Source organism: Molossus molossus, unplaced genomic scaffold, assembly GCF_014108415.1.
Source record: "Molossus molossus isolate mMolMol1 unplaced genomic scaffold, mMolMol1.p scaffold_m16_p_18, whole genome shotgun sequence".
NCBI lineage: Eukaryota > Metazoa > Chordata > Mammalia > Chiroptera > Molossidae > Molossus > Molossus molossus.
The window spans coordinates 235611-379789 of NW_023425353.1; the positions used below are offsets into that span (position 1 = coordinate 235611).

At 39.2% G+C, this 144179-nt stretch overlaps 2 protein-coding genes across 3 annotated transcripts in view; one reads left to right on the plus strand and one right to left on the minus strand.

Annotated features, from left to right (window-relative positions):
• Window positions 1-767, plus strand: part of LOC118633405 (L-lactate dehydrogenase A chain-like) — a 993-nt gene extending 226 nt beyond the window's left edge. The window contains exons 1-2 of the mRNA XM_036267289.1: window positions 1-21; window positions 193-767. The exon at window positions 1-21 is cut by the window's left edge and continues 226 nt beyond it. Coding sequence (XP_036123182.1) covers window positions 1-21; window positions 193-767 — 596 coding nt within the window. The remainder of the gene's footprint in view (window positions 22-192) is intronic.
• A 45635-nt stretch (window positions 768-46402) lies between these two features.
• On the minus strand, window positions 46403-108984 carry PPP4R2 (protein phosphatase 4 regulatory subunit 2). 2 transcript variants are annotated; one of them, XM_036267020.1, is made up of 9 exons: window positions 108888-108984; window positions 106992-107073; window positions 73639-73809; window positions 52476-52569; window positions 51239-51276; window positions 50336-50410; window positions 49973-50116; window positions 48992-49281; window positions 46403-48737 (listed from the first exon to the last, which is right to left on the minus strand). In XM_036267020.1, coding segments are annotated over exons 2-9 (1134 nt in total). In that variant the 5' UTR covers window positions 106994-107073; window positions 108888-108984; the 3' UTR covers window positions 46403-48417. The 2 variants fall into 2 exon arrangements, with proteins under 2 accessions (XP_036122913.1, XP_036122914.1); XM_036267021.1 differs by lacking the exon at window positions 108888-108984 and adding an exon at window positions 107989-108243.
• Window positions 108985-144179: the final 35195 nt, after the last annotated feature.

Below are 144179 nucleotides of genomic sequence, written 5' to 3' on the forward strand. Positions count from 1 at the left end.
AAATTGTCTCTAGCAAAGACTGTAGTGTGACTGCAAACTCCAAACTGGTGATTATCACAACTGGGGCACATCAATAAAAGGGAGAAAGCCGTCTTAATTTGATCCAGCGTAACATGAACATCTTTAAATTCATCATTCCTAATGTTGTCAAATATAGTCCCAACTGCAAATTGTTCATTGTTTCCAATACAGTGGATATCTGGACCTACATGTCTTGGAAGATAAGCGGCTTTCCCAAAAACCGTGTTATTGGAAGTGGTTGCAATCTGGATTTAGCCTGGTTCTGTTACCTAATGGGGGAGAGGCTGGGAGTTCACCCATTAAGCTGTTATGGGTGGGTCCTTGGGGAGCATGGAGACTCTAGTGTGCCTGTATGGAGTGGAGTGAATGTTGCTGGTTTCACCCTAAAGACCCTGCACCGTGAATTAGGCACTGATGCAGATAAGAAACAATGGAAACAAGTTCACAAACAGGTGGTTGACAGTGCTTATGAGGTGATCAAACTGAAAGGCTACACGTCCTGGGTCATTGGACTGTCTGTGGCAGATTTAGCAGAAAGTATGATGAAGAATCTTAGGTGGGTGCATCCAATTTCCACCATGATTAAGGGTCTCTATGGAATAAAAGAAGATGTCTTCTTTAACGTTCCTTGTATCTTGAGGCAGAGTAGAATCTTGGATGTCATGAAAGTGGCTTTGACAGCTGAGGAAGAGGCCTGTTTGAAGAAGAGTGCAGATACACTTTGGGGGATCCAGAAAGAACTGTAATTATAAAGTCTTCTCGTGTCATTCCACCTCACTGTCTAGGCTAGCACAGGATTTTAGTTGGAGATTGTGCATATTGTCCCTTTTATCTGATTTGTGACTAAAAACATCAGTTTCCTAAAGATAGAAATAGTAATGGTTCATAAAACACTGAAGCTATATCCTGATGCTGGATGGTTCTCACCTTGTGCAGTCCTAAACAGGTTAGTATGAAATAGTTCTACCTCCTCAAATGCACCACTGCCAGTGTAGCACACACTACAGTTGCCCTTCAAACTAGATGTGTGTTCACTGTGTTATATAACTTCTGGTTCCTTTATCCAACATGCTTAGTCCAGCTTTTTTTTCTCCAATCAATTTCATCCTGGGATCCAATGTATAAATCCAGTATTGCATGTCTTGTGCATAACTGTTCTAAAGGACTTTATTCTGTGTACTATATGTATCAGATTAGTGTATATTGCCATATACTGTAAAAAGAAAAGTCTACATATAAATAATGTAGCTAACTATCCAAGTGTCATACCAATGGAAATGACAAATAAACCTTGAACAGTGAGAAAGAAAAAAAAAAAAAGAAATGCTCAATATCACTAATCATCAGAGAGATGCAAATTAAAACAACAATGAGGTATCACTTCACACCTGTCAGAATGGCAGCCATCAACAAATCATCAAACAACAAGTGTTGGTGAGGGTGTGGAGAAAAGAGGACTCTAGTACACTGCTGGTGGGAATGCAGACTGGTGCAGCCACTATGGAAAACAATATGGTGTTACCTCAAAAAATTAAAAATTGAACTGCCATTTGACCCAGTGATTTCACTTCTAGGAATATACCTAAGAAGCCTGAAACACCAATCAGAAAGAATATATGTACCCCCATGTTTGTAGCAGCACTATTTACAATAGCTAAGATCTGGAAACAGCCCAAATGTCCATCAGTAGACGAATGAATAAAAAAACTGTGGTGCATATACACAACAAAGTATTATGCAGCTTTAAGAAAGAAAGATCTCTTATCCTTTGAGAGGACATGGAGGGACCTGGAAAGTATTATCCTAAGTGAAACAAGCCAAGCAGAAAAAGACAAATACCACATGATCTCACTTATTTATGGAATATAATGAACATAACAGTCTGAGGAATAGGGTAGACCCAGAAACATGGAAGTAGGGTACAGACTGACAAGCCCCAGAAATGGGGGGTATGGGGGGAGGGAAGAGATAAACCACAGAACTTATATGCATGTATGCATACCCAATGGACATGGTCAACAAAGCTGGTGATGGGGCAGGGGGGATGGGGAGGAGGGTGTCAATGGGGTAAAAAAGGAGAAATATTTGTAACAAAATTAAAATAAAATAAAATGCTTGTAATTTTAACTTCTGAATATTGCTCCTGGTAAGTATATAGTCAGAAAAAGAGTAGCAACAAACCATGTAAGAAAGAAAAGTTTAGGAAAACATTGTCAGAGCTCACTTTCCTCCATTAAGACTGGAGAATTCAAATTGGCGCATTGAATCAATGAATATATTTCATCTTTCCATCAACCATAACTTTTGCTGAATTAACATAAATATTTTCTTCCATCACTGGATCTGTTTTCCCTTTAGTGGATTCTTGATGACATTTGATTTATTGAGGTGTACTTCCAGTTCTTTCCATGACGCAAATATTACGTGTTAATTGGACAACTCTAATTTTGCCTGTGACCTTAGTAGGCCTATCAAAATATGTCAAGGAAAAGGGAGAACAAGCTAAGATTTAAGTACATCTCTATTGCATACAGATGCTTAATGCTAATGTGATGATAGACTATGGGTATTTTTATGTGTTCTTCTTAAAAAGAGAAAATACATAGGTCTTAGACTGTATTGATTCCTTGAGACATAAAAATGAGAATAAAGCATAGGTAGTTAAAATAAAATGATGTTACATTTTTTGAGAAGATTTAAAAGATAATTTTAAAGTATTATGTGATTTATGGTTCAGGAAAAATAAGGTCGCATGACATTCTTTAGCTGAATTTTTGTAGGTTTCAAGAGTTTAAATTCAAGATACAAGTCAGTCCTGGTATAAAAAATAGTAAGAGTTATCAAGTACAGAATATGTATTATGTGCCAGGCACTATGGGCCTCTACATTTACGTTTCATAACAAACTCAAAAGACGGTTTTTAAAAAATATGTTTTATATTTTTATAAAATTTCTTTATTGATTTTAGAGAGAGATACAGATATTAATGAGAGATGTTCATCCATTGGCCACCTCCTGCATGCCCCCCACTGGGGTTAGCCCACAACCTGGGTATGTGCCCTGACTGGTAATCAAATAGGCAACCTCTTGGTGCATAGTCTGATGCTCATCCACTGAGCCACACCTGCTGGACAAAAAATAGTTTTCTTCTGAAAAAAATTTTTTTTTCATTTTTATTTTATACTTTAATTTATTTTTGTTACAGATGTTTCTCCTTTTCCCCCCATTGACACCCTCCTCACAGTTCCCCCACCTGCAACATAGTTGTCTATGTCCATTGGTTACACATACATGCATATAAGTTCTGTGTTGTATCTCTTCCCTCCCCACCTTCTGAGTTTTGTTAGTCTCTACCCCACATTCATGTCTCTGGGTCCATTCTGTTCATCAGTTTGTTTTGTTCATTATATTCCACATGTGATATTTGTCTTCCTCTGATTGGCTTATTTTGCTTAGCATAATACTCTTCAGGTCCATCCATGTAATTAATGGTATTTTATTTTTCATATATTTGATAAAGATAATGTTGTAGTAAATGAATTAATTATAAATAGTATAAATATGGTAGTTGTTATTAGGATATAGATTACAAGATTTAATAATGTTATGGTAGGGTTATAAATGAGAATAGTAGTTATCCATCCTATGTGGGCAATTGATGAATAAGTGATGATTTTACATAACTGAGTTTGTTTGGTTTAATCCTCCTCAGCCTCTGATATTATTAAGAGTAAGTTTAGGGAGACTTCCGGTCAAGATGGCGGCGTAGGGAAACGCAGTATCGCGTTCTCCCACAACCACATCCAAGTTACAACAAAACTACAGAACAACCATCATCCAAAACCGCCTGAAATCAAGCTGAATGGAAGTCCTACAACTACGGAATTAAAAAAAAAAAGCAGCTACATCCAGACCGGTAGGAGGGGCGGCGGCGTGAGGGGTGGCGGCAGCCGCGCGGCGGCGCGACGGGCTGGTCCCACACCCAAGTGTGGCGGATAAAAATCAGGAGGCTCCCGCGGCTGGGAAGGTCCTTCCTGAGGACTGAGGAGTCCCCGTCCCACACCAGGTGCCCCGCTCAGGGTTCCAGTGCCAGGAAGAGAATCCCCATAACTTCTGGCTGGAAAACCAGCAGAAACTGAGGCTCAGGGAAGCTGACCTGGCTGGAGCCCCAGGCAGCTCCTTAAAGGGCCCGCGCACGGACTGGTCAGACTCTCTCCCTCTAAGCTCAGAGGGGAGGCAGCTCGAGGGGCACCAGAGAAATACAGGGAAGAACTGAGCTGTTTGGCACTGGAGCGAGGGCTGGAGAGGGGGCTTTCTCCGGGACAATCGTGCTGTAAGAGGCCTTTGTTCCTTTGGTGAGCCCTTCCCTGGGGCGGCAGACAGTCGCCATATCTGGGACTCCAGCAACCTGGCTCACACTGGTAGCCCCGCCCTACTGACTCCCTGAGGCCCCGCCCCACACAACTTTCAAGCCCACCCAAGCTGTAGCTACTTGCTTAACCATAGGATTGGCCTGTCTTGGATCCTGCTTCAGGTTTTTCCTAAATTCTTTCAAACGAGCAGCATCGGGTCTCAGCGAGCCCCATACCTCTCATTAAGTAATACACAGAAACAAACACAGGGAGGCAGCCAAAATGAGGATACAAAGAAACAGGTCCCAAATGAAAGAACAGAACAAAACCCCAAGAAAAGAACTAAGCGAAATGGAGATAAGCAACCTAACAGATGCTGAGTTCAAAATACTGCTTATAAGGATGCTCAATGAACTCAGTGAGGGCCTCAAGAGCATAAAAAAGTACCAGTCAGAAATGATCGCTGCACAGTTAGAAACGAAGGAGGCTTTAACTGAAATAAAGAATAATTTATATAGCTTCAATAATAGAGTACGTAAATCCAAGGAGCAAACCATTGATTTGGAATATAAGGAAGCAAAAAACGCCCAACCAGAACAGCAAAAAGAAAAAAGAATCCAAAAAAATGAGGATAGTGTAAGGAGCCTCTGGGACAACTTCAAGCGTGCCAACATTCGCATCTTGGGGGTGCCGGAAGGAGAAGAGAGAGAACAAGAAATCGAAAACCTGTTTGAAACAATAATGGCAGAAAACTTTCCTAACTTGGTGAAGGAAACAGACATACAAGTCCAGGAAGCACAGAGAGTCCCAAACAAGATGAACCCCAAGAGGCCCACACCAAGACACATCATCATCAAAATGCAAAAGGTTCAAGACAAAGAGAGAATCCTAAAAGCAGCAAGAGAAAGGCAGCTAGTTACCTACAAGGGAGTTCCCATTAGGCTGTCAGCTGATTTCTCAAAAGAAACTTTGCAGGCCAGAAGGGAGTGGCAAGAAATATTCAGAGTGATGAAAACCAAGAACCTACAACCAAAATTACTCTATCCTGCAAAGCTGTCATTTAGAATCGATGGACATATAAAAACTTTCCCAGACAAGAAAAAGTTAAAGGAGTTCATCACTACCAAACCGTTATTATATGAAATGATGAAGGGTCTTTTTAAAGAAAAAGATAAAATGTATGAACAAACAAAATGGCAATGAGTACATATCTATCAACAATGGAATCTACAAACAAAATGAACAGGAAGAACAGGAACATTCTCATAGATACAGAGAACATTTTGTTGGTTGCCAGTTGGGAAAGGGGTTGGGGGAATGGATGAAAAAGGTGAAGGGATTAAGAAGCACAAATTCATTGCTAGACTGACAAACCTCAAAGGGAAAGGGGTTGGGGGGGTGGGAAGAAATAAACCAAAGAACTTATATGCATAACCAATGGACACGGACAATAGTTTGGGAAAAGGTGGGAGGGGGGCGGGAGGGGGGAAGAGGGGGTCAATGGGGGAAAAATGTGGAACATCTGTAATACATTTTACATCCAACAATAAAGATGTGGAAAAAAAAAAAAAAAAAGAGTAAGTTTAGGTTAATAATAGGTGAGATTGTGTATAGGACTGTTAAGGAGGCTAGTTTCTGTCATGTTAATAGGATTAGGCTGGATGACCATGGGATTTCTTGAGCTACTTCTGGGACTCAGAAGTAGAATGGAGCAAATCCTAATTTTATAGTTAATGCTAATAGATGCTGTTGGGTTAAATAATTTTATGACAGTTTATTGGCCTGAGTATTGTATTAGGAGCATAGAGCATAGCGGCTTGCGTAAAGAAATATTTGGTGGCTGCTTCTGTGGATCGTGGGTTATTCTGCTTTATTAGTTTGGAAATAATGGCTAGTCTGTTTATTTCAAATCCGATTCAGATTATAAATCAGTGTGAGCTTGTTATTAGAGTTCCCAAGATAATGGTGGCTATGATTAGGGGATTTATTAGTATGGGAAGGATATAAACAAACAGGATATAAACCTTCCTGTATTAGTATGGTAAGGATATAATATCATTTTTGAGGTATAGCTTAATTAGCTGACCTTACTAGAATATAGTGTAATGTGGTAGCATAAAGACTTTTGAATTCATTTTTTTATTAATTTATTTTTGTTACAGATGTTTCTACCGCCCACCCCCCCCCCACCCCCCCATTGACAACCTCCTCCCCATCCTCTCACACTCTGTCCCCAGCTTGGCTTGTTTCACTTAGGAGAATACTTTCCAGATTTTTCCATGTCATCTCAAAGGATAAGAGATCTTTTTTTCTGACAGCTGCATAGCACTCCATTGTGTATATGTACCACAGCTTTTTTACCCACTCATCTAACAGCCCAAGATTTTTGAATTCTTTAGATTAGGTTCGAACCCTATAATTCTAGAAATAAGGAGGCTTGAACTCCTATTATTTACTCTATCAAAGTAACTCTTTTGTCAGACATATTTCTTATGTTTGTGGAGGAATGCTAGCTATAATAATAGGTATGGACACGTGTCATATGCATAAGGCTAGTGTTAGTGGTAAAAAGTTTTTTCATAAAAGATGTATTAGTTGATCATAACAAAATTATGATTAAGACACTCGTATTCACAGGAAAGTTGATGTTAGTAGTAATGTTTTGATTACAAAATAAATTGTATAGAGTTCTGGTAATATCAGTTTGTAATAAGCTCCTAACAATAAAGTTGTTGTTAGAATATTTATTATGATGATATTGGCATATTCTGCGAGGAAAAATAATGCGAAAGGGCCTCCTGCATATTCTACATTGAAGCCTGAGACTAATTCTGACTCTCCTTCAGTTAGGTCGAAGGGAGCTCGGTTAGTTTCAGCTAATGTTGAGATAAATCATATTATAGCTAGGGGTCAAGAGGGGAAAATTAGTCAAATATATTCTTGGGTTACGATAAGGGTTGATAATGTAAAAGAGCCGCTTATGAGTAGTACTGATAATAAAATAATAGCTAGTGTTACTTCGTAGGAAATAGTTTGTGCTACTGCCCGTAGAGCTCCGATTAGGGCGTACTTTGAATTTGAGGCTCAGCCTGATCATAGAATGGCATATACAGCAAGGCTTGATATGGCTAATATAAATAGGATACCAAGATTTATATTAATTAGTGGATATGGTATTGGAAGGGGAATTCATATTGTTAGTGCTAGTGTGAGAGCCAAAATTGGTGCTATAATAAATATGGTTGTGGAAGATGTTAAGGGTTGTAGTGGCTCTTTAATAAATAGTTTTACTGCATCAGCAATTGGTTGTAGAAGTCCATGGGGGCCTACAATATTAGGGCCTTTGCGTAATTGTATATAGCCTAAAACTTTCCGTTCAATAAGAGTTAAGAATGCTACGGCTAACAAAATAGGGACGATTATTGCTAGTAAGTTGATTAGAAACATGATGTTAGAGAGAGGACTTGAACCTCTGGGTATAAAGGCTTAAATTTTATGCAATTACCGGTCTCTGCCACTCTAACAAACCCTGTTCTTGGGTTGAGTATATATATAATTATAGATTGAGATTATATCATCTACTATTTATTAAGGCGCTTTTGTAAAGTGGGCCTTATTTCTCTTGTCCTTTCGTACTGGGAGAAATATATAATAGATAGAAACCGACCTGGATTACTCCGGTCTGAACTCAGATCACGTAGGATTTTAATCGTTGAACAAACGAACCATTAATAGCTGCTGCACCATTAGGATATCCTGATCCAACATCGAGGTCGTAAACCCTATTGTCGATAGGGACTCTTAAATAGGATTGCGCTGTTATCCCTAGGGTAACTTGTTCCGTTGATCAAATGGTTTTGGATCAATAAGTGATTATATTGCTTTGACTTGTGAGTCTAGGCTTATATCACTCGGAAGTTGTTCTATATTCCGAGGTCACCCCAACCTAAATTATTAATTTATATAAGAAGTGTGTTGGTCCAATTTTGGTTAATTATTTAGTTTCTTATAAATTAATTAATTAAAGCTCCATAGGGTCTTCTCGTCTTATTTGTTTATTCCCGCCTCTTCACGGGAAGGTCAATTTCATTGATTAAAAGTAAGAGACAGTAAAACCCTCGTGTGGCCATTCATACTAGTCCTTATTTAGAGAACAAGTGATTATGCTACCTTTGCACGGTCAGGATACCGCGGCCGTTAAACTAATGTCACTGGGCAGGCAGTGCCTCTAATACTATAAATGCTAGAGGTGATGTTTTTGGTAAACAGGCGGGGTTTATGTTTGCCGAGTTCCTTTTACTTTTTTTAATCTTTCCCGTAAGGCATTCCTGTGTTGGATTAACAGTTTATTTTATTAATGTTTTATTTGTTGATTATGTAATGGTCTGTTAACTATCAGTGATTTATTCGTTCTGATATACACTTATGCGGGGGAGAATAAAATTCTTATTACTCATATTAACAGTATTTCTTCTATATAGTTATAGAATAATCCAGTACATAATTAGGAGCTATATATTTATTATTGGTATTATGTAATTATAATGTTGTCGAGCTTGAACGCTTTCTTAATTGATGGCTGCTTTTAGGCCAACTATGATATAATTTGATTATTACTCTCTATTTAAGGTTGTATCCTGTGTCTAAAAGGCTGTACCCTTTTAGACTATTCTTTAAATTTACATTAAAATTGTATATTTTTTTGGTAAATTTAATTTAGAACTTAAATTCTTTTTCTGGATAACCAGCTATCACCAGGCTCGGTAGGCTTTTCACCTCTATCCAAAAGTCTTCTCACTATTTTGCCACATAGATGAGTTTGCTCTGTGGGGCTGCTCGTGGATAGCTCGTCTGGTTTCGGGTATATTAATAAATTCTTTTTGCTAATTTAGTCTATTTAAATTATTATGTAAAAGGTAGAAGGGGTAATCTTTATTTGTTTGTACTTTGATTTATTCTATCATGGTTCCCTTATGGTGCTTTCTCTATGGTGCCAAGTTAAATTTGTATTGCCTATACTTTTCTAAAGTATATTAAAATTTTTCTTTTATTAATTTTTGGGTAATTATATTTAGTAATAATTGGACTAATATTAGTTCAAAATGGTCATTTTGATGTGAAATCTTCTAGGTGTAAACTAGATGCTTTAGTTTAAGCTACACTTTGGGTTGTCCAAGCGCACTTTCCAGTACGCTTACCTTGTTACGACTTATCTCCTCTCATAGGCTTAAATTTTGGTTTATAAGTTAATGTTATTATTAGCAATACTTGAGGAGGGTGACGGGCGGTGTGTGCGTGCTTCATGGCCTTATTCAGTTAAGCTCTCTATTCTTAACTTACTGCTAAATCCACCTTCTATCTCTGATTTCAGAGAGATTTTCGTATAATTATCCTGTGGCAGGAAATGTAGCCCATTTCTTTCCAACCCATTAGCTACACCTTGACCTAACGTTTTTATGTTTAATGTTTATGCTTACTATAAATCCTTTTTAGGGTTTGCTGAAGATGGCGGTATATAGGCTGAATTAGCAAGAGTTGGTGAGGTTTATCGGGGTTTATCGATTATAGAACAGGCTCCTCTAGATGGATATAAAGCACCGCCAAGTCCTTTGAGTTTTAAGCTTTTGCTAGTAGTACTCTGGCGAATAATTTTGTTTGTTAAATTTTTTAAGTTTACGGCTAAGCATAGTGGGGTATCTAATCCCAGTTTGGGTCTTAGCTGTCGTGTGTTCAGATTTTCTAAAGACACTTTTATTATTTATTTTATGAGGGCTGAGGCTTTTTACAGCTTACTAGTATTTATCTTTATTTTTGTCTGTTCTCTTAAACATGCTTTATGCTGGGTATCTATTAATTTGGGTTAATCGTATGACCACGGTGGCTGGCACAAAATTTACCAACCCTAATAATTAGTATAACTTAGTCAAACTTTTATTTATGGCTTAGTTTTTATCACTGCTCTTTTCCATGAGGGTGTTATGAACTACTTGGTAGTGTGCTTGATGCTTGCTCCTTTTTATCATGTATAACTTAGAGGGCATTCTCACTGAATCATGGTTGCTTGCATGTGTAAGTTTACTAACAATTAATAGAAAGGCTAGGACCAAACCTATGTGTTTATGGAGTTTATAAAAACTCATCTAGGCATTTTCAGTGCCTTGCTTTGTGGTTAAGCTACATTAACTTTTATAATTTGTTGGAGTAGTGTCACATTGAAAATTACATTGGATCTAGGGGGATAACTTGGTAATTTTCTTCAAAGACTTCACCAGTTTATGGGGAAATTGGTTTAATTATTATTGGAGGAGTAGGTTGTGGAATCATGATAAATTTTGATGGTTCTTTTTTAGGTTTAATGGTATTTTTATTTTATCTTGAAGGGATGCTTGAAAGTAGGCAGGGCATGGGGGACAAGAGACCCTCCATGGCAGAGACAGAACAGGAGACAAAAGATCCTCCATGGAAAAGATGGGGCAGAAAGGGACAGGGGACTCTGATCAGAGAAGATGCAGGTCAGGATGAAGAGGGGACTCTAAGGGGAGAAAAGCAGGGGGACAGGGAACACTCCATGGAGAGGGAAGAATAAAAGCAAACAGCACTCTCCATGGTCTGGTGGGGTGGACAGGGAACCCTGGGTGTAGGTAGGACATGGGGGAGAAGATACCTTAGGTGGCAGGGTCAGGAAAGGCAACAGAATAACCTCCATGGAAGAGGAAGGACAGGAGGGACAGTGAACCCTCCACAGAGGGGACAGGGCAGACACAGGAGACTCCCCACAGACTGGGCAGGGCATGAGGAACAGGGAATCATAAGAGGGGGAAAGCCAGGCAACAAGGAACCCTTTATGAAGGGGAAAGTTCAAATGGGCCCTGAGAGGGGCAGGCAGGAGAAACAGGACACCCTCCTGCGGGGGACAAGTGAGAATGGTTGAGGTACTGGAAGGGGGATTGGGTACACTGAAATGGGGCAGGGCAAGAGTAACATTAAATCCTCCAATGATGTGGGCACAGCAGAAACATAGTGAACCCTCCAAAAGAAAATAAGGGGCAGTTTATTCCTAGGTATCTTAATTTTTTTTGCTGTAATAGTAAATGGGATTGTTTTTTCAGTTTCTCCTTCTGTGAGTTCATCATTGGTGTATAAGAATGCCATCAATTTCTTGACGTTAATATTGTATCCAAATTTGCCAAATTTATTTATTAAGTCTAGTAAATTTTTGATGGAGTCTTTAGGGTTTTCTATGTATAATATCATGTCATCTGCAAATAATGACAGTTTCACTTTTCACTTCCTCCATTACAATTTGGATCCCTTTTATTTTTTCTTTCTGACTGCTGAGGCTAAGACTTCCAGTACTATGTTAAATAAGAGGGGAAAAAGTGAGCATCCCTGTCTTGTTTCTGTTCTTAAGAAAAATGTTTTTAGTTTCTGCCCATTGAGTATGATGTTGGCTGTAGGTCTTTCATATATGGCCTTTATTATGTCGAGATATGATCCCTCTATTCCCACATTGCTGAGTGTTTTTATCAGAAATGGATGCTGGATTTTGTAGAATGCCTTTTCAGCCTCTATTGATATGATCATGTCGTTTTTATTCTTTATTTTATTTATGTGGTATACCACATTTATTGACTGGTGAATATTGTACCAGCCTTGCATCCCTGAGATGAATCCCACTTGGTCATGGTGGATAATTTTTTTGATGCATTGCTGGATCCGATGTGCTAGTATTTTGTTCAGGATTTTGGCATCTATGTTCATCAGGGATACTGGCCTGTAGTTTTCTCTCTTTGTAGTGTTTTTTTTCTGGTTTTGGAATTAGAATTATGCAAGCCTCATAAAACAAGTTGGGAAGTCTTTCTTCTTCTTGAATTTTTTAAAATAGTTTGAGGAGAATGGGTGTTAGTTCTTCTTTAAATGTTTGGTAAAACTCCGCCATGAGGCCATCTGGGCCAGGAGTTTATTTGCTGGGAGAGTCTTGATTACATCTTCAATTTCCTTAGTTGTTATTGGTTTGTTCAAGTTTTCTATCTCTTCCCAGTCCAGTTTGGGAGACTATGTGTTTCTAGAAATTTGTCCATTTTGCTTAGATTGTCAAATTTGTTGCCATGTAATTGTTCATAGTAGTTGTTAATCTTTTGTACTGCTGTGGTGTCAGTTGTTACTTCTCCTCTTTCATTTCTGATTTTGTGTATTTGCGTTCTCTCTCTTTATTTCTTGGTGAGTCTGGATAACAGTCCATCAATCTTGTTTATTTGTTCAAAAAACCAGCTCTTTGTTTCCTTGATCCTTGAATTGTTTTGTTTTGTTTTTTTGGTCTCTATGTCATTTATTTCTGCTCTGATCTTTACTATTTCCTTCCTTCTACTTGATCTGGGGTTTTCTTTTTATTTGTTTTCTAGTTCTTTTGATGTAGACCCATGAGTTCATTTTTTTCTTTGTTTCTGTTGCCTTAGGTAAAGTATCAGTGAAAATTCTGCTGCATATGATGTCTGAAATTTTGTTGCCTGCATTTTCTTCTAGGATTTTTATAGATTCACAAGTCACATTTAAGTCTTTTATCCATTTTGAGTTTATTCTTGTGTATGGTGTAAGTTGATGGTGTAGTTTTATTTATTTATTTATTTATTTTTGCATGTAGCTGTCCAATTTTCCCAACACGATTTATTTAAGAGGCTGTCTTTACTCCACTGTAGGCTCTTGCCACCTTTGTCAAATATTAATTGAGCATAATGTCTTGGGTCCATTTCTAGGTTCTGTATTCTGTTCCACTGGTCTATATGCCTGTTATTATGCCAGTACCAGGCTGTTTTGATTACAGTCACTTTGTAGTATAACCTCATATCTGGTATTGTGACCCCTACCTACTTTGTTCTTCTTTTTCAAGATTGCTGTGGCTTTTGGGGGTTTGTTTGTTTGTTTGTTTGTTTTTTGTTTTCATATAAAATTTTGAAGCATTTGTTCTAGTCTGTGAAGTATGTCATTGGTATTTTGATGGGGATTGCATTGAATCTATAGATTGCTTTGGGTAATATGGACATTTTAATGAGGTTAATTCTTCCATTCCATGAACAAGGTATGTGCTTCCACTTTTTTTAATATCTTCCTCTATTTCCCTTTTTAATGTCCTGTAGTTGTCTGCAAATAGGTTTTTTACTTCGTTGCTTAAGTTTCAAACTAAAAAGCTTCTGCACAGCAAAAGAAACAACCATCAAAATGAAAAGGCAGCCCACTGTATGGGAGAGCATCATTGCCAATTGGAGGTGATAGTACCACCCATCTCAAAGGGTTGTAAGGATTAAGTGAATAAAATCTGCAAAGTTTTTAGCAGTTCTTGCCATGCAGTAAACACTCAGTTATTATTGTTTGCTTTGTTGCCTTCCTTTTTTTATATATATATTTGCATTTTAATTTTTTTAACCCAACTCTCTTTATTTTAATTATTTTATTAATTTGCTTTTGTTATAGGTGTTTCTCCTTTTTTCTCCATTGACACCCACCTCCCCATCCCCAGCTTTATTGTCTATGTCCATTGATTATGCATACATGCATATAACTTCTGTGGTTTATCTCTTCCCCCCCAGTACCCTCTCTTCTGAGGTTTGTCAGTCTATACCCTACCTCTATGTCTCTGGGTCAATTTTGTTAATCAGTTTGTTTAGTTCATTATGTTCCACAAATAAGTGAGATCATGTGATATTTGTCTTTCTCTTCTTGGCTTATTCCACTTAGCATAATACTCTGCAGGTCCCCACATGCCATCTCAAAGGATAAGAGATCTTTCTTTCTTACAGCTGCATAGTATTTCATTGTGTACATGTACCACAGCATTTTTATCCACTCATCTACTGATGGACACTTGGGCTGTTTCCAGAACTTAGCTATTGTAAATAGTGCTGCTATGAACATGGGGGTACATATATTCTTTCTGATTGGTGGTTCAGGCTGGAGGGCAGACTGGGCTGGAACTCTGTGGGGACACTGGGATTTGGAGGGCACTCAGAGTTTTTGCTGAGTTGCAGCCACAAAGGATGGTGACCAATGTGCTCCTTCTCAGAGCTGTGGGGAAAAGCAGCTGAATCTCCCTCAAAGATTCAGCCTTTCCCAGGTGAGGTAAAGAAATGCAAATTGAGGCTCATTAACAACCAGCATCTATCCCACCCTCTGGAAATCCTCTTATGCAGAACAGCAGGGCTACATTCCAAGGCCCTGAGTAACTGAGACTACTAACCACCAGAAAAAAGCTAGAGGATAACTGAACCTTTCCTGGGCTTGCAAATCTACACAGGAAAGTAAGACTTGACCGTGGTGTTTAATGTGGGCCCACCCAGGCCCATCCAAACCCAGTAGAGAGAGCCACAAATAGCAGAACACCAACTCCCACAGGGAAAATTTGGCAGGCTCCAAAACCCACAGAGATAGCCAAAATGGTGAAACAAATCTCAAATGAAAGAACAAGAGAACTCTATTGAAGATGAGATCAATAAAATGCAGCTAAGCAAATGATCATAGGTAGAGTTCAAAGCCATGATCTTGAGGAAGCTCAACAACATGAGTAAGGACATTAGCACCATGAGTAAAGATATAGAAACACTGAAAACCAAGCAAGTGGAAATGAAGAATGACATAGCAGAAATTAAGAACACATTGAAAGGACTAACCAGCAGAGTAGAGGAAGCTGAGGACCAGATCTGTGAATTGGAAGACAGGGTAGAAAAAATCAACAAATCAGAAAACCAAAAGGAAAAAACAATTAAAAAACAGAAAGACAGTAAAGACAGCCTCTTTAATAAATGGTGTTGGGAAAATTGGACAGCTACATGCAAAAAAATGAAACTAAACCATCAATTTATACCTTTCACAAGAATAAACTCAAAAGGATAAAAGACTTAAATGTGACTTGTGAATCCATAAAAATCCTAGAAGAAACTGTAGGGAACAAAATTTCAGACATCATACGCAGCAGAATTTTTACTGACACATCACCTAAGGCAACAGAAACAGGAGAAAATGAACACATGGGACTACATCAAACTCAAAAGCTTCTGCACAGCAAAAGATACAGTCATCAAAATGGAAAGGCAACCCACTGTATGGGAGAACATAATTGCCAATGATATATCAGATAAGGGGTTAATTTCCAATATATATAAAGTGCTCATACAACTCAACAAAAGGAAAACAAAGAACCCAATGTAAAAATGAGCAGAAGAAGTAAATAGACACCTCTCCAAACAGGACATATAAATAGCTAAGTGGCCAAGATACATATGAAGAAATGCTCACCATCACTAATTATCAGAGAGATGCAAATTAAAACAACAAGGTATCATCTCACACCTGTCAGAATGGCCGCCATCAACAAATCATCAAACAACAAGTGTTGGCGAGGGTGTGGAGAAAAGGGGACTCTAGTACACTGCTGGTGGGAATGCAGACTGGTGCAGCCACTATGGAAAACAATATGGTGTTACCTCAAAAAATTAAAAATTGAGCCCTGGCCAGTTTGGTTCAGTGGTTAGAGCGTCGGCCTGCGGTCCTGAGAGACCCGGGTTCGGTTCCCGCTAGGGGCGCGTACCTCGATTGCAGTTTGTCCCCGGCCCTGGTTGGTTGTGTGGGTGGCAGCAACTCGATGTGTTCCTTTCACATCGATGTTTCTCTCTCTCTCTGTTCCTCTCTCTCCCTCCCACTCTACCTGAACAAAAAATGGAAAAATGTCCTCGGGTGAGGATAAAAAAAAAAAAAAATTTAAAAATTGAACTGCCATTTGACCCAGTGATCCCACTTCTAGGAATATACCCTAAGAAGCCTGAAACACCAATCAGAAAGAATATGTGTACCCCCATGTTCATAGCAGCACTATTTATAATAGCTAAGATCTAGAAACAGCCCAAATGTCCATCAGTAGACGAATGGATAAAAAAGCCATGGTACATATACTCAATGGAGTACTATGCAGCTGTAAGAAAGAATGATCTCTTATCCTTTGTGACAACATGGAGGGACCTGGAAAGTATTATCCTAAGCAAAACAAGCCAAACAGAGAAAGACAAGTACCATATGATCTCAGTTATTTGTAGAATATAATGAACATAACAGTCTGAGGAATGGGGTAGTCCCAGAGATGTGGAAGTGGGGTACAGACTGACAGTCCCCAGAAGAGGGAGTGGTGGGGGAGACATAGCCACAGAACTTATATGCATGTATGCATGAACAATGGACATGGATAACAAATCTGGGTACAGGGCAGGGAGGGAGGGGGAATCAGTGGGTGAAAAAGGAGAAACATCTTTAACAAAAATTGATTAATTTTTAAAAAGTGAGGTATGTGTGGATGTGGGACATAGTTTACCCTATCCCTGCCTCCACCACTCAGCTCATGCCCATCCTCCATAGCTAGCACCTGCTCTTCTCTACCCGAGGCTCCACTGCACCACTGGCTCTGTGGCCCACCAGGCAGTCAGCAGCCCAGAGAGGGAGTATTCCTCAGGAGCAGCTCTTCACCCATGCTGGCTGATAAGGACCCAAAATGATCTACAACTGAGTTGTGTGGTCTCCATGGTATCTCAGGGATCCCCAGGATGACAGTAGAGTGAGGCAAAAGAGGTACCTCCTCTAAGGGCCATGCAGATGCTTAAAGCTTAAAAATCACACACCTGCAATTATGTCAGCATTAAACATTTTTAATTTTTTAAATTGTACATATTTGTAACAGTGGCAATTGTATCCCACCCCACCATTCTTTGGACATTGTTTCTGTAAATGCTGACTGACTAACATGTAGCTTGTAGATAAACAGCAGTTTGTATAAGAATCCTAGGAACTAACTTCAGAAGATGCAGATTCTGACCTTCAGTTATCCCAGTTCCAGATTTGCTGACCTTCAGCCTTAGGACCAGTGTGACAAAGACCAGGATGACACTCACCAGACCATCACTTGACCAGTATTGAGGTCCTTATTGGAATGGACTGTGCTGGCCTGCATGTGGAGAATTTTTCAACCCCTTCCCCTTGATTTCTGAGTTCTGCATTCCTCTCCCTTCTTATTATAAAACCTCTGTCTGCACTGAGAGGAGAGAAAGAGTTTGTGACAAGAGTCCTCCATTTTCTCAGGCAACTGGTACTTGAATAAAACCCTTTCCTTTCTCACCATCTGTCTCACGAGTTTGGTTTTGTGGCAGCAGGCAGCCAAAACTGGTTTCTGATTACAGGTTCACAACTAAGTGTTTAAAATTTACCTCATTTATTTATTTATGTATGTATGTTTCAATGGAAATCATACTCTAAGTCTGAGACCCCCACCAAACCTGAGAGAAGACAACCTCATCATATTCCAATTTTGTCCATGATTTCTGGGGGCTTTCTCCAGCTCTTTGGCTTCACAATATAGACATTCAAATGGCTTCTCTGAGGCCCTCTTCTCCCTCCTGTGGACATAAGACACCACAAGGCACCTGCTCAGGCCCTCATCCTAGCTGGCAGGCCCCCTTCTTTCAATCTCCTCTCTTGAAACCCTACCCCCATCCTGTACTCACAGCTTTAGAATTGGGCTCTTTGTCCCTCCTTTTCACGAGGGCCCCAACAAGGGGTGCTTACCTGTAGCAAGTCAGCAGGTGAGCTAGAGGTGGGAAAGTGCCCCAGTAAATCACTCTCTATCCCATTGCTTAGCATCTTCCTTAATTGTCCAGTGGGCACTGCAAACAGTATCTTCAAGATCTAACTCCAGTCTTCTCATCTCAATATATGGCAATTGCTGCAGTCAAAACTCTTGGTGTCACTTTGGCTCATTTTTCTCCCACAATCCATGTCTGATCTGTCAAAAATTTTGTCAGGTCCACCTTCAAAATGTTTTCAGAATGTCACCTTTCTTTCATTGAGAACTCTTCTCTCCCTCTCCCTCATTTCTCTTCATCACTTTCAATTTCTACTTCCTTCTTATCACACTACTTTATTTTCTCCACGGTACTTTTCACTTTGTGAAATCATCTTGTTTATTTGTTTCCCGTGTGTTTTTTTCTGTCTCTTCCCTCTAAGGGTAAGCTCCATGAAAAAGGTGACAGTCTTGTTTGTGTCTGCAGAGATGGGTAAATGAAGGAGCCACAGGACCTGTGTTCTAAAAGAGGATGAGCAGCAAACTCAGCTTCCAACACCAGAAAATTGAAAATCAAAGTTCTGTTCTGCCTTGTCCTTAATGCTCTGCCTCTGCTTCTCCATTGGTTTTCTTTTGGGGTTCCTGTTTTAATTCTCACACACATAAATGTGAATTACCCCACCTCCCTTTCAGATCTCATTGTTTGTCCTTCAAAATGCTTTTGGAACATTTCACTGCAAGGCTTTGTTGACAAGACTCCAAAAATGTGTCTACAAATATTCTGTTGTGGTTACTTGAAGTTTGTTGAATTGTTTTGTTTTGACAGGACTGTCATATCTCAAAATTTGTTGCTGACTAAAAATATGCAGGACTTTTTTTCCCCTTCTCTTTTTGTTTTTATTTTAAAAGAAAAAAATCCTCCACTTGTCTTTACAATGCACCACCAGAGGGCACCATGAGGCTGTGATTCTGCACTGTGTTCAGTTGTTGGAAAACCCAGAAACCTCATAAAGATGATGCAGAATGCTGGGACCCTTATTCTTAATTTCTTTCTTTATTCCAAGATCTGCCTCTCCTGGTGGTAACTTTGGTAGCAGGCTTGGTAAATAAAATACGATACATTAGTAACAATAACAAACTGCAGACCATCTTCTAGTTCATAGGAATTTTACAAAAGTACCATATTAACTCAAATATGCTTCTCAGTTCTTTTATCAGGGTTAAATGATAATCAACAGCAATAGCATAAAGTGAATAAATCTGAAGCCTTCAGAACAATTTTCTCTGTAGTAGAATCTCTGGACAAGGCTGGTAGAGTAGTTGAAAAAGGTAAAGAGGACTTCAGCATAAAGAGAGTCATTCAGGGAGATTGCAAAATGGCAGTGGAGTGAATGAAAGTTGCACAGACCATCTCCCAGGACCAAACTGGAATTACAATGAAAATAAGGACAAATCATAAGGAAAAAGCAACAGAAAAGCAGCTTGTGAAAACCATATAACCAAGGACACTGAATCAATTCTGGTAGGATTGCAGAGGCACGAGAGGGGGGCTGGGAGCCCACCAACAGCAACGGCTTTAGCTGTAAGCAGCGCCCTCAGGTTAAACTCCCAAGCGACTCCACAACACAAAGCGTGGACAGACACTAAAATAGCCACAGCCACTAACCTTGGGCTCCGGCAGAGGGAGGGCAGACTGGACTGAAACTGTGTGGGGACACGGGATTTGGAGGGCACTCAGAGCTTTTGCTGAGTTGCTGCCACAGAAGATGTGACCATATTACTCCTTCCCAGAGCTCTGGGAAGAGGTGGTGGCCCCTCCCTCTGAGATTCAACCCCACCTAGGGGCCATTGAAATGCAAATTGAGGCTCACTAACAACCAGCATCTGTCCCACCCTTGGGAAAATCCCTCACTCCAAACACCTGAGGGAGGTTTTCATTCAACTGCAAAACCAAGGCTCTTCAAGTAACCAAGACTAATAGCTTCCAGGCCAAAAGCTAGAGGATAACTGAACCTTTCCAGGGCTTGCAAATCTACCCAGGAAAGTAAGTCTTGACGGTGTTGTTTAAAGTGGGTCCTCCCTCAATCATCCAAACCCAGTAGAGGGAGCCACAAACAGCAAAACACCAAAACCCACAGGGAAAATTTGGCAGGCTCCAAAACCCACTGTGATAGCCAAAATGGTGATACAAAGAAACAAATCCCTAATGAAAGAATAAGAGACCTCTACAGAAGATGAGATGAATGAAACACAGTTAAGCAAGTAAATAGAGCTAGCATTCAGAGCCATGATATTGAGAAAGCTCAAGAGCATGTTGAAGAACATCAACACCATGAATAAAGATGTAAAAAGATTTATAACCAATTGGAAATTAAAAACCACCAAAAATAAATGAAGAATTACATAGCAGAAATAAAGAACACATTGGAAGGTCTAAACAGCAGAGTAGAGGAAGCAGAGGACCAGATCAAGGAATTAGAAGACAGGGTAAAAAAAAAAAATCAACCAATCAGAAAATAAAAAAAAAAAAAGTTAAAAAAATAGGAAGACAGCTTAAGAGAATTGTGGGACAACTGGAAGCCTAATACTATTTACATCATAGGAGTCCTAGAAGAAGAAGAATATGAGCAAGGGTTAGAAAATATATTTGAAAAAATAGTGACAGAAACTCCCCTAATTTGCTGAAGGAAGAAGGCATTCAAGTTCAAGAAGCACAGAGAGTCCCAAGTAAGAAGAACCCAAACAGGCCCACACCAAGACATGTAGTGATTAAAATGCCAAAAATTAAAGACAAAGAGAGAATCTAAAAAGTAGCAAGAGGTGACCTAAAAAAGAACCCGCATGAGGCTATTAGCTGACTTCTCAACAGAAACACTACAGGCCAGAAGGGAATGGCATGAGGTAATCAAGGTCATGAAAAACAAGAATCCGAATCCAAGACTACTCTATCCAGCAAAGCTATCATTCAAAATAGAAGGACAAATAAAGAGCTTCCCAGACAAAACAAAACAAACAAACAAAACAGCTAAGGGAATACATTAGCACCAAAACAGCACTGCAAGATATGCTAAAAGGACTACTGTATTAGTAGAAGACATAGAAAGAAAAATATAAACACACTAAACAAAAATGGCAATAAATAAATACATATCAATTATCACCTTAAATGTGAATGGTTTGAATGCTCTGATAAAAAGACACAGAATAGCTGATTGGATAAAAAAGCAGAGCCCCAGCTCACAACAGAAGACACATAGGTTGAAAGTGAAGGGATGGAAAAAATTTTTTCAAGCAAACAAAAAGGAAAAAAAAAACTGGGATACCAATATTCATATCTTATAAAGTAGATTTCAAAATGAAGGCCATCACTAGAGACAAAGAAGGCCACTACATAATATGGAAAGGATCTATCCAACCGAAAACTATGACCCTAGTAAACAAATATGCACCCAATAAGAAAACCAACATATACAGTGATACCTCGGTTCTCAAACATAATTCGTTCCAGGAGGACGGTCAAGAACCGAATTGTTCAAGAACCGAAGCAATGAAACCCAATAGGAAAGCGTGACTCCACAAAGCGTGACTCTCTCTCTGCACTCACACTGATGACACAAGCAAGGTGCGCTGGGCCGAATGAACGCCATTCGGCTCAACTCGGCTCATCTCGGAAGTTCGAGTTCCAAATATTTGTTCGGATTCCGAGACAAAAGTTTCTCGAATCTCCATTTGGTCGAAAACCGAGGTGTTCGAGAACCGAGGTATCACTGTATTAAAAATCTTCTGGAGGACTAAAAACATGGAGGCTAAATAGCATGTTATTGAACAATAAATGGGTTACCATCGAGATCAAGGAAGAAATTAAAAACTTCCTGGAAACCAATGAAAATGAACACAAAAAACAGAAAATCTATGAGACGCAGCAAAAGTAGTTCTGAGAAGGAAGTTCATAACACCACAGGCCTACCTCAAGAAGCAAGAAAAATTTCTATTAGACTATCTAACTTTACAACTTAAAGAACTAGAAAACAAACAAAAAGAAACCCCTGAGCAAGAAGAAGGAAGAAAATAGTAGAGATCAGAGCAGAAATAAATAACATGGAGACCAAAAAAACAATTCAAGAGATCAATGAAACAAAGAGTTCGTTCTTTGAAAAGATAAACAAGATTGATGGACCCTTAGCTAGACTCACCAAGAAACAAAGAGAGAGAACCCAAACATAAAATCAGAAATGAAAAAAGATAAGTAATAACTGACACCACAGAAATACAAAGGATCATTAACAACTACTATGAACAATTATATGGGAACAAATTCGACAATCTAAGCAAAATGGACAAATTTCTAGAAACACATAGTCTCCCAAAACTGAACCAATAAATAGAAAACTTGAACAGACTGGTAAAAACAAAACAAATTAAAGATATAACCAAGACTCTTCCAGCAAACAAAAACCCAGGCCCAGACAGCTTCACAGGAGAATTTTACCAGACATTTAAAGAAGAATACCATTCGCCTCAAACTATTTCAAAAAATTCAAGAGAAGGGAAGACTTCCAAACTTGTTTTATTAAGCCAGCATAATTCTAATTCCAAAACCAGAAAAAAACACTACAAAGAAAGAAAACTACAGACCAATACCCCTGATGAACATAAATACCAAAATCCTGAACAAAATACTAGCAAATTGAATCCAGCAATACATCAAAAAAATTATTCACCATGACCAAGTGGAATTCATCCCAGGGAGGCAAGGCTGGTACAATATTTGCAAAGCAATAAATGATACACCACATAAATGAAATGAATAATAAAAACCACATGATTATATTAATAGATGATGAAAAAGCATTTGACAAAATCCAGCATTCATTTCTGATAAAAACGCTCAGCAATCTGGGAATAGAGGGATCATATCTTGACATAATAAAGGCCATATATAAAAGACCTACAGCCAACATCATACTCACTGGGCAAAAACTAAAAGCATTTTCCTTAAGATCAAGAACAAGATAGGGATGTCTACTTTCCCCACTCTTACTCAACATAGCAGTGGAAGTTCTAGCTACAGTGATTAGAAGAGAAAAAGAAATGAAAGGGATCCAAATGGAAAAGGAGGAAGTGAAACTGTCATTATTTGCAGATGACATGATATTATACATAGAAAACCCTACAGACTCCATCAAAAACTTACTAGACTTGCCCTGGCTGGTTTGGCTCAGTGGTTAAAGTGCCCGCCTGTGGTCCAGAGAGACCTGGGTTCGGTTCTCGCTAAGGGCACGTACCTCGGTTGCAGTTTGTCCCTGGCCCTGGTTGATCGTGTGGGTGGCAGCCACTCGATGTGTCCCTTTCACGTCGATGTTTCTCTCTCTCTTCCTTTCTCACCCTCCCATTCTATCTGAACAAAAAAAATGGAAAAGTGAGAATAAAAAAAAAAACTTACTAGACATAATAAATGAATTTGGCAAAGTAGCATGATACAAAATTAACGTCAAGAAATTGATGGCATTCTTATACACCATTTGATACATGCTACAAACATGGGGTACATATATTCTTTCTGATTGGTGTTTCAGGCTTCTTATGTATATTCCTAGAAGTGGGAACACTGGGTCAAATGGAAGTTCAATTTTTAATTTTTTGAGGTAACACCATATTGTTTTCCAGATTGGCAGCACCTGTCTGCATTCCCACCAGCAGTGTACTAGAGTCCCCTTTTCTCCACACCCTCACCAACAATTGTTGTTTGATGATTTGTTGATGGCGGCCATTCTGACAGGTGTGAGGTGATACCTCATTGTTGTTTTAGTTTGTATCTCTCTGATGATTAGTGATGTTCAGCATTTTTTTATATGTCTCTTGGCCATTTGTATGTCCTATTTGGAGAGGTATGTATTTAAGTCCTCTGCCCATTTTTTAATTGGGTACTTTGTCTTTCTTTTGTTGAGTTGTATGAGTACTCTATATATCGTGAAAATTAACCCATCTGAGATATCATTGGCAATGATGCTCTCCCGTACTGTAGGTTTCCTTTCCATTTTGATGGTTGTTTTTTTTTGTTGTGCAGAAGCTTTTGAGTTTGCTGTAGTCCCATCTGTTCATTTTCTCCTTTGTTTCTGTTGCCTTAGGTGATGTATCAGTAAAAATTCTGCTGCATATGATGTCTGAAATTTTGTTATCTACATTTTTTTCTAGGATGTTTATGGATTCATGAGTCACATTTAAGTCTTCTATCCATTTTGAGTTTATTCTTATGTATGGTGTAAGTTGATGGCCTAGTTTTATTTTGTTGCATGTAGCTAATTTTCCAACACCGTTTATTAAAGAGGCTGTCTCCATTGTATACTCTTGCCACCTTTGTCAAATATTAATTGAGTATAATTCCTTGGGGTTCTCTGTTTTGTTCCCTTTTTCTATATGCCTGTTCTTGTGCCAGTACCAGGCTGTTTTGATTACAGTGGCTTTGTAGTATAACCTGATATTCGGTATTGTAAAGTAGGTGGGATTACAATAGGGTTTTCTATGTATAATATCATGTCATCTGTGAATAATGACAATTTCACTTCCTTCTTTCCAATTTGGATCTCTTTTATTTTTTCTTCATGTCTCATTGCTGTGGCTAAAACTTCCAGCACAATATAAATAAGACTGGTGAAAGTAGGCATCTCGAGATATAGAAAATGGCGGCGAAGTGAATGGGCGACACAGACCATTTCCCAAGACCAAACTGGATTTACAACGAAAATAAAGGCAAATCATCAGTAAAGGGCAGCCAAAAGACATCTTGGAGGACCACTTAACCAGAAACACCCACTCAATCCTAGTAGACTTGCGAGGACGTGAGGGGGGCCCGAGAGCCCAGGGTCTGCAGCGGCCTGGGCAGGGGCCAGGGATCTCAGCTGGCAGTTACTGCTACCGCCTCCCTTCCCACCCTGCATGGGCCCTGGGAACTCTGTAGCCTGCTAAACTCTCCGCTGGAGCCGCACAGACTCGCGGAGACCAGGGGACTCGGCGGGACCAGGGAACTAGGCTGGAAATTACTCCTACCATCTCCCTTCCCACCCTGCATGTGCTCTGGGACCTCTGTAGCCTGCTAAGCTCTCGACTGGAGCCGCACAGTCTCCCGAAGACCAGGGGACTCGGTGGGGCCAGGGAACTCGGCGGGAAGTTAATTCTACTGCCTCCCTTGTCACCCTGCATGGGCCTTGGGAACTCTGTAGCCTGCTAAACTCTTGGCTGAGGCCCACAGACTCGCGGGCACCAGGAAACTCGGCGGGACCAGGGAACTCAGCGGGAAATTACTCCTACCGCCTCCCTTGCCACCCTGCATGGGCCCTGGGAATGCTGTAGCCTGCTAAGCTCTTGGCTGGAGCCACACAGACTCCCGGAGAACAGGGGACTTGGCGGGATTCTGCTACCAAGGCTGAGTCCTGCGAACTCTGCGTGCTAAGCCCTCGGCGGGTGCCGCGCACACTCACGTGGACCAGCGGACTGTGCTAGATGCTACTGCCACCTCTGCAGTGTCCCGCTACCGTGGCTCAGTCCTGGGGCTTCTGCTGAGTGCAACCCCCTCAGTTGGTGCCACAGCCGCAGCCGCCTTTGGCGGGAAGCAGCGCCCTTGGGTTAAAAGTCCCAGGTGGCTCCAGGACGCAGAGTCCGGACAGAGGCTAAATTGGCAGCAGCCACTAACCTTGGGCTCCGGCGGAGGAAAGGCAGACTGGACTGGAACTGTGTGGGGATACTCGGGATTTGGAGGGTGCTAAGAGATTTCACTGAGTGCAGCCACGCAGGACTGTGGTCATTTTACTTTTTCTCAGGGCCCTGGGGAGTGGCAGTGGCCCCTCCCTCAGAGATTCAACCCCACCTAGTGGCCACTGAAATGCTAATTGAGGCCCATTAACAACGAACACCTGCCTCACTCTCAGGAAATCCTAATACACTGAGCACCTGAGGGAGTTTTCCAGGCAACTCAGAAACCAACGGTCTGCAGGTGACCTCTAGTAATAGCCTCTAGGCAAAAAAAAAAAAAAAAAAAGCTAGAGGATAACTACCATTCCCTGGGCATGCAACACTAACCAGAAAGGCTAAGACTTGATGGTAGTGTTTAAAGTGGGTCCTCCCTGGTGCATCCAAACCCAGGAGAGGGAGCCACAAACAGCAGAACACCAACACCTACTGGGAAAACTTGGCAGACTCCAAAGCCCACTGGGATAACCAAAATGGTGAGAAACAGAAACAAAAGCCAAATGAAAGAACAAGATACCTCTACAGAAGATGAAATAAATGAGGTGCAGTTAAGCAAGTTAACAGAACTAGAATTTAGAGCCATGATGTTGCAGAAGCTCAACAGCATGTGTAAGGACATGAGCAACATGAGTAAAGACATAGAAATGTTGAAAATAAATCAGCTGGAAATAAAAAACCAACAGGAAGAAATGAAGAATGACATATCCGAAATGAAAAACACACTGGAAGGTCTAAAAAGCAGAGTAGGGGAAGCTGAGGACCGGATCAGTGAATTAGAAGACAGGCTAGAAGAAATCAACCAATCAGAAAATGAAAAGGAAAAAACGATTAAAAAACAGGAAGAGAGCTTAAGAGAACTGTGGGACAACTGGAAACGGAATAATATTCGCATCATAGGAGTCCCTGAAGAAGAAGAAAGTAAGCGAGGGCTAGAGAATATATTCAAAGAAATAGTGACAGAAAACTTCCCTAATTTGGTGAAGGACTAAGGCATTCAAGTTCAAGAAGCTCAGAGAGCCCCAAGTAAGAAGAACCCAAACAGGCCCACACCAAGACACATAGTAATCAAACTGCCCAAAATTAAAGACAAAGAGAGAATCCTAAAAGCAGCAAGAGATAAGCAACAGATTACCTACAAGGGAAACCCCATAAGGCTCTCAGATGACTTTTCACAAGAAACACTACAGGCTAGAAGGGAATGGCATGAAGTAATCAAGGTCATGAAAAACAAGGATCTAAATCCAAGACTACTCTACCCAGCAAGGCTATCATTCAAAATAAAAGGTCAAATAATAAGCTTTTCAGACAAAAAAAAAAAGGCTAAGGGAATACATTAGCACCACACCAGCACTGCAAGAAATGTTAAAAGGACTGCTGTAATTACCAGGAGAAATGGGAAGGAAAATAGAACCACACTAAACAAAAATGGCAATAAATAAGTACATATCAATAACCACCTTAAATGTAAATGGACTGAATGCTCCCATAAAAAGACACAGAGTAGCTGATTGGATAAGAAAGCATGACTCATCTATATGTTGTTTACAAGAGACCCACCTCTCAACAAAAGACTCACATAGACTGAAAGTGAAGGGATGGAAAAAAATCTTTCAAGCAAATGGAAAAGAAAAAAAAGCTGGGGTAGCAAGACTTATATCTGATAAAATACACTTCAGATTGAAGGCCATAACTAGAGACAAAGAAGGCCACTATGTAATACTGAAAGGATCTATCCAACAGGAAGATATAACCTTGATAAACATATATGCACCGAATATAGGAGCACTAAAATATATTAAAAAACTATTGGAGGACTTCAAAGGAGAAATCGATAGCAATACAATCATAGCAAGGGACTTCAACACCCCGCTCACATCACTGGATAGATCCTCTAAACAAAAAATTACCAAGGAAACAGAGACTCTAAATGAAGCACTAGACCAAATGGATTTAATAGATATCTACAGAGAACTACACCCCAAAACTACAGAATTCACATTCTTCTCAAGTGCACATGGAACATTCTCAAAGATAGACCACATGTTAGGGCACAAACTAAGTCTCTACAAGTTCAAGAAGATTGAAATTATAACAAGCATCTTCTCAGACCACAATGGTATGAAACTAGAAATCAATTGCGAGAAGAACATACAAAGACATTTGAACACATGGAAGCTAAATAGAATGTTATTAAACAATGAATGGGTCACCGAGGAGATCAAGGAAGAAATCAAAACCTTCCTGGAAAACAATGAAAATGAAGACACAACAATACAAAATTTATGGGATGCAGTGAAAGCAGTTCTGAGAGGGAAGTTCATAGCACTACAGGCCTACCTTAAAAAAGAAGAAAAATCTTTAATAGACTATCTAACCTCACAACTTAAAGAACTAGAGAGTAAACAAAAAGAAAACCCCAGAGCAAGTAGAAGGAAGGAAATAGTAAGGATCAGAGCAGAAATAAACGACATAGAGACCAAAAAAACAATTCAGAGGATCAATAAAACAAAGAGCTGGTTTTTCGAAAAGATAAACAAGATTGATGGACCCTTAGCTAGACTCACCAAGAAACAAAGAGAGAGAACCCAAATACACAAAATCAGAAATGAAAGAGGAGAGATAACAACTGACACCACAGAAATATAAAAGATCGTTAACAACTACTATGAACAATTATACGGCAACAAATTCGAAAATCTAAGTGAAATGGACAAATTTCTAGAAACACATAGTCTCCCAAAACTGGATCAGGAAGAGATTGAAAACTTGAACAGAACAATAACAACAGAAGAAATTGAAGATGTAATCAAGACTATTCCAGCAAACCAAAGCCCAGGCCCGGATGGCTTCATGGGGGAGTTTTACCGAACATTCAAAGAAGAACTAATACCCATTCTCCTCAAACTATTTCAAAAAATTCAAGAAGAAGGAAGACTTCCAAACTCGTTTTATGAAGCCAGCATAATTCTAATTCCAAAACCAGAAAAAGACACAACAAAGAAAGAAAACTACAGGCCAATATCCCTGATGAACATAGATGCCAAAATCCTGAACAAAATACTAGCAAATCGAATCCAGCAATACACCAGAAAAATTATTCACCATGACCAAGTGGGATTCATCCCAGGGATGCAAGGCTGGTACAATATTCGCAAATCCATAAATATGATACACCACATAAATAAAATCAAGAATAAAAACCACATGATCATATCAATAGATGCTGAAAAAGCCTTCGACAAAATCCAGCATCCATTTCTGATAAAAACGCTCAGCAGTGTGGGAATAGAGGGATCATATCTAGACATAATAAAGGCCATATATGAAAGACCTACAGCCAACATCATACTCAATGGACAAAAACTAAAAGCATTTCCCTGAAGAACAGGAACAAGGCAAGGATGCCCACTTTCACCACTCCTATTTAACATAGTACTGGAAGTCTTAGCCACAGCAATCAGACAGGAAGAAAAAATAAAAGGGATCCAAATTGGAAAGGAGGAAGTGAAATTGTCATTATTTGCAGATGACATGATATTGCACATAGAAAACCCCAGAGACTCCACCAAAAGTTTACTAGACTTAATAAATGAATTTGGCAAAGTAGCAGGATACAAAATTAACGTCAAGAAATCGAAGGCATTCTTATACACCAATGATGAACTCACAGAAAGAGAAACTAAGCAAACAATCCCATTTACCATTGCGGCAAAAAATTAAGATACCTAGGAATAAACTTAACCAAAGAAATAAAGGACCTATTCTCAGAAAACTACAGGTCTTTGAAAAAAGAAATAGTGCAAGATATAAAAAAGTGGAAGCACATACCCTGTTCATGGATTGGGAGAATTAACATCATTAAAATGTCCATATTACCCAAAGCAATCTATAGATTCAACGCAATCCCCATCAAAATACCAACGGCATACTTCACAGAATTAGAACAATTACTTCAAAAGTTCATATGGAACCAAAAAAGGGCTCAAATAGCCACAGCAATCTTGAAGAAGAAGAACAACGTTGGAGGGATCACAATACCAGATTTCAGGTTATACTACAAAGCCACCATAATCAAAACAGCCTGGTACTGGCACAAGAACAGGTATATAGACCAGTGGAACAGAATAGAGAACCCAGAAATGGACCCTAGGCAATATGCTCAATTAATATTTGGCAAATGTGGCAAGAGCACACAGTGGAGTAAGGACAGCCTCTTTAATAAATGGTGCTGGGAAAATAGGACAGCTACTTGCAGAAAAATAAAACTAGACCAACTTACACCCTACACCAAAATAAACTCAAAATGGATAAAAGACTTAAATGTAACTCATGAATCCATAAAAATCCTAGAGGAGACTGTGGGCAACAAAATCTCAGACATCATACGTAGCAGAATTTTTACTGACACATCACCTAAGGCAATAGAAACAAAGGAGAAAATGAACAGATGGGACTACAGCAAACTCAAAAGCTTCTGCACAGCGAAAGATACAATCATCAAAACGGAAAGGCTACCCACTGTATGGGAGAGCATAATTGCCAATGATATATCAGATAAGGGGTTAATTTCCAATACATATAGAGTGCTCATACAACTCCACAAAAGGAAGACAAAGAATCCAATTAAAAAATGGGCAGAGGAACTAAATAGACACCTCTCCAAACAGGACATACAAATGGCTAAGAGACATATGAAGAAATGTTCATCATCACTAATCATCAGAGAGATGCAAATCAAAACAACAATGAGGTATCACCTCACACCTGTCAGAATGGCCGCCATCAACAAATCATCAAACAACAAGTGTTGGCGAGGGTGTGGAGAAAGGGGGACTCTAGTGCACTGCTGGTGGGAATGCAGACTGGTGCAGCCACCATGGAAAACAATATGGTGTCACCTCAAAAAATTAAAAATTGATCTCCCATTTGACCCAGTGATCCCACTTCTAGGAATATACCCTACGAAGCATAAAACACCAATAAGAAATAATATATGTACCCCCATCTTTGTAGCAGCACTATTTACAATTGCTAAGATCTGGAAACAGCCCAAGTGCCCATCAGTAGACGAATGGATTAAAAAGCTGTGGTACATATACACAATGGAGTACTACGCAGCGGTAAGAAAGAAACATCTCTTATCCTTTGAGACTACATGGAGGGACCTGGAAAGTATCATCCTAAGTGAAACAAGCCAAACAGAGAAAGACAAATTTTATATGATCTCACTTATTTGTGGAATATAATGAACATAACAGTTTGAGGAATGGGGTAGTCCCAGAGACGCGGGAGCAGGGTACAGACTGACAATCCCCTAAGGAGTGGGGAGGTGGGGGGGAGGGATGAACCACAGAACTTATACGCATGTATGCATGAACAGTGGACTTGGACAACAATCTGGGGAAGGGGCAGGGAGGGGAGGGGGAGAGGTGAATCAGTGGGGGAAAAAGGAGAATCATCTGTAACAAAAATTAATCAATAAAAAAAATTAATTAAAAATAAATAAATAAATAAAGTAGGCATCTCTGTCTTGTTCCTGTTATGAAAGAAAATGCTTTTAGTTTTTGCCCATTGAGTATGATGTTGGCTATTGGTCTTTCATATATGGCCTTTATTATGGCAAGATATGATCCCTCTATTTCCACATTGCTGAGCATATGTATCAGAAATGGTGCTAGATTTTGTTGAATGCTTTTTCAGTGTCTATTGATGTGATCATGTGGTTTTTATCTTTCATTTTGTTTATGTGGTGTACCACATTTATTGATTTGCGAATGTTGTACCAGCCTTGTATCCCCTTCTGGACGAAATTTGCTAGTATTTTGTTAAGAATTTTGGCATCTATGTTCATCAGGAATATTGGCCTGTAGTTTTCTTTCTTTGTAGTGTCTCTTTCTGGTTTTGGAATTAGAATTATGTTGGCCTCTAAAACGAGTATGAAAGTCTTCCTTTTTCATGAATTGTTTGAAATAGTTTGAGAAAAATGGGTGTTAGTTCTTTGAATGTTCAGTAAAACTCCCCCATGAAGACATCCGGGCCTGGGTTTTTGTTTGCTGGAAAATTCTTGATTACATCTTCAATTTCCTTAGCTGTTATTGGTCTGTTCCAGTGTTTTTTTTGTTGTTGTTGTTGTTTGTTTTTTTAATCTCTTCCTGGTTTAGTTTTGGGAGACTGTGTTTCTAGAAATATGTCCATTTTGCTTAGATTGTCTAATTTGTTGCCGTATGATTGTTCATAGTAGTTGTTAACAATCTTTGTATTTCTGTGGCATCAGTTGTTACTTCTCCTCTTTCATTTCTGATTTTGTGTATTTGGGTTCTCTCTGTTTCTTGGTGAGTCTAGCTAAGGGTCCATCAATCTTGTTTATCTTTTCAAAGAATCAGCTCTTTGTTTCATTGAGCCTTTGAAGTGTTTTTTTTTTGGTCTCCATGTCATTTATTTCTGCTCTGATCTTTAATATTTTCTTCCTTCTACTTGCTCTGGGGTTTTCTTTTTGTTTGCTTTCTAGTTCTTTACATTGTGAGGTTAGATATTCTGTTAGAAATTTTTCTTGCTTTTTGAGGTAGGTCTGTAGTGCTATGAACTTCCCTCTCCTATATCCCATAGATTTTGTGTTGTGTGTTCATCTTTGTTGGTTTCCAGGAAGTGTTTAATTTCTTCCTTGATCTCCTTGGTAACCCATTCATTGTTTAATATTATGCTATTTTGCTTCCATATGTTCAAATGTCTTTGCATGTTCTTGTTGCAATTGAGTTCTAGCTTCATGCCATTGTGATCTGAGAAGATCTTGATATGATTTCAATCTTCTTGAACTTATAGAGACTTAGTTTGTGCCATAACTGTAAGGAATTGGGGGCGCCGCCGAATAAAACAGAGAAGAGACTGGAGAGCCAATCAGCCGAATAAACAGGGATCAGGCTTTATTGGGTGCACTCCGGGCGGGTTCACAGACTCCGGGGGTCAGGAGTCCGAGAAGCCGCGCTCAATGTAGGGGCTTGTGTCTTTTATATCTGCCTGTTGCAGCTGGAATTTGTCCCTTAGGGTTTGGCCCTGTGGGGGCTATGCATGGAGCCTCTGGAATATGAATAGATAAGATGGGAGTTAATCTATAGCCTAGAGGCAGGCCGTTCAGGGTGGGAGACAAGGCTGAGCAAGGAGACAATGGTCGAGCACTTTGCCTGGTGCCAGTTCCCCAGGCCATCGGACATTCCCGACTCTGTGATAATGACAAAGGGGCGCATATGTCTTTCTGGCTACTTCGAGCTGGACAGGGGCAGCGTTAGGGGAGGGGGCCCATGTCAGCATGATCCGGGCCTGAGGATCTGGTGAGAGGTTGATAATGGCTTAGCATCATGATCTCGTGCACTGTCTGGCTGGTGAAGGCCTTCAGTCAGTTTTGTAGTAGGGAGGAGAGTAGTCGCAGGAGACAGGGTCCGAAGGCTAGGGCTAGAAAAAGGAGAGTTAGGGGACCCATAAGCGGCAAAACCCAGTGTGCCCAGTTGGAATCGAACCAGGTGCTCCAAGATTGATCTTGCCTTTCCCAAATGCGTTGTGTTCTTTCTTTTAAGTTATTGGCAGCATTTCGGATGAGGCCTGACTGGTTAAGATAGAAGCAGCATTGCTCTTCTAGGAAAACACATATACCTCCCTTTTCTGCAGTGAGGAAATCTAGGCCCCTTCGATTTTGAAGGGTGACTGCTGCTAAGGAGTCTAGTTGATCTTGGATGCTGAGAAGGGTGGAGGCTATTTCTTCTAAAGAATTTTGTAGGTCTTCAGATAGGATGTGGAAATATGATAGAGAGGTTCCTAGCCCACCTGCCCCGAGTCCCAAAGCTCCTGTAATGCTTAGGGCAGTGAGGAGGGGTACCAGCTGTATAGCCCGTTTGTGTCTTCTTGTATTAATCAGGGTGACGTCGGGAATAGGCAGGAAGGCGTCCTGGGGGACTATATTGATGTTGGGGGTGAGATATACCAAGGTGCAGGTGCCGGTCCAGTTAGTGGGGAGACACATACAGGTGGTGGACCCACACATATGGCAGAGTAGGCTGAGGAGGACAGGGATAGGCATACCCAACAGTCAGGCGCAAATGCGGAGTTGACCTTATAGAGGAGGCGTTGGGTCAAATTCAGGGTACGGAACAGATGGGAGGATTCCAGAAGCGAAGGAGAGAAGGTGGCAAGAGTGAGTGGGCAACCAGGGGCGAGGCCCAGAGTCAGACTTATCGTGGATGATCCAATTAGGGCGTCTTGTGTTCTGATTTTCGTCAGCCCTAATGGAGTGCAGGTGAAGCGAGGCTCTGGGACTGGTTGCTCTTCTGGAATCGGGGTTTCTTTATCCTAGAGAGATGGATCCAGGCGGAGATCCCCAACACCTTAACTGCAGAGGGAGTAGTCGGAACCATGGTGTATGGTCCCTCCCATTTAGGGTGTAGGGGTCAGGGAGAGAGGGTCTTGATTAGTACCCCGTCTCCGGGTGAAATGGGTTGGGAGATCTCTGATCCCAGGTCAGGTCCAGGTTTAGGAAGGGTACGGTTAGCATGTTCTCAGAGGAGGGAGCAAAGGAGGGAGAGGTAGGGCAGGTATGAGGCCAGAGGGGGTGGGGAGTCTATAGACGGAGTAGGAAGGAGGAAGGGTCTTCCGTATAGAAGTTCAAACAGACTGAGGTGAGAGGGTCCCCGAGGCGCGGCTCGAAGACGGGTAAGGGCCAGGGGTAGCAGGTCAGGCCAGGACTGTCGGAGTTCCAGGCTGAGTTTGGTTAGATGTTCCTTGATGAGGCCGTTGGCCCGCTCAACCTTACCCGAGGACTGGGCCACATGTAGTTTCCATTTGATGCCAAGAGAGACCGAGACCGCTTCAGTGACCTTGGAGATGAAAGTTGGCCCGTTGTCTGATTGTATGGAGTTTGGCAGCCCAAAGCGAGGGATGATGTCTTTCAGTAGGTGAGTGGCTACAGTTTCTGCAGTCTCTGAGGCGGCTGGGAGGGCCTCGATCCAACCTGAAAAAGTATCAACCATGGTTAAAAGATATTTTAGTTGTTTGTGTTTAGGCATATGAGTGAAGTCTATCTGCCAGTCTTGTCCTGGCAGGTGACCCCGCATTTGGTGTAGGGGCCTGCGCACATGGCCAGCTCCTTGGCTGTTGGACCTGGAACAGACAGAACATGAGGCATGTGCGGCCTGGATAGCCGGCTGGAGTTTGTCAGGGTGGAGGATTGGGGATAAGAATCGGTGAAGGGCGTCGGGGCCTATGTGGAGAGACTTGTGGATCTCCCACAGTATTTGCAGTCTTTGGGCGTCTGGAAGAATTAGGAGGTCGTCTTGAAAGGCCCATCCATCCTTGAAGTGGACCCCGGGAGAAGACTGGAGAGACTTTAATTCTGTGGCTGAGTATTGGGGAGTATAGGAGCCTGAAAGAAAACAGATAGCAGGAGCCCGCCCCAGGCGAGTGGTGGATCGGGCTGTTTTATCAGCGAAAGCATTTCCCTTAGCTACAGGAGAGTTCGAAGTCTGGTGGCCCCGGCAGTGAATAACAGCTACCTGCAGGGGGAGCTGGATGGCTCGAATGAGTTTTTCGATGAGTTTTCCATTTAGGACCGGGGTGCCTTTGGTGGTGAGGAAGCCTCGTTCCTTCCAGATCATACAGTGGGAATGTGCGATCAGAAAGGAATATTTGGAGTCAGTGTAGATGTTGACTATTTTATCTTTAGCCCATATGAGAGCACGGGTTAAAGCAATCAGTTCAGCCTGTTGTGAGGTGGTCCCCGTGGGGAGCTGTCGGGTTTCAATGACGTTAGAGTCAGTAACTACAGCATAGGCCGCCTGTCTGGTCCCGGAGGGGTCCAGGATGGAGCTGCCATCAATATAGAGAGTGTGGTGGGCATTAGGCAAGGGATGGTCAGCCAGGTCAGGCCGGGGAGACTGATGATGTTCCAGGATTTCTAAGCAGGAGTGTGTGGGGACTTGCTGGTCTGAGGCAGGCAGAAGGGTTGCTGGGTTGAGGGAGCCACAGCTTGAAAGAGAGATTGAAGGGTTTTCTATAAAGAGGAGATGGTATAATTGAAGTCTAGAGGGCCCAAGGTGGGCCAGGGCCTGATGCGAGAGGAGGTCGGTAAGGCGGTGGGGGGAGAAAACCTGGAGAGGCTGTTGCAGGTTGATCTTCAGAGCCTCCGTGGTGAGTTCTGCCGCTGCTGCAAGGGCCCGGAGGCAAGGCTGCCATCCACGAACAGTGGGGTCCAGCTGCTTTGAGAGGTAAGCAACAGGGACCAGGGTGGGGCCGAATGGCTGAACCAGGACCCCTATGGCTAAGTGATGTTTTTCCTCTGTATGGAGGAGAAACATCATTGGGGATTGGGGAAAGCAAGAGCTGAGGCAGAGCACAAAGCCTCAAGGAGGGTCTGGAAAGCCCGGCGGACCTCCTTAGGGGAGGTCAGGGGTCCCTCAGGGTTGTCTCTGGCTGCCTGGTAGAGTGGTCTGGCTAGGAGAGCAAAATTGGGGATCCAGTGCCTGAAGAACCCCATAAGCCCAAGAAAGGACTGAATTTCCATTGCCGAAGTCGGGGGTTGTAAGTCCCTAAGGGCCTGCAACCTGTCGGAGGTGATTGCCTGGTGTGTCGGAGTGACAAGGAGCCCTAAATAGGTCACCGAGGGAGTCGCGATCTGGGCTTTCTGTGCAGACACCCGGTAACCCTTGGTGTAAAGAAAATTGAGGAGAGTGGTGGTGGCTGAGATATTATCTCCTTCAGAGGGGGAGCAGATGAGAAGATTGTCTACATATTGGAGAAGAGTGGATGGGGACAGATCACATTCCCTTAGGTCCTGAGCAAGAGCCTGACCAAAGAGGTGCGGACTGTCTCGGAATCCTTGAGGGAGGACAGTCCATGTTAACTGTTGGGAAATATTGGAGACCGGATCTTCCCAGGTGAAAGCAAAGAGAAAATAGGAATCAGGATGTAGCGGGATGGTAAAGAAAGCATCCTTTAGGTCAAGAACCGAGAAATGAGTAGTATGGGGGGGAATATGAGAGAGGAGGGTGTATGGGTTTGGGACTACAGGGGAGATGGGTATGACCGCTGAGTTAATTATGCGAAGGTCTTGGACAAGGTGGTACTGCCCCGAGGGTTTCTTAACAGGCAGAATGGGGAAGTTACAGGGGGAGTTGGTAGGAATGAGGAGGCCCTGGCTTCTGAGTTTAGATATAATGGGGTGGAGTCCTAGTCAGTGAGCCTGAGAGATGGGAAATTGGGGGCGATTAGGGTAAGATGATGGGTTTTTTAATTTGATGAGGATGGGGGCATGATGTGAGGCAACCGAGGGGGTGTTTGTGTCCCAGAACCCAGGGTGGACTGCTGGTAAGAGCTGGACCGCGGAAGCTGAGGCAGTAGCCTGGGTGGGGCCAGAGAGTAAAGCTATTAGATGCGGCTGCTGGGGGAGGAAAGAGATGGTAGTATGGAGTTTAGATAAGATATCTCTCCCCAAGAGTGGAACTGGGCAGGCAGGCATTACTAAAAAGGAATGGGGGAACGGGTGGCCTTCGAAGATGCAGTTAAGTAGGGCCGTTCGTTTGGGGGTTTTAGGGAGCCCATCAATTCCCATAACCGAGACCAGGGAAGGAAAAGTGAGGCCCGAATGGGAGGGGAGGACAGAGTAGGTAGCCCTTGTGTCTATTAAGAAGGAAATAGACTTACCAGCTACCTGGAGCGTGACCCTGGGCTCGGCGAGGGTGACCGGAGTCGCAGAACCAGGGCCGCCTCAGTCGTCCATGAGCCCTAGTAGCTCCAATGCTGGGAAATCCTGGGTCTCATTTCCCCGGCATTGAGGTGCTGAGGATTGAGCCAGGGTCGGGCAGTCCGACTTCCAGTGTCCCATTGGTTTGCATTGGGGGCAGGGCTTGGTAGGTGGCCTGGGCTGTGGGCAGGGTTTGGCCCAGTGGCCTTCCTTGCCGCATTTGAAACAGGCACCAGGAGGCGAGCGAGGTCCCCCTTTTGGGGCCTGGTGTCTTTTCGGGTCCCCTGCCGGCCGTAGGGCAGCTACCAGAGCCTGGGTTTGGAGGCTTACCTTCTGCTGGAGCCTCGCCTGGTGGGCTGCTTCAACCGTCTCCTCCCGGGCATTAAAAACCTTAAAGGGCATTTTTACCAGGTCTTGGATGGGAGTTTCGGGGCCCTCCTCAACCTTCTTGAGCTTCTTTCTGATATCAGAGGCGGACTGGGAAATAAAGTGGGAGGCAAGGACAGTGGCCCCATGGGTGTGTGGGACCGGGTGTGGGCAGCGACAGGGGAACTGAGGGACTGAGGAAATTATCTGGAGGGGAGGGGCGGAGTGCATCCAACAAAGTCTGAATATAAGGGACTTCAGAATCTTTTCTGGTGCCTTGTGTAGACTCTGAGAATATCCCAATTTGGAAAAATTTTCGAGGAGACACCCGAGGGGGGTCTTACGGTCGAGTCTGGATTCGGAATTGCCCATGGCAACAGATTAGAGGGGCTTTGAGTGTCGGGAGAGCGGACATACAAAAGGCGTCCCTTTTGAACGCCCGTCCCCGGACGGATGTCTGTCCTGGATGGACAGGGTGGTCATGAAGGAGCCTCAGGCGTCCCTAGAAGCAGCTTCAGACCGGGAGTTCCTGGAACTCTGGCGGAGAGGCGGGGGCGTCCCGACTTGGCCAAGGTTTGGACGGGAGACCCGAGCCCCGGACGGACGACAGATCAAAACCCCAGAAAAAAGCAAAACGGTTTTGGAGCCTGGCTCCGATGGGTTTGGAGACTGGCTCCGAAAACCCCAGAGAAAGAGTGAAACGACTTACGGTTTGGGAGCCTGGCTCCGAAGTCGGTGCTGGGTCGAGGGAGATTCCGAATCCAGAAGACGGGTGGCGGCGCAGGGAGAGGAGGGGGACTCTCGTCCCGACCAAAAAGGCCAGGCCGGGTCACAAAACCCTCCTCCCGGGTTTCGGCACCAGATGTAAGGAATCGGGGGTGCCGCCGAATAAAACAGAGAAGAGACTGGAGAGCCAATCAGCCGAATAAACAGGGATCAGGCTTTATTGGGTGCACTCCGGGCGGGTTCACAGACTCCGGGGGTCAGGAGTCCGAGAAGCCGCGCTCAATGTAGGGGCTTGTGTCTTTTATATCTGCCTGTTGCAGCTGGAATTTGTCCCTTAGGGTTTGGCCCTGTGGGGGCTATGCATGGAGCCTCTGGAATATGAATAGATAAGATGGGAGTTAATCTATAGCCTAGAGGCAGGCCGTTCAGGGTGGGAGACAAGGCTGAGCAAGGAGACAATGGTCGAGCACTTTGCCTGGTGCCAGTTCCCCAGGCCATCGGACACTAACATGTGGTCTGTCTTTGAGAATGCCCCATGTGCACTTGAGAAGAATGTGAATTCTGTAGTTTTGGGGTGTAATTTGCTGTAGGTATATATTAAATCCATTTGATCTAGTGCTTCATTTAGAGTCTCTGTTTCCTTGTTAATTTTTGTGTCTAGAGGAGCTATCCAGTGCTGTCAACGGGGTGTTGAAGTTCCCTGCTATGATTACATTACTGTTGATTTCTCCTTTAAGTCCCCCAGAAGGTTTTTAGTATATTTTGATGCTCCTATATTAGGTGCATATATGTTTACCAAGGTTATATCTTCCTGTTAGATAGATCCTTTCAATATTAAATAGTGGCCATATTTGTCTCTAGTTATGGCCTTCATGTTGAAATCTATATTATCAGATATGAGTATTGCTATCTCAGCTTTTTTTTTTTTTTTCTTTCCTTTTGCTTGGAAGGTTTTTTTCTATCCCTTCACTTTCAACCTATGTGAGTCTTTTGTTGTGAGGTGGGTCTCTTGTAAACAACATGTATGTGAGTCATGCTTTCTTATCCAATCAGCTACTCTGTGTCTTTTTATTGGAGCATTCAAACCATTTACATTTATCATGATAATTGATATGTACTTATTTATTGCCATTTTTATTTAATGTGGTTATATTCTTCTTCCTATTTCTTCTAATTACAGCAGTCCTTTTAGGATATATTGCAGTGCTAGTTTGGTGTTAATATATTCCCTTAGCCTTTTTTTTTTTTTTTGGTCTGGGAAGCTCTTTATTTGACCTTCTATTTTGAATGATAGCCTTGCTGGATAGAGTAGTTTTGGATTCAGATCCTTCTTTTTCATGACCTTGATTACTCATGCCATTCCCTTCTGGCCTATAGTGCTTCTGTTGAGAAGTTAGATTATAATCTTACGGGGTTGCCTTTCTAGGTAACCTGTTGCTTATCTCTTGCTGCTTTTAGGATTCTCTCTTTGTCTTTAAATTTTGGCATTTTGATTTCTGTGTCTTGGTGTGGGTCTGTTTGTGTTTTTACTTGGGACTCTCTGTGCTTCTTGAACATGAATGCCTCTTCCTTCACCAAATTAGGGAAGTTTTCTGTCACCATTTTTTCAAATATTTTCTAACACTTGGTCATTTTCTTTGTCTACCAGGACTCCTATAATTCGAATATTATTGTTTCTAGTTGTCCCATAGTTCTCTTCAGCTGTCTTCTTGTGTTTTAAAGTGTTTTTTTTTTTTTTTTTGGTTTGGTTTGGTTTTCTGATTGGTTGATTTTTTCTACCCTGTTCTAATTCACTAATCTGGTCCTCAGCTTCCTCTACTCTACCGTTTAGTCCTTCCAATGTGTTCTTTATTTTTGCTATTTCATTCTTCATTTTTTTTTCTTGGTGGTTTTTCATTTTCAATGGTTGAGTTTCATTGTTTCTATATCATTACTCATGGTGCTGATGTTCTTACTCATGCTGTTGAGCTTCCTCAAGATCATAGCTCTGAACTCTACCTCTGATAATTTGCTTAGCTGCATTTTATTGATCTCATCTTTGATAGAGGTCTCTTGTTCTTTCATTTGGAATTTGTTTCTTTGTTTCATCATTTTGGCTATCTCAGTGGGTTTTGGAGCCTGCCAAATTTTCCCTGTGGGTGTTGGTGTTCTGCTGTTTGTGGCTCCCTCTACTGGGTTTGGATGAGTGTCTGAGGACCCACATTAAACATCACTGTCAAATCTTACTTTTCTTGGTAGATTTGCAAGTCCAGAAACAGTTCAGTTATCCTCTAGCGCTTTTCCTGGAAACTATTAGTCTCAGTTACTTGAAAGGCCTTGGGTTCTCAGTTGAATGAGACACTTCCTCAGGTGGTCAGCATAAGAGGATTTCCCAAGGGTGGGGCAGATACTGTTTGTTATGGAGCCTCAATTTGCATTTTTTGCCCTGCTGGATGGAGTTGAATCTCTGAAGGGCTGCTGCTTCTCCCCAGAGCTTGAGAAAGGAGCTAGATAGCCACTGTTCTATGTGGCCGCAACTCAGGAGAAATGCTAAACACCCTCCAAATGCAGATTGTTCCCACACAGTTCCAGTCCAGTCTGCCCTCCCTCAGCCGGAGCCCAAGGTGAGTGACTAACTAATTTAGTGTTGTGTCCTGGCTCTCTGTGCTGTGGAGCCAGCTTGGGATTTTAACCCCAAAGGCACTGCTCACAGTTGAGACAGCTGCTGTCTGTGGACTCTCTTGCATCTCCACAGACCTACCAGGCTTGACTCAATGTCTCTGGTTATATGGTCCTCTCAAGCTGCTTTTCTGTTGCTTTTTCCCGATGATTTGTCTTTTAGTTGTAATTCAGTTTGGTCCTGGGAGATGGTCTCTGTAGCTTCCATTCACCCTGCTGCCATTTTAGAATCCACTCCAGATTCTTTATTTATATAGTCATCCCTCACCACTTTGTGCTTTGACTTTTGTGGCTTCACTCTATCACAGTTTTTTCAAATACTATACTATATTACACTATACTATATTTGGAAAAAAACCACAAGAGAGTGAAGCCATGAAAGTTGAAGTGCAAAGTGGTGAGGTATAACTGTACTTCAATTTGGGCAAGTAATAAACGACTTAGAGAACCTTTGGATACCTGGAATGGCTTCCCTTCTGCCACCCTTCCCCTAATTTTACAAGCCTTCTAAGACTAGACAGGACCTAAGCATAATGGGTAAAAACCACTGGGCTTTGGAGTCAGAGTTCTGAGTCTCATTCGTACCTTCCACTTTTGAGGAGTCCCAAGGCAAGCTGCCTTTATTTCTTTTTCTTTCTTTCCTTTTTCTCTTTCTTTCTTTCTTTCTTTCTTTCTTTCTTTCTTTCTTTCTTTCTTTCTTTCTTTTCTTTCTTTCTTTCTTTCTTTCTTTCTTTTCTCTTTCTTTCTTTCTTTCTTTCTTTCTTTCTTTCTTTCTTTCTTTCTTTCTTTCTTTCTTTTCTTTTCTTTTTTCTTTCTCTTTCTTTCCTTTCTTCCTTCTTTTCTTTTTCTCTCTTTCTCTTTTACCTCAAATATCTATAAAATGGGGTATTAATCTCATAGGGTTGATGAGGTTAAATGAGATAATGTATGCCATGCTAAGAAAAATGTGGAGTGTAAAGTAGGTACTCAGTGCTTGTATTATAATCCTGGTATTGACAAGCACTGAAACCTTGACTCTGATTCTAGTAAAACTGGCTTCCCCAGTGATAATACCCATTTCCCCATGTCTCTTTTCCTTAAAAGAAACACCAGGTCCTGCACTAAATCTAGCTTTACACACATAATTACTTGAATGATTCCAACACTCCTACCAAGTAGATACTATTATTTCCCCTACTTTATAAATGAGGAAAATAAGGCTCAAATACTCTAACTTACTCAAGGAGTCTCAGCCAGGGTTGGTGAAGCTATGAGTCAATCTATTATTGCAATTCCAATGTCTCTCTACTCTGCCCATTTCAGCATGTTACCTCCCTGTCCTGCTCATCTCTCAAGGCCAAGCGGAACCCCATCACATCTGAGGCTTCCCAGACTGTCACAGCTGCATGAGTGGGTCTCCCTTGTGCATCTCTTCAAGTCACCAGTCACTGTTAGACTTGAGTTGCCTTTTATTCCCAAAGGTGACTGAATTCTTCAAAGGTCAGAAATCTACTCTTTTATCCCCCTAATACATAACACATATAGGTTGCCACCTCACAAGAGACAAAATTTTTTTTCTTCTGCATCTGTATGTCTTCTGTACTTCTTTTCTCCATTGGTTAGAAAAGTAAAGTATAAGTGCATTACACAGAATCCAAACGAAACACTCGAACACCTAAAACCCTTTCTGTGCTCTATTAATTTTTAGAGGGAATTATAAAATATATTGGAAATTTATCTCCAACCTCCTATATCTGTAATATATTTCTAATATTCAATTTAAAAAACCATCATAATGACCACATGGCACTGCAAATTCTATTGCATTATGAATCACCAAATAGTAAGGCATATTTAGTAGTTTGTTACAGCCATAATTCAACTTAAAAAAAGATAACTGACATATTTGGCAAGTTGCTGGTTCCTCCCTGACACACCTCAATCTATGGAGTTCTCACTCACACTGCAAAAACTGGGAGAGGCATTCTGACAAGCCCACATTAGGAACTGGACATTTTCCAACAAAATTATTACAAATGCTTAACTACTAAATCACTCATATTAAGGACTAAATAGCTTCATGTATAATAGCCTGGAAATTAGCTACACTTCTAATAATTTATATAAGAAACTATTCTGAATCCCAACCAAGTAACTTAAGTACCCAGTTAAGTTGAAAGTGGCAGCTTGTGTGCACTCCTAAATGCACATGGAAATTGTTAATTACCAATTAACAATTCAAATAAGTTTAGAATCCACTCCAGATTCTTTATATACAGTCATCCCTCACCACTTTGACTTTAGTGGCTTCACTCTATCAGTTTTTTCAAATACTGTACTATATTATACTATACTATATTTGAAAAAAACCACGAGAGTGAATCCATGAAAGTTGAAGCGCAAAGTGGTGAGGTATGACTGTACTTCAAATAAGTTTACCCCTCTATGCTGCAGCAGTGCAGGCAACACAAAGAGAAACGATAATCTGAAATGAAGACAACAAAATACCACATATTTATCCCTTAAATTCTAAGCAATGTTAAAAGATCTGGAAGCCTACTCAACCACAAAGACTTCTTGATGCAAGCACTACTGACCAAACATGAAGTACCATTATGCACCTAAAGCAGAACTTAGTTGCTTAAATGACAAGTTCTCAATTATAAAACACCTGTCCCACCATGTGAGCGTGTGTGTCTCCCTGTGGTCAGGGGTAACTTGTCTTATAGTCACATAAGTCTTATTATTGGGACACACATTTGCTAGCAAGTCCCAGTCCCACTGCCCATGGAGTTCCTATCAAGGACATCCAACAGATCGCACTGCTCCCAACACCACAAACAGAGCAACAGAGAAAGGCTTCAGGGATAAACTCAGCACCCTTCTAGTGGGAATGAAGTAGTCTCATAATCAGTAAAATTTCTGACTCTAAAGTGAATTGTGTGGACAGTATCCACAAAGCTCATTTCATTTAGACTGTTACCACTTGCCAAGCACAGCACTAAGCTTGTGAGGCTATAAAAATGAGTGAAAGCATAGCCTGCAGGTTAGGACACGGGAATTGCTGATATTTTTCTCTATCATTATTTTTAGTTTCAATAAATGTATTGCCTTTGGGAAGAAAACCCTTAGGTTTACAAATAATTTCAAAGACTAGATACACAATATTAAACTAAAAAAAAAAAAATCTGTTCTAAAACTATTAGAACTCAAAAATATTTCAATTCAGAAACATGCTGGTTAGTATCCCCATCTAGTTTCTGACTTCAGAGCTATAGATGTTACACTATCTATTAGCTACTGTACAATATGTATAAAATGCAAATCTAGAATTGAAAACAGAATCTATCCACTTAGCAGTTCTATACTTCTTACCATGAAGTTGTTTTAAAGCGAGATTTCTAAAATGATTCAAAACAACTGTTGTAGATCTGTGTATACAAACTAGCACCAAATTATGCCAAGAGAAATTTGGCATGGTAAATATAAATTTTGTCATATATTAGCTTTGAGTTGCTCAGCAAAGAACTGTCCATTCAACTCAGATGCACCCTCTTTGTAAAAATAGTTACCACTTAAGACATAAAACTGTAATAAAGTAATGAATGCATTAACCTTTACTCCCTATAGATGAGGAAATGCCTGTGGATCCTGAACTGAGGTGAGTGGTGTAGGGGAGGCAGAGGGGCTGTGTGAATTACTATAGCAAATAAAATAATCCCACACATATAGTATTCTAATTTATATTTTATTGCATTATGAAAATAACACATTTGGCAAAGTAATCTAAACTCCAAGTTGAAATAAAAGAAGATTCTGAAAATGTACTGATTTTTTAAAATGTGAATTAGATGTATTCTAACCAATACATCCTAGCATTTTTATTAGGGCAATAATCCAGTAAACCTAATTGCATATGAAATTACAAGATGTTTTTGTATTCACTCATTTAATGATTAGCACAAGTCTCGAGAGAGCTGAGCTCCATTTGATCAAAACCAACGCATTTAAGAAATTCCTGTTCAGAAGACAATCGGAAACACGACCCCAATTTTTATTTCCTTTGCTTCTACAAGCTGCATTTTCATCCTCACCACAAGATACATTTCCCATAATCAAACATTGTAGCAAATTTTGATTTTGCCCAAGTACCTTTATAAGTAAACTAGTATGTTATTTTAAAAATTGCTGACTTTAGAAATGTAAAAATGCATAAATACATGCCTGTCTACACCGGCAAAGCAAAATACTCTCTGAGCCTCAAAGTTTTAACAGGCCACATCTTCTGGACCAGTATTTCACTGATGCCCTTCCATGCCAAAGGGTCATGCTCTCTAACAGGCAATTCCACCGTGCAGACCACTCTCTGACAGGTGGTTACAATAAATCCTAATCAGATTAAATTTATCTAATAAACACTTAAAACATGACATTTTCCACTAATTTCTGACCTGCTACATTTTTAGAACTGAAAAGCTACATTAAAAAAAAGTACTAAGATGTTTTTATCTTAAAAGGAGAAAGTGCTAAAGATATATTATATATATATATGTATACATATGTGTGTGTGTGTGTGTGTGTGTGTGTATTTTATTTTTACCCCCTCAACTTTTCTGATCAGCAAGAATTTCAAATTCTTTATACATGTTGGGTTCAGAGTCTAGTCTTATAGGTAAACAATCTGCTCCGGGCCAAGAGAAAATTTTAATCATTGAGATTAAAATTAAGAGTCTTTAGATCTTTTCATATGACTCTGCTGGTGGTGTATTAAGAAAATGTACCCAAAATTAGTCTTAAAAATTCACATCTGAATCAGTTATTAGAAATGACATTTTTATATACTTGTAGAAACTGACTTCCAAATGGGCATCAGCACCTTAAACCAACTGAACCAGGTTCCTCAGTTTAACTATAGAAGTACTCTGTCTTTCCTGAACATACTCCATGAGCATTCTACAATTATCTGTATAAAAAGCAGTTAAGTTTGATCTCTGATCAACATATGAGTATCTAATAAATACAAAAATTATTAAACTATAGATCAAAATGCAGATCTCTCAGAGAGTTAAGTAACAGCATTTGGTATATTCACCATTACTGTACTTTATTTAATAAAGATAGACATTTGCCCTTGCAAAAATAATCGAAAGTTTACAAATAAAACCACAGACCTCAAAGTCATGATGCTAAAACTTCAACTTATACACAACAAACGTAAATCTATGTTAACAAATGGTCCATGGCACAATTAAAATAAAAATATCAAAAGGTCACAGGATCTTAAAGAACAGGTTTATTGACAATAATTTCATAAATATTCTAAAGAAAATGTCAAGATTTCTTAACATGTTAACAATCTGTTCTCATTGACAAAATATCCCTCGATAAAATAAGATTAACAGGTCACTAAAAATGAATATCAAATTTAAAATCAGCTTCATTTTAACATTTTTGTAAAATTAAAAAAAATTTTGCATGTGATTTTTCTCCAAATACAGTAAATTGATAGTTTTTATTTCAACCATCAGACATATTCATAAGTATCACCTAGCTGCTGTGAACCTGGCAGTCAGTAGCATGTCACCTTCAGACATAGACGGAGCCAAAGCAGTCTGGTGTTTTAGTCACAGCAATTGAAGTAGTCAAAATGCAAAACTGTGGTTGCCGCCCAAATTACCCAAAAGCCTATGATACAGTGTTAGAAACTGCATCAGTTTATAAGTTCATTTGTGTACTTCAGGTATCTGAAACTAAAAAAGGGATTATTTTATTTTTGATAAAAATGTACTCAAATATTTCATAACATTAATATTTATTGCTTTATATGAATACTGTATTGAAAGCCCAAGCATTCAGTTTACACACAGAAATTATACAGTTATATACCGCGTCACAAAGGTAGTGAACACATTACATTCTACAAAATCTACTTTACAGAAATTTAAAAATTCTAAATATCAAAAGGTACAGCCAAAGAAAACAGGTATAAATTTGGCAGCCAGTAATTTTGACAGGAAAATTGCATCTTGCATGACATTAGATATGCAAATTTGAAAATATTGAGTTTAAAGTAATCATTGTGCTTTGTGTTGATCTGAAAAATATAACACTGGCTGTTGAAGAAGCATGTTCAAAAATATTTAATTCACTTCAAAATGTCATACAAATTATGGTGATTTCTATGTACCCCTAAAGCTTCAGTCATTTAGCTCCAGTACATTACTAAAGTAATATATTAATTCTTCCAGTACAGTGGTGTTTCATATCATTGACATTTGTATACTCTAGAATAATTTAGAAAGAAATGTGTAATATTCACAATGTTCAGAAAAGCAAGCAAAAATTTAAGGAACCTGCCCAGTTCTTCTGAGATGGTCTCATGTCAGCTTTATAAGCATTCATTCTACAAAATAGTAAGCTAATGTTTGAACACAATTTCCAAGATAAAGCACATTTTCTCATAAATAATGAAGTATTTTTCTCAGGCACCTCAGAAGTATACAAAAGAATTTTAGTTTGAACAGATCTCTTGGAATGTGTTTAATCTGGTATTTTAACAGACTTTAGATTTCCAGGGTTTCACAAGGGCCAGATTTTATTTGAATTACTCAGAAGAGAAACAAACTGTCTTCTGAGTGAACTCAATCATTACCAATAGAAAAAAGTATCCACTGTATTTATTCATCTCTTATAGAAACAGAAAAATATAACATTTCCCCCCTTAGAATAATATATATATGTATGTGTGTGTATATATATATATATGTATGTATATATGACTTAAAGTTCCATTGTACAGTCAAACAATAAAATCTGGAAATCAGCATGAAACCCTAAAATTCACGTTAAAATGTTGAAACTATGACCAAAATATGAAAACCGCTAGAGCTGTCAGAGACAAGACAAAAAGCTTTTTTGCGTATGTATAAACTAAATAATCTCCAAAAGGTTTTCAAAATTATAATTACTTTCCAGTTTAAAAACTTTAATTCTAAAAAAAAAAAAAAAAAAAAAAAAATCTATACACAAACCACTGATTTGACCAAACCAAAAAAAGTCAGCGGTAAGCAGGACCCAAGGAGCTGATATTCACAGTTCTTACATGTACAACTCTTTCAGGATTTATCCCACAAAATACTTTATATTACAACCTGCTTCTTTTGTAAAACTAAAGGTCCACTTTATTACATAAAAGTTTTATACAGTGTAAAACCAGAACTGTATGTAAAATACTGTATCTAAATGTTTCTAAATAGCTAGTCTTGTTCCATTGGTTCCTCTGTGACTTCTGTGGCTTCATCATCGTTTTCCATGGATGATTCTGAGAGAACCTCTCCAGTTTTACTGGAACTGGATTCTACTAATTCTTTTGTGTCATAGCAATCAGAACCACTACTTTCAGGGCCTGTATTTTCACTACCTTCAGAATGTAAATCTTTCTCAGCTTGAGTCAGATCAGATTCCTCCATTTGATTATTTTCCTCAGAAGTCTCTTCATTCACAGTTAAGGCATCATCAGATTCTTTTTCTTGATTTTTTCTTTCAGGGATCATTTCTCTTGATGTCATAAAAGACTCTAAAAATAAGCAAATGTTGTTGTAGTTAAATTTTATTTTCAAAATACCTCCAACAGTTAAGTTTCATGAATTGTGATATTCTACAGTTCAAATCATGTCCCCTGAAACTGAGCAGCAACTACATAAATGTGGGAGAAAAGCCCAACATCAGCATTATAAGAAGTTCCATTATGTTACATTCTTTCACGCAAAAATAAAGTACAAGCATTTGGGATCTCCTTACTCCACCCTTTTATAGATGGTCTCTAAATACCTTCTTCTTCCTCTTCATCCTCTTCTTCATCCTCTTCTGCACAGTGTTGCCTGGTACAACTACTTTCTTTGTCTTTATCCTGAGATGAAGATGATGATTCTGTTTCTTCTACAATAACTGAAGAAATTTCACTGGAAGAGGTCTGACTGGCTGTCTCCCTGACTTCATTTTCCTGGTCAAACCGAAGTCTTTTTGCCTCATGCCCTTCCGCTTCTACAGCATCTTCATCTGGATGTTTATTCTTTATAGGGCTCACTGCGGAACCTTCTGATCCAGATGTCAGAGAGTCACTGTAAATGTGTTTTTAAAGTATCATTAATAAGTTTTTCTTCATCCTCTACATTAGTTTTTAAGGTCTAATAATTTTTTAATTGTACTTCACTGTCAAAGTTAAAATATAGCATCTGGGCCAAGAAAACATGAGAAAAGTTCCAAGGGAACCTAAACTGTTCAAATAATACTTCCCACTAGAAACTAGTCAGCAAGTTGTATGACCTTTCTTGTTCAATTTTCCAGTAAGTTAAATGTCCTCCTATAATAAAACTAGTCTTCCATATGGACATGCTCTTTAATCCATTCACTCACATGGGTCTTCTTTCCCTTAATATGATGCAGAAAATTTGAGATGGGATATAAATGTTTCCTTTTATGATCTATAATAAATTATTCACAAAATTTCAACTCATTTACAATTACATTTTCTAGTACCTTTCAAAAACAAGAAATAAAATGCATCATGACTAGTTTATTTTCTTAGGACATTATTTTAAAGAGAACAACCCCCCCCCCCCATTTAGCAGTTTTAAGCCTTTTCTACACCCGTCTTCAGCACATGCTAACTGCTCCTATAACCACATTAAAACCTGTTCTATCCCTACATTAGTAAATTGTAGACAGTAAATAGTAAGTGCTGAAAGCCATCAACAAATGTTAACATTTCATAAAATAGTTTTTGTTTTTAAACATAAATCCCCTACAAACCTGTGATTTTTGTCTTCATTTTGCTGTGAGTTTGACTCTTTGCCCTCTGTGCTCTCAGGCAAGCCATTCGTTGTCATGGGAACGGACAAAGAAACCTTTGGTCGATTCAGTGGTCTAGGTGTTCCTGGTCCATTTATATTAGACCTGTGGTAAGACAAATGAATATCATCTTCCCATTTTAATAAAAGTCATCCTTTTCAAGGCCATTCTGACTTTCATATCCACAGGTTACCAAATTAACTAATTCAGTTTAGTATCTTCTATGTGATCCATAAAATGCCCAATTTTCAATAAAGTATAATGAGCCTGCTACTCAAAATTAGGAAAAAGAAAACTCTTTGGATAGTAACTCATGAGTCTTACCTTTCAGTATAACTTGGTGAATTTCCAGGAAACATAACACCATTCATTCGATTTAAACTATTAGAATTGTTTTTTCTATGAGAAAACAAACAAAAAAAATAGTTATGGATGGTTTAGTGCTTTAGTTTTTACAAGAATCATGGGTCTATACAACATCTTTTGTAAAATCTCCCTGTTGCAGAACCAAACAAGACCGCTGTGATAAATAATAATTATGCGATTATCTTAATTAACAACATATGTATATTCTTTTAAAAAAATCTGAAAAGAAATTGTTTTTGTCTATTAAATCAGAGATATTTTTAACTTAAAACAACGTTTCTCTACAGGAGGCAACATTTATTGATGTCTGAAGACATTTTTCGGGAGAGAGGGGGATACTGCTGAAAACTAGGGGGTAGAGGTCAGGAATACTGCTAAATCTCTCATAATTTCCAGAATATCCACTCATTAACAGAATGTTAATAGTGTCAAAAACTATGTCCTAATCTGACATCTTAATTTGCTATATAAATCTGGAGAACTGGAAATAGTTTTCCATCATGAAGAGGAATGTCATCAAGTAGCTATCCCGAATCTAGGAGTTATCCCTTAAAGATGCCCTGGAAAGGTATCCAGGATGGAATTCCGGGGCCCTGGGTGCCCTGACACTACATAAATCCAACAATATGAAGATTATGGTAAATCAATCTTTTTTATACAAATCTCTTTACTGAAATACACATAGGTACTGTTATTGGTAAAATTCTATTTTGGAAACTGGGTGGTAAATTCACAAGTATTTATAAATGTTATCATGGTTAACTACATATAAAATAAATGCAACCAATTTTAAGACTAACATAGTAGAAATAATATAACGAGAATATTATATATTAGAAACAGAAAAATCTTTCTACTTACTCTGAAGAAGGATACACACAGCTAACAACCATCACATTCTGCAAACAAAAATTGGTGATTTTATATGAGGAAAAGTACTATAACAAAGTTTAATCATTTGTTTAATCAATTTCTCAGATTTATCCTGGTAGGTTAAGTTTCCATTTATTCTCATTTTACTAATAAAATATTTAAAATGAAATATAAAATATGAAAAATGAAACTTACAATTAAACAAAATACCAAAATCTAATATCTTACTGATGTATTTATTTTTTTGCCAGTCTTATTTTTATTTATTTTTACTCTACTTTAGTTGCTTTGGAGCCCTACCATTGCACGTAACAGAGTAGAACCACCCTCTCCTTACTTCAGTTAGAATCACCCTCAAGACATTTAGACATTAAACCTTTTAGGACAAATATAATGGATTTCCTTATAAAGCAGTACCAATCAAAGCCTGATGTGTAGTATCATATACCACAAGAAAAGAGACTCAAAATACCCAGTAAGGCTCTACGATCTATTGTAAATCACTAAGTAATGGTTTGGGATTCCTGATACCAGGATAAAATAAACTGAATTTGAATTATAACCTCACAATGAAAATTAGACTACATTTTAGGATCAATCACCAGTGAGGGAATCAGCCACCTATGGGTCCAATCTTGGTTCCCAGTGCTCCTTCCCCTTCTTCACTCTACACAAGTCAACTTCCTCAAACAACTTGTTGTCTTTACTCATCAGGCTGTTTCCTCTGTCCGAATGCCCTTCCCTTATTACTAATAGCTCCTAAACTCCCAGAAAACCTAATGCTTCCTTCATGCTTAAATCTGACCTTTACTTTTCTAAGTATCTAATTTAAATGCTTTGTATCAGTGATTTTTCAGTTGTGTTCATCTGAATTCCAGAACTGAAATAAATGAGTTGCATGGGTTAACAAGTTTGTAAAACACTCTATTTAAAGTTAGAATATCAATTATGGAACTTCACAGAACACTGAAATGTTGATATATACTATGAATATCCGAGAGGTAATACTAAGCTGCTTCCCCAAACTTAAGTGATTACAAGTCCTCCTCTAGCTCTCTATTACATCTCTGAAACTCTAACCACAATTCAGAAAACAATTGGGGGAAAACTTCAAGTAGGTTGAGAAACTTACTTCAAGAAAAGGTGCCTACAACTTTTACTCAGTGTGTTTTTCTTAAATCTCTTATGCTACAGTTTAATATAATTCCAATAACAAAATATATACCTTCTCTACTCCTCTGAGAAATTTGTCTGTTCCTGTATAATTTCTCCTTGGATCTGTTAGCAATTCACATAGTCGCTGAATAGTAAAAGGGATACTGCAAAAGAATACAATTTTATAGTTTGAGGTCATTAATTATTAAAAGAATTAGGAACATTATTAGTCTCACTATTTAAAGCTTTTATCTAGTCAAGCATGTGTTAAGCTACAAAAGAAAATGCTACAGTAGAGGAATGAATGAATGAGTCACTTAAAATGGGCAAGACAAAAGGCACACCTGTCTTTTTATTTAAGAAGAAAACCATTTTCCCTCCCTTGCCTTAAAAAGCAATGCACAACATCCAAAACTAACAGAAGTTTATAAACTGACTGAGAAAAAATTTTAACATTATAAATTCTGATAATTCAATTTTAAGTTTACAAGAGAAGACACAAATAATAAAGTTAGTTTATTTTAATACAGAAACTTCCCCTCAAACATTCTTTTGTACACAGATTTCTTTCAAGTGTCCAAATAAAACTACAAATGTTTTGCTACCAGACAGAATAAGACAAATAATTCCAATGAAAAAGTACTATAAACATAGTTCTGCTTTATAATTATTACTGTGTATACATGTTTCATCAAACAAAGTAGATAAAAAAAAAATACTCAGTATTTTGGTAAATGCCTTCTTGTTAACTTTACTAAATACCTCAACCATAATCAAATTTTTACTTGATCAAAACAAATGCAAAACTGACATAAGTTGGAACTAAAATAATTTTGTAAATATAAGTTTTGATCTCACATACTATTAGCATTCCTCAGAATTACAATCTGAACAGCAAATATGAGCATCAGATAAGACAAATGTAACTAAAAAGTACAAAATAAACTTCAGGCTTTAGTATTTGCCATATAAATATATTTATTCTTCTTACAAGGACAATTACAAAGCCTCATATTAATAGTTAACATTCAAAGAGTTCTTTATTAATAGTTTATGGGCAATTTGACACAACACTCTCCCCCCCCCCCCCACCCCAAAGTAAAGCAGCTAATGAGCAATACTGCCAGGATTCAAACCCACTTTATGTGACTTCAAATCCCATGTCCTAGTTTCCTCTATCCTGGACATACAGTACTCAAAATCATAAGTTTATTTCTTGATTGGATTGACTCAATTCTCATATTCTTAGCATCAATGCTATTCTTACATTATTATAAAATTGGTATAAGATTTACAACAAACTTTGAAAATGTATACATATTATTCATGTGAAAACATTTTGGTTATTTGAGAAGGCAAGAATCAATCTTTTCTCAGGTAGCATCAAACCTAAAGTCAGAAAACTATCATTCCACCAACACTAGACACTAACTAAAAGATGAAATATTCCTGATATCACAAATATTCAGAAGCAGCCACAAATACAGAACTTCTGTGATGTTTATTATGACTACTAGAGAAAATTCCTTAGGGTTCCTGAAAACAAATATTCTTCTTCTTGATTTTGAAAATTTATTCAGCGTGAAGTACACTGTCAAAACTAAGAATCTTTAAAATAGAAAAAAGAAGCAAAAAACACACCAACAATATTACTAATAATGAAACAGTAAGATTACATATGTTTTGTTCATTCTTATAAAGATAACACATAATAGGAAACCTATAGCTAATACATTAAATAACTAGAACTCCATTTTTAAAACTTAAGCACTTCCCTAAGCTACATATATAATAAACAACAGTTTTCAAATTGTTTGTCTTGTCTCATGACTGAAGGCTTCTAACTAAAGGTCAGAATCTCTTTACATATGTATGCGCAATATATAATTTATTTAGATACATATATGCACTACATGATTTCAGAGCATAGTGGTATACCTGAATCTTAGCCCCTCTCTCTCCTAGATCACTACTCTCCAAACCTTAAACACACATACACACCTGTTATTTCTTCATTAAATATCTCATAGTGATACTGCAATTAAAAATGTGTATATATATCATCCAAAAATAAAAAAGCACCCCGTGTTAAGAATTTTTAAGTATTTAACTGATAAATACGTTGACAATGTCTAGTTATATCTTTGCTCTAATTAAATTTCTTTCACACACAAAAAGCTAATATTGTCTCTTAAATTAAAATTAGCTTTAAAAGATGAGTATCTTTAAACTTCCTATTTAACAATGTTTAAATATTTGGCTAATTTTCTTTAGGAAGGCTAAGTAAAACTGCAGCTAAATTATAACCAATTTATGTTTTAGTGAATATCATTACTGCTTTCAGGGATAAAATGTATATTGTATTTGCATAGCAATGTCAGCAATAATAGTCTATGATAAAATGAATTTACATTCTTATACACGTTCAGAAGCTTTAAAAGTCATTTTACCCAGTGCCCAAGAGATGGCACTACAATGTCATATATATCACTTCCCTTCCTCACTTGAACAGGCTAAAATATTATTTATTTGTAAATAACAGTATCCACTGGAAATTTTAAATTATAACTTTGAGGACTGTACTAAAAGGTCTCTTTACATACAGTTAGTACTTTCAAATAAATAAAAGGGCCTACTTTAAGCTAGAAAAACTAACTAGCCAAGCCGATAGACATGTAACTAATTACAATAAGAAAAGCTAATAATATCAAGTACATAGTGCTATGAGGACTGAGTAAAATGCATGCCTGCAACAACCATGAGTTGGAAACAATTTGATGTAGGTCTTTAAAGGGAGGCATAAGAACAAACCAGATAAACAAATCCAAATAAATGCCTGGTGTACCCTATAAGAAAGGCTTGGTTTCTGTTACTCTTCCATTTGACATAGCAAACAATAGTTTATTCTATCTCCTGAAAATACTAAGGCTTTTCCCAATAAAATTTACCAGCTAAATTAAAACACATATGCTAAAAAGAGCAAAACAGGATATGACTCAACTTTCAATGAAACATATGAACCAGAATCCCTAAATTTGGGTACTGGGGGAAGGATGTTCATTAGAAAAGGTATACTATAAAATAAGTAACTTAGTGGAAAAATATTTGGGGTTATTTCAAATAAAATGCATTCAGCTTACTCTGCAATATATATTATATTTTACTGCCCACATTGTAAGATGAAAAACTACGAATATTTAAAGAACTGAAAAAAAAAAAATTTTTTTAAAAGCACATGGCTAGCCAGCATTAAAAATAAAAATAATACCTACAAAATCCAACACACACACACACACACACACACAGAAGATCCAAAAATAATAGGTCCTTTCAAATGGCATTATTCAGAAAGGCTACAAAAACCTGCTGACCATTCCTCTTTTAATGTACGAATTATAAGGATATTATTTCCTATCTGTAGGTTAAAAAATATATACTGGCTAAAAGAACATATATGTATAGCCCATGGATAGAGACAACAGTGTGGTGAAGGCCAGTGAGGTGTGAGGTGTGGAAAGCGGGTGGAGTGAGCAAAGGGAGGGAAAATGGGGGACATCTGTAACAGTGTCAATAATATTTTAAAAACACACACATACTCACAAATACATATATTGGCTAGGTGACCGGGAGACCTTGCCCAAGTTAAATTTACCTGTTTTAAATCATCATGTCCTTGTATCAGGAAAACAAGATCCTGAAAGCACACTTCTCACATGATGATCATGAGAATGAAATATGACATAACATACATAAATCACTTAACAGCACCTGAAATGTTTTATGAAGCACTTCAATAAATCTCAGTTCCTGTCATCACCCCGATCCTATCTACTGTTTATTTAACAGGGAATGCAGGACAGCACAATGCTCCAAAAACTAACTATAGAGAACAAAACCAAAGACACATCTGTTTTTTTAAACATTCCTTTTAATGACAAGGAAAGCAATTAATCCTGATTAAACAAATGAGTACACATTTTACACTAGTTACATATATTAATTTGACTGCAATCTATCCCAAAATGTTTACTGACTGGGAAAATAAAATAAAATAAAGTCTTGTATACCTAAAGGCTATGGTAATTCAATCAAGAAGTTCTACTGGACACTGCACAAAGCCATCAAAGCATAAATTAGCAACCCGATGCCATTATTTTTTAAAGACAGAAATTTTAAACAATAAGGCTAAGCTCTAAAGGAGCAATTTTCTATCTTTAAAAAAAAGCTCATAAAAAATTTAGATAACTGACTACCTTATCTCTATGTAGATAAGCAACTTTCCTCATGAAAAAGATAAATACAAAATATGACAAGGAGGCCATTAAACAGCTGAAGAAATAATCATTACATCAGACAGCTTACTTAAGAAAAAAGCTAAAACAGCCAATCCACTTTTGTTTTATTCATAAAGACATTTTACTATATCTTTATTTTCTATCATTAATGGTCACATTTGTACAGTGCTTTAGTTAACAGAATTATTTAAGTGAGACCTGAACTATTTAAGTGGAAAATAACTTAAATATGTCGTAATTACTAAAGGCTGAATGAATGGGTTCAGTTTTGTTTCCCAAGTCCTACAAAAGACAGAAATGCCACTGGTTTTTTGTAATATTATCTTCACTTAAAGCAATAAGTTCACCCTGGCTGGTTTGGCTCAGAGGTTAAAGCTTCGGCCTGCGGTCTGGAGAGACTCGGATTCAGTTCCTGCTAAAGGGCACGTATCTTGGTTGCAGTTTGTCCCTGGCCCTGGTTAGGTTGTGAGGGAGGCAGCCACTTGATGTGTCCCTTTCACATCAATGTTTCTCTCTCTCTCTCCCTCCCTCCCACTCTATCTGAACAAAAAATGAAAAATGTCCTCGGTGAGGATTAAAAAAACAAAATAAAAATAAAGCAATAGGTTCTTTCTGTACTCAGGCTTTATTTAATATGTGGATAAATATATACATATATAACTTTTCTTATACATATATTTTTATACCTTAAATCAAATGCCAGAAATTCTGAAGTTTACTGAAAATATCATTGTGAAATGAAAAGTATTAAAAATTAAGAAAATAGACTCTTTCAATGAGAAGTAACCCTAAACTAATATATCTGTATGTACAAAATAAATCTATAGCAATTGTCAAAACTTTTAATCAAGTTAACCATCTTTTACAGAACCTACAGTAGTATAAATTATTTTACTTAGATAAAATAAAAACACCAAGAAAAATTTCATTTGAGAGCATCATCTCAAATCATATTACCATGAGATAAGACACATGGAGTAGAGCAAGGTGGGAAGACTACTACATTACTCTGATTCTCAACTTGTTATGTGAATAGAAAAGAACTGAAGACAAACACATTTTAAGAAGAGAATAAATATGCTCAACAATGACAAATAATTTTTAAAAATGCAAACAATTCTGTATTTTTCCAAACCAACCAAGCAGCAGAAAATCCACCAGGCACTAAAATAGGTCAGAGGAGTGAGAACAAAGGAACAAGAAAGGCTAGACCCCATTCTCTCATCTCTGTGTCATCTCAAAACTGTACAGCAAACAATACAAAATAAAAAATGGAGCATGTGCTTTATATCCACAGATTTCAGAGTATAAAAACTGCACATATGACTTCTCAGAAAGGCGTGAAGAGGCAGGCTCTGAGTGCAAACACGTACAAGGACACCTGTGTTTATGCACATGCACAAACAACAATCGTGAAAGTTTTCAGGACTGAGCAAAATTTGATTAATCAAGTACATTAAAACAACTTTAGAGAAACTCAAACATCAGAAAGACTATCATGCCAAAACATGACAAGCACACCTCCGTTGTGACTATGCCTGCCTTAGAGATGATGTAACGGAGGTTTTTAGGTATCATGTGGTTGTGCTTTTTTTCAGACCCTCTTGCATAGTATTATATTTTAGTCAACTATCCAGAGTAAGTAAAACTTCCTGCTTCTTTTAGAGAGGTCATAGGTCTAACACCATTGTCAAAGGAGGGACAAAACTTAAGTAATTAATTTACTTTTACATTCATTAATTCTTTCAGTCTCAAAAATTTAAAGGACATTTTTTTTAAACCTCTAGGAATGTAAGCTACATTTTCTCTACCCCCCAAAACCTCTCTTTTTGTACCATTATAGAAACCACTAGCTACCTGCAGTTTCTAAATTACATGATGTCCGTGATAGAAAGAGGATTTCAAAAAGTGGCCCTTGTTGCCCTGGCCAGTTTGGCTCAGCGGTTAAAGCATCGGCCTGCGGTCTGGAGAGACCCGGGTTCGGTTCCCGCTAAGGGCGCGTACTTCGGTTGCAGTTTGTCCCCGGCCCTGGTTGGTCATGCGGGTGGCAGCCACTCGATGTGTCCCTTCACGTTGATGTTTCTCTCTCTCTCTCCCTTCCTCTCTCTCTCTCCCACTCTATCTGTACAAAAATTGGAAAAATATCCTTGGGTGAGGATAAAAAAAAAAAAAAGTGGCCCTTGTTTGACTGAATAATCCCAGAGGGCAGAAAAAGGCAACAAATATGTTTTATTTGACCATTCAATTAAGTTTCTAATTTTATTTTTATTTTTGATGTTTCCTTGCCTAAAAAAAAAAGTAACTTCAGTTTTGGAACGTAGCTATAATCCTTCTATAAAATTTTAAATTTCAAAGGTAATCTTGAAAGGAATAACTAAATTTAAAAAATAAAGAACTTTAAACATTCAACAATGTAATTCTATCTACCATGATCAATTAAACCAAATATAGATACAGAAATATGCTTTTATTCCTCCCATTTATTCATTCAATATTTGTTTGAGAACCTACTAAGTTTAGGTATTCATTGTTCCAGGCCTTGTTTGGAAAAGGTTCCTTCTGCTTTACAGAATCTTACAGTTCAGGAAATCAAGCAAACATGTAAATGGACAATTTCCACTTCAAATCATTTTAGAAAATGGATAATCTTTTTCATGTCCAAATACCATGTAGGATTTAATATGGTTTTTACTAATGAAAAACAACAGCAAAACAACAAAATAAACTTTCCTATTAGAAAATCACCAAAATATAAGGGGGAAAAAAGGATATGAAACTGAAATCCATAAGAGGCAATAAGAACACAAAAAAATGTTCAATTTCACTTGCAATCTATGGAACCAATCCACACGCATACATACAAAAATAATGAAGAATGACACTATCTGCACTTGTACACATGGAAGCATAAATGAACACATTTGTGAGGTCAACCTGGCAGCACCAATGAAAATTTTAAGTGTGTATACACTATGACCTAGCAATTTCATGCTACAAATTAAAAGAAAAGCAACAATAAATCTATACATATAATCAACATGACATTCATCAACACAAGAAGGCATGTACCAGGATGCTCATTATAAGCACTAATGGTAACAGTCAAAAAATAAACATTCGCGCCCTGGCCGGTTTGGCTCAGCGGTTAGAGCGTCCGCCTGTGGTCCGGAGAGACCCGGGTTCGGTTCCCGCTAAGGGCATGTACCTCGGTTGCAGTTTGTCCCCGGCCCTGGTTGGTCGTGCGGGTGGCAGCCACTCGATGTGTCCCTTTCACATCGATGTTTCCCTCTCTCTCTTCCTCTCTCTCCCTCCCACTCTGTCTGTACAAAAAATAAATAAATAAACATTCGCCACCAATGGGGACAGGGCAAATTAATTTATAGCCTGTTCATATAATAGAAAACATCGCAGCCATTTAAAATGAACAGGCAAACAAAAGACAGAGCTATAAATGTACTGATATAGATATTTCAAAGCTCTTCTAAAAGGAAAACACAACTAGCATCTAAGATGGTTCTACTTCGGTTCTTTTTCATATTCCTATTGTTACAGGATAGTGAGAAGCTAGGAAAATTCCAGGACCAGAAGACTAGAGAAACTGAGGGAAGATTAAACAAGGCCAAACATTCAGCCAGCTTGCTGTAAATACTTATCCTAAGAACAGATAGATAGATGGCCATCCTCACCAACCAAAGAATGCTGGAAAGGAGGACAAGGGAAGGGGAGAGAAGGGGAGTTTTAATGCCTCTTCTCCTCAACCAGAGTATATATAGTGTAAATCACCCTGGAACTGCTAAGGCAGGAGGGGGGGAAAGAGGGAAAGAAAGAAAGGAGAGATTTATATCAAAGAAGTCAGCCATTTGGGGGAATAAGGAGAGAAGAGGGAGTGTTCATCTCACTGTTTAAACATCAGCCCTGGGGCTTGTGAAGATCAAACTGCCAGCTACTTCTCATAAACTCTAGGAAAGCCATAACAAAGGAAATGGGGAGACCATAAGAGTTAATCTGTACCAAAATATTCAGCAGAGGAATTTTAAGACAGAAGGGTACATAACCCTTTAAACCCATACTGCACTTGCTCCTCAGGTTAGACGAGAGAATCTGTCTGAGCCTTACAAGACAGTCTATTTTGATAAATTTGCTTGCCTTTCTTCCTTAATAAATTAGATTTATTACAACACAGCTGTCACTTGTATGAATTCACCTGTACGAAACTGACAAGAACTGAGGAGGACATAGCCCTCTCTCTCCCACTCAGGGGGGCTTGTCTGGTGTCTGAAGTGCCTACAGCAGTGACATTTGGGGATCATTTCAAAACTGCGAACATAATATCACTTTGTAATTCAAAATATAATCTATTACAAATAGCAAGAATAGTACACTGAAAAGGGTAAATCCTCAAACTGAAAAAGAGTAAGTACTACTTCTACCCATTACTCTTAGCAAAATTATTTAAAGGAACAAATTTATATTCAAAACATAAAAATAAAATTGAAAAAGATACAGACATGTTTCAGTATACCAATACATGATATTATAATAAAGACAAAAAGGGTAAATTAGAAAAAATGACATATTAACATATCACTGAAAGACTGGACTATGCCTGATAAGAAAATGATTCATAAACTATCATTCTAAAAATTAAATTTCAAAAATAAGTTCAAAATACTTACGGTTCAAAGATAAAAAAGGTTTTCAAAGCAACTATGTTTTGTTTTGTTTTTATTATCCTCTCCCGAGGACATTTTTCCATTTTTGTTCAAGTATAGTGGGAGGGAGAGAGAGGAAGGGAGAGAAACATCAACGTGAAAGGGACACATCGAGTGGCTGCCTCCTGCACGACCCCAACCTGGGCCGGAGACAAACCGCAACCGAGATATGTACCCTTAGCAGGAACCATACCCAGGTTTCTCTGGACTGCAGGCCGACGCTCTAACCGCTAAACCAAACTGTCCAGGGCAAAATGCAATTATGTTTTTAAATATACTTAGGCATTTAATGATTATTCAAGTCATTTTTGGAAGTAGGTCAATTACCTGTTTCACAGATTAACAAATTACATTTAGATTTATTTAATAGCCTACATGTAATCTAGTCCAACTTAATTTGAAAGAACTGAAAGTGGTATTATTATTATTATTATTATTATGTGTGATATGTGCCCCTAGCGGGAACTGAACCCGGGACTGGTTCACAGGCCAACGCTCAACCGCTGAGCCAAACTGGCCAGGGCGAAAGTGTTATTATTAATTTAGACTCACAAATAAATTAGTTTAACATTCACAAAGCAGTGGTATAATATGACTTGTTTCACCTTAACTCTTATGTTTAAACGATAGCCATTTATGTCCAATATCACCATAATGTGCAACATCTATTTATCTATGCCCTATTTATAAGTATCCCCAAACATTCTTATCTTGAACACATTTTGTTCAGTAATCAATTTTATGCAACATATTTCTGATACATAGCATGTGGCTTCTTCTGGGTATGTTAGTAGCATAATTAACTAGTATGTAAGAAAATATATGTATATGGTTAAATAACTTTCAAAAGTACAACAGAATACACAGTGAAAATGTCTCCATCCCATCCCAAATTCCCAGAGGTGACTATCATTGATGAAACTCAAAGATAGACTGTTGGAAAGATGCGGTGGGCAGGACCGGAGGGAGGGTGAGTGTGTGAGAGCGTGAGCTAGGGTGTGAGAGAGTGTGAGTGGACGTGAAGATGGACGACCAAACCCGAGCAGTGCAGAGACGCGGAGCAGAAGGTTCCTGGGCTGTGGAAGGGAGCTGTAAGCGGCCCTTCAGGGCGCTTCTCTCTGCGCCACGGGGAGGTCCCACCATTTAGGAAGATCCCGGGATCTTCCCTGGGAGGAGGCAGTGGGAGCGGCTAGGGCCCAGCAACCTGAGTGCACGAGCACACCTGACACCATCAGACCAGTGGACACTGTGTATCAACACAGACCGGTACAGGGTACCAGAGCTCCCAAGGTGCCAGACACGGAAGGCGTGGGCAGCATGGAGCCCAGCACCATGCCCCACAGTAGCAGCCTCATCAGAGTCCAGATATACCCCCAGCAACAGAGGCTGAGGAGCAGACATCCATCCGCAGGCAATAGAAGCACAGACCAGCAGTTGAGACCCATTACCAAAATCTACAGCAAAAGCTGAGCAGGAGATGAGCCCCACAAAGCAGCAGCACTCCCCAGCCACCAACCAGAGATGGGACTTGGGGCTCCACAGACACCTGTGCGGTCCAGTAGCTCACAAGAGCAGTGGGAAGCCAGAGCCCGGGAGAGACTGGTGCAATCCAGCTGCCCACCCGCAGGATCTGCAGGGTGCAGGGGCTCCAAAGAGGCCTGTGCCACCCAGTAGAACTGTGCGATCCAGCTATCCGCAGGTCCTACGGAGTGCTGAAGCACCAGAGAGGCCCCTGTGAGCCAGCAAGGACTGTGCCATGCAATTACACGCGGGACCTGTGGGGTGCTGAAGCACCAGAGAGGCCTGCTCAACCCAGGCAGGTCTGTGCCATCCAGTTACCCGCGGGACCTGCAGGGTGCTAAAACACCAGAGAGGCCTGTGCGACCCAGCAGCCCATAACATAGACATAGAGCTGGGGGACTGTGCGATCCAGTTATCCGTGAGATCTGCAGTGTGTGGGGGCACCAGAAAGGCCTGTGCTACTCGGCTGTACACAAGATAGGCTTAGAGGTTGTGAAAAAGGAGGCAGAGTGAATAGAAGCCATGCAGACGGTCTCCCAGGACTAAACGGGAATTACAACTAAAATAAAAACAAATCCTTGGAGAAAAGCAATAGAACAGGACCATATAACCAGGGACACTGGTAGGATCGGTGGAGGCACGAAAGGATGGCAGGCTGGGAGCCCAAGGACAGCAGCAATCTTACCTATGAGTAGCACCCTTGGGGAATAGACCAAGCCCGCTCCACAGCCCAGAGAGCCAGGACAGCGCAATAAAATAGCCAAGGTCACTCACCTGGGGGCTACGGCAGAGGGAGGACACACTGGACTGGAACTCTGAGGGGACACCCTGGATTTGGAGAGCACTCAGTTTCTGCTGAGTTGTGGCCACAAAGAACAGTTGCCAGTGTGCTCCTTCCCGAGCTGTGGGAAAATGCAGCAGCCCCTGCCTCAGAGATTCAGCCTTTCCCAGGTGAGGTAAAGAAATGAAAATTGAGGCTCAGTAATAAGCAGCATCTATCCCACCCTCTGGAAATCCTCTTAGGCAGAACACCAGGACTACATTCCAAGGCACTGAGTAACTGAGACTACTAGCCACCAGGAAAAAGCTAGAGGATAACTGAACCTTTTCTGGGCTTGCAAATCTACCCAGGAAAGTAAGACTTGACTGTGGTGTTTAACGTGAGCCCACCTAGGCTCATTCGACCCAGTAAAGGGAGCCACAAACAGCAGAACAAAACACTCACAGGGAAAATTTGAAAGTCTCCAAAACCACCTGAGATAGCCAAAATGGTGAAACAAAGAAACAAATCCCAAATGAAAGAACAAGAGAACTCTATCGAAGATGAGATCAATGAAATGCAGCTAAGCAAATTATCAGAGGTAGAGTCCAGAGCCATGATCTTGAGGAAGCTCAACAGCATGAGTAAGGACATCAGCACCATGTCTAAAGATAGAGAAACACTGAAAAACAACCAACTGGTAATGAAGAATGACATAGCAGAAATTAAGAACACATTGGAAGGACTAAACAGCAGAGTAGAGGAAGCTAAGGACCAGCTCAGTGAATTAGAAGAAAGGGTAAAAAAAAAAAAAAAAAATCAACCAATCAGAAAATGAAAAGAAAAAATCAGTAAAAAACAGGAAAATACTTTTTAAGAAAACCGTGGGACAAGTGAAAAAGTAATAACATTTGCATCATAGGAGTCCCCGAAAAGGAAGAAAATGGGCAAGGATTACAGAACATATTTGAAGAAATAATGACAGAAAACTTTCCTAACATGGTGAAGGAAGAAGGCATTCAAGTTCAAGAAGCACAGAGAGCCTCAAGTAAAAAGAACCCTAAAAGGCCCACACCAAGACACATAGTAATTAAAATGCCAAATATTAAAGACAAAGAGAGAATCCTAAAGGCAGCAAGGGATAAGCAACAGGTTACCTACAAAGGAAACCCCATAAGGCTCTCAGCTGACTTCTCAACAGACACACTATAGGACAGAAGGGAGTGGCACGAAGTAATCGAGGTCATGAAAAACAAGGATCTGAATCCAAGACAACTCTATTCAACAAGACTATCATTCAAAATAGAACGTCAAATAAAGAGCTTCCCAGACAAAAACAAAAAAAGGCTAAGGGGATATATTCACACCAAACGAGCATTACAAGATATGCTAAAAGGACTGCTGTAATTAGTAGAAGAAATAGGAAGAAAAATAGAACCACACTAAACAAAAATAGCAATAAATAAGTACATATGAATCATCACCTTAAATGTGAACCATTTGAATGCTCTGATAAAAAGACACAGAGTAGCTGACTGGATAAGAAAGCATGACTCACATATATGTTGTTTACAAGAGACCCATCTCACAACAAAAGACTCACATAGGTTGAAAGCAAAAAAAAAAAAAAAAAAAAAAAAAGCTAGGGTAGCAATACTCATATCTGATAAAGTAGACTTCAAAATGAAGACCATAACTAGAGACAAAGAAGGCCACTACATAATATTGCAAGGATCTATCCAACAGGAAGATATAACCTTGGTAAACATATATGCACCCAATATAGGAGCACCAACATATATTAAACATCTTATGGGGGACTTCAAAGGAGAAACCAACAGCAATACAATCATAGCAGGAGACTTCAACACCTTACTGACATCACTGAATAGATCTTCCAGACAAAAAATTAACAAGGAAACACAGACTCTAAATGAAGAACTAGATCAAATATTTTTCATAGATATCTACAGAGAATTACAACCCAAAAAAGCAGAACTAACATTCTTCTCAAGTGCACATGGGATATTCTCAAAGATATACCACATGTTAGGACACAAACTAAGTCTCTACAAGTTCAAGAAGATTGAAATCATATCAAGCATCTTCATATCAAGCATCTTCTCAGATCACAATGTGATGAAACTAGAAATCAACAGCAACAAGAACATGCAAAGACATTTGAAAACATGGAGGTTGAATAGCACGGTATTGAACAATGAACGGGTTACCATGGAGATCAAGGAAGAAATTAAAAACTTCCTAGAAACCAATGAAAATGAACACACAACACAAAATCTATGGAATACAGCGAAAGTAGATCTGAGAGGGAAGTTCATAGCATTACAGGCCTACCTCAAAATGCAAAAAAAATTTCTAACAGAATATCTAACCTAACAACTTAAAGAACTAGAAAGCATACGAAAAGAAAAACCCAGAGCAAGCAGAAGGAAGGAAATAGGAAAGATCAGAGCAGAAATAAATGACATGGAGACAAAAAAAAAAAAACTCAAGGGATCAATGAAACAAAGAGCTCGTTCTTTGAAAAGATAAACAAGATTGATGGACCGTTATCTAGACTCACCAAGAAACAAAGAGAACCCCCACACACAAAATCAGAAATGAAAGAGGAGATATAATAACTGACACCACAGAAACACTAAGGATTGTTAACAAACATTATGAACAATTATATGGCAACAAATTCGACAATCTAAGCTAAATGGATCAATTTCTAGAAACACAGAGTCTCCCAAAACGAAACCAGGAAGAGATAGAAAACTTGAACAGACCAATAAGAACAGAAGAAATTGAAGATGTAATCAAGACTCTCCCAGGAAACAAAAGCCCAGGCGCGGACGGCTTGACGAGGGAATTTTACCTAACATTCAAATAAGAACTAATACCCATTCTCCTGAAACTACTTCAAAAAATTCAAGAAGGAAGACCTCCAAACTCATTCTATGAGACCAGCATAATTCTAACTCTAAAACCAGAAAAACACACTACAAAGAATGGAAACTACAGACTTACATCCTTGATGAACATAGATGCCAAAATCCTGATCAAAATACTAGCAAATCGGATCCAGCAATACAGCAAAAAAATTAGTCACCATGACCAAGTGGGATTCATCCCAGGAATACAAGGTTGGTACAACATTCGCAAATCAATAAATGTGATACACCACATAAACAAAATGAAAGATATAAATCACATGAACATATCAATAGACGCTGAAAAAGAATTCGACAAAATCCAGCACCCAATTCTGATAAAAACGCTCAGCAATCTGGAAATAGAGAGATCATATCTCGACATAATGGATCCATATATGGAAGACCTACAGCCAACACCATACTCAATGGGCAAAAATTGAAAGCATTTCCCTTAAGAACAGGAACAAGGCAAGGATGCCCACTTTCACCACTCTTATTTAACATAGTACTGGAAGTCTTAGCCACAGCCATCAGACAGGAGGAAAAAATAAAAGGAATCCAAATGGGAAAGGAAGAATTGAAACTGTCATTATTCGCAGATGACATTATACTACACGTAGAAAACCCCAAAGAGTCCATCAAAAATTTACTAGATTTAATAAATGAATGTGGCACAGTAGCAGAATACAAAATTAACGTGAAGAAATCTATGGCATTCTTATACACCAATAATGAACTCACAGAAAGAGAAACTAAAATCCCATTTACCATCGCAGCTAAAAAATTAAGATATATTAGGAATAAACTTAACCAAAGAAATAAACGACCTATTCGCAGAAAAATTCAGGTCATTGAAAAAGAAATAGAGAAAGATATAAAAAAGTGGAAGCACATACCTTGTTTATGGATTGGAAGAATCAACATCATTAAAATGTCCATACTACCCAAAGCAATCTATAGATACAATGCAATCACCATCAAAATACCAACGACATACCTCACAGAACTAGAACAAATACTTCAAAAGTTCGTATGAAACCAAAAAAGACCTCAAATAGCCACAGCAAAATTGAAAAAAAAAAAAAGAACAAAGTTGGAGGGATCACATTACCAGAGTTCAGGTTATACTACAAAGCCACTATAATCAAAACAGTGTGATACTGGCACAAGAACAGGCATATAGACCAGTGGAACAGAACAGAGAACCCAGAAATGGACCCAAGGCAATATGCTCAATTAATATTTGACAAAGGTGGCAAGAGCATACAGTGGAGTAAAGACAGACTCTTTAATAAATGGTGTTGGGAAAATTGGACAGCTACATGCAGACAAATGAAACTAGACCATCAACTTACACCATACACAAAAATAAACTCAAAATGGATAAAAGACTTAAATGTGACTCATGAATCCATAAAAATCCTAGAAGAAAACGTAGGCAACAAAGTTTCAGACATTATAAGCAGCAGAATTTTCACGGATACATCATCTAAGGCAACAGAAACAAAGGAGAAAATGAACACATGGGACTACATCAAACTCAAAAGCTTCTGCACAGCACAAGAAACAATCATCAAAATGGGAACGCAACCCACTGTATGGGAGAGCATAATTGCCAATGATATATCAGATACGGGGTTAATTTCCATTATGTATAGTGTGCTCATACAACTCAACAAAAGACAAAGAATCCAATTAAAAAATGGGCAGAGGAACTAAATAGACACCTCTCCAAACAGGACATACAAATGGCTAAGAGACATATGAAGAAATGTTCAACATCACTAACCATCAGAGAGATGCAAATTAAAACAACAATTAGGTATCACCTCACACCTGTCAGAATGGCCGCCATCAACAAATCACCAAACAAGTGTTGGCAAGGGTGTGGTGAAAAGAGGACTCTACTACACTGCTGGTGGGAATGCAGACTGGTGCAGCCACTATGGAAAACAATATGGTGTTACCTCAAAAAATTAAAAATTGAACTGCCATTTGACCCAGTGATCCCACTTCTAGGAATATACCCTAAGAAGCCTGAAACACCAATCAGAAAGAATATATGTACCCCCGTGTTCATAGCAGCACTATTTACAATCGCTAAGATCTGGAAACAGCCCAAGTGTCCATCAGTAGACAAATGGACAAAAAAGCTGTGGTACATATACTCAATGGAGTACTATGCAGCTGTGATAAAGAAAGATCTCTTATCCTTTGAGACGACATGGAGGGACCTGGAAAGTATTATCCCAAGCAAAACAAGCCAAACAGTGAAAGACAAGTATCATATGATCTCACTTATTTGTGGAATATAATGAACATAACAGTCTGAGGAATGGTGTAGTCCCAGAGACGTGGAAGTGGGGTACAGACTGACAATCCCCTGAAGAGGGGGTTGGGGGGGGGAGATAAACCACAGAACTTGTATGCATGTATGTATGAACAATGGACATGGACAGCAAAGCTGGGGACAGGGTAGGGAGGGAGAGGAGGGGTGAATCAGTGGGGGGAAAAAAGAGAAACATCTGTAAAAAAAATTAATTTCAAAAAAGAAAAAGGATACTGTTCTGTATTATTTATAAAATGTTATGTTTATCAATATAATAAATAAAGAAAGAAACTCAAAGATAAAGCTATAATTTCTCTCCCATCCCCCAATAAAATATTTTAGGAACAGACCTGAAATCAAAGCACAAGAATTTGATATATTAAGCAAAACTCCCAAACTTAAAAAACAAGAGAACATGGAACATAACAAAGGGTTAACTGAATTACAGTATCTGTCAGAAATCTCATGCAATTAAATACCTGAAGAAATGAGACTATTATGCCACCTAAAAATACAAATGAAACCCCTTCAAATAAAATGTCCCTAAACATAAATTTATGGTTAACATATCCACGATTCATTAAATTTGATATTATCACTCCTCTCTCTAAATTGTCAATGCCAAATTGAATATTGAATAATTCAACTTCACAAATACTACTTTGGTTCAATAAAAGAAATCCTAAAACTATAGTCCTGAAAAGAAAGTATTTAAAATGACACAAAATGAGACACAGCAACATTTTTAAAAAATCAGTTTTATTATAGTGCAGAGTTATCTTTTCAAGTGCAGTGTTTTACAAAGGGCTAAAAATAGTTACTTATTGCGGAGAGTAGAGGAACTCCAAAAAAATTTTAAATAAAAAGCCATTAAGTAAAATACCTAACATAAATAGTTAATTTTCATTTTTTTAAAAATATGACATCTCAATGATGTACAGGTTCTATACAAAGTATGAAGATTTATAACACCAGATATAAAATGCAAATAAAAACAGTAAAATATTTCCTATCTCACTGTCATACCCAATTAAAGTTTGAATGGCACTGATACCCATTAAGGCACTTCAAGTTTTTTAAAAAAAGCTACGGGAGCTTTGAGATCTTTGTCCCAGGTATATGTCATCAGTTTGGTTCAAATAAACTCTTATAAAAATTCTCTACAGGTTTCGATGTTTAGGTCGGCATTTATTTGGCGTAGTCGGCAGGAATCTGAAGGACCACCCTGCATACCTGGACCCTGTGCTGGGTAAAAGCAAGGGCCCACTTTGCCCCACCAGCTCCCTGCTTCACATCGGGTGAACTTGGGTGAGTCTTCTTGGAATTCTGGGCCTCCTTGCTTTAAGTAGCAGGCCATGACTTTATTTGAGCTGTTCTTAGAAAGTCCTCAAGGTGGATAAGGGTTGAGATAACTGAGGGAAAGGAAAAAAAATGGGTTGCTGCTTTTAACTGGATTGCTTACTGAAACTATAAAAAAAATCTCTGCTGGTTAAATGAGAGACTGACTCTCCTTATAACTCCGAAAGAGACAGGACTCTTGCTTCCCCAACCTGAATAGCCAATGGGGTGACAACAGTTGTTCAGATCCCCAAATCCGGAGTAGCAGAGATGGGTACCAGGGGACATCCAGTGCAGCTGATCCCAGAGAAGCCAATGGGAGCCCCAGGGGAAAGGGCAGGGAGAAGTGAAATGGGCTCACTTGAGAAAGGGGTCTGAGGGAAGGGCCATGCTTGGAAAGCATTCAAAGTTCTGGTGATGCCTGGTAAACCTTTAATGGTCCTTGTTCAGGTATTCTCAGGTTACTAAGAATCTTTGTGGTATTGCCTGAGGAAAAATTTCCTAAGACAGTGTAAAGCAGTCCTATAGGGATATCCACCACTTCTGGCTCCTGGAGACATGCATGTAAGGACTGGTTTTCCCTAGAAGTTTGTTTAAACTCTGCAGATCTCAAAATTAATGGGAAATCATGCCTCCCAGGCCAACAAGGCCCACAACCGTCAGCCACCCATTAATACCAAGATGGCCAAGATGAGGATCCTTGATACCTTTAAAATAATTTTTGTGCACACAATCAGAAAAAGGCAGCTATAAAATTAGGCAGAAGTAATGGAAAACATATTAATTGGTTTCTCAAAGCTTCAAAAAGGATTTAGATAAATGAATCAATCTATGTCTTTTAGGTATTAACCCAATTCTTTGAAGTATTAAAAAACGCAGGTCATTTGGAATCTGATTTGTCAAGGACATATAAATCGCAAATGCCTCCAAAATAAAATTTGAATCTAAGTTTCTGTTTGTGCCTATCCATGTATGTCTAAATATGTATGTTGTAAACATGAAATTTCTACATCTAGATGGAACTGTTACAACCTAACTGAAAGGCAATTGCTTATAAGGATTGGGTTCTCTAAAATTCTTAGAAAGATACAAACTCAAATACGTTTCAAATTCACATGACCTAAGATTAATCCTTGAAAATAAAAACTAGCTTAAGCCTGTAGGTTTAAGTAAAACAGACATATCTTTATTTCACCCGGGTTTTACAAAAATAAGTCTATGTTAATAACTGACTTAGATGCCTATGAAATATATTTCTAGAGGTTATAAAATGTGTTCACATGTCTGTCCAACTAAAGAATGTCAATTGCTTATTTCTTACTTTTCATTAGTAATTGAGTTTTTGGTTTTTTTTGTGGTACGTGCCCCTAGCAGGAACCGAACCAAGGACTCTCTGGTCTGCAGGCCGACGCTCAACCGCTGAGCCAAACTGGCCAGGGCAGAAATTGAGTTTTTAAGGGTTAAAAGTTCAATGTATGTAGAAATAACTTGGCAGTGTTCCAGAAGGGCACCTAGAACACCTCAGAGGATTTTCTTTTACATTAAATTGCACTGGAAAAGAAGTGATAGATTAAAAAAAAAAAAAAAAAAAAAAAAAGATGCCCAGCTGGTGCAGCTCAGTTTTTGAGCATCCATATGCACCAAGAGGTCACTGGTTTCATTCCAGTCAGGGCACATGCCAGGGTTGCAGGCTCGATCCCCAGTAGGGGGTGTGCAGTAGTCAGAGGATCGATGTTGATGCTTCTCTCTCACAGATGTTTCTATCTCTCTCTTCCTATCTCTCTCTGAAAAAAATCAATAAAAACATTTAAAAGAAAAGAACAGTTGAGGCTAGGGGAAGCCCAAGACAGCCGCTTGGTTCTTCTCTGTTCCATGGCTCCCCATTTTTCAGTTTTTATGTTCCTTTATGCACCACAGTGCATTTAAGCTGAATGTACATGAAGGAACTTACAAGCTGACATTATTGAAAGGAGGCATCTTACACTATTATCAAGGTTTAATTGAGTTACTTCAAGAAAATGCCAAGTTGGTAGCTGCTTCCTTTCACAGTGAATTTCCAGGAGACGCAGACTTTAGACACTACTTTTGGGAAGGACAGACACTAAATAAAAGATACTTTCCAACCTGGTTGGAAGGGAACTCATCAGGCATCTAAACACAATGAACATTTACCCTTGACTCCACCTACAAGAGACATCAAAGCGTCCTCATCGATGAGAAGCTGCTGACATCAGAGGTAGACAGCTATCCCAAGACACTGACAAGGCCTGCATGACTATGGATTGATGCTGAACTCAGAATCCATTTTGTTTGATTGTCTGCTAGTGATATCAGTCATAATAATAGTTACACTTATTCTTTGTGTTTTTCTACATAGCCCAACTGTTTATGATTATTGAAGATATATAAAATAACTGATCCTCTTTTCATGGCTTATATAAGTTATACTAGATGCCAAATATATAAAAATAAGACAACAAAACTCAGATCATGCTACTTATAGAAATGATCCAGAGTGGTATTTTTTCGCAATAAAGTTAGCTGAAAGACTGCCTTCCACTTGGGGGAAAATTCAGCCTCAACTCAGATCCCACGGTTACGACCCCATCCACAACTGTCAATAGGACAATGTCCATACTGAGATTTCCTAAGAATGAGCCTTTCTAGAGCTGTGAGGCCCAAAAGGTGGATCATTAATGCATCCTTTGAATTGATTTATGACCAAATAGGGGAACTACAGATGTAAAGGGGTTCTATGGAAAGTAACCTCACATGGTGATCTGATCATAAATTCCTAACTGGGCAGGTCATCGCTGGTAGTCAAGCCCCAAGCATAGAACTACTTTACTAAAAGGCTTATCTTTGCCTTAAACAAGCCCTGTCCTCTGTTTCTCTGCATGTGGGATAACACACCTCTGAAATGCCTTTTTCAGAACCCTCCTTCTAAAAGTTAACTGCCCTTGAGAGAACAAATAATCTTAACTATGCTGTAATCCAATCCTCATCTTGCTTTCTCTCACCTCTCTAGTCTTCCTTCCTTTCCTCCTTAATCTCAAATGCATGGAAGAAACTGTGAAACTGTCATTCACAAATGCAGAGCATTTGAGATCTTGCTTTCCAGCATATGTCATCAGTTTGGCTCAAATAAACTTTTACAAATGTTCCTTTTTAACTGTAAATATTTTAAATACTTATAAACTGAAAATCAGTAACTACTATGTATGTCACTAGAGACACAGAACTTATTCAAATGGATAACCAGTTAGACAACAACCAGACACATCAAAACTTAAAGAAAAATCTAAAAAGCAAACCTTTAAAATAGTATTAAGTGCATACCCATTAAATCCAGTGACAATTTTCAGTATTCTTTCCTTCATTTCATCAAAGGGAATATATTCAACATTAGGGTTGGGTGGACCTCTTGGTTCAGGAGCGGAAGTTCTGAAATCATCCATCACTTTCTCCAGTTTGAAAGTAAAATAGCCTTTAAATTGGGACCATTGAATCCTATAAGCAAAAAATTAAAAAAATATAATACCATGTAGCTTTACAATTCTTGAACACAAAGCACAAATACAAAACTTACTATCACTAATGCTAACAAAGTGAAGATCTAGTAAGCAGAAGAATGTCTTTGTCCAGCAGTGTGCACTGTGCTTGATCAATCTGGCTCACAAGCTCCAACCTGGTTCCACCCATTTCTCCTACCTTCTTACCCAAATGAAATCCAAATCTCTGATAAAAATTTTGAAAATGAAAATGAACTACCTCTGGCTGAAAGCCTATTATATGCTATACCCTATTCTTAGCTGTTTTATTATTTTGATGGATTCTATGTCACATAACAAATCTAACCAGGGAGGTGTTAAATGCCCCATTTAAAATAGGAATTATATATTGGCCCAAGTTCACATTTACAATTTTAAGCATACAAATCAAAATGATGCCATACCCTAAAAGCTATAATGGTTAAATAGACTAGCAAAGGATTCCCCCCCATTGGTTACATAACAAAATATCACTGTGTTAAACTTTTGTACTGTTAGTACAAAAGCGGGGGAGGGAGGCAACGTTAAAATTGATGACACTCTACCACAATCCAAGGCAGCAGACTGTACTATTAGTAGTCATCACCTTTACTACCACAGTCTCACAGTAAAACAAACAAAAAAACTGTCTCACTTAAAGTTTAATAAAATAAAAAATTTACTAATTTCATTTCAACTTTTGAATATACATCTTTTTAATATTTTGTGTAACATACAAAGGACTTCTGCTGCATATAAAAATACCGTGGACATGTGAAGAAAAAACAGCTGACTATTGTGAGCTGAACTACCTTATATTTTTATAAAAAGCCATTTTTACTTGAAAGGACTGTCAAATAATGCTTATTTCAACCAGGAAACATTTGGTAGACCTTTTTCAAAAATAAATGAAGAGAATCTATCACTCCATGAAAAACAGCTCAAATATTTGTGGCCAATGATAAAATTGAGGCAAAAACCTAAAGTCCAAAAAATGTTTATTTGTCACTACAAACTTGGAAGGTTCCTAATATATTCCCAAGACATCAGTACTGATAAAAAAGATACGTGTGACACAGAAAGAAAGAAAGAGAGAGAGAGAGAGAAAGAAAAAGAGAGAGAGACAGGTGCAGGCAGGCAGGCAGAGGCAACAAAGAAATAGACCAATTAGATAAAAACACAATGCTTATGTATGTCAAAGGATACTATCACCAAGACTGAAAAGGTAACCCGCAGAATGGGAGATAATATTCATAGATAAAAACCCAGCCTGATACTTCACGGAATTAGAACAAGTACTTCAAAAGTTCATATGGAACCAAAAAAGACCTCAAATAGCCACAGCAATCTTGAAAAAGAACAAAGTTGGAGGGATCACATTACCAGACTTCAGGTTATACTAAAAAGCCACTGTAATCAAAACAGCCTGGTACTGGCACAAGAACAGGCATATAGACCACTGGAACAGAACAGAGAACCCAGAAATGGATCCAAGGCAATATGCTCAATTAATATTTGACAAAGGTGGCAAGAGCATACAGTGGAATAAAGACAGCCTCTTTAATAAATGGTGCTGGGAAAATTGAACAGCTACATGCAGAAAAATGAAACTAGACCATCAACTTACACCATACACAAGAATAAACTCAAAATAGATAAAAGACTTAAATGTGACTCATGAATCCATAAAAAATCCTAGAAGAAACTATAGACAACAAAATTTCAGACTTCATACACAGCAGAATTTTCACTGATACATCACCTAAGGCAACAGAAACAAAGGAAAAAATGAACACACAGGACTACATCAAACTCAAAAGGTTCTGCACAGCAAAAGAAAAGATCATCAAAACGAAAAGACTATCCACTGTATGGGAGAGCATAATTGCCAATGATATATCAGATAAGGGGTTAATTTCCATTACATATAGAGTGCTCATACAACTCCACAAAAGAAAGACAAAGAACCCAATTAAAAAATAGGCAGACGAACTAAATAGACACCTCTCCAAACAGGACATACAAATGGCTAAGAGACATATGAAGAAACGCTCATCACTAATCATTAGAGAGATGCAAATTAAACAAACAATGAGGTGTCACCTCACACCTGTGTGAATGGCCACCATCAACAAATCATCAAACAACAAGTGTTGGCAAGGGTGTGGAGAAAAGGGGACTCTAGTACACTGCTGGTGGGAATACAGACTGGTGCAGCCACCATGGAAAACAATATGGTGTTACCTCAAAAAAATTAAAAATTGAACTTCCATTTGACCCAGTGATCCCACTTCTAGGAATATACCCTAAGAAGCCTGAAACACCAATCAGAAAGAATATATGTACCCCCATGTTTGTAGCAGCACTATTTACAATCGCTAAGATCTGGAAACAGCCCAAGTGTCCATCAGTAGACAAATGGATAAAAAAGCTGTGGTACATATACACGATGGTGTACTACGCAGCTGTAAGAAAGACTTCTTATCCTTTAAGACGACATGGAGGGACCTGGAAAGTATCATCCTAAGTGAAACAAGCCAAACAGAGAAAGACAAGTATCCTATGATCTCACTTATTTGTGGAATATAATGAACATAACAGTCTGAGGAATGGGGCAGTCCCAGAGACGTGGATGTGGGGTACAGACTGACAATCCCCGGAAGAGGGGATGGTGGAGGAGAGATAAACCACAGAACTTGTATGCATGTATGCATGAACAGTGGACATGGACAACAAACTGGGGACAGGGTAGGGAGAGAGGGGGAGGGGGGAATCAGTGGGTGAAAAAGGAGAAACATCTGTAACGAAAATTAATTAATAAAAAAAATAAATAAATAAATAAAGTCAAATTAAATATTGATGTTTTTTGGGTTTTTTTTTATCCTCACCCGAGGACATTTTTCCATTTTTTGTTCAGGTAGATTGGGGGGGAGAGAGAGGAACAGAGAGAGAGAAAGAAACATCGATGTGAAAAGAACACATCGAGTGGCTGCCACCCGCACAACCGACCAGGGCCGGGGACAAACTGCAACCGAGGTACATGCCCTTAGCGGGAACCGAACCCGGGTCTCTCAGGACCGCAGGCCGACGCTCTAACCGCTGAGCCAAACCGGCCAGGGCAATATTGATGTTTTTAAAGCTGGGAAAAAAAAAAACAAAAAACCCAGCCTGGCCAGTGTGGCTCAGTGGTTGAGCGTTGACCCATGCACCAAGAGGTCGCTGGTTTGATTCCATGTCAGGGCACATTCCCAGGTTGTGGGCCAAATCCCCAGCGGAGGACATGCCGGAGGCAGCCGATCGATGTTCTCTCTCATCGATGTTTCTATCTCTCTCTCCCTCTCTCTCTCTAAAATCAATAAAGAAAAAAACAAAACAAAACAAAACCCAAACAACCCAATTAAAATATAGGCAAAGTACTAGAATAAACATTTCTCCAAAGATGGCCAATAAGCACATCAAAAGATGCTCAACACCACTAATCATCACAGAAGTTTATCACAACTACAATGAGATAGAACTCCATGTCCATTAGGTTGGCCATTATAAACAAAAAAGGAAGGGGGGTGATGGACAAGTATTGGCTAGCAAGGATGTAAAGAAATTGGAACCCTTGTGCACTGCTGGTGGGAATGAAAAATAGTGCAGCCTCTGTGTAAAACAGTTTAGTAGTTCCTCAAAAACAAACAAACAAAGTTTTACCATGTGATCCAGCAATTCCATTTCTACATAAATACCTAAAAGATCTGAAAGCAGGTATTCGATCACATACATGTACTCCAATGTACACAGCAGTAATATTCACAATAGCTAAAAGGTGTCAACTATGCAAATGTCCACCAACAGATGAATGGATAAACAAAATGTGGTATATACATGTACAACGAAGTATTATTCAGCCTTAAAAAGGAAGGACAGCCCTGGCCGATTTGGCTCAGCGGTTAGAGCGTCGGCCTGTGGTCCAGAGAGACCTGCGTTCGGTTCCCACTAAGGGCGCGTACCTCGGTTGCAGTCTGTCACCGGCCCAGTTGGTTGTATGGTGGCAGCCACTCGATGTGTCCCTTTCACATCGATGTTTCTCTCTCTCCCTCCCTCCCTCTCTCCCTCCCTCTCTCTCCCTCCCACTCTATCTGAACAAAAAATGGAAAAATGTCCTCGGGTGAGGATAACAAAAAAGGAAGGACATTTTGACATATGATGCAACATAAATTAATCTTGAAGAGAGACATAAGCTAAGTGAAATAAGCCAAACACAAATGAACAAGTATGTTATGCTTCCATTATATGAGGTACTATAATAGTCTAAATCAAAAAGACAGACAGCAGAAAGGCATTTGCCAGAGGCTGGAAAAAGAAAACAGTGAACCATTACTGTTTAATTTGATTCCTTACTTGTTCAATTGGTTCCGAGTTTCAATTTGGGAAAATGAAAAAGGTCTGGAGGTGGATGCTGGTGGCGGCGATGGCTTTAGCACAAGATTGTGAATGTGCTTCATGTCACTGAATTGCACACTTAAAATGATAAAGTTTATATTATGTATATTTTACCCCAATTGAGTTTTTTTAAAAATGGACAACTGATTCAAATAGGCATATCTCTAAAACTGATGCTTAACAAATGATGCTAGAATCCAAAAGATAGATAATAACAAGTATTAGGGAGGATGTAGGGAAATTGCTGGGGGAATGTAAAATGGTGTAGCCACTGTCCCGAATGGTTTGGATTAGTGGTTACAGCGTTGGCCCGAAAACTGAAGGGTTACAGGTTAAATTCCCGGTCAGGGGCACGTGCCTGGGTTGCGAGTTCAATCCCTGGCACTGGGTCGGGGTCATGCAGGAGGCAATCAATGTGTCTCTCTCACATCGATGACTCTCTCTATTTCCCTCCCACCTTGTCTTCCACTCTATCTAAAAATCCATGGAAAAATATCCTTGGGTGAGGATTAACTTAAAAAAAAGAATGGTGTAGTCATTTTGGGAAATAGTTTGGTAGTTCTGCAAAAAAAAAAAAAAAAAAAGGCAAAAAGTTTACATGTGACTTGACAATTTCACTCATTAAACGAATGAATTATATGACATATAAATTTTATTGCTATTATTTAAAAAATTGGGTGAGGATGACTAGTAAAAAACTATTTGCATGATTACTTTTTCCCTCCCTACCCTAGAAAGGGGAATTTGAGGTTGAACAAGCAGTAGCAGCACATTATATTTTTTGACATGTTTAATATTAATTTCTGATTAATATAAAATTATCAATGGTTAATAAAATTTATGTTTAAATTTCACTAGACTCCCCACAGGCATTTAAACACACCTGGAAGGTTATCATTGAAATAGGAGTCTTGCACTTTTCATTTCATAAATTCAAAATTATTTATATAGTTTTAATAATCACCTACTAAATCATAATCTGTCTTATGAAGTAAGATTTCCACATACACAGGTTTTTTTAACCACATTTCCCCATTATCATTTGTCAATCAATCTGTGACACTGCCCTCCGCCAAAAAAATCCATGCACCTGTTTACAAACACATATATGCACGCACTGACACATACAATGGAAATAGCCAGACAAGAAATGATGAAGCCCAGGTAAAGCAAACTGTGTGGAGCTTCAAAAACCCTATGGACATTAAACTACAGACAGAATTAAGTAGCATAAACTGAAAAAAATTATGAACACATTGCACTTTTTTGTTCAAGTTTCAAATATATTTAGCACAGTTAATCTAAATTAGATCCAAGAGATGCAATTTAAGAGTTACCATGTATAGATTTAAAAATACACACAAAAAAACACTTTTATAAGATATGAAAGATACAGCTTTTTATTGCAAAACAACTATTTAATGAAGGCCAAAAAAGAGAAAATGCTTCTCTGAAAATTATAATCTGAGCACAAAAACAAGTAATGAGTTAATCAACTGAAAAATTGACAACAAAATAATTTTCTCAGGAACGTACTTACTGCATGAATAGAAACCAGAAAAGAACAACCAAAAAAACCTTATTTTCAACATGAAAATAAAATTATTCTAAACAGTTAGATGTTCATGAAACATTTTCAACTTTAGAATCAATTCCTCCACTTAACACCCCCAAACACATTCTCAGAATTTAAATCTACTTTGCTAGAATTAACTCAAGAATTTACTGAAATTCATTACCCATTAATTTTCTTTTAAAGTAACCTCACCACCCTTTGCTTTCTATTCTATTTCCCATCCACTTTTTCCCCTTTATGCAGTTTCTCCTCTAGGAAGGCAAAGGGACTTCTATCACTAATCACCACAATGACCTTTCTTCTCCATAGGAACTCACAAGCCTACACTAAAACAAACATGTTTCCCTCACAATTATGAGGTTAGAAGTACTTCTCAGACGCTCAAGGGCAGAAAATCCATCCATCCTTTTCCCACCTGGTTCCAAAAACCTATAGTGGCCATTTTAATGTGTTGCCTCTTACAGTTCCAAATACTATTAAGATTAGTCTCTACTTAGTCTCATTGCTTTCCATTAAAAAATCTGTGTGAAAAGCATACAAGAGAGCATAACAGAGAACAGCCCTACCGCCTCCAAAGGATAGCAAAAACTGCACCATTTGTAAATATCGAAGAGAAAATAGAAAGAATGAATAAAAACAAAAGGAAATGCAAGGTGACACAGACTTATAAAACACCTAACCTTCAAAGGGCAGCTATTTGAATCAGAAGACTTCCCTGACATAGAATTCAGTCTTAATTATGTGGCTAGAGTAAACAAAAACTAGTAAATTTGATCTGAGTGTTGAATTCAGTGAGTGAAAGAATGGCAAAAATAAGAACGCACTGTAAATTGCTTACACAAAATCATGACAACATTTTAAAGAATTTAAAAACACAAATTACTAGCCCAGAAAACTAATAACTGGGGCCCCAAACAAGAGAATATTCCTTTTGCATTACGATATCATATCACATTTTATCTTCTTGATTTATTGAGCAAATATTTAAATATACTAGTGGAATAGAGAGCTCAGAAACAAACTCATACATAAATGGAAACCTGGTATATGAGAAAACACAGACCTATTCAGTAAGACTACTACAAAATTATATTAGAGTTTAATTTTTTAATTTTTTTTTCTATCCTCACCCGAGGGAATTTTTCAATATTTTGTTCAGATAGAGTGGAAGAGAGAGAGAGAGAAACATCGATGTGAAAGGGACATATCAAGTGGTTGCCATCCACACAACCCAACCAGGGCCGGGGACAAACTGCAACCGAGGTACGCGCCCTTAGCGGGAACCGAACCCGGGTCTCTTTGGACCGCAGGCCGACGCTCTAACTGCTGAGCCAAACCAGCCAGGGTAAATTATATTAGAGTTTAAAAACAAGAGAGATGTCTGTTTTTTCCTTTTCTAGTTATGTCAACAGCAGTTATTGTTAACAAAAAAAAAAAAAAAGAATATACAGGAAAGTAGAAACATAATAAAATTGGCCCATAATCTGCCCAGTGATCATCACTAATGTACATTTTAATGTATTTTTCATTAATCTTTATTCTAGTCTATTCTTTTTATTTACTTATTTAAATTTGGCACCCTAGTTTAATATCCCTTAGTTTCTCCACCTTATACACAGGACAATCTCTGAAGATTTTTAATCTGCATCACATATGGTATGCCATTATTTACTTAACAGCTACAATTTTAAAAAGTCTAGGGAGTGAAGTCAGAGGAATGGTTATGTGAGTGATCCCCTTGGTCTCTGCCCTAAGTTACAACAATTCGAACAGCCATAATTCAGCAAGATTCCCTGCTCAACACACAAACATGTCTAAGAGATCCACACATTGAAATAACCATGGAAACAGCTGAAGGTGGGAAGACTGGGAGCTACAAGGGAAGAGGGAAGAGAGAAAAGCTGAGATCGTGCCTCAGAAACAATCTCACTTCCAGTCTCAGGAGAGGGGAGGAATTGGGTTGCCACTGACACTCCCTTTAGCCAGGAGGAGTAGATACAGTGAGTGTTCCAGTGGGAGTGACCTGAGCAGAGACAGAGCATAAAAGGTGCTGCTCTGGTTATCTGACAACCACCATCACCAGAAGGAAAACAAAGCCACAGAGCCTGGCCACCTCCCCTCACCCTCCCAGAGGTAGCAGCTGGGCCCCTGAAGAAGCTGTAGCAGTGTCAGGTTGCAGAGCACATTATCTGCAAACCTGAGAACTAGAGCCACAGGTGGGGATAATCCCAGGTTGGAGATACAAAGGTGAGGTTACTGAGGTCTGCCAGTCACCATTACTGGGAGAACAAAGCCACAAAGGCACCAGTCAGCCTTTCCCAGCTCACCCTGCCCTACCCACTGTGCCTGCACTGGTGGCAGCCTCTAGTTGCAGGAGACTGTATTGGGATTTCACATTCCCCAAAGGTGTGGTGCCCTGAGACCAAGGCAACCTGGTCACACAGAAAATGCCTACCCCTTCAAAATATTCAAGAAGCCAGAGCAATGCAAAAGAAACTAAAAAAACTGTTGCTTCAGCACCACCTACTGGAAAACAAAAGCAAGACTTCTTATCAATCTGCTAGAGAAGTGCCACTCTTAAAAAATAAACAAACAAAACCATATCTCATTCCCATAGATGCCTAGATAGAGAAGAAATGCATGAATAACCAAGGAAACAAGGCAGCTCAGAAAGAAAATGAAAAATCTCCAAAAAATCAACTTAAAGACAAAAAACTCAGAGGTGCAAGTAAACACAGATAGTTTAATGAACTCAGAAATAAAATCAACAAACAAAATGAGAACTTTATCAAAAAGATAGAAACTTTAAAAAGAACCAAATAGAAATTCTGGAGATGAAAAACTCAATAAAAGAGATAAAGAATGAACAGCGAGCTTAGAAAATAGAGCTGACCAGATGGAGAAAAAAAAATTAGTGATATGGAAGACACATATCCATCTACAAATGAGGCAATAGAAGAGACTTGATAGTATTAAAAATAAAATAAAATAACTATCTGATTCCATCATAAAGAGTAACACAAGAGTACCAGGTACAGCAGGAGGAGATAGAAAGGAACAAAGAGCCTGTTCAAATAGTTGATAGCTTTCCAAGCCTATGGAAAGAGCCAGATCCTCGAATCCAAGAAATAAACAGAACACCTAATATCTCGATCCAAAAAGGCCTTCTCCAAGGAACATTGCATTAAACCTGTCAAATATTTTTTTAAAAATTTTTCTCAGGGTAGCCAGGGAAAATAAGAGAGCCATCGATAAAGGAAACATTAGATTAACATTGAATTTCTCAGCAGAAACCCTACAAACTAGAAGAGGGTAAAATAAAATATTCAAACTACTGAAAGAGAGAAATTACCACCCCAAAATAATATATCCAGCAAAAATATATCCTTTAGAATATGAAGAAGAAATAAGACGGTCCCAGACATATAGAAGCTGAGGGAATTTACCACCAGAAGATCTCCATTAACAGGAAATACTCAAAGGGATTATTTATTCTATTTAAAACAAAGAACAAAAGGACACAAAATTATGAGTAAGAATTAAGACTAACAGACAGAAGAATATTAACAACCCTTTTACAAAATAGGGCACTATACACTTAAATATAACATAAAAGTTAAAGGAGGTAATACATTAAAAAAGACTATAGCTACTGCAATTTGGAAATGAGCCCACAGCATAAATACTTTGTGTCAACAAAATCATTCAAGGGAAGTGCTAAAGGTCTGAATTTGCAAAGTGAAATGGAGATAAGGTGCATTCAGGGGAAAAAAGGACTACTGTATATATGCAACTTCCTTTTGCATAAACCTTATGTAAACACACACACACACACACACACACACCCAAAACGAAGGGCATAACTTTAAAAAAGCCCAACCACATGCTGCCTTCAGGAGACACATCTCTCCTACAAAGACAAATATACAGACTCAGTGAAAGGGTGGGAAATGATTCTCAATGCAAATGGCATTCACAGAAAAGCAGGAATAGCCATACTTACATCTGACAAAATTGAGATTTCAAGGTAATAAAGGTAACGAGACAAAGATGGACATTTTACAATGATAAAGGGGACAACACATCAAGAAGACATAAAACACTGGAACACAATCAGGGAGTACCAAAATATATAAAGCAACTACTAAGAGAACTAAAATGAGAAACTGATAAAAGCACAATCTTAATAGGGGACCTAAATGCCCCACTGAAAACTACAGATAGATCATCCAAACAGAAAATCAATACCGAAATATTGTCCTTAAAGGGCACAATAGACCAAATGGACATAGATATTTACAAAGCCTTTCATCCTAGAGCACCAGATTATAACATTCTTCTCTAGCACACACAAAATATTCTCAAAGATAGATCATATGCAGGGGCACAAAACTAACCATAACAAATTTAAGAAGATTCAAATCATACCAAGCATGATCTGACCACAATGCTTTCAAATTACAAATCAACTGCAAAAAGGAAGCAGAAAAAGAACAAAATATGTGGACATTAAACAACATGCTACTAAAAAATCTCTGGATCAAAAATAAAAATATAAAAAGATACACAGAAACAAATAATAGCAATACAACATGTCAAAACTTTTGGGATGAAGCAAAAACAGATATGAGAGAAGTTTACATTATTACAGGCTTAATGTCAAGAAAACAAGAAAAATACCAGGTAAACGACCTAACATTACATCTTAAAAAACTAGAAAAATTAGGATAAAAGCAGCCTAAGTCAGCAGAAGAAAGGAAATAATACTAGAGTAGAATTAAATGAAATAGCAAACAAAAAGACTCTAAAAAAAATTAATGCAACAAAAAGCTTGTTCTTTGAAAAGTTAATAAAATTGACAATACCCTAGCTAGGCTCACTAAGGAAAAAAGACAAGACTCAAATAAAATCAGAAATAAAAAAGAAGTGCCCTGGCCAGGTGGATCAGTTGGTTGGAGCATCATCCTATACACCAAAGGGTTGCGGGTATGATCCTCAGTTGTGTCACATACAGGAGGCAGCCAATAGATGCTTCTCTCTCACATCATTGTTCCCCTCCCTCTCTCTAAAAAAAATCAATTCAGAAAAACAAAAAAACATATCCTCAGGTGAGGATTAAAACAAAAAACTTACAACAGACAACACAGTAATACAAAGGATCATACAAGAATATTGGAAAGACTGTGTGTCACCAAATTCAATAACTTTATGAAATAAATACATTCAAAGAAATATATAAACTTCTAAACAGACCAATCAACTGAGAAGATTGAAACAACCATCAAAAAACTGAAGTCTGGCACCACATGGCTTCACTAGTGAATTATACCAAACATTTAATACCTATCCTACTCAAACACTTCCAAAAAACTAAAAAAGAGGCAATACTTCTTAACACATTTTATATGGTCAGCTTAACCCTGATGCCAAAACCTGGCAAGATCACTGATCATCAGAGAGATGCAAATTAAAACAATAACAATGAGGTATCACCTCACACCTGTCAAAATGGCCGCCATCAACAAATCATCAAACAAGTGTTGGCGAGGGTGTGGAGAAAAGGGGACTCTAGTACACTGCTGGTGGGAATGCAGACTGGTGCAGCCACTATGGAAAACAATATGGTGTTACCTCAAAAAATTAAAAAGTGAATAGCCATTTGACCCAGTGATCCCACTTCTAGGAATACACCCTAAGAAGCCTGAAACACCAATCGGAAAGAATATATGTACCCCCATGTTCATAGCAGCACTGTTTACAATAGCTAAGATCTGGAAACAGCCCAAATGCCCATCAGTAGACGAATGGATAAAAAAGCTGTGGTACATACACACAATGGAGTACATTGCAGCTACAAGAAAGACCTCTTATCCTTTGAGACGACATGGAGGGACCTGGAAAGTATTATCCTAAGCAAAACAAGCCAAACAGAGAAAGACAAGTATCATACGATCTTACTTATTTGTGGAATATAATGAACATAACAGTCTAAGGAATAGGGTAGATCCAGAGACGTGGAAGTAGGGTACAGACGGACAACCCTCAGAAGAGGGGGTGGGGGGGAAGAGATAAACCACAGAACTTATATCCATGTATGCATAACCAATGGACATGGACAACAAAGCCAGGGATGGGGGGGGATAGGGCGGAGGGTGTCAATGGGGTAAAAAAGGAGAAACATCTGTAACAAAAATAAAATAAATAAATAAATACCTGGCAAGAATAGCACACACAAAAAAGAAAACTACACACCAATATCTCTGACGAATACAGATGCAAAAATTCTAAACAAAATACTAGCAAATAGAATACAACAATTCAATAAAAAGGTAATAATCATGAGCAAGTGGGGTTCATACCCGGGACACAAAGATGGTTCAACATATGCAACTCGATCAATGTGATACACATTTACAAACTTAAGAATAAAAATCATATATACAGATGCAGAAAAACATCTGACAAAATACAACATCCATTATATGATTAAAACTCTAAGTAAAATGGGTATAGAAAAAACATACTTCAACACAATAAAGACACATATGACGAACCTCAGCTAATATATCATACTAAATGGTAAAAAAAAATTAAAGCTTTTCCTCTAAGGTCAGGAATAAGACAAGGATGCCCACTCTCATGACTGCTGTTCAGTATAGTACAGAAAGTCCTAGCCAGAGCAATCAGGCAAGAGAAAGAAATAAAAGGCATCCAAATTGAGAATGAAGAAGTAAAATTGTCATTTTTGTCAGATGACATGATTCTTTATACAGAAAACCCTAAAGACTATACCAAAAAATTATTAGAAACAATAAAAACTACATTAAGTTGCAGGATACAAAAACAATGTACAAAAATCCTTTGCAACAATTAAATTTAAGAAAAAAGAATGAAAACAATATTTTTGCAATTGCAACAGAAAGAAAATACCTAATAATAAACTTAACAAAGGATATGAAGGATCTATACCCTGAAGAGTTTAAGACATTATTAAAGAAAATTTAAAAAGATATTTTGTGGCCCTGGCCAGTTTGGCTCAGCGGTTAGAGCGTCGGCCTGCGGTCCGGAGAGACCCGGGTTCGGTTCCCGCTAAGGGCACGTACTTCGGTTGCAGTTTGTCCCCGGCCCTGGTTGGTCGTGCGGGTGGCAGCCACTCGATGTGTCCCTTCACGTCGATGTTTCTCTCTCTCTCCCTTCCTCTCTCTCCCTCCCACTCTATCTGTACAAAAAATGGAAAAATATCCTCGGGTGAGGATAAAAAAAAAAAAAAAAGATATTTTGTGTTCATGGATTGGAAAAATCAACAGTTAAAATGGTCATATTACCAAAAGCAATATATAGATTTAATACAAGCCCATAAACATCCCAATGGGATTTTTTAAAAAAAACAAAACAACAAATCAGATTTGAACGGGCCCAGAAAAGAGCCCGAATAGCCTAAGCAGCCCTAAGAAATCAGACCAAAGCCAGAGGTATCACAATCCAACTTGAAATTTCTACAAAGTGACAATAATCAAAATGGCATGATATTGACAGAAGAAAAAAAAAAACAGGAACTCAGGATTAAGAGCCCAGAAATAAACCCACATGTATATGAGCAACTGAATTTTAGCAAAACACATATAATGGAGAAAAGAAAGCCTTTTCAATAAATGGTGGTGGGAAAATTGGAAAGCCACCATGCAAAATAATGAAAACAGATTGCTATTTGTCCCCATATATAAACATTAACTCAAATGGATCAAAGAACTAAATATTAGACCTAAAACAATAAATCACATAAAAGAAAACATAGGTAGTACTAAATTTACAGACCTTGGTCTTAGAGAAGATTTTATGAATTTGACCCTAAAGGCAAGGGAAGTCAACGCAAAAATAAATGAATGGGACTATATTAAACTAAAATGCTTCTGCACAGCAAAAGAAACCATCAACAAAACAAAAAGCAACCAACCCAATGGGAAAAGATATTTGCAAACAGCTCTGAAAAGGGGTTAATACTCAAAATATAAAAACAACTGACATAACTCAACAACAAAAAACGACCCAATTAAAAAATGGGCAGAGGACCTGAACAGACACTTCTCCCAAGAGGATATACAAAATGACCAACAGACAAAAAGATGCTCAACTTCACTGGCTGTTAGAGAAATGAAAAACAAAACCATAATGAGATACCACCTCACACCTGTTAGAATGGCTGTTATCAAAAAGACAAGTAATAACAAGTGTTGGAAGGGTTGTGGAGAAAAAGGAACTCACATTCACTAATGGTAGGAATGTAAACTTGTCGCAGTGGTTCTCAACCTGGGGGTCGAACAACCCTTTCACAAGGGCCACCTAAGATCATCGGAAAACACATATTTCTCCAGGCGGGTCCGCCCACATACAACATGAGGAACTGTATTAAAGAGTCACAGCCTCAGGAAGACTGAGAACCACTGCTCTATGGGAAACAGAATGGCAGTTCCTAAGAGTTAAGAAAAGAGTTACCATATTACCTAGCAGCCCCTCTTCTGGGTCTCTATCCAAGAAATTTGAAAACATTTACTGGCCAAGATATATATATGCACCCCTACGTCCACTGCAACATTATTCACAGTGGCCAAGACATGGAAACAACTGAAGTGTCCCTCAAAAAATGATTGAATAAAGAAGTGGTACATGAGACTTCCGGTCAAGATGGCGGCATAGGTAACCATGGTATCGCGTCCTCCCACAACCACATCAAAGTAACAACTAAACTACAGAACAACCATCATTCAAAACCGCCTGAAATCCAGCTGAATGGAAGTCCTACAACTACGGAATTAAAGCAGCAGCCACATAGAGACAGGTAGGAGGGTGGAGGCGCCACGGACTGGTCCCACACCCACATGTGGTGGATAAAAATCAGGACCCCTCAGTCCTCAGGAAGGACCTTCCCAGCCGAGGTGTCCTGATTTTTATCCACCACATGTGGGTGTGGTGGATAAAAATCAGGACACCTCGGCTGGGAAGGTCCTTCCTGAGGACTGAGGGGTCCCCATCCCACACCAGACACCCCGCTCAGGGTTCCAGTGCCAGGAAGAGAATCCCCATACTTCTGGCTGGAAAAACCAGCAGGAACTGAGGCTCAGGGAACCTGACATGGCTGGAGCCCCAGGCAGCTCCTTAAAGGGCCCGCACACGGACTTGTCGGACTCATTCCAAGCTTGGAGGGGAGGCAGCTAGAGGGGCACCAGAGACATACAGGGAAGAACTGAGCTGTTTGGCATTGGAGCGAGGGCTAGAGAGGGGACTTTCTCCGGGACAAACGTGCTGTCAGAGGCCTTTGTTCCTTTGGTGAGCCCTTACCTGGGGCGGCAGACAGTCACATCTGGGACTCCAGCAACCTGGCTTGCACTGGTAGCCCCGCCCTGGTAATTCCCTGAGGCCATGCCCCACCCAACTCTCAGGCCCACCCAAGCTGTTGCCAGTTGCTTCACCATAGGATTGGCCTATCTTGGATCCTGCTTTAGGTTTTCCTAAATTCTTTCAAACAAGCAGCATCTGGTCTCAGCTAGCCCCATACCTCTTAAGTAATACACAGAAACAAACACAGGGAGGCAGTCAAAATGAGGAGACAAAGAAACAGGTCCCACATAAAAGAACAAATCAAAATCCCAGGAAAAGAACTAAGTGAAATGGAGATAAGAAACCTAACAGATGCTGAGTTCAAAATACTGCTTCTAAGGATGCTCAATGAACTTGGTGAGGGCCTCAAGAGCATCAAAAAGGACCAGTCAGAAATGATGGATGCACAGTCAGAAATGAAGGAGGCATTAACTGAAATAAAAAATAATTTACACAGATTCAATAGTAGAGTACGTAAATCCAAGAAGCAAACCATCGATTTGCAATATAAGGAAGCAAAAAACACCCAATCAGAACAGCAAAAAGAAAAAAGCATCCAAAAAAAGAGGATAGTGTAAGGAGCCTCTGGGACAACTTCAAGGGTGCCAACATTCGCATCTTGGGGGTGCCAGAAGGAGAAAAGAGAGAACAAGAAATTGAAAATCTATTTGAAACAATAATGGCAGAAAACTTTCCTGGACATACAAGTCCAGGAAAAACTTCCTGGACATACAAGTCCAGGAAGCACAGAGAGTCCCAGTCAAGAGGAACCCAAAGAGGCCCACACCAAGACACATCATCATCAAAATGCAAAAGGTTCAAGACAAAGAGAGAATCTTAAAAGCAGCAAGAGAAAAGCAGTTAGTTACCTACAAGGGAGTTCCCATAAGGCTGTCAGCTGATTTCTCAAAAGAAACTTTGCAGGCCAGAAGGGAGTGGCAAGAAATACTCAGAGTGATGAAAAGCAAGAACCTACAACCAAGATTACTCTATCCTGCAAAGCTGTCATTTAGAATCGATGGCCATATAAAGACTTTCCCAGACAAGAAAAAGTTAAAGGAGTTCATCACCACCAAACCATTATTATATGAAATGATGAAGGGTCTTTTTGAAGAAAAAGCTAAAATATATGAACAAACAAAATGACAATGAATACATATCTATCGACAATGGAATCTACAAACAAAATGAACAGGCAGAGCAGAAACATTTTGTGGGTTGCCAGATGGGAGGGGGGTTGGGGGAATGAGTGAAAAAGGTGAGGGGATTAAGAAGTACAAATTCATTGCTAGACTGACAAACCTCAAAAGAAAAGGGGTTGGGGGTGAGGGGTTGGGAGGAAATAAACCAAAGAACTTATATGCATAACCAATGGACACAGACAATAGTGTGGGAAAAGGCGGGAGGGGGGTGGGAGTGGGGAAGAGGGGGTCAATTGGGGAAAAATGAGGAACATCTGTAATACATTCAACAATAAAGATTTTAAGAAAAAAGAAGTGGTACATATGTACAATGAAATACTACTCAGCCATAAGAAAAGATAAAATCCTGCCACTTAAAACAACATGGATGGATCTTGATAGTATCATGCTAAGTGAAAAAACTCAGACAGAAAAAGTTAAGAACCATATATGATTTCACTCATAAGTTCCACAAGTGAACAAATGAACTAATAAGGTAAACAAAGACTCAGATACAATAGTATGGTGGTTAGCAGAGGAAAAGGGGGTGGGGGAGTACTGAAGGGTAGGGTAGGATGGGGGACTAGTGAAGAGAATAGGGGATCACATGTATTATGACAAATGGAGATCTGACTTTGGGTCATGGGTACACAATGTAATATACAGATGATGTATCATGGATATGTACACTTCAAACCTATATAAATTTATGAACCAAAGTCAACCCAATAAATTTATTTTTAATAAATTCCCCCCAAAAAGGCCAAAAAAATTTAGGTTTACATTCAGATCATTACATTTAAAAATAATTGTATGGTTAACATCCTAATAATATCCTAACTTTATAGGCATGTGTTTATTAACTTAAGATAGATTCCTCTAAGTGGAATTACTAAGTCACAAGTTTGAAGTATAAATATCAAAACTTGGATTCATACTTTCAAAAGCCTCTCCTTAATGCTGCAGCACTGTTACAGTGTCACAGATATAGAAACACCTGATTCATTCCAGTATCATAATGTTTCAAAACTCTTGTTAATCTGATTGTAGAAAAACACTTTACTATGCATTTCATTCACTGCTAATGAAATTGCTGTTTACTGGCCACAGGAAATTGTGTGTGTGTGTGCGTGTGTGTGTGCACGTGCGCACACAACTAGATTCTTTGCCATCCTTCATTCTGGGGGGGTTCATCAACTTTGGCAGTAATGACATTATAAACTGAATTATTTGTTGTCAAAGTGGGATGTCCTGTCGTCCTTGGCCTCTACCTACTAGAACACAGTAGCACCCAATCCCCCAACACCCTCAAAGTGTGACAACCATAAATAATCCCAAATGTTGTTAGATGTTCCCTGGGAGGCAAAAACTGTCCTCAGTTAAGAACCACTGTCCCACCCCTATCATTTAAAATAAAATGGTCTTTTTCTTACTCTCACTGTATTATGGAAAAGGTAAATTGCCATGTGACACAAGTATGAGTACAGCTTTTACACTCTCATTCTGTACTACTTCAAAAACAAAAAATTTTTATATAAATGTGGAAATTACATTAAAATGTATTTGTCTAATTTTTCCTATTTTGAAATGTTATACATTTTCTTGCTCAGAACAGAAGCTCATATCTAAAGATGGTACAGTATCTGATCCAAAGCAATAAATTTATGACGCAAATTCTGAAGAGAAAGTATTTGCCACTGAATGAATTTTTCTTCTTTTTTTTAATCCTCTCCTGAGGATATGTTTTTATTGGTTTTAGTGAGAGGTAGAAAGAGACAGTGGGAGAGAGAGAAACATCAATCAGCTGCCTCCCGTACATGCCCCAAACAGAATCAAACCCACAAACTGGGTACATGGCGACTGGAATCAAACCGGAGACCCTTCGGTGCTTGAGATGACACTCCAACCAACTGAGCCACACTGGCCAGGGCTGAAAACAAAATTTTCATATTAGAGTGATAAATATCTCATAAAGAATGCAATGAGATGTAAAAGAAAACATCAACAGGTAAAACAAACATTCAGACAGTAGTACCTTAGTGTAAGCTCAGGTTTCTTTTTTGGCAACTTGTTACTTTATTCAAGTTACTTTATTCATCTCTCTCTCTCTCTATACCAAATAAAACAAAAAGAAAGTGTGTTTGGGCTAAGTTGATTTATACTTAACTCTTAGCTAAATCTTCAACTCCTTATTTAAAATCTTCCCAAGATTTATTATTTATTGGTGTTTAGAAGTTTGGCACAGAGTTATGTGCTAATTTAAAATTACCAATTAAATAAAGATATGCCCTGGCCAGTGTGGCTCATTGGTTGGAGTGTTGCCCATACACCAAAAGGTGGTAGAGTTCGATTCCTGGGCAGGGCACAAGCCCAGGTTTCAGGTTTGATCCACAGTCGGGTTATGTGCCGTAGGCAACTGATCAATGTTTCCCTCTCACATTGATGTTTCTCTCTCTATGTAAAAATAAATAAATAAAGAAAGAAATATGATATAGTTTTTTTTTTTTCTTTCTTTCTACATCTACATAGTATCAAAAAGGAAGGAAGGAAAAGTCATTAAAAACACAGCATCCACTTCAAAAGACATCTGTACCCTGGTCTAAGAACTGCCCAAACAGGTGGAAAATAGACACATCAACAGTGAAATGGTAACCCTTCTTCAGAATTTCTACCTACATATAAAAAAACTAAGAAAAGAAACTACCAAAAAAATTAAACTGGAAATGTTTTTAAAACAAAACAGGCAAGCTCATAACTAACATCATACTCAGTGGTGAAAAGTTGAAAGCCTTTTTTTCACAAGTCAAGGATGCCTACTTTTACTTGCACCACTTTTATTCAACAGTACAGGTAGTTCTAGACAGATCAATTAGGCAAGAAAAATAAACAAAAGGCAACTAAGTCAGAAAGGAAGAGTAGAACTGTCTCTATAGATAACATGAAACATAAAAACCCCTACCCTGGCCAGGTAGTTCAGTTGATTAGAGTGCCGTCCTGATATGCCAAGTTTGCAGTTTCAATCTCTGGTTAGTGCACATACGAGAAGCAACCAATAAAGGCAAAAATATGTGAAACAACAAATCTATGTGTATAAAAAAATGAAATATGTAGAATAAATTTAACCAATAAAGTGAAAGACTGGTATACTGGAAATTATTAATACAATGATAAAGACATTTAAGACACAAATAAATGTAAAGATACTTGTGCCCATGGACTGGAAGAATAAATATTGTTAAAATGTCAACACAACCCAAAGCAATCAACAGAGGCAAAGCAATCCCTATCAAAACACCAATGCCATTTTTCACAGAAATAGAAAAAAAAAAAACCCTAAATGTGTATGGAATCACAAAAGACTCAGAAAAGCCAAAGCAATCTTGAGAATAAAAGAACAAAGCTGGAGGCTACATGCTTCTGGATTTTAAACTATCCAATAAAGCTACAGTAACCAAAACAGTACAGCATTGGCAAAAAACACAGATTGATGAAACATAACAGAAAGCCCAGAAATAAACCCGAGCATATGGGGTCAATTCATTTTTGACAAAGGAGCCAAGAGTATACAATGGGGGAAAGAAAGGATAGACTCTTCAATAAATTATGCTGAGAAAACTAAATACCAACATGCTGAAGAATGAAACAGAGCCACTACCTTACGTCATACACAAAATCAACTCAAAATGGATTAAAAACCTGAAACTGTAAAACTTCTAGAAGAAAACATAGGAAGTAAGCTCCCTGAAGTTGGTCTTGGCAATATTTTTTTTGGTTGACATCAAAAGCAAAACTAAACAAATAGGACTACATCAAATTAAAAAGCTTCTGCTCAGCAAAGGAAACCATCAACAAAATGAAGCTGATAGACCCAGAGACATAGAAAGGAGTATGGTTCAGACAGACCAACTTCAGGTGGGGGAGGGGGGAGATGAGATAAACCAAAGAACTTATATGCATGTATGCGTAACCAATGGACATAGACAACAATGCTGGGATGGGGGGCGGGGATTGGGAGGAGGGTGTCTGGGGGGAAAAATGAGAAACATCTATAACAAAAATAGACTAATTAATAAAAAAAAATGAAAAGGCAGCCCTGGCAGGTTTGGCTCAGTGGTTAGAGTGTCGGCCTGTGGTCCAGAAAGACCTGGGTTCAGTTCCCGCTAAGGGCACGTACCTTGGTTGTAGTTTGTCCCTGGCCCTGGTTGGGTTGTGCGGTGGCAGCCACTCAATGTGTACCTTTCACATCGATGTTTCTCTCTCTCTCTCTCTCTCTCTCTTTCTCTCCCACTCTATCTGAACAAAAAATGGGAAAATGCCCTCAGGTGAGAATAGAAAAAAAAAAGGCAGATAATCTTAATAGACATTGTTCTAAAGAAAACATATGGATGGCCATAGGTATATAAAAAGGTGCTGAACATCACTAATCATCAGAGAAATGCAAATCAAAACTACGATGAAATAACACTTCGTTAGGTGTTAAGATGGCTATTGTGAAAAAGACAAGAGCCCCACAGGTGTGGCTCAGTGGAATGAGTGTCATCCTATGGACTCAGAACTGCAGTTCGATTCCCAGTCAGAGCACATGCACAAGTTTCGAGCTTGATCTCCAGTAGGGGGTGTGCAGGAGGCAGACAATACATGTCCATATTTCTATCTCTATCTCCTTTCCTCTCTCTCTAAAAAAAAAAAAAAAAAAAATCAATGAAAACATATAAAAAATTCCAGAGATATAAAACAGGTCATATGCAAAAAGGGCTTCATATTTATGAACAGCAACACTTCAATAAGAAATCAATGAAAAAATACATTAAAAATTCAGAGACAATTCTTTCAGCCTAGAATTGTATATCTTAACTATCCATTGAAATGAGTACAATAAACACACTTTGGAATGTGAAATTAAAAAACCAACAAAAATGTATTACTACTATGTTTTCTCTCAGTTCACCAAAACAATGAAGTAAACCAATAAAGAGCTATCTAGGAAATTGAAAACCCACAACAAAAAAGGGAATTTCAGGATGATGAAGCCAGATCTGAACAATAAGGTTAAAGCAGGTCTAGAGAGCAACCAGTTCAGAATGGAGCAGTTAAAATGGTTCCACGAGATATATATATATATATTTTAAATATATATATATATTTTTTAAAATTGGTGAAGGACCCAATATAGCTTAATATATTGCAATGAGATACAAACAAATAAGTTCGGGGCTGAATTAGTCATAAGTATGTAGAATATTAAATTTAAAAAACAGCATTCACAGAGACAGTGTATATTGTTGAGTTGACCAAAATATCAATATTTATATTGAGAAATTGAGCAATGGAAGTCAGAAGTGTGTATGGAGTGAAGAGGAGCAGCTGAAAAAAACTAAGAAAGCAGTAATTAATTCCAAAATTTTAAAGAGAAAAAGTAACAAAGCTAACATAGCAATAGAAAATAATGATTTTAAAAGTATTATCTCTGGGGAGTAGGAAATAGAGGAAAGAACATAGAAGACTTTTGTTACCTTTGTTGTATTAATAAACTCATTAAATCTTATGGATATAAAACTTTAATTAAAGTTAAAACAAAAAGGTAAAAAACAAAACCTATTTAGAAGGAATTGGGTGGTGCTAGAGTCTGGAAGCTTGGTTGGGTTCCAATTTCAGTTCACTTTTTCCAAAGACAGGTAACTCTAGCCTTCTTTTGTTTCCTCATCTGTAAAATGGGGATAACAGCAGCTACTTCACAGTACTGCTGTGAGGATTAACATTAGTGTAAACAGAGTGTTTCAGCAAAGTGGCTGACAACTATTAAGCATTAAATGATTGTTTTTCCTCAAGAAACTCAGGATGCGGAGAAATATCTGAGTAATATAAGATATACAGAGCTTTCAGGACAAGAAGAGAACTTTAGAAAGGATCGGATGGTGAAAACTGTTAATAATAAGATGGTTCAGGTTGATCTAATGTATTGTCACACAAAAGACATATAACAATGTGAGACTATTTCTCTGGACTAAGAATGGGGGGGGGGAGTCCGTTTGTCATATAGCTCTGTCAAAGTTTACCTAGTTACATTTTGGTATTTACAGAACATTTCACCCCAAAGCTGCAGAATATATGTTCTTCTCAAGTGCGCACAGGACATTCTCAAAGATAGACCACATGTTAGGACACAAAGTAAATCTCCACGAAATTAAAGAAAAGTGAAATCATATCAAGCATCTTCTCAGATCACAATGGCATGAAACCAGAAATCAATTACAATAAAAACACTAAAAAACATTCAAACACATGGAGGCTAAATAGCATGTTCTTAAATAACAAACGGGTTACCAAGTAAATCAAGGAAGAAATAAAAAACTTCCTAGAAACCAATAAAAATGAACACATAACAGCACAAAATCTATGAAACACAGCAAAAGCAGTCCTGAAAGGGAAGTTTATAGCACTACGGGCATACATCAAGAAACAAGAAAAATTCCTAATTGACTAACCCTACAACTTAAAGAACTAGAAAGTAAACAAAAAGAAAAACCCAGAGGAAGCAAAAGGAAAGAAATACTTCAAGTTCAGAGCAGAAATGAACAAAATACAGACTAAAAAAAGAATTCAAAAGATCAATGAAATAAAGACCTGGTTCTTTAAAAAGATAAACAAGATTGATAGACCCTTAGCCAGACTCACCAAACAAAAAGAAAAGACACAAATAAACAAAATTAGAAATAAAAGAGAAGTAACATCTGACACCACAGAAATAAAAAGGATCTTTAGAAAACACTATGAACAGTTATACATCAACAAATTGGACAATCTTGGCAAAATGGACAAATTTCAAGAATCACAATCTCCCAAGTCTCCATCAGTAGATAAGTAGATTAAAAAACCTGTGGTATATGTACACGATAGAATACTATGTAGCTGTAAGAAAGAAAGATCTCTTATCCTTTGAGATGACATGGAGGGACCTGGAAAGTATTATGCTAAGTGAAGCAAGCCAAGCAGAGAAAGACAAATATCACATGATCTCACTTATTTGTGGAATATAATGAACTAAACAAACTGATGAACAAAACTGACCTAGAGACTTAGAGGTGGGGTACATACTGACAAACCTCAGAGGAGGGGGGTTTGGGGGGGAGATAAGCCACAGAACTTACATGCATGTATGCATGACCAATGGACATAGACAACAAAGCTAGGGATAGAGAGGAGGGTGTCAATGGGAGAAAAAGGAGAAACATCTGTATCAAAAATAAAATTTTTTTAAAAGAATAAATGGCCCGAGGACCTAAATAGACACCTCTCCAAAAAGGACATACAAATGCCCAAGAGACATATATAAAAATGCTCAACGTCACTAATCATCAGAGAGATGCAAATGAAAACAACTATGAGGCATCACCTCACACTTGTCAGAACAGCTGCCATCAACAAATCCTCAAACAAGTGCTGGCAAGGATGTGGAGAAAAGGGGACTCTAGTACACTGCTGGTGGGAATTCAGACTGGTGCAGCCACTATGGAAAACAATATGGTGTTACCTTAAAAAATTAAAAATGAAACTGTCATTTGACCCAGTGATCCCACTTCTAGGAATATATCCTAAAAAGCCTAAAACACCAATCAGAAAGAATTTATGTACTCCTACATTCATAGCAGCACTATTTATAATTGCTAAGATCTGGAAACAGCCCAAGTATCCATTAATAGATGGGTGGATAAAGAAACTGTGGTACACATACACAATGGAATACTATGCAGCTATAAGAAAGAAAGATCTCTTATCCTTTGCGATGACAAGGAGGGACCTAGAGAGTATTATGCTAAGCAAAACAAGCCAAGCAGAGAAAGACAAATACCACATGATCTCACTTATTTGTGGAATATAATGAACAAAATAAGCTGATGAATAAAATAGACCTAGAGGCATAGAAGTAGGATTCAGATTGACAAACCTCAGAGTGGGGGACGGGGCAGAAGAAAGTGATAAACCAAGGAACTTATATGCATATATGCACAACCAATTGACAGGGACAAGAGGCTCGGAAGACAGGAGTGGGGTCAATGGGGACAGCTGTAATACTTTTAACAACAACAAAAAAAGTTCTCACAATAGCTGAGGCACCTATATGGTATAAAACCCTATTTTTCAAGTGAGGAAACAAACTCAAAAATAATTTGCCTTAAGTCATACACAGAAGTTGCCAAGCTAAATTCTGAACTCAAGCTATGCTCCCTTCCAAGAATGACATTACCACATGCAAACTGTCAAAATATTGGGGGTACTATCCAACTTATATTAAAAATGTGGACAGAACATGGAAAATATAAACTCACTTGGGCACCAAAGAGATTGAGATTTGAAGTTAACTCTAGTCAGAAAACAAAGTTGACTTGATTTAGGTAAACAAACACACATATACACATGTCTAACTTCCATCATTCAGTAGATTCTATGCAGTGTACACATCAGGTTTGCAGCATGATGTTGATGTAAGAAATGGAAATCATTAGCTTTCTTCATGTTTATAATTTAATCACTGCAGTTACTAGAATATTTAGACCCCAAAGGGTATCATTTTATTAACATTTACTGAAAATCTGTGCTTCCTCTGTGCACCATTTTGATGATGCTACCTGTAAGGATTTTAGGTGGCACATAGATAATTCATATTAATTACATATTTTAGTATTTATAGATTATAAAGTGACTTAGAAAGATGTAACTAATACAACAAACCAAGAGTTTCAGATCTTATTTCTCACACGCTTAAGGGAAAATTAAATGATTATACCTCCCAGTGACACCAAAGAGAAGGTAAAGTAACGGTTTGTCTTCTATATGTAATATTTTTCCATTTAAAAACACTTCAAGAGCCCTGGCTGGTGTGGGTCAGTGGTTAGAGCATCGGCCCATACACCAAGGGTCACAGGATAGATTAAGGGCACATACCTGGGGTGCCTGTTTAACCACCAGCCCAGGTCCAAGCGCATGCAGTACTCAGCCAATCAATGTGTCTCTCTCACATATCTCTCTCTGTCCCTCCCTCCCTCTCTAAAGAGCAATGGAAAAAATATCATAGGGTGGATTAACATATACATAAATACATTTTTCAATTTGAGGGGGAAAAAAGCCAGTCAACCTAAAGAAGAGCATTATGTAAACAATTATACAATTACACAGATTTACAAGGATGTGGCAAAAATCATGACGTCAGTATGTGAGACTAAACAATGTTTAATAGTCAATAAATATTGTTGGACAAAACAAAATTCCCTCCCTTAAGAAACCCACAGAAGAAGGATCTAACAGCCTCATGGGCTTAAGGCAGTGGTTCTCAACCTTCCTAATGCCACAACCCTTTAATACAGTTCCTCATGTTGTGGTGACCCCCAACAATAAAATTATTTTTGTTGCTACTTCATAACCGTAATTTGCTACTGTTACGAATCACCATCAGAAATATATGCTTTCAGATGGTCTTAGGTGACCCCTTTGGGACTAAGACCCAAAGGGTCGCAACCCACAGGTTGAGAACTGCTGGTTTAAGGAGACTTTCTTTATAATAATGTAGGTCTTAGCTGATGATAACTACTTTTAAGAAACCTAACTGGTAAACAAAGAACTTGAAACTACAAGGAGGGAGAAAAAAAAAAATCAGACTCAATATAAGCATTATCAACATAACAATTACTGCTATTTATTAAGTACTTACTGTTTACCAAGCATTTGTTAAGTTTTCAATTTACTTCCTACTCATACTATGAGGTACTTTTTATAGATGAGGAAACTAACTTAACAGGATCTGACCTAAAAAGTGCAATTCTCGCCCTGGCCGGTTTGGCTCAGCAGTTAGAGCATCGACCTACGGTCCTGAGAGACCTGGGTTCGGTTCCCGCTAAGGGCGCGTTTCTCAGTTGCAGTTTGACCCCGGCCCTGGTCAGTCGTGCGGGTGGCAGCCACTCGATGTGTTCCTTTCACATCGATGTTTCTCTCTCTCTCTCTGTTCCTCTCTCTCCCTCCCACTCTACCTGAACAAAAAATGGGAAAGTATCCTCTGGTGAGGATTTAAAAAAAAAAAAAAAGTGCAATTCTCAGAGGATGGCAGAAGTGCTATAGTTTTTCATCTCTCCAAAACCCCATATATTGGATATAACGAGACAGCAGAGCCAAAAGCCAATGAACAAAAGACATTTACAACAAAAGTAGCCAACAAGGTAGTTTCACAACCCGCCCCCACCCCGCCAAATAAATGGATGAGGAACAACTGATAAGTCACATGACCTGTACATTTTCAAGACTTCTGCAAGAGAAAGCAGAGTCATGGTGTACCTGAAGAGCCTAAGAAAAAATAGGAAAACCACAAAATAAGCAATTGGTATTCATTAGAAATAATGGCAGGACAATTTGGGAACAGCAGCTGCAAGTGAGATGGGTTCTGCCTACTGCAGTAGTGAGCATGTAAGAAGGGACCTGCAGGGAAAGCTGAAAGGGAGAAGCAGTCTTGCTCCCATGACCTCTTGAAAGTGAGACACCAGATTCCCACCCAGAGGTGACCCCACAATCAGAAAAGAACAATAGAGATGAAGAAAACACAGATCTAAATAAAAGCAGAAGCAGAGAAGAAAGCCTAGAAATTTTAAGAAAGCTAACTGCCATATTCCTAAACATGTCATAAAAACAATGAAAGAGCTCTGTGAAGTTAGAAAACTCTGAACCATGCCTCTTCCTCAAAGTTCAGGAAAACTAATTTCATATTAAGAACACAACAAAAAACATACTCAATATAAAGTTATAAGAAAAAAGGAGATGGTGGCATAGGTTAAAGTGGTACTCACCATCTCCCACAACCACATCAAAATTACAACTAAACTATAGAACAACCATCATTCAGAACCACCTGAAATCTGGCTGAATGGAAATCCTACAACTAGGGAATTACAGAAGAAGCCACATTGAGACTGGGTAGGCTCATACACAGCAGCTCTGGGACTACGCAGCTGGTCCTCACAGCCAACTGGCCTGAAGGTCAATCCCTCCAATTGATACCAACAATAATCAAGGCTCAACTACAACAAGATAGTGCACCTAGAGTGTCCAGCTCAGGTGACTGGGGACTGAGCTGCTGCACCCGACAGGACACCTACTACACAAGGCCACTCTACCAAGTCCAGGAGACAGCAACTCTACCTAATACATAAAAACAAACACAGAGAAACAGCCAAAATATGGAGACAAACATGCACAAAAGAAAACAGAAGAAATCACAAGAAAAATAAATAAATAAAATGGAAGCAAACAAACTACCAGAAACAAAGTTCAAAACAATGGTTATAAGGATGCTCTAGGAACTTGGTGAGAACTTAAAACTTAATGAGAAATTCAAGGAATTTAGTGAGAACATCAACATATAAAAAAAGACCAGTCAAAAATAAATACACTATCTGAAATGAAGAATAATTCACAGGGAATCAATAAAATAGAGAACATCAAGAACCAAATGAGAGATCTGAAATATGAGGAAACAAAAAACACCCAATCAGAACAGCAAAAAGAAAAACCAATCCAAAATATGAAGATAGTATAAGACTCTGGGACAACTTCAAGCATACCAACATTTGCATCATGGGGGTGCTGGAAGGAGAAGAGAGGCTGCAAGAAATTGAAAATTTATTTGAAAAAATGACAGAGAACTTCCCCTACTTGGTGAAAGAAACAGTCATACAAGTCCAGGAAGCACAATCAGTCTCAAACAAAATGAATCCAATGAGGCCCACACTACCATACATCACAATTAAAATGGCAATGGTTAAAAACAAAGAGAATCTTAAAAGCAGCAAGAGAAAAGCAGGTAGATACCTACAAGGGAGCACCCATAAGACTGTCAGGTGATTTATCAACAGAAACTTTCAGGTCAGAAGGGATTGGCAAGAAATATTCAAAGTGATGAAAAGCAAGGACCTACAACCAAGATTACTCTACCCAGCAAAGCTATCATTTACAATTGAATGTCAGATAAAGAGCTTCCCAGATGAGAAAAAAAAGCTAAAGGAATTCACCACCACCAAACCAGTATTACATGAAATGTTAATGGTTTTTTTTTAAGAAGACAAAAAAGATTAAAAATATGAACAATAAAATGGCAATAAATACATATATATCAATAAATGAATCTAAAAAATAAAAATAAATGAACAAGCAGAATGGAAACAGACTCACAGATACAGAAAACATTTTGACAGTAGCCAGAAGGGAGGGGGCTTGAAAGGATAGGTGAAAAAGGTGAAGGGACTTAGAAGTACAATTAGTAGTTATACTGTAGTGATGGGGTATACAGTACAGCATAGGGAATATAGTCAAAATAGTCTAATAATTATGTGTGGTGTCAGATGGGTGAGATTTTTCAGGATGATCACTTAATAAGTTTTATAATGTCCAATCACTGGGATGTACACCTGAAAATAATATACTGTATGTCAACTATAATTGAAAAATAAAAAATGATCTAAAAAAAAAAGAAAGAAAAAAGAAGACTAAGCATAACATCCCTACAGACAACAAAAAGAAACTAGAAATTTCAACTGGTCCAAAATCAGATCACAATTGTATACTATTTCAAAATGAGCTAAAGACACTGAGACAATGATATAAGCCAGACAGAATTAGAGAAACTCAGAAAATAAAGCAATAAAATTCAGCAAAAAATCTGCAATAAAAGAAAAAAATTACTTCGAGAAATAAAGACTAAATTGGAAACTACACAAGAACAAATGAACATAGCAAATAATGCAGTAAGAGTCCTTCAAAGGAGGAAATTTTTAAAAATCAAAATGGAATTAAATGAAAATTTTCACTTTGAAAGACACTATTGAGAATGAAAAGGCAAGTCACACAGTGGTACCAAATCATGTCAGAAAAGAACATGTATCCATAATATATAAAGAACTCTAGCTCTGGCTGGTGTGGCTCCGTGGTTGAAAGCATCATCAGCCCATGCACTGAAGAGCCAGCAGGTTTGATTCCTGGTCAAGGGCAGTAACTGGGTGGCAAGTTCAATCCCACATGCAGGAGGCAGCCAATCAATGTGTGTCTCTCACATTGATGTCTGTCTGTCTGTCTGTCCGTCTCTCTCTTTCTCCCCCCCCCTCCATTCTCTATAAAAAATAATCAATAAAAAGAATATCCTTGCTGCCAGGACGGTATGGCTCAGTGGTTGAGCATCGACCCATGCACCAAGAAGAGTCGCCTGTTCAATTCCTGATCAGGGCACACGCCCAGGTTGTGGGCCAAATCCCCAGTGGGGGGGCATGCAGGAGACGGCCAATCGATGCCCTCTCTCATCAACGTTTCTATCTCCCTCTTCCTCTCTCTAAAATCAATAAAGAAAAAAGAAGTTAAAATAATAATAATAAAGAAACAAAGGAATATCCTAGGTGAGGATTAACAAAAGCAATAAACATAAAAAAAACCTCTAAAACCCAGTAAAAGAACAACCCAGTTTTACAATAGGCAGACTTGAACAATTTACCAACAAAGATATGCAAATAAACATAGAAAAAGATGCTCTACATCACTAGTCATTAGGGAACCACAAAATAAAAGCACTATGCAATATGCACGTATTAGAATGGCTAAAGTGAAAAAGATTGACTATACTAAGCATTGGAAAGGACATGGCGAAACAACTCAACTCCCATAATGCCAGCAGAAATGCAAACTGGTACAAATTTGGGAAAATTTGGCAGTTTTTTAAGTATACATACATTTACCATATAATACAACCATTCCATACTTCTGGGTTTATATCCAAAAGAACACATGTGTCCATACAAAGATTTGCACAGTGTTCAAAGTAGCTTCTTTTATAATATAAAAAACTAGGAATAACCCCAAATATCCATCAATAGATGAATGTATAAAAAAGTGTAGAATTTTCCTATAACAAATACTCAGAAATAAAAATGGAATGAACAGTTGATATCTTTAACAACACTGGATCAATCTCAAAATAATTATGTTGCGTAAAAGAATCATCTTCCTGAAATTAAAAAAAAAAAAAAAGCCTGAAAAATTTGAAAATACATATGGAAAAAGTACGCCACATTACCTGACTATACTGACCCAAAACTGCAAACACTAAGTCATAGTTTAGAAAAGTTACAGCACTTTAAAGAAAAAGAAAAAAAATCCTTTGGGAATCTAGGCAAAAAGAGTAGGTGGTTTACAAAGTAAAGAAAATCAGATTATCATCGCATTTTGACAATTAAATGTTTAAAATGGGGTGAAACAATGGAATTAACATATTTAAACTACTCAAATGCCAAAAAATGTAAAACAAAGATTTTATTTTCAGACAAATCAACCTTTAAGAACAAAGGGCACAAAAATGTTAACACACAAGAACTCTGTAAATATGGTTCCCAAGAGCCCTGCCTAAAGCATCCACTAGAGAAGGAGCTTCAGACAACCAAAATGACTGGAGACACTGACATAAAGACTAGTGGTGAGCATGACATACATAACTACTGTAAAACTAAAAGCAAATGATGGTTAAGAGAGAGAGCTACATATTCAGATAATGTAGATACAACTAATTTTTTTTTTTTAAATAGCAGCTAAAATTGGGAGAGAGTATGTAAAAAATGTTTTAACATTCTCAGAAATTATATTGGTGGTGCATAATGTTAGATCAAGTCAGTAAGAGCTAGCCTAACTCTACTATGCCTTTGAGAACCAGGATTTTGGGTATGGAATAAGTAAAAAAAAAAAACCCTGAAGTCCTGATTTTGAATTGGAATCATCAATATGAATCATTTTATCGAGTTCTGTCCACTGAAGAAGCTAGAAAGAATGCCAACTCAATTTAATAAGCATCTCTAGAACCCAAATTGTAGTCTTTAAACTCCATTTCCCACTAAAAGAAGACAAGGCTTCTTCAGACATTGCTGTTTCCAGGTCCGAGGAAGGAAATGAATTTAGAACATATTCTCATACCAGAGATAAGGATGCTATCAGACTACTATGCTCAAGTTAAAAGACTCTAGACAGGCCAGAAGTTCGATTCCAGGTCAAGGGCATGTACCTGGGTTGTGAGTTCAATCACCCCAGCAGATGGGGGAACGTGTGAGAGGCAACCAATCAATGTGTCTCTCTCATTTCAAAGTCTCTCTCTCCTGCCCTCCCTCCCTTCTATTCTCTCTAGTACCAAACTGTTATCTATCTTTAACAACCCCCAAATTGTTTATTAATCCTCACACCAAACAAAAAATACTCTAGAATAAGTTAAAAGAGGCTCCCACTGGCCAATTTGACTATCAAATAAAATCACTGCAACTAAAACACATCAAATTATTTAAATCATGAGTAAAACCCACGCTTGTTTATTCAGCACATAAAATATTAAATTAGAAACTGTAACGTTTAGAAAAGTGTTGCTCAAATAAATGTCCTATTTTCAGGAGAAAGTAACCTTCTCAACATAAAAATAGTATTTCTGAAGTGACCAAAAACAATTTGGGGGTTGTTTCTCTCTTTCTCTCTCCTTCCCACCCTATCTGAACAAAAAATGGAAAAATGTCCTTGGGTGAGGACTGAAAAAAAAAAAAAGGCAAGAACATCCTGGCAGGTTTGGTTCAGCAGTAAGTGTCCGCCCACGGACCAGAGAGGCCCAGGTTTGGTTCCCATTAAGGACGCGGATCGCAGTTGCGGTTTGTCCCCCCCCTGGTTGGGGTCCTGTGGGTGGCAGCCATTCGATGTGTTTCTCTCACATCGATGTTCTTTTTCTCTCTCTTCTTCCCTCTCTCCCTCCCGCTCTATCTAAAGATAAATTCAAGAACATTCTCAGGTGGGGATGAAAAAAAAGGCAAGAACCAGGGGAGCCCAGAGAAATTTTACTTATTAACACTGCACTGAAAGAAACCTTTCTCCTTACTGCTCCCCACTCCCTACCCAAAGACAATACTACAAGAAAGTCACTTAAACTGCACTGCTCTGTAGGAATTAACTGTCAGTGTGAAAACAACTTCTGCTACTCTAACTAACTTACCCTGCAATAAAATGTCCCTTCTAAAAACAGGCCTAACTTCATAGCATAAGTTTCAGATTTACATTTGGAAACAAGGCTAATAAAATGTTGAGCAGATGTAACAAGTTAGCTATCCTAGAAAGTTTACATGACAATCAAAACCATAGCATCTGGAATTTGTCAGGTAATCACCCTGAGCTCTCAAGAGAATATATAGAAGTGACACCTTAAATACCCACATATAAATATGACAAAAAAACTGAATATACGATGAGAAAATACTGCTAACAAAATAATGTGAAATAGACTCAAAGCCACAAAGCCCTGGAAATAAGCCGGTTGTGGCCCAAAAAGGGTCATTAATGCATAGGCATCCTTCCTTTCTCTGGTTAGACATCTAAATCCTGAATGTACCAAAACACAGATATAAAAAAGTAACTTAAGTGTGTGTGTATACTTAATAACTGCTTCAAATGACTGGGGCTTTACACAGATTATTCAATTCTTCTGAAGTACACCCCCCCTTCCCACGCAGTTCTGAATGAGATGGAGATCTGTAACAAGGAATACAAGTTTCAACTCACATTGTTTCTCCAGTCTTGGCTACATGACAAAGAAATTGGTCCAGGACCGGACAAACTTCCTTTTTCCCCCTCTTCTCAAAATCTAGATAAGGAAAAAAGAAAAATTATCAGTATTTTTCTCCTAAGTCCACCAACCATTTCCATGCCCTCTAAAATCAAACTTTCTTTCCTCGTACTAAGAATAAGAAAAAAATATCAGCCCCTCAACCAAATATCCACCTCAGCTCTCCAAGTTCTACTTCCACGCGCCACTCTCTTCACAGGTTACCAGGAATCTGCCCAGAGCACTCACTTCACAAACCATACTTCATTCAGTGTTTCTCGGGGTGTGTTCCGGAAGAACACCAGCATCAGCTTCATCTGAAAATCCGACTAGATCCACGCCCAAGGCCCCACGCATTTGTCCATCTAAGAGCAGTTCACGCATCTGCGCTGTGAGAACCGCTCCTCTCACGCAGCCGTCCCCAGAGGGCTCTAGACGTCGGGCAGAATCCTCAGAAGGCTGAAACCACGCTCTTCTGTTGGCAGGCCCCGTTCCCAAACCTGTTGCTGGGCCGGCGAGCACCCCAGCGAGGGTGGAGGGCTCCGGGGGCCTGAGAAAGCTTCCCCGGACGCAGGCTGAAGTTGCACGGCCCCCCCTCCCCCTCCGCACACCTTGTACTTTTTCCTCCCATCGGACGCCAAGCGTGCGGGGCCTACGGACACCAGAGCCGGCGTGGGAGAGGCTTCGGGCGCACGGCCGGGACCCGGACCGGGGACAGGGTCCGGGCCTGCGAGAGCTCCGCGGCCCCTCCCCCAGCCCAGACGCCGGCGGCGGACACAAAGCCCGGGCCGGCGCGAGGGAGCTGCCCACAGGCTCCGGCCCTGAGGAGGCGGAGGGGGATGGGAGCCGGGGAGGCGCACCTGCCCCGCGCACGGCCCAGCCCTGGGAGCCACCGCCCGGAAAGAGGAGAGGGCCGGAGAGGGTGAGGAGGAGGAGAGCGGGCATCTACCCCACCTTTCAGCGCCTCCTGCAGCCTCTCGACGTCCATGGCTCCCGGAGTCCCTCGCAGCCGCCGCCTCCCTCCGCGGGTCTCCGGGGACCTGAGCGCCTGCCCCCACCCCGACGCCCTCCCCTCGCTCGCACACACTCCCGCACGCAGGCGACTGGGGGCGGGGGCACCGAAGGGAGCCAGGGAAGGCGAGCGAGAGAGCGAGACGGAGAGAACGAGCACCTCCCCAAGCCGCTACCACCAGCCCTCCAACATGGCGCCCGGCACGTCACGGCGCGCACGCGCCCCGCCCCGCGCCGACCCGGAGCCGGAAAGCGCGGCGGGGCGTGCCGGCTGGCGGTCCGGGCGGTGGGCCGCGGCGGGGACGTGCCGGCTGGCGGTCCGGGCGGTGGGCCGCGGCGGGGACGTGCCGGCTGGCGGTCCGGGCGGTGGGCCGCGGCGGGGGCGTGCCGGCTGGCGGTCCGGGCGGTGGGCCGCGGCGGGGGCGTGCCGGCTGGCGGTCCGGGCGGTGGGCCGCGGCGGGGGCGTGCCGGCTGGCGGTCCGGGCGGTGGGCCGCGGCCCGAGAGCGGCTCTGGCCAGGCTTGGGGGCAGACCCCCGGCGGCGCGGCCCCTGGGCCGTCTGGGTGACCCGACTCGGTTGACAGCTTCTCGGATCCGCTGCCCGTGTGCGTTACTGGGGCGCTGGCGGGACCGCGCTCTGCCGCCGCCGGGGGACTGAGGAGGAAGCGGGCGCCCTCAGTGTGTGCTCAGTCGTCTGGAGAATCTCCCCCAGAGGCTGGCGCTCGTCACGACCCTCGTTTGAAGCAAGGAATCCCGCAAGGTGCTGAAAGGTTGGGGGTGGGAACCATCTGGAAGCAGAGCCCGACCCAAGTAGTTGCCCCTGTGTGACCCTGGGCGACTTACTTAGCTCGGAGCAGAGGTGCAGTTTCTCATCTGAACGTGGAAGTCTGTGAAACAGCCAGGAGGCCTGAGCGAAATGGCACGAAGCACTTGGCACCGTGCCCCCAGCTGCCGTTGTCATCGTTGTGGTTTTGATTGTATTGTAAGAGCGACCAGGAAGTCAGAGACGGCGGAGACCTCAGAAGCCCTCTCCAGCGCTGACGTTTTGCAGACATGTAGCTGAGATGTAGCGAACTCGTCTGCCAAAACAGCACCAGAACTCAGAGCATTTGACTCCTAGTCAGTGTGTGGACATTTTTATTATCTATGCTTGTCTATAAGCTTCTCAAAAAGAAAAAAAAAAGATACTGAATTATTCCACCTTTTCTTTTGTCAACCAATGGTCATTGGCACCAATTCAATGCCAGTAGGAATCACCAATTTGGAGTGCAAGTAAAGAAGGAAACTTCATTCAGTGGAAATAGCACAATAGCGACACAGCAGAGTTATGAGACCAGCAAGGCTGCAGGGCCCCTCTCTTGCTGAACTGCTCTGATCAGCTCTGGTCCAGTGGGAAACAGTCTTGGGTGGAAAGTTAAAGCAGCTTCCAAAGAGAGCACCCCAGTTCCTTGATCGGCTCATCCTTACCAAAGAAGACTCCAAAACCTCACAGCCTGATTGGTCCCAAAGCACTATCCTGTTTGGTCAGAATGGAGCTTTTCTGCAGCTGGTCAGGTGAAGATGCTAATGAGGATATAGCTGCACAACTCTGAACAGGAAAAGTCTCAGTCCTATTGTTGAAATACAATTCCAGAAACTTTTTAAAAGGTTGGCACAGCCTGCAGGCAGGCAGTTTAGTGCAGCTGAAAGGCTGTTTGTCTGAGAGGTCCCTGTTTAGAAAGGGTTGCTAAGCTGTGCTTTTAAATTTGAGCCCAGTTTGCCACAGGAGCCATTTTTGGTAGGTATCTTCTTTTTCCCAGTCAACACTTCTCAAAGCCTAGCATAAAGCCATGAAAGAAAAGAAGGGAGAGAAGAGAGGGAGTTCTTGACTCGGCTTCAAAGGTGCAAATTTGACCCGACTGGTGTGGCTCAGTGGATTGAGCGTGGCCCCATGGACTGAGCGTAGTCCTCGTTTGGGGCACATGCCAGGGTTGCAGGCTCAATCCCCAGTAGGGGATGTGCGGAGGCAGCTGATAGATGTTTCTCTTTTTCATGGATGTTTCTATCTCTCCATTCCTTTCTTTCTAAACAATCAAAAACATTTTTTTAAAAAGGTGCATATTTGGAGACAGACATTGCAACTGTGTACCCTCTTAAAGGATAGTGGTTCTGACCCTGATCATATATGAGAAATTCTTCCCTGCCCCCATGCCCCTCAAAAAAAAAAAAAAAAAGCCCATTTATCTCAATATTGCCATCAGACAACCAATTTCTATGTCTCTAGACCCATTGTTCAGAGCATCCATTTCAAGTACAATAGCCTTGCAGGAAGTTATAATAGTACTTGGCAAGCACTTACAGTGCACTGGATTTAGTTTATCATGGGCTCTTCAGGTCTGAAGGGGACTACTCTCCACATAGAAAGCTTAGCCTCCACTTCTCTCCACTACTCTGTCCTCTATTCAGGCAGGTCTCATCCTATAAGAGCTGTGTGGGAAAATACAGTTGCCAATAGCCATGTGTGGGTATTTCTATTTGAATTAATAGAATTTAAAATTCAGTCCCCGAATTTTTCAATAATATTCAGTTCTTCAGTCATACTGGCCACATTTCAAGGATTCAATAGCAACATGTGACTAGTGGCTTCTGTATTGTTCAGCACAAATAAAGATAAGCCCCATTATCACAGGACTGTACATTTGGAACTTCTATTAGAGATCACCCATGCTAATTTCTTCCGCCTTGCTTCATCCCTTTACATCTGCTATTCCCCTCACTTGTGGATGCCTGAATTTCCAAACACTGATCCTTGACAAGAAGGCAGAGTATACACAGCAGTGGTAGCCTAAGGGAATCAAGGAAAGTTTCCCAGAGGAAGTGGTGTTTAAGCTGAGAGCTGAATTATGAGAGGAAAGTAGCCAAGTGAAGTAGTGAGGAGGAGCTTTCATACAGAAAATAATAGGTGCGAAGGCATTAAAATGAGAGAGAAGAGCCAGGTGGGTTCTGAAGGGCCATAAAACGTTCAGTCTGACTTAAGCTGGGAGTGCAAGGAAAGAAAAGGAAATAGATGAGGCTGTAGAATTATTTCCTTTAGGGTATTCCTTCTCTTGAAATGTTCTAGCCAGCATGCGTCCCAGTGTCTGCAATTGCTAAAGCCTCCTATTAGTGCTAATTCCCTTGAAGGAAAACAGAATATAAATGTGACAGCCAGCCTCGAGGATCACCCTCAAAGATCCCTCTCTCCTGGGAGTCATGCCCTAGTGCAGTCTCCTTACACTCTGAATCAGAGCTGGTTTGTGTGAGCAATAAGAACATGGCAAAAGGACCCTGGCTGTGTGGCTTAATTGGTTGGAGTGTTATCCCACACACCAAAGGATTGTGGGTTCCATTCCCGGTCAGGGCACATACTTATGTTGAGGGTTTGATCCCCAGTCATGTGCATACGAGAGGCAGCTGATTGATGTTTCTCACATCAATATTTCTCTCCTCCTTACTCTGTCTCTAAAGTCAATAAAAAAGCATATCCTCGGGAGAGGAATAAAAGATAAAAAAAAAAAAAAGAATATGGAAGAAGGGATGGTGTTTGACTTCTGAGACTAGGTCATAGAAGGCACTGTGGCTTCTTCCCTGGGTTCTTGGATTGCTCATGCTAGAGAAAGCCAGCTGCCATGTTTTGAGACTATTAGCACAGTCCCATGGAAATGCCCAAATGAAGAAGAACTGAGGCCATTGACGTGGGTCTTACAAATCCAGGAAGCCCTTAGGATGACTGCAGCTTACCTCTGGACCATGAACCTATGAGGAATCCCAAGCCAGACCCACCCATCTAAGCCTCTCTACAACTACTACTGATCCACAGGAACTGTGAAAAATGACAAATGTTTATAATTGTTCTGAGCTTCTAAATCTTAAGATAATTTGTTACACAGCAATAGATAACTAACACAACAAGTGAGAATATTCATTGTAACAGTTAACATTTATTGTTTTCTATGTGTATAGCATTCTTCTAAGCACTTTACAAAAATATATAATTTTTCCTGGCCAATGTGGCTCAGTTGGTTGGGCATTATCCCATGCATCAAAAAGTGTTGCCAATTCTGGGAAGTCAGAGCACATGCCCAGGTTGTGGGCTTGATCCCAGGTCGGGGCCATGAAGAAGGCAGCCAATCAATGTTGTGCTCTCACACTGATGTTTCTCTCCCTTCCTATCTCTCTAAAAAATCAATAAACTTTTTTTTTTAATCCTCACCTGAGGATATTTTTTCCATTTATCTTTAGATAGAGTGAAAGGGAGGGAGAGGGTGGGGGGAAAGAGAAAGAGAGAGAGAAACATCGATGTGAGAGAGGTACATCAATTGGTTGCCTCCTGCACTACCCTGACCAGGGCCAGGAATGAACCGCACCAAGGTATGTGCCTTTGGCCGGAATCGAACCTGCAATTCTTTGGTCCACAGGCCAATGCTCTAACCACTGAGCAAAACTGGCCAGGGCTAAGCTATTTGATTTAATCTTTGCAAAAATCACATAAGATAGGTAGTATTATTATTCCCACTTAACAGATGAGAAAACAGGTATAAAGAGGTGAACTAACTTTCCCAAGGTCACACAACTACACAGGCAATTGACTGATCCATGATTCAAACCTTGACTGACTTCAAAGTTCCCAAACACTTTCTTGTTCCCAAGAAGTTTGCAAACTACGAGGAGAAATAAGATGTGAATATCAACTATTAAAAAAGTAGAAGGCAAGTGTGTGAATCTAGTGGTCAGAAGCCTGTGAAATCTCTCAGGCAGAGACAGAAGTTCCTCTTCAGAGAGGGTTCACTTTAAGACTGGAAAAGATTTGCATCTACAGTGAAAAGTCTTCCAAGCAGAGGGAATGGTATCAACCAGTGTGTGAGAGTCTCCTAGATGCTGGGGAGAAGATGTATGTACATGCAACCTCTTTCTCCCTATGAAGCTTGTGGTCTAATGCAGTGGTTCTCAACCTTCCATATGTGCGACCCTTTAATATACTTCCTCATGTTGTGGTGACCCCCAACCATTAAATTATTTTTGTTGCTACTTCATAACTGTAATTTTGCTACTGTTATGTCTTAGGCGACCCCCGTGAAAGGGTCATTTGAGCCCCTCTAATGGAAAAGATGAAGCTTAAACAAACATGAACATGCAAGAAGACTTGCCCACTGCTCTGGGTGTGTGCAGGAGGGAAAAAGCCTAAACTTGAGAAGACAGAGAGTAAGAGGTAGATGATGGAAACAGAAAGAGTAGTGGGAAAAAGAAAATAGCCAGACTGTGTCACAGAAAATATGCAAGAATATTTTCATAACTCCAGGGAGAATTACTGGAATTTGGCTGTCCCCCTCACATGAGTCTGTGGGAAGGGACATGAAGAGGGGACTGAGGGAAAGTATAGAAAACCCACACCCACCTAGAAGGGTGGAGGACAGGGAATAGGGAGGACTAAATACCGCTATAGAAGAGCCTTGGAGCCTCTCCAGTTTTCATGGCCTTTATGCCTTTTCATTCTTATCTGTACATAATCCTGGGTACTAGGGTAAAACGAGGTGGGAAAATGGACAAATTGAGATGATTACCATTTTCCAAACAAGAGAGTATCTTCACATATAATCAGGTTTAACTTTTTTCCAGAGACTTTTGAAACTAACACTTTTTTTATTGGAAATATGGGTAACAAAGGGTCTGTGCCAAGAGACCGTGAGCTGTTTTCTGGGATGACATGTGCAGGATGGCTGCTGGCAGCCAGGTTGGACCAGAGAGCAGTGTAACAGGAGAAGCTGACAAATTCTGTGAAATAAAGTAGGAATTTATTAGGAGAGTAGGTTATCCAGGACTCTGCCTGAACCCAATAGCCATTCTCTTCTTCAGCTGTGCACATTTTTCCTTCTCTCTCTGAATTAGTGTTTACTGATTACAAATAGATATCCTCATTTCCAATGATTTGCTAAAACTGGCATCTTTCAGTCACAAAGTATCTAACCCAACTGGGGCCTAGTGTCCACTCAGCTGTGGCCTGGAGCACAGAGTCTCCAAGTGTAAACCTGAAAGCATGTCCATGGATGTCAGAGCAGTGAGGCCAGACAATGGAGAGTTACCAGAAAAGTAGGTGGAATGGTGGCTAGACACCCCCAAAGATGACTACATCAAGGAACCTGATTGAATCTAACCAGATTAATACAGGAAGCAGGATCATACAATGTTGGAGCCCAAGCAAAGGAGCAATCTGAAAGTTCATTCTTATTGTGAATGTTTAAAAACACAATCCCATCTCCATGTGAGGGTACCACACCAGTGTGTACAAGAAATGGCATCTCCCTCTCACCCTCAGGCTGGGTGGGAGAGAAACTAGTCAACTGCTGTTATCAAATGCCCACTTCACAGCCTAGTCTCTCTCTCTCTCTCTCTCTCTCTCTCTCTCTCTCTCTCTCTCTCTCTCTCTCTCTTCTCTCTCTCCACACACACACAGTTTACCCTTGAACAACATGGAAGTTAGGGGAACTTATAAGTCGAAAATTCACTTATAACTTTGACTCCCCCAAAACTTAACTACTAATAGCCTACTGTTGACCAGAAGCCTTACCTATAACATAAAAATTGATTAATATATGTTTTGTGTTTATGGGGTATGTCGTATTTTTACAATAAAGTAAACTAGAAAAATGTTACTAAAATCATTTAAAAATACATGTACAGTATTTATTTTTAAAAATCAGTGTGTAAGTGGACACACAGTTCAAGCCTCTGTTGTTTAAGCATCAGCTGTAATAAAATTTGTGATGGTTAATTTTATGTGCCAACTTGACTGGACCAAAGAGAGCCCAGACATTCGGTCAAATATTATTATGGGTGTTTTTGGATGAAAATAACATTTAAATCAGTAGACTATGTAAAGCAGATTGCCCTTTCTAGTGTGGGTGGACCTTATCAAATCAGTTGAAAATCTGAAAACAAACAAAACTAGAAAGAGAAAATAAACAGGAATAAAACAAAAAGAGAGCTACTCAAGAGAGAATTGTTTCCACCTGATCACTTTCAAACTGGGACATTGGCTTCTTTCCTGCCTTTGAATTCAAACAAACATTAACTCTTCCTAAGTCTCAAGTCTGCTAGCTCTTGAACTAGAACTACACCATTGGCTCTCCTGGTTCTTCAGACTCAGACTGGAATTAAACTATTGGTTCTCCTGGGTATCCAGCTTATAGACTGACTCTGAAGATCTTGGGGCTTGCCAGCTAATAATGACCAATTACAGTGTTATAATCCAATTCCTTATAATAAACAGACACACAAACACATCCCTATTGGTCCAGTTTCTCTGGAGAACCCTGACCAATACATATAGACACATCTATATACACACACAATACTAAATATCTGAATATGATAAAAAATGTATTGCGTACAGGGTAAGAGGAAAAGATCTAATATCAGACAGATCTGGGTTTAATTCCTGGCTTATCACTTCCTAATTGTATAAAGTCTGGTAAATAATATCAGGATGCCTGTTTTCTCATCTGCAAATTGGAGTCAATAGTGGTACCTCATTCATAAGTTTGCTGTGAGAAGTCAGTGATCTGACTCAACCAAATTTAGCGATTGTTGTTATTTACTTAAGTTAAAAGGTACAAAAATAATCTTTGTGATATTCTTTTTTTTTTCTTAGAAATAATTTTAAACTCAAAGAAAGGTTGGAAGAACTCCTGATTGCTCTGAAATCTTCATCTATCCTGATTCAGGAGAAGTTCTTTGTGAAAATTGACCAGGTATTTTCTTTAATGTCCAGCACTTTACTGAAGTGTTTACCTATGTGTCTCACTCCACCTAATCCTCCAAGAAAGGGGAATCTGATTTGTCTTCCCAAATAGCAGAGATTCATTAAATGCTTATTGAGTGAGTATAGAAATAACAAATAAGTAAATAATGAGTGAATAACTGTTACTTCTGAAACTAGTAGGGGAAAAAAATGTACTCACCAACTTTGAGGTAATTTTCCAAATATACCAATTGCAATATGAAAAGTTTGTAGGACTCCTTGTAATTAGGAAATGTGAGCCTAGGCAAGAGATGCAACACTGGAATGGGAAAGATAATTGAATAATTTGAGAATGAACTAATGTTATGCAAATGCTTACAGAAACATAATAACAAATTCTTATACCCTGTATTTTAGTATGTTATAATACATAATTCAGCATTGCACAAATCAGTGCATTGGGTGTGCTTTGTCTGAGAGCTGATGGTGAGCAACAATCCTTTCACCCACATATGAAATACTCACAATGTGTTTGTGCCTGAATTGTAATGGCTTGAAGTGTGTCTTCAAAAATGTGTGTGTTGAAGTCCTAAGTCCCCGTACCTCAGAATGTGACCTTATTTGGAAATAAGGTGCAGATATAATTGATCAAAATGAGTTCGTACCGGTATAGGCCAAGGTCCTAATCTAATATGTCCTTATAACATGAGACATTGGAACACAGACACTTGCACAGTAAGAACACGGTGGAACATGAAGCAGAGACTGGGTAATGCATCAGGAGCCACAGAACACTCAAGGTCCCCAGTGACCCTCAGAAGCTAGTGAGAGGCCTAGAAGAGTCTCAAAGTCTGAAAAAGGAATCAACCCAGCTGACACCTTGACCTCTGACTTCTAGCCTCCAAAATTATGGGAAAACAAATTTCTATTGTTTTAAGCCACACACATAAAAAGTTGGAAATACAGTACAAAGAACAGTCTTTTTCTAAATCATTTGAAAGCTAGTTGCTGAATACATACCCCAAGTCCCTGAAAACCTTAGTGTGTAATTACTATATGGACAGTCTACTACATAATCACAATACCATCAAGATCAAGAAATACTATTAATACATTACCTGCATCTGATCCTCAGACCTTTAAGTTGTATCAATTAACTCAATAATGTCCTTTATAGAAGAAGGATCCAGTTCAAGATGTTTCTTTCATTTGATATGTCTCTTTTGTCCCATTTAGGCCAAGAGAACTCTTCAGTCTATTCTTTTATTTATTTATTTATTTTTAATTAATTAATTTATTTATTTTTCTTACAAATATTTCTCCTTTTCCCCTACTGAAACACCCGTGCCCTCCCTCCTTGCCCTGTCCCCAGTTTTGTTGTCCATGTCCATTGTTCATACATACATGCATATAAGTTCTGTGGTTTATCTCTTCTCCACCACCCCCTCTTCTGGGGATTGTCAGTCTGTACCCCACTTCCACGTCTCTGAGGCTACCCCATTCCTCACACTGTTATGTTCATTATAGTCCACAAATAAGTGAGATCATATGATACTTGTCTTTCTCTGTTTGGCTTGTTTTGCTTAGGATAATACTTTCCAGGTCCCTCCATGTAGTTGCAAAAGATAAGAGATCTTTCTTTCTTACAGCTGCATAGTACTCCATAGTGTATATGTGCCACAACTTTTTGATCCATTCTTCTACTGATGGACACTTGGGCTGTTTCCAGATCTTGGCTAATAGTGCTGCTACAAACATGGGGGTACATATATTCTTTCTGATTGGTGTTTCAGGCTTCTTAGGGTATAGTCTAGAAGTGGGATCACTGGGTCAAATGGCAGTTCAATTTTTAATTTTTTGAGGTAACACCATATTGTTTTCCATAGTGGCTGCACCAGTCTGCATTCCCACCAGGAGTGCACTGGAGTCCCCTTTTTTCCACACCCTCGCCAAGACTTGTTGTTTGATGATTTGTTGATGGTGGCCATTTTGACAGGTGTGAGGTGTACCTCATTGTTGTTTTAATTTGCATCTCTCTGATGATTAGTGATGATGAGCATTTCTTCATATGTATCTTAGCCATTTGTATGTCCTGTGTGGAGAGGTGTCTATTTAGTTCCTCTGCCCATTTTTTAATTGGATTCTTTGTCTTCCGTTTGTGGCGTTGTATGAGCCCTCTATATGTATTAGAAATTAACCCCTTATCTGATATATCATTGGCAATTATGCTCTCCCATACAGTGGGTAGCCTTTCCGTTTTGATGACTGTATCTTTCGCTGTGCAGAAGCTTTTGAGTTTGATGTAGTCCCATGTGTTCATTTTCTCTTTTGTTTCTATTGCCTTAGGTGATATACCAGTGAAAATTTTGCTGCGTATGATGTCTGAAATTTTGTTGCCCACAGTTTCTTCCAGGATGTTTATGGATTCATGAGTCACATTAAAGTCTTTTATTCATTTTGAGTTTATTCTTGTATAGAGTGTAATTTGATGGTCTAGTTTCACTGTTTTGCATGTACCTGTCCAGTTTTCCCAACACCATTTATTAAAGAGGCTGTCTTTACTCCACTGTATGCTCTTGCCACCTTTGTCAAATATTAATTGAGCATATTGCCTTGAGTACATTTCTGGGTTCTCTGTTCTGTTCCACTGGTCTATATGCCTGTTCTTGTGCCAGTACCAGGCTGTTTTGATTATGGTGGCTTTATAGTATAACCTGAAATCTGGTAATGTGATTCCTCCAGCTTCGTTCTTCCTTTTCAAGATTGCTGTGGCTATTTGAGGCCTTTTTTGGTTCCATATGAACTTTTGAAATAAATGTTCTAATACTGTGAAGTATGCCGTTGATATTTTGATGGGGATTGCATTGAATCTATAGATTGCTTTGGGTAATATGAACATTTTAATGATGTTAATTCTCCCAATCCATGAACAGGGTATGTGCTTCCACTTTTTTATATCTTCCTCTATTTCTTTTTTCAATGACCTGTAGTTTTCTGCGAATAGGTCCTTTATTTCTTTGGTTAAGTTTATTCCTAGGTATCTTAATTTTTTTGCCACAGTGGTAAATGACATTGTGTTCTTAGTTTCTCTTTCTGTGAGTTCATCATTGGTGTATAAGAATGCCATCGATTTCTTGACATTAATTTTTTTTTTTTTTAATCCTCACCCGAGGACATTTTTTCCATTTTTTGTACAGAGTGGGAGGGAGAGAGAGGAAGAGAGAGAGAGGGAAACATCGATGTGAAAGGGACACATCGAGTGGCTGCCACCCGCACGACCAACCAGGGCCGGGGACAAACTGCAACCGAGGTACTTGCCCTTAGCGGGAACCGAACCCGGGTCTCTCCGGACCGCAGGCAGATGCTCTAACCGCTGACCCAAACTGGCCAGGGCTTGACATTAATTTTTTATCCTGCTACTTTGCCAAATTCATTTATTAAGACTAGTAAACTTTTGATGGAGTCTTTGGGGTTTCCTATGTACAGTATCATGTCATCTGCAAATAATGACAATTTCACTTCCTCCTTTCCAATTTGGATCCCTTTTTTTTTTCCTCCTGTCTCATTGCTGTGGCTAAGACTTCCAGTACTATGTTAAATAGGAGTGGCGAAAGTGGGCATCCTTGCCTTGTTCCTGTTCTTAAGGGAAATGCTTTTAGTTTTTGCCCATTGAGTATGATGTTGGCTGTAGGTCTTTCATATATGGCCTTTATTATGTTTAGATATGATCCCTCTATTCCCACACTGCTGAGCTTTTTTATCAGAAATAGATTCTGGATTTTGTCGAAGGCTTTTTCAGCATCTATTGATATGATCATGTGGTTTTTATTCTTCATTTTATTTATGTGGTGTATCACCTTTATTGATTTGCGAATATTGTACCAGCCTTGCATCCCTGGGATGAATCCCACTTGGTCATGGTGGATAATTTTTTTGGTGTATTGCTGGATCTGATTTGCTAGTATTTTCCTCAGGATTTTGGCATCTATGTTCATCAGGGACATTGGCCTGTAGTTTTCTTTCTTTGTTGTGTCTTTTTCTGGTTTTGGAATTAGAATTATGCTGGCTTCATAAAATGAGTTTGGAAGTCTTCCTTCTTCTTCAATTTTTTGAAATAGTTTGAGGAGAATAGGTATTGGTTCTTCTTTGAATGTTCGGTAAAACTTCCCCGTGAAGCCATCTGGGCCTGGGCTTTTGTTTACTGGGAGAGTCTTCATTACATCTTCAATTTCTTCTGTTGTTATTGGTCTGTTCAAGTTTTCTATCTCTTCCTGATCTAGTTTTGAGAGACTATGTGTCTAGAAATTTGTCCATTTCGCTTAGATTGTTGAATTTGTTGCTATATAATTGTTCATAGTAGTTGTTAACGATCTTTTGTATTTGTTGGTGTCAGTTGTTACCTCTCCTCTTTCATTTCTACTTTTGTGTATTTGGGTTCTCTCTCTTTGTTTCTTGGTGAGTCTAGCTAAGGGTCCATCAACCTTGTTTATCTTTTCAAAAAAACCAGCTCTTTGTTTCATTGATCCTTTGAATTGTTTTTTTTGGTCTCTATGTCAATGATTTCTGCTCTGATCTTTACTATTTCCTTCCTTCTACTTGCTCTGGGGTTTACTTTTTGTTTGCTCTCTAGTTCTTTAAGTTTTGAGGTTAGATAATCTATTAGAGATTTTTCTTGTTTTCTGAGGTAGGCCTGTAGTGCTATGAACTTCCCTCTCAGAACTGCTTTTGCTGCATCCCATAGATTTGTGTTGTTGTGTCTTCATTTTCATTGGTTTCCAGGAAGGTTTTGATTTCTTCCTTGATCTCCTCGATGACCCATTCATTGTTTAATAGCATGCTATTTAGCTTCCATGTGTTAAAATGTCTTTGTATGTTCTTCTTGCAATTGATTTCTAGTTTCATGCCATTGTGGTCTGAGAAGATGCTTCATATGATTTTATTCTTCTTGAACTTGTAGAGACTTAGTTTGTGCCCTAACATGTGGTCTATCTTTGAGAATGTCCCTTGTGCACTTGAGAAGAATGTGAATTCTGTAGTTTTGGGATGTAATTCTCTGTAGACATCTATTAAATCCATTTGGTCTAGTGCTTCATTTAGAGTCTCTGTTTCCTTGCTAATTTTTTGTCTAGGGGATCTATCCAGTGATGTCAATGGGGTGTTGAAGTCCCCTGCTATGATTGTATTGCTATCGATTTCTCCTTTGAAGTCCTCCAGAAGATTTTTAATATATTTTGGTGCTCCTATGTTGGGTGCATATATGTTTATCAAGGTTATATCTTCCTGTTGGATAGATCATTTCAATATTATGTAGTGGCCTTCTTTGTCTCTAGTTATGGCCTTCATTCTGAAATCTATTTTATCAGATATGAGTATTGCTACCCCAGCTTTTTTTTCTTTTCCGTTTGCTTGGAAGATTTTTTTCCATTCCTTCACTTTCAATCTGTGTGAGGTGGGTCTCTTGTAAACAACATATAGGTGAGCCATGCTTTCTTATCCAATCAGCTACTGTGTGTCTTTCATGGGAGCATTCAATCCATTTACATTTAAGATGATTTTTGATATGTACTTATTTATTGCCATTTTCGTTTAGTGTGGTTCTATTTTTCTTCCCATTTCTCCTGGTAATTACAGCAGTCCTTTTAACAGGACTTGCAGTGCTGGTTTGGTGCTAACGTATTCCCTTAGTCTCTTTTTTTTTTTTTTTCTTTTTTGGTCTGGAAAGCTCTTTATTTGACCTTCTATTTTTAATGATAGTCTTGCTGGATAGAGTAGTTTTGGATTCAGATCCTTGGTTTTCATGACCTTGATTACCTCATGCCATTCCCTTCTGGCCTGTAGTTTTTCTTGTGAGAAGCCAGCTGACAGCCTTATGGGGTTTCCTTTGTAGATAACCTGTTGCTTCTCTCTTGCTGTTTTTTGGTTTCTCTCTTTGTCTTTAATTTTTGGCACTTTGATTACTATATGTGTTGGTTTGGGCCTGTTTGGGTTCTTCTTAATTAGGGCTCTCTGTGCTTCTTGAACTTGAATGCCTTCTTCCTTCACCAAATTGGGAAAGTTTTCTGTCACTCTTTCTTCAAATATATTCTCTCCTCTTGTTCATTTTCTTCTTCTCCGGGGACTTTCATTATGCGAATGTTACTATGTTTCCAGTTGTCCCACAGTTCTCTTAAGCTGTTTTCCTGTTTTTTAAATTATGTTTTCCTTTTGGTTTTCTGATTGGTTGATTTTTTTCTACCCTATCTTCTAATTCACTGATCTGGTCCTCAGCTTCCTCTATTCTGCTATTTAGACTTTCCAATGTGTTTTTTATTTCTGATATATCATTCTTCATTTTTTCTTGGTGGATTTTAATTTCCAACTAGTTGATTTTCAACATTTCTATGTCTTTACTCATGATGTTCATGTCCTTACACATGCTGATGAGCTTCCTCAAGATCATGGCTCTGAATTCTAGTTCTGTTAACTTGCTTAATTACACCTCATTTATCTCATCTTTGGTAGAGGTCTCTTGTTCTTTAATTTGTTTTGTTTCTGTTTTTCACCATTTTGGCTATCACAGTGGGCTTTGGAGTCTGCCAAATTTTCCCTGTGGGTGTTGGTATTCTGCTGTTTGTGGCTCCCTCTTCTGGGTTTGGATAAGGGAGAGGGGACCCACATTAAACACCACTGCCAAGTCTTACTTTACTGGTTAGAGTTGCTAGCCCAGGGAATGGTAGTTATCCTCTAGCTTTTTTTGCCTGGAGGCTATTAGTAGAGGTCACCTTCAGAACCTTGGTTTCTGAGTTGAATGAAAAACTCCCTCAGGTGCTCAGTGTAAGAGGATTTCCTGAGGGTTGGGCAGATGCTGGTTGTAAATGGGCCTCAATTAGCATATCAGCGGCACCGGGTGGGGTTGAATCTTTGGGGGAGGGCACGTGCCTCTCCCCAGGGCCCTGGGAAAGGTAATATGACCACAGTTCTGTGTGGCTGCAACTCAGAAAATACTCTGAGCACCCTCCAAATCCCAAGTGTCCCCACACAGTTCCAGTCCAGTCTGCCCTTCCTCTGCCAGAGCCCAAGGTGTGTGGCTGCTGCTAATTTAGCCTCTGTCCTGGCTCTGTTCTGTGGAGCTGCTTGGGACTTTAACCTGATGGCGAGCTCCCAGCTAAGGGCACTGCTCCCAGCTAAGGCCATGGCTCCCTGCTGAGGCTGGGGCAGCTCCCAGCCATGGGCATAGCACCTAGCCAAGGGCACAGCTCCCAGCCAATGTCCCAGGTCCCAGCTGAGGCAGCAGGTCCCAGCTGAGGGCACAGCTCCCAGCCGAGGCCACAGGTTACAGCCTAGGCCACAGGTCACAGCCGAGGGCACAGTTTCTATTGTAACCCAGGAGAATCAACCTCACTTGGACACAAAGTAATTTTGAATATTAGGAGCTTTATTGCTGGCGCAGGGACTGCAGACAACCTTCGCAGAGGAGAATTGCACCCCGAGCTCAGGAGGAGGGTGGCTTATATAGGACAGGGGTTACTCAAGAGTTTAGCAGAGCAAGCAAGGTACGTGGACAGAAGCAGATATCAGCAATTAGTAGCTGCACAAGTTGTTTATTTTATATTTCTTAACATTTACTAGATCCCAGCCTTGAATGTCTCATTGTCCCATCTGGCATCTCCTGATTAGTTAAGCTCATGGTCAATACCCTTGTGGTCATGGCTAATGCATACCTTTCTCTTCAAGAATTTTGCAAAAAGAACTCGGGTTCAAGGAACCCAGGAGAGGTTTTTTTCTTCTAGTGAGTGGAGAATTACTGGGTTATAAGATTCCCTACTGGCTTTATGCACAGATCAAATCTTTGATCTAAAGGCAACCTTTGGTAATGAGATGCCAGGACTAATAATTTGACAGATTGGACCCTCTCTCTTGTGAAAGCTATTAATTTGTTTATCATTATAGGTCTACAGAAATAGTCCTAGAAATAGGAGTATGAGGGGACCTGCTAGAGCAGAGAGAAGAGTAGTGAGCTAGGGGTACCAGTTATAAAGGCCTTTGAACTAGCTACTAGAGGCCTCTTCACTTCTGGCCTGTTCTGCGAGGTGATTCCTAAGAACCTGGATACTCTCTCTGATGACTCCTGATCTACTGGCATAAAAACAGCAAGCTTCCCTTAGTGCTCTAAATGCTGTAAGGTGTCAGCGAGATAACTAGAGATGCACAGCCAAATTGTAAAGGAGCACTTATTACATTGGCGGGCTGCAGGTGCATTCCCCATATCATCAGCAACCTGCCTTCTTTGTTGCCTGCTTTTAAAGGAACAAACTACAGAAAATAACTACATTCTCTTGGCACTGCTTTTGGCACCATTAAGGGGGGCTGATACAGAGAAGGGGAGAGAGGAGCTTGTTAGTTCAGGGCAGCTATTAATCTCTTTTTTCTCATGGTTCCTCTGAGTTCCCCAAGGCTATCATTAACTCCTTATCTTTCTTTTTTTCTTTGGGTTTCTCAAGGCCCTTATGTTTACAAAGAAAGTCTGCTAGGGTGTGTACGTGTAGTAACTGAAGGTCAGAATGGAGTTATTACATCCCCTTTGTGGTGACATTTTTAAGATTTCCCCTAATATTTCATTTCTAAGTTCCCAGTTCTATTAGGGTATATTTTTATAAAGATTCCCTTGTACAGTTATAATCAGAAAAATTAGAGTCCCAATAAACACAAGAGTCTTGTTTTTAAGGGAACTGGAGAGCCCTGCACTGTCCATTCTGCTTTTTCCACCTTCAGCCAGGAATGGTGCAGCCAGACCGGGATTCCGTTGACCTTGACATCCATTGGTGCAGGAAGGATGACAGTGTATGGTCCCTTCCAGGTCGGAATTAGTCCCTGGGTGGTGAATTTCTTTACCCACATTGAGTCCCCGGGCTGGAAAGGGTGCACAGGGTCTGGGGTGGGCACAGGCAGGGCATCGCAGATGTGTTTATGGATGGCCTTCTGGGCAGCCTGCAGGGCTTGCAAGAACTGTAAGAGGGTGAGGGGGAGCAGAGTGGTCCAGTTTTCACCGGTTTCTAAAGTAAATTTGGTTAAGGTTTCCTGTAAGGTCCTGTTCATGCGCTCTACCTGCCCAGAACTCTATGGGCTGTAAGCACAATGGAGCTTCTAATTTATATTTAACCCCTTAGAGATAGCTTGTGATATCTTTGCTATCAAGGCAGAGCCATTGTGTGATCTAAGGGTCAGGAGTAGCCTAAACCTGTTACTTCCTTTACTACATCCCAGACTGTTATTCTATTACTAGAGGCAAGTTCTCCCTCCCTCAGTGTCCTATTTTCTTCCCTTCTTGAGTATTCCTCCAATGTCCTGTCTTCCTGTAATATGTATGTCCCTTTCTCTTATCCTTCCTTATCTTTTTATTTCCTGTGCATAATCCTTCTCTTTTTATTTCTTCCCTCTCCACAATCCTTCTTTAGCTTGCTGATAGACCCTCTACGACTTACACAATCCCTCTGCAACATTCTTAGTCCCTTCCCTGACATGAACCTGAGAGCTTGCTCAATCTATCTGCTGTTTGCATATCCCCTAGCTTTTCTTCTCCTCCTCCTTACTTAGACCTACACATTTCTGCTTTCTTCCACCTTCTCCTTTTCCCTGTGACCTTACTGGACATTGCCTATCTCTCAGGGGTTCAGTAAGCTTGGTGTAACCTAAGTGGTTCTGCTTGGCTGAGCCACTTTCTGACCTAGTGTAAGTAGAAGTCAGAGGCAAACTTGGGTTTGGCATGGTGACTGATAACTGGAGAGGTCCCTACCTGTCGAGCTTCTTTATCTGCAGCACGGTTTCCCTTGTCTCATCAGAGAGCCTGGATTAGGGCTATGAGTTCAGTTCATTGGGCTGAAGTTTCCCTACTTAATGACAGAGACTAAATGACACAGTCCAGAGTTACTACTGCTGTCCCAGCATACCTGATTTCTTCCTGGGCATAGCTGCTTCTGTCCTTGAACAATACCTCATCTGATGATGACAGTGGGTCATCCTTGAGTTTGATGTAGTCCCATGTGTTCAATTTCTCCTTTGTTTCTGTTGCCTTAGGTGATGTATCAGTAAAAATTCTGCTGTGTATGATGTCTGGAAATTTGTTGCCTACAGTTTCTTCTAGGATTTTTATGGATTCATGAGTCACATTTAAGTCTTTTATTCATTTTGAGTTTATTCTTGTCTATAGTGTAAGTTGATGGTCTAGTTTCTTTTTTTTTTTTGCATATAGCTGTTCAATTTTCCAACATCATTTATTAAAGAGGCTGTCTGTACTCCAGTGTACCCTCTTGCCCCCTTTGTCAAATATTAATTAAGCATATTGTCTTGGGTCCATTTTTGGGTTCCTTATTCTGTTCCATTGATGTATCTGCCTGTTCTTGTGCCAGTACCAGGCTGTTTTGATTACAGTGGCTTTGTAGTATAACCTGAAATCTGGTAATGTGATCCACCCTACTTTGTTCTTCTTTTTCAAGATTGGTGTGGCTATTCACAGTCTTTTTTGGTTCCATATGAACATTTGAAGTATTGGTTCCAGTTCTGTAAAGTATGTCATTGGTATTTTGATGGGGATTGCATTGATTCTATACATGGCTTTGGATAGTATGGACATTTTAATGATGTTAATTCTTCCAATCCATGAACAAGGTATGTGCTTCCACTTTTTTATATCTTCCTCTATTTCTTTTTTCAATGACCTGTAGTTTTCTGTGAATAGGTACTTTATTTCTTTGGTTAAGTTTATTCCTAGGTATTTTAATTTTTTTGCTGCGATGGTAAATGGGATATTTCTTTTGTTTCTCTTTCTGTGACTTCATTATTGGTGTATAAGAATGTCATTAATTTCTTGACATTAATTTTGTATCCTGCTACTTTACCAAATTCATTTATTAAGTCGAGTAAATTTTTGATGGAGTCTTTGGGGTTTTTTTTATTTATAGTATCATGTCATCTGCGAATAATGACAGTTTCACTTCCTCCTTTCCCATTTGGATCCCTTTTTTTCCCCTCCTGTCTGATGGCTGTGGCTAAGACTTCCAATACTATGTTAAATAAGAGTGGTAAAAGTGGGCATTCCTGTCTTGTTACTGTTCTTAAGGGAAATGCTTCTAGTGTTTACCCATTGAGTATGATGTTGGCTGTAGGTCTTTCATATATGGCCTTTATTATGTCATGATATAATCCCTCTATTCCCAGATTGCTGAGCATTTTTATCAGAAATGGGTGCTGGATTTTGTCAAATGCTTTTGCAGCATGTATTGATATGATCATATGATTTTTATCTTTTATTTATGTGGTGTATCACATTTATTGATTTGTGAATATTGTACCAGCCTTGCATCCCTGGGATGAATCCCACTTGGTCATGGTGAATAATTGTTTTGATGTATTGCTAGATTCAATTTGCTAGTATTTTGTTCAGGATTTTGGCATCTATGTTCATCAGGGATTTTGGCCTGTAGTTTTCTTTCTTTGTAGTGTCTTCTTCTGGTTTTGGAATTAGAATTATGCTGGCCTCCTAAAACGAGTTTGGAAGTCTTTCTTCTTTTTGAATTTTTTGAAATAGTTTGAGGAGAATGGATATTAATTCTCTGAATGTTCAGTAAAATTCTCCCATGAAGCCATCCGGGCCTGGGTTTTTGTTTGCTGGGAGAGTCTTGATTACATCTTCAATTTCTTTTGTTGTTATTGGTCTGTTCAAGTTTTCTATGTTTTTCCTGGTTCAGTTTTGGAAAACTATGTGTTTCTAGAAATTTGTCCATTTCACTTAGATTGTTGAATTTGTTGCCGTATGATTGTTCATAATATCTGTCCACAATCCTTTCTATTTCTGTGGTGTCAGTTATTATTTCTTCTCTTTCATTTTTAATTTTGTGTATTTGGGTTCTCTCTCTTTGCTTCTTGGTGGGTCTAGCTAAGGGTCCATCAATCTTCTATATCTTTTCCATGAACCAGCTCTTTGTTTCATTGATTTTTGAATTGTTTTTTTGGTCTCCATGTCATTTCTTTCTGCTCTTACCTTTAATATTTTCTTCCTTCTACTTGCTCTGGGGTTTTACTTTTGTTTGCTTTCTAGTTCTTTATGATAGTCTATTCAAAAATTTTCTTGTTTCTTGAGGTAGGCCTATAGTGCTATGAACTTCCTTCTCAAAACTGCATCCCATAGATTTTGTGTTGTTGTGCGTTCATTTTCATTGGTTTCCAGGAAGTTTTTAATTTCTTCCCTGATCTCTTTGGTAACCCATTCATTGTTCAATAACATGCTATTTAGTCTCCATGTTTTCAAATTTCTTTACATGTTCTTGTAGCAACTGATTTCTAGTTTTATGCCATTGTGATCTGAGAAGATGCTTGATATGATTTCAATCTTCTTGAACTTGTAGAGGCTTAGTTTGTGCCCTAACATGTGGTCTATCTTTGAGAATGTCCCATGTGCACTTGAGAAGAATGTGAATTCTGCAGTTTTGGGTATAATTATCTGTAGATATCTATGAAATCCATTTGATCTATCACTTTATTTAGAGTCTGTGTTTCCTTATTAATATTTTGTCTAGATGATCTATCCAGTGATGTCACCATGGTGTTGAAGTCCCCTGCTATGATTGTATTGCTGTTGATTTCTCCTCTGAAGTCATCCAGAAGATATTTAATATATGTTGGTGCTTCTATATTGGGTGCATATATGTTTACCAAGGTTATATCTTCCTGTTGGATGGATCCTTTCAATATTATGTAGTGGCCTTTTTTGTCTCTAGTTATAGTCTTCATTTTGAAATCTACTTTATCAGAGATGAGTATTACTACCCCAGCTTTTTTTTTGCTTTCCGTTTGCTTGAAAGATTTTTTTCCATCCCTTCACTTTCAACTTATGTGAGTCTTTTGTTGTGAGATGGATTTCTTGTAAACAACATATATGTGATTCATGCTTTCTTCTCCAGTCAGCTATTCTGTGTCTTTTTATTGGAACATTCAAACCATTCACATTTAAGGTGATAATTGATGTGTACTTATTTATTGCCATTTTTGTTTATTTGGTTCTATTTTTCTTCCCATTTCTTCTTCTAATTACAGCAGTTTTTTTTTTTAAGGTATCTTGCAGTGCTGGTTTGGTGTTAATATATTCCCTTAGCCTTTTTAGTCTGGAAAGCTCTTTATTTGTCTTTCTATTTTGAATGATAGCCTTGCTGGATAGAGTAGTCTTGAATTCAGATTCTTGTTTTTCATGACCTCGATTACTTCATGCCACTCTCTTGTGGTCTGTAGTGTTTCTGTTTAGAAGTCAGCTGAGAGCCTTATGGGGTTTCCTTTGTAGGTAACCTATTGCTTATCTCTTACTGCCTTTAAGATTCTCTCTTTGTGTTTAATTCTTAGCATTTTAATTACTATGTGTCTTTGTGTGGTCCTGTTTGGGTTCTTTTTAATTGGGGCTCTCTTTGCTTCTTGAACTTGAATGCCTTTTTCTTTCACCATGTTAGGAAAGTTTTCTGTCACTATGTCTTCATATATATTCTTTAACCCTTGCCCATTTTCTTCCTCTTCGGGAACTCTTATTATGCCAATGTTATTAAGTTTCCAGTTGTCCCACAGTTCTCTTAAGCTATCTTCCTGTTTTTTAATTGTTTTTTCCTTTTGGTTTCCTGCTTGGTTGATTTTTTTCTACCCTTTTTTTCTAATTCACTGATCTGGTCCTTAGCTTCCTCTACTCTGCTGGTTAGTCCTTCCAATGTGTTCTTTATTTCTGCTATTTCATTCTTCATTTCCACTTGGTTGGTCTTCAATTTTTCTCTATCTTTAGTCATGGTGCTGATGTCCTTACTCATGCTGTTGAGCTTCCTCAAGATCATGGGTCTGAACTCTACCTCTGATAATTTACTTAACTGCATTTCATTTATCTCATATTCGATAGATTTCTCTTTTTCTTTCACTTGAGGTTTGGTTCTTTGTTTCACCATTTTGGCTATCTCAGGTGGTTTTGGAGCCTTCCAAAATTTCCCTGTGGGTGTTGGTGTTCTGCTGTTTGTGGCTCCTTCTACTGGGTTTAGGTGGGCCTGGGTGGGCTCACGTTAAACACCACTGTCAAGTCTTACTTTCCTGGGTCAATTTGCAAGCCTGTGAAAGGTTCAGTTATCCTCTATCTTTTTTCTGGTGGCTAGTAGTCTCAGTTACTCAGTGCCTAGGAATGTAGCCCTGGTGTTCCATAGAAGAGGGTTTCCTGTGGTTGGGATAGATGCTGGTTGTTAATGAGCCTCCATTTGCATTTCTTTGCTTCACTTGGGAAAGGCTGAATCTCCAAAGGGGAGGTGGAGGCTGCTGCTTTTCTCCACAGCTCTGGGAAAGAGCCCACTGGTCACCATCCTTTGTAACTGCAACTCAGCAAAAACTGTGAGTGCCCTCCAAATCCTGGGTGTTCCCACAGAGTTCCCACCCATTCTGCCCTCCCTCTGCTGTAACCCCCAGGCGAGTGGCTGTGGCTATTTTAGCACTCTGTTCTGGCTCTCTGCACTGTGGAGCAGGCTTGGTCTTTATTCCCCAAGGGTATTGCGCACAGCTAAGACTACTGCTGTTCATGGGCTCCCAGCCAGCCATTCTCTCATGCTTCTGCAGATCTTACCAGTGTCCCTGGTTTTATGGTTCTGTCCTGCTGCTTGTCTGTTGCTTTTTTCCAAGGATTTGTCTTTATTTTTGTTGTAATACCTGTTTGGTCCTGGGAGATTGTCAGCAAAGCTTCTATTCACTCTGCCTCCATTTTCGCATGTTCCAAGCTAATCTTGTGTGCAGCTGGGTGGCACAGGCTTTTCTGGTGTCCTGACACCCTGCAGGTCCTGCAGGTAACTGTAACTGGATCGCACAGTCCCTTTGTGGACCTGGCTCTATGCCTATGTTATGGGCTGCTGGGTCGCAGAGGACTCTCTGGTTCTTCAGTACCCCACATGTCCTGCGGGTAACTGGATTGCACAATTTTCTGCTAGATCATATAGGCCTCTCTGGTGTCCTGCACCCTGCAGGTCCCAGGGGCGGGCAGCTGGATTGCACCAGTCCCTTTTGGGCTTTGGCTTCCCACTGCTCTTGTGGGCTGTAAGACCGCAAAGGGCTCTGTGGAGCCCCAGGTCCCGCCGCTGGTGGCTGGGGGGTGCTGCGGTCCCATGGGACTCAACTCCTGCTCAGCTTTCGTTGTAGATTTTGGGGATGGGTCTCAGCTGCTGGTCTGTGCTTCTGTTGCCTGAGGATGGATGTCTGCTCCCCAGCCTCTGTTGCTGGGGGTATATCTGAACTCTGATTGGGCTGCTACTATGGGGGATGGTGCTGGTCTCCAGGCTGTCTGTGGCTTCCTCGACTGGCACCTTGGGAGCTCCACTACTGTGCACTGGTCTGTGTTGACACGGAGTGTCCACTGGTTCAATGGTGCCAAGTGTGTTGGTGGGCCAGGTTGCTGGGCCCTAGCCGCTCCCACTGCCTCCTCCCAGGGAAGACCTGGGATATTCCAAAATGGTGGGACCTCCACACAGTGCAGGGAGAAGTGCCCTGAAGGGCCGCTTACTGTGGTAGCCAGCTGCTCCCATCCACAGCACAGGGACCTTCTACTCCACGGCTCTGCACTGCCCGGGTTTTGTCATCCACCTTCACAGCCACTCACACTCTCTCACTCACTCGCTCACTGTCTCACACACTCACCCTCCCTCCAGTCTTGCCTGCTGCCATCTTTTCTCCATTTTACTTTAGAGATACTAATTTAAATGTTATTTTGCTTAGTACTTTGAAGTTTAAATGGAATTTGTTATTTAACCAATGCTTTATGAATGATATATAAGACTGTCCAATTTTTCTCCTTAATAAACAAGATCTTGGATATTCAATCCTCAGTGTTCTATTTTATAAAACAGAGACAGTAATCACCTCAATAAAGGCTGAGGAGAGATCCTAAGGTAGTGCCCGGAAAACCTTTTATTATGTCTTTGTATTATTATTAGTATTATTACATGTACTGCTGCTGCTATTACTACAGGACTCTTTTATTATTATTATTTTTAAGTTAAATGTTTCTTTGTCCTTTTTATTTCTTTTTAAAAATTATTCTATTATTTTTTTCATCACATTTATCCCCCATACCCTCTTCTACATCCAGCCCATCCTCCTGCAATCAACACAATATTGTCCATGTTCATGAGTTCTTTCTCTTTCTTTTTTCTTTTTTCTCAATCCCTCACCACCCACAATACCACCCCCACCTCATCAGAGCTGTCTGCCTGCTCTTTATTTATGAGTCTGTCTCTATTTTGCTTGTTAGTTTTGATTGTTCATCAAATTCCACATATGAGGGAAATCATATGGTACTTGTCTTTTCTTTGACTGGCTTATTTCATTTAGCATAATGTTCTCCAGGGCCATCATGCTGTTGCAAGTGGTAAACTTTTCTTCCTTATAGCTGAGTAGTATTACATTGTGTAAATGTATCATAGCTGTTTTGTCCTCTCATCTACTGATGGACACTTGGGCTGCTTCCACATCTTGGCTATTGTAAATAATGATTCAGTGAGCATAAGGGTGCATATATTTTTTTTGAATCAGTATTTTGGATTTCTTCAGATAAATTTCCAGAAGTGGAATTGCTGGGTCATAAAGTAGTTCCATTTCTATTGAGCAGTATGACGTAACTTCATACGGCTTTCCACAGTGGCTGCGCCAGTCTGTGTTCCCACCACCACTTGTTTGCCGATTTATTAATAATAACTATTCTGACAGGTGTGAGGTGATAGCTCATTGTGGTTTTAATTTGCATTTCTCTGATGATTAATGACACTGGGCATCTTTTCATATGTCTATTGGCTATCTGTATGTCATTTTTTTTATTAATTAATTTTTGTTACAGATGTTTCTCCTTTTCCCCCCACTGATTTCCACCTCCCCCTATCTCCCTGCCCTTTCCCCAGTTTGTTGCCATGTCCACTGTTCATACATACAAGCATATAAGTACTGTGGTTTATCGCTCCCCCACCACCCTCTCTTCTGGGGATTGTCAGTCTACCCCACTTCCACATCTCTGGGACTACACCATTCCTCAGACTGTTATGTTTATTATATTCCACAAATAAGTGAGATCATATGAAACTTGTCTTTCTCTGTTTGGCTTGTTTCACTTAAGATGATACTTTCCAGGTCCCTCCATGTAGTCTCAAAGGATAAGAGGTCTTTCTTTCTTACAGCTGTATAGTACTCCATTGTGTATATGTACCACAACTTTTTTACCCATTTGTCTACTGGTGGACACTTGGGCTGTTTCCAGATCTTAGCTATTGTAAATAGTGCTGCTACAAACATGGGGGTACATATATTCTTTCTAATTGGTGTTTCAGGTTTGTTAGGGTATATTCCTAGAAGTGGAAACACTGGGTCAAATGGAAGTTCAATTTTTAATTTAACACCATATTGTTTTCCATAGTGGCTGCACCAGTCTGCATTCCCACCAGCAGTGCACTAGAGTCCCCTTTTCTCCACACCATCACCAACACTTGTTGTTTGGTGATTTGTTGATGGCGGCCATTCTGACAGGTGTGAGGTGATACCTCATGGTTGTTTTAATTTGCATCTCCCTGATGATTAGTGATAATGAGCATTTTTTCATATGTTTCTTTGCCATTTGTATGTCCTGTTTGGAGAGGTGTCTATTTAGTTCCTCTGCCCATTTTTTTAATTGGATTCATTGTCTTCCTTTTGTGAAGTTGAGCACTCTATATGTATTGGAAATTAACCCCTTATCTGATATATCATTGGCAATTATGCTCTCCCATACAGTGGGTGGCCTTTCCGTTTTGATGATTGTATCTTTTGCTGTGCAGAAACTTTTGAGTTTGATGTAGTCCCATGTGCTCATTTTCTCCTTTGTTTCTATTGCCTTAGGTGATGTGTCAGTGAAAATTCTGCTGCATATGATGTCTGAAATTTTGTTGCCTACAGTTTCTTCTAGCATTTTTATGGATTCATGAGTCACATTTAATTAAGTGTTTTATCCATTTTAAGTTTATTCTCATGTAGGATGTAAGTTGATGGTCTAGTTTCATTTTTTCTGCAAGTAGCTGTCCAATTTTCCCAGCACCATTTATTAAAGAGGCTGTCCTTACTCCACTGTATGCTCTTGCCACCTTTGTCAAATATTAATTGAGCATATTGCCTTGGGTCCATTTCTGGGTTCTCTGTTCTGTTCCACTGGTCTATATGCCTGTTCTTGTGCCAGTACCAGCCTGTTTTGATTATGGTGGCTTTGTAGTATAACCTGAAATCTGGTATTGTGATCCCTCCAACTTTGTTCTTCCTTTTCAAGATTGCTGTGGCTATTCGAGGCCTTTTGTAGTTCCATATGAACTTTTGAAATAATTGTTCTAATTCTGTGAAGTATGCCGTTGGTATTTTGATGGGGATTGCATTGAATCTGTAAATTGCTTTGGGTAGGTAGTATGGACATTTTAATGATGTTAATTCTTCCAATCCATGAACAGGGTATGTCCTTCCACTTTTTTATATCTTCCTCTATTTCTTTTTTCAATGACCTGTAGTTTTCTGTGAATAGGTCCTTTATTTCTTTGGTTAAGTTTATTCCTAGATATCTTAATTTTTTTGTCGCAATGGTAAATGGGATTGTTTCCTTAGTTTCTCTTTATGTGAGTTCAATATTGGTGTATAAGAATGCCATCGATTTCTTGATGTTAAATTTGTATCCTGCTACTTTGCCAAATTCATTTATTAAGACTAGTAAACTTCTGATGGAGTCTTTGGGGTTTTCTATGTACAGTATCATGTCATCTGCAAATAATGACAATTTCACTTCCTCCCTTAGATCCCTTTTATTTTTTCTTCCTGTCTGATTGCTGTGGCTAAGACTTCCAGTACTATGTTAAATAAGGGTGGCGAAAGTGGGCATCCTTGCCTTATTCCTGTTCTTAAGGGAAATGCTTTTAGTTTTTGCCCATTGAGTATGATGTTGGCTGTAGGTCTTTCATATATGGCCTTTATTATGTCTAGATATGATCCCTCTATTCCCACACTGCTGAGCATTTTTATCAGCAATGGATTCTGGATTTTGTCGAAGGCTTTTTCAGCATCTATTGATATGATCATGTGGTTTTTATTCTTCATTTTATTTATGTGGTGTATCACCTTTATTGATTTGCGAATATTGTACCAACCTTGCATCCCTGGGATGAATCCCACTTGGTCATGGTGGATAATTTTTTTGGTGTATTGCTGGATCTGATTTGCTAGTATTTTCAGGATTTTGGCATCTATGTTCATCAGGGATATTGGCCTGTAGTTTTGTTTCTTTGTTGTGTCTTTTTCTGGTTTTGGAATTAGAATTATGCTGGCTTCATAAAATGAGTTTGAAAGTCTTCCTTCTTCTTGAAATTTTGGAAATAGTTTGAGGAGAATGGGTATTAGTTCTTCTTTGAATGTATGGTAAAACTCCCCCATGAAGCCATTCGGGCCTGGGCTTTTGTTTGCTGGGAGAGTCTTGATTACATCTTCAATTTCTCCTGTTGTTATTGGTCTGTTCAAGTTGTCTATCTCTTCCTTATCCAGTTTTGGGAGACTATGTGTTTCTAGAAATTTGTCCATTTTGCTTAGCTTGTCGAATTTGTTGCCACATCATTGTTCATAGTAGTTGTTAACGAACTTTTGTATTTGTTGGTGTCAGTTGTTACCTTTCCTCTTTCTGATTTTGTGTATTTGGGTTCTCTCTCTTTGTTTCTTGGTGAGTCTAGCTAAGGGTCCATCAACCTTGTTTATCTTTGCAAAAAACCAGCTCTTTGTTTCATTGATCCTTTGAATTGTTTTTTAGGTCTCTATGTCAATGATTTCTGCTCTGATCTTTACTATTTCCTTCCTTCTACTTGCTCTGGGGTTTACTTTTTGTTTGCTCTCTAGTTCTTTAAGTTTTGAGGTTAGATAATCTATTAGAGATTTTTCTTGTTTTCTGAGGTAGGCCTGTAGTGCTATGAACTTCCCTCTCAGAACTGCTTTTGCTGCATCCCATAGATTTGTGTTGTTGTGTCTTCATTTTCATTGGTTTCCAGGAAGGTTTTGATTTCTTCCTTGATCTCCTCGATGACCCATTCATTGTTTAATAGCATGCTATTTAGCTTCCATGTGTTAAAATGTCTTTGTATGTTCTTGCAATTGATTTCTAGTTTCATGCCATTGTGGTCTGAGAAGATGCTTCATATGATTTTATTCTTCTTGAACTTGTAGAGACTTAGTTTGTGCCCTAACATGTGGTCTATCTTTGAGAATGTCCCTTGTGCACTTGAGAAGAATGTGAATTCTGTAGTTTTGGGATGTAATTCTCTGTAGACATCTATTAAATCCATTTGGTCTAGTGCTTCATTTAGAGTCTCTGTTTCCTTGCTAATTTTTTGTCTAGGGGATCTATCCAGTGATGTCAATGGGGTGTTGAAGTCCCCTGCTATGATTGTATTGCTATCGATTTCTCCTTTGAAGTCCTCCAGAAGATTTTTAATATATTTTGGTGCTCCTATGTTGGGTGCATATATGTTTATCAAGGTTATATCTTCCTGTTGGATAGATCATTTCAATATTATGTAGTGGCCTTCTTTGTCTCTAGTTATGGCCTTCATTCTGAAATCTATTTTATCAGATATGAGTATTGCTACCCCAGCTTTTTTTTCTTTTCCGTTTGCTTGGAAGATTTTTTTTCATTCCTTCACTTTCCATCTGTGTGAGTCTTTTGTTGTGAGGTGGGTCTCTTGCAAACAACATATAGGTGAGCCATGCTTTCTTATCCAGTCAGCTACTGTGTGTCTTTCATGGGAGCATTCAATCCTTTTACATTTAAGATGATTTTTGATATGTACTTATTTACTGTCATTTTTGTATAGTGTGGTTCTATTTTTCTTCCCATTTCTCCTGGTAATTACAGCAGTCCTTTTAACATTTCTTGCAGTGCTAGTTTGGTGCTAATGTATTCCCTTAGCCTTTTTTTGTCTGGGAAGCTTTTTATTTGACCTTCTATTTTGAATGATAGCCTTGCTGGGTAGAGTAGTCTTGGATTCAGATCCTTGTTTTTTATGATCTTGATTACTTCATGCCATTCCCTTCTGGCCTTGTATGTCCTTTTCGATGAAGTGTCTGTTCAGGTACTTTGTCCATTTTTAAATTGGAGTATTTTTTGGGGGGGCGTCGAGTTTTACAAAGTCTTTAGAAATTTTGGATATTAATCCTTTATCAAATTTATTGGTGAATATGTTCTTCCATTTAGTGGAATGTTTTTCATTTTGTTGGTGGTTTTCTTTGCTGAACAAAAAAAATTTTAGCTTGATATAATCCCATTTCTTTATTTGTTCTTTTGTTTTCCTTGCTCAGGAGATACATCAAAAAAGATACTAACAGCTATGTCCAAGATTTCATTGCCTATGTTTTCTTCTAGGATTTTTGTTTCAAGGCTAATATTTAAGTCTTAAACCATTTTGAGTTTATTCTTGTGTGCTCATTAAGAAGGGGGTCTGTTCAATTTTCCCAACACCATTTATTGAATAGACTATCTTTACCCCATTGTGTGTTTTAACCTCATTTGTCAATTATTAATTTATGATAGAGGGTTTATTTCTGAGCTCTCTATTCTGTTCCATTGATCTGTGTGTCTGTTTTTGTGCCAATACTATGGTGTTTTGTTTACTATGGCCTTGTACTATAGTTTGATATCAGGTAGTGTGATTCTTCCATCCTTGTTCTTCTTTCTCCAGATTGCTGTTGCTTTTTTTTTGTTTGTTTCATATACATTTTTGAAACATTTGTTTTAGTTCTGCGAAATACGCCATTGGCCATTGGTATCTTAATAGCAATTGCATTGAATTGTAGATTGTTTTGGGTAGTATGAACATTTTAATGATGTTAATTCTTTCTACCCATGAACACACCATATGCTTCCACTTATTGTATCTTATTCATTTTCCTTCTTCAGTGACTACAGGCTCTTTGTGACTGTGTAATACCATTTCTCTAAGAGAGTAATTACTAGATAGGCTTATTTTTAATTGACACCCACAAACAATAATGTCACCTTCTCAAAGTATGTAAGTATAGACATTCTTGTAGACTCTGGACTCGGTAATTTTTGTCATTCTAGTGGCTGGAATAAATAATATCTCTGTGTTGTTTTGCTTTTCATTTCCAAGATTTATCAGTTAGTAGGAACATTTTTTTTTTTTTTTTGCCAACCATGTAGTTTCATCTTTCATTGCATTTTCTCCCTAAAGACTGTCCTGACAACTCCAAATTGCACTATCTTCTGGGTAGTCACAAGGTATGTCACTTTTGCAATTGATGAATTGCATGTGGGTTTGGTAGTGTGCCATTCGGAAGTATGGAATAGGCACTGTGTGAAATGTGTAGCCTCTACAGCAAAGTTGCAGGCTGGGACATAAAGCTGACCCTAGGAAATTCTCAGAACTGAACACTTCATGAATGTGTACCTTATGCCATGAACTGGCCTGCAGAGACAGTGGTGAACGAGGTACACAAGATCCGTGCCCTCATGGATTTTAGTCTAGTCAGACAATGCAAAGGATATATCTGGGAATTAGATTGTAGTAAGTACTATGAAAGAAATAAACAGGATATGTATGAGGCCACATTAGATGAGATGATTAGAAAAGATCTCTCTAAAGAAGTGACCTTTGAGTTGAGATTTGAAAATAAGCCATGTTGGGGAAGAGTGGGGGAAACAACAGACACAATGGCTTTGAGACAGTAAAAGGCACAATGGTTTAAAGAGCCCACGGGAGCGTTGGTGCATATGGGTCAGAGAAGAGCAGAGTGAGGACAAGGAAGGGAGAGACAGACACTGTGGGTCTTCCTCAGCCATGCTAAGGAGTTGTTCTCATCTTGACGGGGATAGACAGTAGAATATTTTAAGCAAGGAAATTATTTGATTTATGTTTGTTAAAATCATGGTTTCTTGTCTAGTCTTCCTTCCTAGAAGCCCCTAGTGTCATACTACCAGTTTGGTGATTTCCAGGTCCTCTCATTTCCTCTAGCATCCTAAAATCAACAACTTATAACACACCCCCTAGATCTATTATTCTCAAAATTTAGACTGAGTTAGAATTACCTGGGAAGCTTCATAAAAATGGGTGTTCTAGGCCATAACTCCAGAGATTCTGATTTAGTATGTCTGGGGTGGGAGCCAGGAACCCCCATTTTACCAAACTTCTACGTCAGTGGTCTCAGACTTTAGTCTGCATCAGAAGTACCTGAAGGGCTTATTAAAATACAGATTACTAGGCCCCACCTTTAAAATTTCTGAATCAGCAGGTCTGAGATGAGACCCAAGGACCTTCATTTCTTTCTCTCTTTTTAATGAGTTCTTTCTCTCTTTTTAAAATTTTTTGCTCATCAAGAACCTTCATTTCTAACAAGTTTCTAGGTAATAGGTAATACTGATGCTATTGGTCCAGGAACCACACTTTAAGAACAGTATACTGCCCAAAAGGATTCTAATAAAGGTGATCCCTGGCACCACACTTTGAGAAACATAGGCCCAGAGAATGAAGCTATTTATCATATATCACAAAGATCATTTGCAGTGTCTCCCCACTTTGTGTTCTGGCCCCAAATTGCTCCACCCAGTCTCTGCCCTAGGCTATCCCTTGGTATTCTTTGATCTTGGCACAAAAACTTCTCACCATTCCTGGAGTTTGCTGTGACTGTGCACACTCTCAGGTTTTTGCAGTGCTATTCCATCTCCTCGAAACGCCCTTTCCACAAACATTCCCTTAAGACTCCACTCAAATTCTATCCCTTCTGTGCTGTGTGTCCCCCAACCCTCTGCTAGGTGTGTGGGGCCCTTTTATTGGATTACTTAACACTTTGTATACATATCATGTAAGAGCTTGAAAACATTCACTTTATATTATGACCAAATAAACATATATTATTATGAAAAATTAAAATATGATTTTACAAAATAATACTTATGTGCTCTGATATTTATATCATTAAAAAATGTTGCCTATACCTTTTAAAATTTATGCTGGTATAAAATACACAGTTCTAGTAAGCTTTCTGCATATCAATTACAATGATTTTTTATATTTATCTCCTCAATTTAAGTGTAATTTATTTGAAGATTAAGGCTGTATCTTATTTATTATGTGTCTCTAAAACCTACTAAGAATGTTAGGGAGTTCCAGTCAAGATAACAGCATAGGTAAACGCGGTATTGCGTCCTCCCACAACCACATCAAAGTTACAACTAAACTACAGAACAACCATAATTCAAAACCACCTGAAATCCAGCTGAATGGAAGTCCTACAACTACGGAATTAAAGAAGCAGCCACATGGAGACTGGTAGGAGGTACGGAGGCGGAGGGGGTGGTCCCAAACCCACGTGTTGCAGATAAAATTCAGGAGGATACCTCGGCTAGCAAGGTCCTCCCTGAGGACTGAGGGGTCCCCGTCCCACACCAGGCACCCCACTCAGGGTTCCAGTGCAAGGAAGAAAAGTCCTCATAACTTCTGGCTGGAAAAAAACAGCAGGAACTGAGGTTCAGGGAGGCTGAGGAAGTTGGAGCCCCAGGCAGCTCCTCTTAAAGGGCCTGTGCACAGACTTATTGGACTCACTCCCTCTAAGCTTAGAGGGAGGAAGCTCGAGGGGCACCAGAGACATACAGGGAAGAACTGAGCTGTTTGGCATTGGAGCGAGGGCTGGAGAGGGGGCTTTCTCCGGGACAGACGCGCTGTCAGAGGCCTTTGTTCCTTTGGTGAGCCCTTCCCTGGGGTGACAGACAGCCCCCATATCTGGGACTCCAGCAACCTAGCTCACATTGTTTGCTCCACCCTGGTGATTTCCTGAGGCCCCGCCCCACCCAACTTTCAGGCCCACCCAAGCTGTTGCCAGTTGCTTAACCACAGGACTGGCCTGTCTTGGATCCTGCTTCAGGTTTTCCTAAATTCTTTCAAACAAGCAGCATCTGATCTCAGCTAGCCCCATACCTCTTGTTAAGTAATACACAGAAACAAACACAGGGAGGCAGCCAAAATGAGGAGACAAAGAAACAGGTCCCAAATGAAAGAACAGAACAAAACCCCAGGAAAAGAACTAAGCGAAATGGAGGTAAGCAACCTACCAGATGCTGAGTTCAAAATACTGCTTCTAAGGATACTCAATGAACTTAGTGAGAACCTCGGTGAACTTATTGAAGGCCTCAAGAGCATAAAAAAGGACCAGTCAGATATGAAGGATGCACAGTCAGAAATGAAGGAGGCACTAAATGAAATAAAGAATAATTTACAAGAAATCAATAGTAGAGTAGGTAAAGCCAAGAAGCAAACCATCAATTTGGAATATAAGAAAGCAAAAAAAGCCCAATCAGAACAGCAAAAAGAAAAAAGAATTTAAAAAAATGAGAATAGTGTAAGGAGCCTCTGGGACAAATTCAAACATGCCAACATTCACATCTTGTCTGTGCCAGAAGGAGAAGAGAGAGAACAAGAAATTGAAAATCTATTTGAAACAATAATGGCAGACAACTTTCCTGGACATACAAGTCCAGGAAAAACTTCCTGGACATACAAGTCCAGGAAGCACAGAGAGTCCCAATCAAGAGGAACCCAAAGAGGCCCACACCAAGACACATCATCATCAAAATGCAAAAGGTTCAAGACAAAGAGAGAATCTTAAAAGCAGCAAGAGAAAAGCAGTTAGTTACCTACAAGGGAGTTTCCATAAGACTCTCAGCTGATTTCTCAAAAGAAACTTTGCAGGCCAGAAGGGAGTGGCAAGAAATATTCAGAGTGATGAAAAGCAAGAACCTACAACCAAGATTACTCTATCCTGCAAAGCTGTCATTTAGAATCGATGGCCATATAAAGACTTTCCCAGACAAGAAAAAGTTAAAGGAGTTCATCACCACCAAACCATTATTATATAAAATGATGAAGGGTCTTTTTGAAGAAAAAGTTAAAATATATAAACAAACAAAATGGCAATGAATACATATCTATTGACAATTGAATCTACAAACAAAATGAACAGAAATAGGCAGAACATAAACATTTTCATAGATACAGAGAACATTTTGTTGGTTGCCAGATAGGAGGAGGGTTGGGGAAATGGGTGAAAAAGGTGAAGGGATTAAGAAATACAAATTGGTTGCTAAACTGACAAACCTCAAAGGGAAGGGGGTTCTGGGGTGGGAAAAACTAAACCAAAGAACTTATATGCATAAACAATGGACACAGACAACAGTGTGGGAAAAGACGGGAGGGGTGCGGGAGTGGGGAGGAGGGGGTCAGTGGGGGAAAAATAAGGAAGATCTGTAATACATTCAACAATAAAGATAAAAAAAAAGAATGTTAGCGCTTAGTAGGTAATCAATAAATATTTATTGAATAAGTTAATGAATATAAGGGCCCATTTCCTTTGACTGTCCTTGTCCAGTATTGATACAAACATTAGTGTCTAGCTAAACACAAGTCATTTGAATCAACTGTTGAGCCAAATGAATACCTATAAGGAAATCAATGTATATTAGCCCTTATCTCTCGCCATACATAAAACTTAACTCAAATGGATTATGTATCTTCATATGACTGAGAGAGAAATCCTTCTGTTTTTACTTATAATGCATTAATACACCCTCATAAACTAATTATCTTTCAAGCATCCACTCCCTAATACCATCACATTAGGATTTAGGATATTAACATATTAATTTTGGAAGGACACTTTCAGTTAAAACCTAAAACAATAAAATTTCTGGGGAAAAAACAGCAAAAAAATCTTTGCACTTGGGATAAGAAATCACTTTTTAATAAATAAATTAATTAATCAATTTATTTATTTCAATGAAATCATAGTTATTTCAGAAAAAAATAGCTTTTAATAATATCAGTGAAAACACAGCCTCCTTCAGACCATGTTCATGAAACTAGAAGGGAAGATTGTGCTTCAAAATGTAACCCAATTCATTGTTTAAAATAATTTATCTGAGCAAATTAATGTCTTCCTGAGAAAATGGTTTAAAACAGTACTATTAAATTAACTCTCAACATCCAAAAAAAATTAAAATACAAAAAGAAATAAAACAATTTAATTTTTTTCTGATGGTACAAGAAGACTCCAAATTTAACTCATTAGAGATTTTGCCATGGAGTCTAAAGTCTTTTTGATTGTGCCCTAAATTTAGATTGAGGGTACAATTAGATCAAATATCAGATTAAAAAATTTTTTTTATTAATTTATTTTTGTTACAGATGTTTCTTCCCCCACACACCCTCCTCCAGATTCCACCACCCATCCTCCATAACATTATTGTCTATGTCCATTAGTTATGCATACATGCATATAAGTTCTTTGGTTTTTCTCATCCATCCCCCACCCCTCCTCTGAGGTTTGGCAATCTGAACCGTATTCCTTTCTATGTTTCTGGGTCTGTTTTGTTCATCAGCTTTTTTTGTTCATGATATTCCACAAATAAGAGATCATGTGGTATTTGTCTTTCTCTGCTTGGCTTGTTTCACTTAGCATAATACTCTCCAGTTCCCTCCATGTCATCTCAAAGGATAAGAGATCTTTCTTTCTTATAGCTGCATAATGTTCCATTGTGTAAATGTACCACAGCATTTTTATCCACTCATCTACTGATGGACACTTGGGCTGTTTCCAGATCTTAGCAATTGTAACTAGTGTTACTATGAACATAGGAGTACATATATTCTTTCTGATTGGTGTTTCAGGCTTCTTAGGATATAGTCCTAGAAGTGGGATCACTGGGTCAAATGGCAGTTCAATTTTTAATTTTTGAGGTAACGTCATATAGTTTTCCATAGTGGTTGCATTCCCACCAGCATAGAGTCCCCTTTTCTCTATACCCCAGCCAGCACTTTTTTAAAACATGAAGCAAAAAGATAAAAACTAAAAAGTTCATAAACTGGACTTTATTAACATACACTTTTGGTCTTGAAAAGACACCAGTAAGGAGAAAGGTAAACTACAAACTAAGAAAATAAAAATCTTTGCAACAAATGCATTGGACTTAAATTCAAAGCATGTAAAGACCCCCACACCCAATAATAAGAGATGAATAAGCCACTGTTTGAAAAATGGGCAAAAGATATGAATGAATATTTTACTAATGAAAAAATTTAAGACTTCTAATCAAGATGGTAAAGTAGATAAATTTTGTGCCCACCTCCTCCCACAACCACATCAAAATTGCAACTAAATTATAGAACAACCATCACTGAGAAACACACAAAGGCTAGCTAAACACAATTCTTATATCTAAGGATATAATGAAGAAGTCACAATGAAATTGGTAAGAGGGGCAGAGACATGGAAAGGGCAGGTATGACAATTAAGAATCTAGAGGA

Coding starts and splice junctions, on each gene's coding strand:
- PPP4R2 (XM_036267021.1), bottom strand. CDS start 108,022: ATGGACGTCGAGAGGCTGCAGGAGGCGCTGAAAG. Junction 107,074..107,988: donor GCTGCAGGAGGCGCTGAAAG/GTGGGGTAGATG, acceptor TTCCTTATCTAG/ATTTTGAGAAGAGGGGGAAA. Junction 73,810..106,991: donor GCCAAGACTGGAGAAACAAT/GTGAGTTGAAAC, acceptor TTTTGCTTATAG/GATTCAATGGTCCCAATTTA.